Here is a 121,896-nt window from a genome sequence, read left to right as displayed (position 1 = left end):
CCAGTCTGTGAATGTTCCGCTGATAACAGATTGATTACACAAATAACTTAAGATAGAACTCAACTTCCATGAGCACTCTTTGATTAACTTTGTTGATATATAATACTTAGATTTTAAGGATTTTATGATGGATGCTTCTTCTTTGGAAGACGTGTCATTTCCATTTTACTGAAATTATTTTTAAAGACTGGTCTCAGATATTCCATTGCACAGTTCACCGAACCTGATTACCTCAAGCTGTCAGTAACAGAAATGAAGTACTTGTTTAAGAGGTTTGCAACACTACATGTACTTGTTACCAAAGTCTCATTTATTTTTGGAGCTATTTGTTCCTCTTCCTTTTAAACCCAGCTATCTCTGTCTTCACAACATACCACACACTTTTTATTTTGTTACCTGAGGTAATTATCTTTTTCCCCATAATAAAGCTGCTTCGATTTCTGGATTACTTGCTTCAATATTTTGCAGTATTCTTTGTAATACATTACAATTCTAACATCAGAGCTGTGTCCTATATTGTTGATATTCCTACCTGGAGTTTCCATTTATAAGTTCAAAATAAAAGTGGTTTAAAGTGAAATTTATGCAACAAAGCATGCTGTCTTTCATGCAGTCAAATTGCTTTTAGATTTTTATGTTTATTTTTGTACATGATATGATATGAATGTATTTCTATGTAACATCAGTACCAAAAAATATTTGTTGCAATGAATGTAAATTTTTACTGCATCTATCTGAAAATCAATCAGTTGCAACGTAATAAGTACAGAATGATAAACAGTTTATGTCTCATTTAGGCATGTTGATGACATTATCAAGCATTACATGACACAGTACAGTTTCCATTACGTGTTTCTAACCATTCCTTATTATTGGTGATCTTTAAGGTAACTAACATAATTGCATTCCAAATTAACAACTTTTATGTCCATAGTACATGTCTTTTACATGTAAGTTAGTGTGCGTGTGCATTTTGTCAAGTTACTGCTTTATTTTTGCTACACATTATTCACGTGATTACCAAGTCATTGAAGTTGTTTATTAAATTAACTTTTGCTCATTTCTGGAGCTGCCAACTGTCTTATTCTGTAGTCTAAATTCATTTAAACTAAGTTCTGACATTCAAAATTACAGCTATCTATGGTGAAATTTTCATTTACCATCATTTATTTACATTTTTGGTATCTTTGTACACAGTAACACTCACTAGTGATGGCGATCAGGTCATAACTATCTATATTCCTTCAGTAAGCACTGGTCTTCAGATTCAATGCCTTGTTTCCACTAACAGTGGAACATTAGGTACATGTGTCATGATAAACCTTACATGCACTGTAGAGTATAGGTATATCATAAGACGACATATTCCACATAATAATAGTTATCATGAATATGGTATATGGAAAATATAACTAACTAATTAACTACCCATAAAAACAAAAAAACTTAGTGGTCATGATAAAAGTCGTGTTATCTCAGCATCAGCTCCTATGAAATACTTTATTATTTTCGATTCTTACTAAGTGTTATGCATAAGATGTTTTACAATTTACTATCTGCCTGGAGATGTGATCTCACTGTATGCAACTCTTAAGTATTACTTATGTAAGGAAAGAAAACAGCCCCAAACTTAGTGGATTTTGTTTGGGCAGGATAAATAATTTATTTTTTCCTCTGTGTAAATAAATGTGTAATATAATATGAAACTCTATGTAAGTGAAAGGTTTAATTATCTTGGAAAAAACGACATTTTGTCTATGGAGTGCATGATTGATTCTCTTGTACATTATTTTTTTGTTTATTGTTTGACAACGCATTAACCTTTTTGTCTATGGAGTGCGTGATTGATTCTCTTGTAAATTATTTTTTTGTTTATTGTTTGACAACGCATGAACCTGTGTTCAGTGTATGCCACCTTTAGCATCTGAAGATAGTCACTGTGTGGCCGAAACCAGTTATGACTGTGTCATGAACATGTGATTGCGTTTAACTATCTGGTTATGGTTCATCTTTGAAAAGTAGTGATCTCTACTTAGCTGTCATAGCAGATGTATTTTGTGTTGTCACTCATGTTTAGTATTTTAATTGAATAACTATGGTTGATTTATGTTAAGCAGCCATGTCATTATTTTGATTCCACTTCTTAGTACATCCTTGTCATAATGGATTTTTAATATGTGTTTTTTAAAGTAATGTTTCAGGCCTCATTGGAGAGAAATTGCAGGAGCATTGTCAAGTGGCCATGACCAAACTTTGATAGTGTTCATTCATTGCTTATTCCATCATTTCAAATCCACACATCCCCGAAATCATTTTTCTGATCTTTTCTGTTCGCGATCTTGGCTACGTGTACTCGCAAAGGGTGTATTGTTTCAGATCAGTCATTAGATGTCTACCAATGTCACCGTGAAACAGTCTCGTTGATCTGATGCAGTGATACAGCTGGAGTGCAGGGATAGTCACAGTTATATAAGGGATTAAAGCAATTACAAAATTTATCTGTTTCATGTTTTGTTCTGCAGGAATAGAACCTCCAGTGAAGCATTACATTACATTATGGTGTTTCACATTCAACCAGTTCAAATTCATACTAATATTTTCAATATATTCCATATTTTTGTTGTTATAGTTTTTTCAAAAGATATAAATTATATTAAAACCATAGAAAAGAAACAATATAACTCCTTCAACATGAACTTTACATAAAGGCATTATGTACATTGAGAAGTCTGGTAATTGATGTATACACAAAGATACTATAACTGAAAAACTTTTTATGCATAATGATAATTAGTAAAAATGAAAACTGCTGACTTTGGTATGACACAACTTTTGGCAAATGTCTGCAAGCTGTGAGACATCAACTACTAAAAATGTTATGACTAAACAAAATCAATTAAATAGTATTTTTACATATTCAGTAAAATCTTTAGTTACCTACATATAAATTATTTTTATGAGTTTTCCTGACTAACTTAATGTGAAGTTCAACCACTGTATAAGAGAGGGAATTCAGAAATACTGTCAACCTCCAGATAAGTTTCACTATTATTAATATTCTTAAAATTTTTAGAGAAAGTTATATACAAAAGTCTTGTTGATCACAACTATAAATCACTTTTTGTCAAAGTAATAGCTTGGACTTCTGAAGTGTTCCAATATAGAGAGCACTGTTTACACACACAGTGTGAATGCACTTCATTCATTAGGTAATAAATTACAGTCTACCAATATGTTATGAAATCTATCACATACATTTAATTGCATGGATCTTGATACACTTAGCTAAATTAATAAATGCCACAAGCAATTCTGTGAAGTAGTTCAAGTCATATTTCCTCAGCAGGAAACAAAGCATCAATTTGAATGCCAACTAATTACACGTCAATCCCCACAAGATTCCTCACTTATATTAATGACAGTGCAATAACAACATTATGAGATGTTAAGTTTATTTTATTTGCTGATACAAACATTGTAACAACTGACAAATCAAATGTAACTTTGAAGTGTGCTATTAATGAATTTTTTATGGACATTAATAAATGAATTTGAGTCAGCTCACTGTCAGGAAAAAACCTGACTACATGAAGTTCAGAATCTGCAATGAGTTTTCACGCAACATATGTAGAAAGTAACAAAATTAAAGAAAATGTCAGTGTTAAATTTAGCTGGGTGGATCACAGAATAGAAACATTGAAATTCCTGAATAAAGCTTTGTAATGTTCGCCTTTTCAGACATCAGTGACTGAAGAGAAAAAAAATGTGGCGCATTTAGTTTACTTGCATTCCATGATATCATACTGAATCATGTGACAGGATAACTTACTGTGCCAAACTGAAGCTAATAGAATTCAAGAGTATGCAGTACAAATTATTGTGGCGTAAATCCAAGTACCTTAAGATAGTCATGTAAAACATCAGCATGTTGCTACATTTTTCACTGTGGTAAAGTTGTAAAAGTGATTCATTACACATCATACTCTGGAGTCACAATATTTTGATCCATGGAATGTGCAAGCAAACATAGAAAAAATTCTTGCAGATGCCCATATGTACAATTGAGTATTTCAATACCCAGGAGCATACTTATCCAAATCTTTGTCAGAAACCATAAAAAGGTTATCTACTGACGAAGAAGAGTATAAGAGAAACAGGAAAATTTTTTGTGGTCATCTCCTGCAACACTGCTGATGAATTTCTTATTACAACTCACTGCTTTTGTTGATAATATAATGTAAATGGATAGATTTAAAAAAAAAATCTACTCACCAAGCAGCAGCAGGGGAAAACACATACGAAAGGATTTAACATTTACAAGCTTTCGGAGCCAGTGGCTCCTTCTTCTGGCAGAAGAGTTGAAAGGGAAAGAAGAGAGGTGATGGAAAAGGACTAGAGAGGTTTAGGGAAAGGGGTACAGTTCAGAAAAGTCACCTACAACCCTGGGTCAGAGAAGACTTACTGGACGGGGTGAGAAAGAAAGACTGATTGCTGGGGACTACACCGGATGAGATTTGAAAACCTGAGAGCTTAAAGGTGGAAGCCAGGGTAATATGCCAGACAGAGATTACTACTAAAACATTGTTCACGAGTTAATAAGAGTGAAAATCTAAGTGCATTGATGTAAGAGAAGTGGCAGGGGGTAGGCAAAAAATAGACAAGTCAGAAAATGAAAGATGTAGAAAACTAAACTGGAATCTAAAATGGAGTAGAGAAAAGAGTAGTTACTGTTTTTGTTATTAGCTGACCTACAATCACCTTAGCATAATCCCATAAAACTACAAAGAGAGACAATAACTTTCCAGCATTTCAGAGGCAAAATTCCAGTACTGCAGACAGACACATTACAAAAGAGAAAACTGTTCCCAGGTTTTGGAACCATTAGTTCCTTCCTCAAGGACAAAACAGGAATAGGTTGGGAAAGGGTATAAGAGAGAAAACAAATCACTTGGAGTCCACGATCAGAGAGACCCTCTCATTATGGTGACCCCTCCTTTCTAATCTTCTCCAGGCTAGTCCTCCTACCATCTCAATGAAGGAATTTACAGTCTTGAAAGGTACAGATAGGTTTTCCACTTTTAAATGTGTACCAGCAGTTCTGAGATATCATCTCCTTAATGTGAATATTGGACAGCCACTCTGTCTCTTGTAATTTTATTGTGTTCTCAAGAGAATCTTCCTTTTCATGTGATTATAATTATCTTATATTACTTATTATATTGTCTTATATTATTTACAATATAATTGTCTTATATTCATGAAGTTGTAGGTGGTAGTAGTCCTTATTTAGTTCCTCTGCGAGCTTTGTTTATACATACTCGTAGTCGCAAGAAGGTAGATGATGATGAGGCTGTATATTTTTGGTGTAAAGGGCTTGGTGGTTGTGAAGATCTGTCACTTGCTGGTGATTTAACTCTGTATTATCATAAATAATGCATTGACCTTGAATAAAAAGACTACATGTTGATCTTGCCAAAAGCCGAGAAGTGGTTCTTCTTTGTGTTATAGCTCTCTAGGGTACTCTAGGATGCTCTCTGTTTCTTTGTGAATGCATGTGTCTCTATGAGCTGTAACTGGTCATCACAGTTAAAGACTTGTTTGGTTAAGTGGCATAATTGCTTAAAGAAGCTGTTAAGGTAGACAGGGCTTGGCACAGGCCCTTGTATTACTAGACCTGTGTGGAGAAAAATTCATTTCCGGTTGCGCAACTGGTGGGAAATGCATTTAAATGATAGTGGTAAGCTTTTTAATTAATATGTAAATGGAAAAAATGTATATTATTTTTACTTATTTTCATATCCAAGAGGACACGCTCACTCAGGTCTATGAAAGGAACATTAGCATATAATTTTTTTTGTAAATATGTGCTGTGTATTTACCTTCCTGGCATGCTTCACATCCTTGAATATCTCTTCACAAAGGAATGAATAGTGCATCCAATTTAAAACTATACCACCAATTTACAAATGTAAGAACAAACACTTATTGTGCAAGAAATGAAAAGTCAGCAGGTGGTCCACATATCCTCTCCCATCAGGTCTGGTTCCTTATGGTTACCACTTTCTGGCTTCATGAATAATTAGGAAGAATGAACATTATTGCAGCAAACATATGGAGTACTTCAAATTTACTGTATGACCCATGCTGCTACATCACAAAAATATTTTTAATATCTCAGAAATATGCACTGGACATAACTTAAGTTCTGCTGAAAATTAATAAGCTATATACTTCCAGCGTGAGATGCCTTGTACTTCTGTGATTTAACTTATCTTGCAAGCAATAAAATGCTCACTACAATATTCAATAAAAGCTTCTAAGATATAATTTTTGAATTTATCTTTGAAATATTAATGAAAACATTAGAAGCAGAGTCACTTTAGATATCTCTTTCAGCCTTTCTCAGTCAGTTCCCTTTTTCTGATAAACTGCATGGCAGGTATTAAATCTTGTTTCCCAATGCAAGTACTGCCCCTCATGAATGGCTGCAAAGGCTCTGGAATGATGACAGTCCCATCATGATGTTGATGTGTTTCAATTATAGCTATAAGCATCCGAGGTACAGCACACGCAGTTCCATTCACAGTATGTGCATGGACGGTACAATCTGGCACACCTGTTGGCTTGTATCTGTAAAAACAATAATCACTGTAAGTCAAAGTAGAGATGGTGCTCTCATTATACAGTGAAATCATTTTTCAACAAATCTCGACATTTTTAAATGAAGATTCAGAATACGAACCAGAACCTATTAAGTCATCTGAATACTCTTTAATTGCAAACCAACCATGTCAAGTCATTGAGTTTAATGTTAAGCTCATGTTTGAAATGATTAATCATCATCACACTAATTTTTATATTTTCCCTAACCACAATTACACAAACTATCATAGGTAAACAATTTGAAGGTTCAGTAAATAACACAATACTTTGCTGTATTTGCATGTTTGGACTTTATGGAACCTATGATATTGCCATGAGGCATGCATGCTGCATGCTGTGTGGCGTAGCAGTTACAACTGATGGCTGGTGTACTGCAGGTTGCCAGTTCAAACCTGACCACTCACAATTATTTGTCATTTATGTTTAATAGTTGTGTAGGATCTCGACATTTATATGTTTGTAACATTTGTGTATTCTGGAAATTTAGATGCTTGTATAAACAGCTATGTTCTCCATCCAGGAGTTCACTACTGTTTTGGCTGTACGTTGGTGTTTGTAATAAACATACTTTCTGTGCTAAGTGTTGTACTTCATTGATGATCCTTGCTTTCAAATTTGGACTTCATTGTGGTTATGATGCACTATTGCTATGTAACATCTAAACCACTGTGTCTCCAATTAGGCAACATAAAAGACATTGCCTTCGTGGGCAGGAATCTAAATACAAGGAGTACATTGTTCCCATGGTCTGTATGTTCAGGAGACCAATGGATTCCAAGACAGCAGTATGTCAGGTAGATTGGTCGGTTGGTTGGTTGGAGAAGGGATCAAACTATGCAGTCATCAGTCCCTCCGACTTCAGATTAACTAAAACCAATAAAATCTCACTTTAGGAGAGAGAACTACAATGTCCATGAAATGATAAACTAATGACAGGGAAGGAAGGAAAAGGATGGAAGAAGAGGTAAGGGAAAGAAAGTGACTAATGACAGGGAAGGAAGGAAAAGGGCGGAAGAAGAGGTAAGGGAAAGAAAGTGACTAATGACAAGGGCAGGAAGGAAGAAGCACAGGAGACAAGAGAGACACTCAAGACATAACAGACCCCATAAGGAAAGGCATGGGAAGGCAGAGGTCCTGGGTGAACTACCAAGCCCAGTTGAAGCCAATCCAGTCGGGGCGAAGGGGGGAGCAAGAGCGCCTGCCATCCCCTCCACTCACCGATAAGGTGGAAGGTCCCTCTCTTTTAAAGTGATAAAACCCCCATCACGAATAAAACTTAAAATGAGATCTTCCGCTGAGGCATTGTCAGCCAACACCAGGGGCAGCGAATCTGGTAAGCTAAGAGCCCATTGTAGGGTGGCTAAGTTGGGGCAGTCCAATAAGATGTGAGCCACAGTCAACATCAATCTACGACGACAGAGAGGGGGCTCCTCAAGTTGGAGGAGATAAATGTGAGTCAAAAAGTATGGCCAGCATAGGAAGACAGAGGCCTTACGAGAAGCCCATAAGGAGGACAGCCATGGAGTTGTAGAGCCCTTAATTGCCCTGAGCTTGTTTGACGAAGAAAGAGTGATCCATTCTGCATCACAAAGGCCCAAAACCCTGACGAAGTAATGCCGAGCGAAGGTCTATTTCCGGAATACCAATAGCAAGAGATGGCCTGGTAGTAGCTGATTTAGCCAGTTGATCGGCAAGTTCATTGCCAGGAATCCCAACATGGCCTGGGGTCCAAATGAAAACCACTGAGCATCCATGTTGAGCGAGGAGAGAAAGAGGGTCCTGGATAGCGATGACCAATGGGTGGTGAGGGAAGCACTGGCCGATAGCGTGCAAACCACTCAATGAGTCACTACAGATAGTGAAGGATAGCCCTGAGCAGGGGTGTATATTGTCTAGTGCATGCTATATGGCTACCAATTCTGCAGTAAAAACACTACAGCCATCTGGCAAGAAACAAAGTTTTGTGCATTGCGCATAGGTGTAAGCAAAACCAGTGCGGCCAGCAACCATGGAACCATCAGTATAGATCACTTCTGAACCCTGAAAAGAACTGAGGAGACAGGAGAACTGGTGGCAAAGAGCCATCGGAGGGACAGAATCCTTTGAATCGATTGAGAGATCAAGACAGAGCCGCGGCCAAGAGAATCACCACACGGAGGTACGTGCGTGAGCAGAGAAGAGAGGTGGTAAAGGCAATTGCTCGAGCTCAGAAAAGAGCGACTGAATGCGGACAGGCATGGTAAGCCCACATTGTGGCCACCACTGCGGCAGGGTGATCTCCATGTCTGGATAAAGGAGAGCATAATTAGGGTGCTTTGGAGTGCAGCGGATGTGGATACCAGCTGTTGCTGGTGCAAAACTCGCAGTTGTGGAATCTCTACCTCTGCAAGAAGGCTAAGTACAGGGCTAGTCCAGAAGGCACCAGTCGCAAGTCAGACCTCACAGTGGTGGATGGGGTCTAGTATCTGCAGTGTCTAAGGTGACACAGAACCATAGACAGTACTTCCATAGTCTAAACGAGACTGGACCAACACTTGATACAATCACAGGAGAACAGAGCAGTCTGCACCCCAGGAGGTATTGCACAAACAAGTAAGAACATTGAGATGGGAGCAGCATGTCCTCTTCAGGTGGAAAAGATGAGGGAGCCATGTCAACTGGGTATCAAAGACCAGACCCAAGAAGCGATGGATGTCCACCACCTTGCCCTCCTGGCCATCAAGAAACAGTTCCAGATGGGGATGGATTGGATGGCAATAGCAGAAATGCACGACACACATCTTGGCCGCCGAAAACTGAAAGCCATGGGAGAGAGCCCATGAGTGTGCCCGACAGATTGCCCCCTGTAGACAGCATTCTGCAGCACCCATTACGGAGGAGGCGAGGTAGATACAAAAATTCTCAACAAACAAAGACGAGGATGCTGTTGGCCCAACAGCTGTCACCAGACCATTAATGGCCATGAGAAAGAGAGGGACACTCAGCACAGAACCCTGTGGAACTCCATTTTCTTGCCGATGTGGAGAGCTGTAGGAAGAGCCAACTTGGAACCGAAAAGAGCAACAAGAAAGGAAATTACAGATAAAACCGGGCAGGGTGCCACGAAGGCCCCATTCATGAAGAGTGGTGAGGATGTGGTGGTGCCAGGTGGTGTCATAGGCTTTATGCAGATCAAAGAAGACTGCAAGGAGGTGTTGCCGATGGGCAAAAGCCGACTGGATAGCAGACTACAGGTGGACCAAGTTATCCACCATAGAGCAGCCACAGTGAAAACCACTTTGAGTCGATGACAAAAAGTCACAGGATTCAAGGATCCAAAACAGCCGCCGACTAACCATGTGTTCAAGGAGCTTGCAGAGGGTGTTAGTAAGGCTAACTGGACAGTAGCTATCCAACCGAAGAGGCGATTTCCCTGGCTTCAACACTGGAACAATGCTTTCCTGCCACTGGTAGGAAAGACTCCCTCATACCAAGACGGTTGAAGAAGGTCAGTATACGACGGTGGCCAGCCACTGATAAGTGTTGGAGCATTTGATTATGTATCTGATCCGGTCCAGGAGTCATGTCAGGACAAAGGCCGAGAACGCTGGAAAATTCCCACTTGCTGAATGGGGCATTATATGGCTCCAAGCAGTGAGAAATAAAAGATGAAGGGAGTCATTCTGAACGCTCTTTCAGGAGAAGGAATGTGGGTGGATACTGAGCCAATGCCGAAGCTTGAGCAAAATGTTGAGCAAAATTTTCTGCTAAAAAGTCCAGATTGGTAAGGACAACAGCATGCACAGAAATTCCTGCAACCCTGGTGGGAGGACAGTGGCCAAAAATTCGCCTAAGTTTCACCCAGACTTGTGAAGAGGGGGTGTGTGGGGTCCAATGGTAGCTACATATCGTTCCCAGCAAATCAGTTTCTGAAATCTGATTAGGTAGCAGGCCCAGGCGTGGAGTCATTTGAAGACTAGGAGAAGAGCAGTAGAAGTGTGCTGCTTGAAGTGTTGAAGAACACGGCGGCGGTTTTTTACGGCTGCAGCAATTTCTGGAGTCGACCAAGCGACCATCTTCCAGCGGGGGGAACCTGAAGAAGAAGGGATTGCTGAAACAGCTGCTGAAAGGATGGCGGCAGTCAAAGTCTGAGTAGATTCATCGACAATGTTGTGTGGCAATACAGGGGGGATGGAATCAGAGGAGAAGGCACCCCAATCAGCCTTAGATATGGCCCACCTAGGAGGGTGATGGAGCGAGAGACACTGAAGGAAGGTCAAAACAATCGGGTAATGGTTGCTGTAACATAAGCCATCGTGGATGCCCCACTGAATGGAGGGAAGAAGGCCGGGACTGCAGATGGAGAGGTCAGCGGTTGAGAAAGTGCCATGTGCCACACTAAAGTGTGTGGAAGCACCTGTGTTTAGTAAACTGAGGTCAAGCCCTGCCAGAACAGCTTCAACTGCTCTGCCCAGGGCAGTAGTCGTATGACTACCCCAAAGAGGGTTGTGGGCTTTAAAGACCCCTAATAACAGGAAGGGAGAAGGGAGTTGTTGAAGAAGGGTGGTGAGGGCATGGGATGTGGGTGGCCTGTCAGGTGGGAGGTAGAGATTACAGATTGTCATGGGAGTGGCCAGATGGACCCTGACAGCAATGGCTTCCAGAGTGGTATGGAGGGGAACACATTTACTAACAATGTCCTTGCGGACCAAGGTGCACACACCACCAGAAGCCGACGGAAAGCATGGAACCCACAAAGGGCAGGTGAGTAAGAATGAGTAAGAACTGAGCAGAATAAAAGTGACAGAGTAGAAGGAAAGAAGAGGCTGAAACTCTGGAAGGTAACACAAATATCCATTACAGTTCCTCTGGAGGCTTCTCAAGCTGGAGTCCAAAGTGTAAGCGAATGGATTGGAGTCGGTCACGCCACCAAATAGCTATCTGTCACCAATAAGGGTGGGGTAATATCCATACAGGTGGGGTCAGACTCTGTGGGTTCATTGACTGTAGGAGGGGAAGGCTGCACCTCAGGGGGTACCAGAGGGGCCTTGCCCTTGTTCCTGCATTTCTGCTACTTCTCTTGGGAAGGAAGAGAAGGGTAGACTTCAGCGAGGGCAATCTTGGCACCCACAGATCGTGGATCACACTGCCGACGTGGAGCAGTAGATCGGCTTTGAGGAGGGTGCCAGGAAGAGGAGTCCCGGGAAGGAGCTCCAGTACCAGCGGCGGCTGAAGGAGGGGAGCACTTCTCCGGCAGGGGAGGAGGAGCAGCGGGTGGGTATGGGTACTGAGGGGGTAGGGGAGTGAGAGAGAGGGGGAGGAGGAGAAGGCTGAAGGCATGGGGTGAAGGGGACAGGGCTGGGAAGAGGCAGGGTAGGAGAGGGAATGGATGTAATTGAAGCAAAGTAGAAGTCGTAGAACGGGATGGAGCCATCTGGTCTTACGTTAAATCAGTAAGTGGCTTGAAACAGCATATCCAGACACTCCGGGATGATGATGGCATTGAAACAGAGGATGACACGCGTACAGCTGAAATACTAAACACCTTTTTCCAAAGCTGTTTCACAGAGGAAGACCACACTGCAGTTCCTTCTCTAAATCCTCGCACAAACGAGGCTGACATCGAAATAAGTGTCCAAGGAATAGAAAAGCAACTGGAATCACTCAACAGAGGAAAGTCCACTGGACCTGATGGGATACAAATTCTATTCTACACAGAGTACACGAAAGAACTTGCCCCCCTTCTAACAGACGTGTACCGCAAGTCTCTAGAGGAACGGAAGATTCCAAATAATTGGAAAAGAGCACAGGTAGTCCCACTCTTCAAAAAGGGTCGTCGAGCAGATGCACAAAACTATAGACCTATATCTCTGACGTTGATATGTTGTAGAATTTTAGAACAAGGTTTTTTGCTCGCGTATCATGTCGTTTTTGGAAACCCAGAATCTAATCTGTAGGAGTCAACATGGATTCCAGAAACAGCTATCGTGTGAGACCCAATTCGCTTTATTTGTTCATGAGACCCAAAAAATATTAGATACAGGCTCCCAGGTAGGTGCTACTTTCCTTGACGTCCGGAAGACATTCAATACAGTTCTGGACTGTCACCTGATAAACAAAGTAAGAGCCTACGGAATATCAGACCAACTGTGTGGCTGGATTGAAGAGTTTTTAGCAAACAGAACACAGCATGTTGTTCTCTATGGAGAGACATCTACAGAAGTTAAAGTAACCTCTGGTGTGCCACAGGGGAGTGTTATGTGACCATTGCTTTTCACAATACATATAAATGACCTAGTAGATAGTGTCGGAAGTTCCATGCAGCTTTTCGTGGATGATGCTGTAGTATACAGAGAAGCTCCAGCATTAGAAAATTGTAGCGAAGTGCAGGAAGATCTGCAGCATATAGGCACTTGGTGCAGGGAGTGCCAACTGACCCTTAACATAGACAAATGTAATGTATTGCGAATACATAGAAAGAAGGATCCTTCATTGTATGATTATATGATAGCGGAACAAACACTGGTAGCAGTTACTTCTGTAAAATATCTGGGAGTATGCGTACATAACGATTTGAAGTGGAATGATCATATAAAATTAATTGTTGGTAAGGCAGGTGCCAGGTTGGCATTCATTGGGAGAGTCCTTAGAAAATGTAGTCCATCAACAAAGGAGGTGGCTTACAAAACACTAGTTTGACCTATACTTGAGTATTGCTCATTAGTGTGGGATCCGTACCAGATCGGGTTGACAGAGGAGGTAGCGAATATCCAGAGAAGAGCGGCATGTTTCGTCACAAGGTTATTTGGTAACAGTGATAGCGTTATGGAGATGTTTAGCAAACTCAAGTGGCAGACTCTGCAATAGAGGCGCTCTGCATCACAGTGTAGCTTGCTCGCCAGGTTTCGAGAGGGTGCGTTTCTGGATGAGGTATCAAATATATTGCTTTCCCTACTTATACCTCCCAAGGAGATTACGAATGTGAAATTAGAGAGATTTGAGCGCGCACGGAGTCTTTCCGACAGTCTTTCTTAACGCAAACCATACGTGACTGGGACAGAAAAGGGAGGTAATGACAGTGGCACGTAAAGTGCCCTCCGCCACACACCATTGAGTGGCTTGCAGAGTATATGTGTAGAAGTAGATGTAGATGTAGGTGAGCTGATCTAAGGTTTTATGCTCTTGAATCCTCCTTTCTTTCACAAACACCAGGCATGTAGGCAAGCATGTAGAATGCTGTTCATTCCAATTTACACACATTGGTGAGGGGGGGGGGGGGGGGGCATAGGCACTCACCTCATGGACAGGGTGCCCACAGTCACCACAGAGGGAATCAGTGGTGCAGCGGGAAGACATGTGCCTAAACCGTAAGCATTTAAAAGAACCTCATCGGTGGTGGAATATAAGGTTTTACATCACACCGATACACCATTACCTTGGCCTTCTCTGGGAGGACATCCCCCTCGAAGGCCAGGATAAAGGCGCCCATAGCGATGCGATTGTTTGGAGGGCCTCACTGCACACAGCGGATAAAATGAACCTCTCACCACTTGAGGTTAGCACGGAGCTCCTCGTCAATTTGCAGAAGAAGATCTCAGTGGAAAATAATGCCCTGTACTGAGTTCAGACAGGCGAAATACCCTCAGACTTCAAGAAGAATATAATAATTCCAATCCCAAAGAAAACAGGTGTTGACAGATGTGAAAATTACCGAACTATCAGTTTAATAAATCACAGCAGCAAAATACTAACACGAATTCTTTAGAGACGAATGGAAAAACTAGTAGAAGCCGACCTCGGGGAAGATCAGTTTGGATTCCGTAGAAATACTGGAACACGTGAGGCAATACTGACCTTACGACTTATCTTAGAGGAAAGATTAAGGAAAGGCAAACCTACATTTCTAGCATTTGTAGACTTAGAGAAAGCTTTTGACAATGTTGACTGGAATACTCTCTTTCAAATTCTAAAGGTGGCAGGGGTAAAATACAGGGAGCGAAAAGCTATTTACAATTTGTACAGAAACCAGATGGCAGTTATAAGAGTTGAGGGACATGAAAGAGAAGCAGTGGTTGGGAAGGGAGTAAGACAGGGTTGTAGCCTCTCCCCGATGTTATTCAATCTGTATATTGAGCAAGCGGTAAAGGAAATAAAAGAAAAATTTGGAGTAGGCATTAAAATCCATGGAGAAGAAATAAAAACTTTGAGGTTCGCCGATGACATTGTAGTTCTGTCAGAGACAGCAAAGGACTTGGAAGAGCAGTTGAATGGAACAGACAGTGTCTTGAAAGATGGATATAACATGAACATCAACAAAAGCAAAATGAGGATAATGGAATGTAGTCGAATTAAGTCGGGTGATGCTGAGGGAATTACATTAGGAAATGAGACACTTAAAGTAGTAAAGGAGTTTTGCTATTTGGGGAGCAAAATAACTGATGATGGTTGAAGTAGAGAGGATATAAAATGTAGACTGGCAGTGGCAAGGAAAGTGTTTCTGAAGAAGAGAAATTTGTTAACATCGAGTATAGATTTAAGTGTCAGGAAGTCATTTCTGAAAGTATTTGTATAGAGTGTAGCCATGTATGGAAGTGAAACGTGGACGATAAATAGTTTGGACAAGAGAATAGAAGCTTTCGAAATGTGGTGCTACAGAAGAATGCTGAAGATTAGATGGGTAGATCACATAACTAATGAGGAAGTGATGAATAGGGTTGGGGAGAAGAGAAGTTTGTGGCACAACTTGACCAGAAGAAGGGATCAGTTGGTATGACTTGTTCTGAGGCATCAAGGGATCACCAATTTAGTGTTGGAGGGCAGTGTGGAGGGTAAAAATCGTAGAGGGAGACCAAGAAATGAATACACTAAGCAGATTCAGAAGGATGTAGGTTGCAATAAGTACTGGGAGATGATGAAGCTTGCACAGGATAGAGTAGCATGGAGAGCTGCATCAAACCAGTCTCTGGACTGAAGACCACAACAACAACAACTGAGTTCAAAGATTGGTGGGGCGTGACGGAGACTGGGATGTCATCGAGACAGTCACAAGCATGCAGGGCACCAGATTGGGCAGCAGAAGATGTCTTGATGAGCAAAGCACCGGACTGCATTTTACTCAACTATTCAACTTTGCCATACTTATCTTCAATCGTCTCCACGAAAAACAAGGTCTTGGTCATGGCAAAACTACCACCATCCGTCCACGTACAAACCAGGTATCAAGGGAAAGGTTTCAATCCAAGCCGGCGAGCTTCACCCTCTTCCCACGGGGTGGCCAGGGAGGGGAAAGCCAAAGGATCAGGAGGTCACGTCTGCTACCACTCTTAGAGATGGCCACAGAATGGCCAGAATGGTGAAGCTTTTGCCACTTCATGTGCAAGGCGTCCAACCTGGTACCATCCACTCCAATCAGGGGCTCGCACCATGGGTGCCACCCAGCCACAGCAAGGGCCGTCTGGCACGGCGGCCATTGCCGTGAGTTCTGGTGCCCCAAAACGATGAGCATCGACTCCTGGGCATACACGAGGCATTAACAATCTCCACCACCAGCTGAACATGCCATGAAGAATGTAGTTGGCCAATTGAGACTTATGCGACAGTTGTGAAACAACAACTCAGCATCTGGCTACCGCAGATACATTTAACTTCTCTTCCAGGTACAACTACCCAGAGAAGAACAGACTTCTGGAGGACAGAGGACTACATGCTGGTATGCTTCTAATGTGGATGCCCTAGGCGCATTGAGCACTACTCCAGAAAAAGAAGATTACTTTTTGATGACTACTACAGCATCAGATATTAACCATCACAACAATTATATTCAAGGTTGTCAACTGCGAACAATTATAGTTAACCCATGGGATGAAGATTTATTTATTTATTTGTTTGCTATTTTCTTATAGTATGTTACCTACATGAACAGATCAAATGTTGCACATGAATTAGTACATATGAAAGTAACAAAATATTTTAATGTGATTTCATATGAGTAAGTACAGGGAGACACACGAGAGACGGACGGTTTTCAACTGCATAGTACAGAGGGCACGGTGGTGGGAGGTGATCGTGGTGGGGATAGTTCTGATCCACACAAGACGCCATTTCATTTACTCAGTCACTATGGTGCAGTGGGACTTGCAACATCGAGTGTTTGTCTATGACAGTTTCATGAAAAGTGGTGAGTCTATTATTGCTATGCAGAAATTGTTTCGTCTGCGGTTTAATGTCGGTCGACACGGAGATATTCCGAGCCGTAACACAATCCTCAGATGGGTGGAAAACTTCAGATCAACTGAAAACATACTGGATAAGAAGCATCCTGGCCCAAGATGCAGAGTAACGACACCAGAAAATGTTGAAAGGGTAAGGCAAGCGGCAGTCAGAAGCCCAGGACGGTCAGCTAGATGTCATGCTAGTGAGTTACGAATCAATCATGAATCGGTTAGACGAATTTTGCATGAAGAATTAAAATTCCATCCCTACAAAATGGTCATTGTCCAACAAACTGATTTTGCTGTACAAGAAGACTTCGCTTATAGAATGCAAGTGATTTTGGGATCAAATGAAAATGAAATTTTATTGATGAGCGATGAAGCTCATTTTCATTTAAACGGGACCGTGAATAAGCAAAATCTACTTTACTGGGCTACAGAGCAACCACACCTTATCTACCAGTGTCCTCTACACTCAGAAAAAGTAACAGTCTGGTGTGCTCTTGGCTCTGTTGGTATTATTGGACCTTATTTTTTTGAAGAGAACGGGGCCACAGTAACTGTTAATTTAGTTCGTTACATTCATATGCTTGAAACATTTTTGAAACCAGAACTAAGAAGGTGACGACGCCCTTTAAAATGAGTTTGGTTCCAGCAGGATGGGGCAACATCGCATACCACAAATACTTCAATGACAGTTCTTAGACGCATGATTCTTGGCCAGATTATCTCACGTTTTGGCAATGTTCCTTGGCCTCCCAGGTCTCCCGACTTGTCAGTATGTGCCTTTTTCCTGTGGGGGGGGTACCTTAAGAACTGTGTCTATAACCACAAACCACGAAATTTGGATGAGTTGAAGAATACAATCATTCAAGAAATTGCTGCCATCCCTACAGAGATTTTAGTCCGTGTGAAGGAGGATTTTGAGAAGAGACTTGAGTCCTGCATTCGAAATGATGGACATCACCTTGACGACATTATTTTTCACAAATAACTTTGTTAACTAAAATGGAAAATAATGAGCTTTGATTTTGTGTAAATAAACATGCATTAATTTTAAAGTTGGCTGAGTATTATTTCATTAAAAACTGCCCATCTCCCGTGTGTCACGCTTTATAAATAAGCATTATGGTGTTAACATGAAATACACAATTTTCACAATCTGTGTACTACCCTTTGGCCATCTAGTGTACAGATAAACTAATTAATCTGGAATACAGAAGGTACATACTACTACAATGCTAGTCAAAAACTTTGTAATTTATAATTCTAGACTAAATTGTACAGCACTACACCACATTTCACTGCTGTACTTGGTAACAGAACAAACCTGGATCTCCTCATTTCTCTGTACAGTTGGCTCCAGGGATGCTGAGGCACAATTCAGAATTACATTAGGAAATGAGACACTTAAAGTAGTAAAGGAGTTTTGCTATTTGGGGAGCAAAATAACTGATGATGGTTGAAGTAGAGAGGATATAAAATGTAGACTGGCAGTGGCAAGGAAAGTGTTTCTGAAGAAGAGAAATTTGTTAACATCGAGTATAGATTTAAGTGTCAGGAAGTCATTTCTGAAAGTATTTGTATAGAGTGTAGCCATGTATGGAAGTGAAACGTGGACGATAAATAGTTTGGACAAGAAGAGAATAGAAGCTTTCGAAATGTGGTGCTACAGAAGAATGCTGAAGATTAGATGGGTAGATCACATAACTAATGAGGAAGTGATGAATAGGGTTGGGGAGAAGAGAAGTTTGTGGCACAACTTGACCAGAAGAAGGGATCAGTTGGTATGACTTGTTCTGAGGCATCAAGGGATCACCAATTTAGTGTTGGAGGGCAGTGTGGAGGGTAAAAATCGTAGAGGGAGACCAAGAAATGAATACACTAAGCAGATTCAGAAGGATGTAGGTTGCAATAAGTACTGGGAGATGATGAAGCTTGCACAGGATAGAGTAGCATGGAGAGCTGCATCAAACCAGTCTCTGGACTGAAGACCACAACAACAACAACTGAGTTCAAAGATTGGTGGGGCGTGACGGAGACTGGGATGTCATCGAGACAGTCACAAGCATGCAGGGCACCAGATTGGGCAGCAGAAGATGTCTTGATGAGCAAAGCACCGGACTGCATTTTACTCAACTATTCAACTTTGCCATACTTATCTTCAATCGTCTCCACGAAAAACAAGGTCTTGGTCATGGCAAAACTACCACCATCCGTCCACGTACAAACCAGGTATCAAGGGAAAGGTTTCAATCCAAGCCGGCGAGCTTCACCCTCTTCCCACGGGGTGGCCAGGGAGGGGAAAGCCAAAGGATCAGGAGGTCACGTCTGCTACCACTCTTAGAGATGGCCACAGAATGGCCAGAATGGTGAAGCTTTTGCCACTTCATGTGCAAGGCGTCCAACCTGGTACCATCCACTCCAATCAGGGGCTCGCACCATGGGTGCCACCCAGCCACAGCAAGGGCCGTCTGGCACGGCGGCCATTGCCGTGAGTTCTGGTGCCCCAAAACGATGAGCATCGACTCCTGGGCATACACGAGGCATTAACAATCTCCACCACCAGCTGAACATGCCATGAAGAATGTAGTTGGCCAATTGAGACTTATGCGACAGTTGTGAAACAACAACTCAGCATCTGGCTACCGCAGATACATTTAACTTCTCTTCCAGGTACAACTACCCAGAGAAGAACAGACTTCTGGAGGACAGAGGACTACATGCTGGTATGCTTCTAATGTGGATGCCCTAGGCGCATTGAGCACTACTCCAGAAAAAGAAGATTACTTTTTGATGACTACTACAGCATCAGATATTAACCATCACAACAATTATATTCAAGGTTGTCAACTGCGAACAATTATAGTTAACCCATGGGATGAAGATTTATTTATTTATTTGTTTGCTATTTTCTTATAGTATGTTACCTACATGAACAGATCAAATGTTGCACATGAATTAGTACATATGAAAGTAACAAAATATTTTAATGTGATTTCATATGAGTAAGTACAGGGAGACACACGAGAGACGGACGGTTTTCAACTGCATAGTACAGAGGGCACGGTGGTGGGAGGTGATCGTGGTGGGGATAGTTCTGATCCACACAAGACGCCATTTCATTTACTCAGTCACTATGGTGCAGTGGGACTTGCAACATCGAGTGTTTGTCTATGACAGTTTCATGAAAAGTGGTGAGTCTATTATTGCTATGCAGAAATTGTTTCGTCTGCGGTTTAATGTCGGTCGACACGGAGATATTCCGAGCCGTAACACAATCCTCAGATGGGTGGAAAACTTCAGATCAACTGAAAACATACTGGATAAGAAGCATCCTGGCCCAAGATGCAGAGTAACGACACCAGAAAATGTTGAAAGGGTAAGGCAAGCGGCAGTCAGAAGCCCAGGACGGTCAGCTAGATGTCATGCTAGTGAGTTACGAATCAATCATGAATCGGTTAGACGAATTTTGCATGAAGAATTAAAATTCCATCCCTACAAAATGGTCATTGTCCAACAAACTGATTTTGCTGTACAAGAAGACTTCGCTTATAGAATGCAAGTGATTTTGGGATCAAATGAAAATGAAATTTTATTGATGAGCGATGAAGCTCATTTTCATTTAAACGGGACCGTGAATAAGCAAAATCTACTTTACTGGGCTACAGAGCAACCACACCTTATCTACCAGTGTCCTCTACACTCAGAAAAAGTAACAGTCTGGTGTGCTCTTGGCTCTGTTGGTATTATTGGACCTTATTTTTTTGAAGAGAAAGGGGCCACAGTAACTGTTAATTTAGTTCGTTACATTCATATGCTTGAAACATTTTTGAAACCAGAACTAAGAAGGTGACGACGCCCTTTAAAATGAGTTTGGTTCCAGCAGGATGGGGCAACATCGCATACCACAAATACTTCAATGACAGTTCTTAGACGCATGATTCTTGGCCAGATTATCTCACGTTTTGGCAATGTTCCTTGGCCTCCCAGGTCTCCCGACTTGTCAGTATGTGCCTTTTTCCTGTGGGGGGGGGGGGGGGGGGGTACCTTAAGAACTGTGTCTATAACCACAAACCACGAAATTTGGATGAGTTGAAGAATACAATCATTCAAGAAATTGCTGCCATCCCTACAGAGATTTTAGTCCGTGTGAAGGAGGATTTTGAGAAGAGACTTGAGTCCTGCATTCGAAATGATGGACATCACCTTGACGACATTATTTTTCACAAATAACTTTGTTAACTAAAATGGAAAATAATGAGCTTTGATTTTGTGTAAATAAACATGCATTAATTTTAAAGTTGGCTGAGTATTATTTCATTAAAAACTGCCCATCTCCCGTGTGTCACGCTTTATAAATAAGCATTATGGTGTTAACATGAAATACACAATTTTCACAATCTGTGTACTACCCTTTGGCCATCTAGTGTACAGATAAACTAATTAATCTGGAATACAGAAGGTACATACTACTACAATGCTAGTCAAAAACTTTGTAATTTATAATTCTAGACTAAATTGTACAGCACTACACCACATTTCACTGCTGTACTTGGTAACAGAACAAACCTGGATCTCCTCATTTCTCTGTACAGTTGGCTCCAGGGATGCTGAGGCACAATTCAGAATTCCTTGTGGCTGTGTTGCCAGGCCATTCAGGGTAAAGAGATTGAAAGATTGCTATCAGGATCTTAGGACACTGTTCCTGGTTATCCCCAAGGCTCATCTCCTGCCTGGCTCTGGAAAGTTGTTGTGGATGGATGTTCTGCTCTTCTCGGTTGTCTCTCAGCCACACAGGGTTGCAGTTTGGCTGTCACCATGTTCAGATTATGCCAAAGTTCCTCATTCCTTACCATGTTATAGACTGATAAATTACCAAAAATGTCCCTATTTTGATCTGTGAAGTCTTACCTAGTAGCACACTCCCAGATGATATGGTCCAGGTGCTGATTGCTACACATTCACAAGCAGCTGTGGGTGTCCTGACAGATAGTGCATAGCTTCCTTGGTAGAAAGGAAGTACAGCAGTCTTGATCTTTCTTTTATGTCAGGAAGTTCTCTTTCCTGTTTCAGCTCTGTCCTAGATTTCTCGCCATGTCCAACAATGTATGCCTTTATTTCCTTATTTGATGTGGCTCCTGTCACTATTATCTGCTTTACCTTGTCATATTCACCCTTCTTGAGTCAGTATTGTTAATGTCTCTTCCTTACTGCTAGGAGTGGTAGTAATCTTAGTACACTAGCAGTGCCTCAGTTGGTCATGACCTACACACACCGGTCATGTACAGTAGTACACTTCAATTTGCTCACTGAAGAGCCTATGCTGTCTTTACCTTTCTGGCTCTAAGAGCTCATACACCCAAACCTTAGCCCACAACAGTGATTAAGACTGCATTGTCATATGTTCTTATTGTACTTATAGACAACTTTGGTCAATTGTTGCAATTTTGTTCAGGATTTTAACACCTCTCTTACAAACAATTTCTAAATGTGCATGAAAGTTTTGATTTTTGTTGATATTTATACCACGGTACATACATACCTTCTTTCTCTTAATAGACTGGTCCTTCATTCCGACTGTGGGGTTTCTTGATCTTGGTAGTGTTCTTTTTAGTAACATGTAAACTGTTTTGTGTGCTCATTATCATTAATTTATTTTCTACACATCAATTGATAAGTGTTTCAAGAACTTCACTACTTATTTTCCCCCAATTTAGCCCTTGTGGTGGCAGATATTATAAGTAGCAGATCATTTGCATAGGCAATGCAGTGCCTAGTGTTTGTTGCATTCTTATGTAGCTGATTCAGTAATAGCTCTATGCCAAAATCTCATAACATTGGACTACAAACGGAGCCTTGGGGGCCACTTTGATGATGGTTTTCATATTTTCTTTCAGCGGTATTTTAGTTTCACATACCTGTCTGTGCAGCAGTCCCCCTGTTGCAGAGACAACTGGAGCAGTTTGTCTGCCTGATTCTTTTAAATAGAGGAGGCCACTACAAATTATAAAATGCCCCAACTATGACAATCATTATGCCTATACCATACCGATCATCTGAGGAGTTCACAATACATATTGTGTGATTTACCACACTGCTGGTGTATTTCCCTTTTCTGAAATCACACTGCAGGGAGGCCATGCCAATTACCTGTCTGTGATCCCTCATGCTGTGGCACAGAAGCTTTCCCTGTACTTTGTAGAGCATTCACCAAACAAATTAGTCTGCAAGATTTCAATTTCTTTCTTTTTTTTTGGGGTCTTTATCATCGCTCTTTTTTAGTGTAATGATGTTCAAGTTTTTCCAGATTCTGGGTACCTGCCCCTGCGAAAGACAATCATTAAGTAACACTGTTTGGCATGGAAAAATTTGCTCTTCTAGGTGATGCAATACTTTCACCATAACTCTGTCTGGCACAGGTGGTTTCTTCTCTTTTAACTTCAGCATTGCTACTTCACTTCTTCCTGGGCAAATGGAATCACAATTCTATTATTCACATGCTTCTCTAGTAATTCAGAATAGAGATACTGGTGGTGCTCTGTCTTTTGTATCATATCATCCAGCAACAGTGTTCTTAGTAGGTATTGCACCGACATATCCCAGTTTGGCACCATACCATCAGATTGAAATGCTGATAATTACAGTGGGAGATAGAATCTTGTTTGTTGTAAGTTTGTATGGTAAGTCCCATACATCTGTTGCCATTTGGTGCTTGACATAAAGCCCCACTTTTTATTCTTGTATGAGAAAACAGATCTTTGTATTGTTGTGTGACTGCTCTACAGAACTCGCCCCCTTCTGTCATTCTGTCTTCCTTAAGCATCTCTGGTATAATCTTCTGTCCTGCCTTGCTTTGCATCTTGAAGACAGTGTGATGCAACTCCAGGAAATCTTAAGCCCTTTTGACTTCCTAACAAATGTTGGATCACCTCATTTGCATCATCTGCAATGCTAGCACCAATTCGTCTGACAACAAATCCACTTATTTGCAGTAGCTATATCCTGAATTCTATGTTCCCAATTCAATTTCATAGATTGCATATTTTCTTGCACTAGGTGTTAGAGTCTAAATCATTGTCTATGTCTGTAGTTTTGAAATAAATGAGATTAAAGTCACTTGTAAGACCATCACAGAACTTCCAGTTTTCAGTGTGACCACTAACTTTCCAATTTGCAGGGGTGATAATATTTGTTGCTGCCATTGCATAATTTTAGAAACTAGGTCGGTTGTGAGGGACCAAGACCACTGCCATTTCCTGGATGATGTTACTCCCAAATATGGCACAGCTGTTCCCCATCGCCAAACAGAGGTATGAGCAACTCACCTAGCCGCATAAAATAACAAGGCAACCGTCTGTGTGGATTAGGCTGCCACATATGAAAATCCTCCATGCACAACAGTCACCAAGGTATCAGCAAATGTCATTACTGTCATTATCGACTGCCAACCGTTCAGGCACCTGCCAACTAAGGTGCTTTTCTGCCAGTAATGTCAAATTCTTATCATTGCCAGCAAAAGAAGAGTATGTTCCACAATATGAAAGTGACTATGCTGAAAGACACAAATGGGAAACACATCCAGTCAACAGAAACATGTATCACAACAGTAACCACCAATGACAGAACACAGCCCTTCGAATTTGTTGTTTTATTGGGATGCAATCATAATGTTATTCTCAGATGGGACTCCTTGGAGGCATCAAAGGCAGCCAGACTGTGGAAGATCAAAGCTCCAGAATGACAAAGCTATTTCAACAAGCACACATAACAAAGATTCCCCTGGGTGGTGGTTTGTTGTTGAAAATGAGGCTATCCCACCATCATCAACCAAACAAGTCCCAGCCATCAATCTAGATGCTCAGCTACAGTAAAAAGTTGTTGTCAATTTTAAAAAACTACTCAGGCTCACAAAAGAAATCTAGATGCCAATGGCAGTTGTAAACATTGTAGATGGTCAAATAAAACTAGCTGTTGCGAGCAGCTACAACTCACTCCTAAAGGCACATGTGTTGGAGTAGTCGAAACAGTCCAGTGAGGATGGCTTAATGCCATTGACAGGGAATCGTGATCCCCTACTACTACAGACAACATAAGAGAAGAGGCCAATAGGATTGGCCCAATGGACAATGGTAAAACATTATATCAACACTGGGGTCATTCACCAATTAGCCAGTGCCTGTACAGGGTGTTACTGGCCGAATGACACACAATCCAGGAGGAACTGGAGAAGATATTGTGAGAGGACGTCATTGAAACTTCAGAGAGTCCTTGGTCAACTCCAGCGATCCTTGTGAAGCAGGACGGATGACACATGGTGCCTCTGCATCGACTGCCAATGAGTGAAAAAAAAAAAGTGTAATCACTGCCTCACATTGACACCTTAGGCTATTTGAGAGAAGCTTACATAACTCCTGATGGCCTCTGAGTTTAAAGTTATGCCATTTGGACTGTCTAATGCTCCAGCCACCTAAATCATATTATGGACAACCTGCTTTCACACTTAAGACAAAACTTCACACAGATGCAAGCTGTTATGGGATAGGTGCAGATTTAGTGCAAATCCAGGGAGATGCTGAAAAAGTAATAGTTCATGTTTCCAGAGAGAACTCCCCAAATCTCCTCTACAAGTGAGAAAGGATGCCTTGCAGTTGTTTGGGTGATCGACAAGTCCCGGCATATTTACTTGGCAAACCATTCACTGTTGTAATGGACCACCATTCTCTATGCTGGCTCAATAGCCAGAAGGATCCATCAACATTTGAAATGGGCACCGACACTTCACGAATATGATGTCACAGAGGTACACAAAAATGTACGCTTAACACAAGGAAGTTGACCGACAGGAAGAGCCTCAATTGCTGAAAGCCCTGAAGTTTTTCCGTAACAATCCAACATCTGATCACCTGGGATTTGTGATGACTCTAGACAACAGAAGCAGCCTCAGGTATCACTGGCCATATCTCTACCGAGACAATAAGACACTCCTGAGCCACTGTACGGTATCACTGGCCATATCTCTACCGAGACAATAAGACACTCCTGAGCCACTGTACGAAATGCCAGCAACAGAAGCACATGTTGCAATTACCCATCCAGAGCATCTGGTACCAGATACTCAGGATGACTACATCAAACACTAATCAGCATTATCGAAAAAGAAGATATGCTTGCATATGGAGCCTGGATACCCAGGAGAAAGACCACGAGTGCTGTAACACCAAGCACCAACCAGTGAAATAGAGCCAATGGACTGATATGTATTTTTACACCTATGAGGAAACTGGAATTACTGGAAAAGTTACTAAAGCACTACATTTGGCCATATCATATCTGACGTTGCTTGTCAGATCACACATCTGTAGTGATGAGCCACCCCTCTCCCAATATTCTAAGGGTTTCACTGAGGCCTTTACAGCCAAAGTTACCCTCCAAACCTTGTCCAAAAACAGGTTTCCCGAGCCTTGTTTCAGTCACTTACCATCCTCTACATACCTCTGCCCATCCACAAAGGAGCACTCATCTTATGACTCTGAACCACCAATGACTGGAACAACTGAATCACATTCTCTGTCATGGGCCTGATTACTTATTATCATGCCCAGAAATGAGAAATATCCTCCCCACCATTCCCTCAATGGTATTCCACCACGCACCCAACCTTTGCAATATCTTTGTCCGCTTCTACTCCAAGCCTGCATGGAACCCCTTGCCTTGCAATAGATCTGGATGAAAGATCTGTCCCATACATCGTCCAACTAGCATCTGCTTCATTCCTGTCACTAGCATCTCCTAATCCATCGAAGACAGGGCCACCTGTGAAAGCAGCCATGTGATCTATCAAATTAGCTGCAACCCCCGTGTCGCGTTCTATGTAGGCACAGGAACTAACAAGTTATGATGTATACAAGCAGACTGAAATGGAAATTTGTACCAAGGCTGGGATTTGACCCTAGTATCCTACTCACTAGGCAGATGCATTAATCACAATGCCAGCCTGGCACAATGGCTTTGCACAAATGTGTGGATTACCCTATGCCTGAAATAGGGCATAGGTGCTTTAATCAAATGTACCTATATGGTTCCACAGACCTGTCCGCCGTCCACCTAACCTTCGTAACCTCTTGGTTCATCCCTATGAAATCCCCAAACCACCTTCCCTACCCTCTGGCTCCTACCCCCGGAGTAAAACCTGTCCCATGCACCCTCCCACCACCACCTACTCCAGTCCTGTAACCTGGACGGTGTACACGATCAAAGCCAGAGCCACGTGTGAAAGCACCCACGTGATTTACCAACTGACCTGCCTACACTGTGAAGCTTTCTGTGTGGGAATGACTAGCAACAAACTGTCCATTCCCATGAATGGACACAGGCAGACAGTGTTTGTTGATAATGAGGATCACCCTGTGGCTAAACATGCCTTGGTGCACGGCCAGCACATCTTGGCACAGTGTTACACCGTCCGGGTTATCTGGATACTTCCCACTAACACCAACCTGTCAGAACTCCAGAGATGGGAACTTGCACTTCAGTATATCCTCTCTTCCATTACCCACCAGGTCTCAACCTCCGCTAATTTCAAGTTGCCGCCACTCATACCTCACCTGTCATTCAACAACATCTTTGCCTCTGTACTTCCACCTTGATTGACATCTCTCTGCCCAAACTCTTTGCCTTTACAAACGTCTGCTTGTGTCTATATATGTGCGGGTGGATATGTGTGTGTGTGTGTGTGTGTGTGTGTGTGTGTGTGTGTGTGTGTGTGTGTGTGTGCGCGCGCGCGCTCGTGCGCGAGTGTATACCTGTCCTATTTTCCCCCTAAGGTAAGTCTTTCCACTCCCGGGATTGGAATGACTCCTTACCCTCTCCACTAAAACCCACATCCTTTTGTCTTTCCCTCTCCTTCCCTCTTTCCTGATGAAGCAACCGTTGGTTGCGAAAGCTTGAATTTTGTGTGTGTGTTTCTGTTTGTTTGTGTGTCTATCAACATGCCACCACTTTCGTTTGGTAAGTTACATCATCTTTGTTTTTAGATATATTTTTCCCACGTGGAATGTTTCCCTCTATTATATTATATATATATACATTACAGATGTTTGCGACTTGAAATGGTCTCTGCAACCATATAGTTTCGTTTAACTAAAAATCTGTCTGTCGAGATGAATTGTCGCCACAAAACTCGGTAGCCAAGGGGCGGCTGGATCACTCAGTTAACAGGATGTGCTTCACTTTAGTGACTGCTTCACAGCCTGTGCCATCTAGATTCCTCCCATCAACACAGCATATCCTCTCTCTCTCTCTCTCTCTCTCTCTCTCTCTCTCTCTCACCCAATTCAATCTTCACCAGTCCTGTTCTCTGCCTGCCTATCTCCTTCTCTACAACCACTCCACTACTACACACACCATCTATTCTAACAACAAACCTATGTGGTCCTTTCCTTCTCTCTATTTCTCCCCTCTTCCTTTCTCCCCACCCTTCCCTTTACCCTCCAGCACAGCCTCACAATGCTGCACCTACCATCCCTACCCTGTCCTTATCACATCCCTGCAAATTCCAACAGGCAGCAATAGCATTTTCTCCCCACCCCCGACTGACAATGCTTTCCCCCATTCCCATCCCACACCTCTTACCACCTCCCCACCCTCTAGCCTTAGCAAGATTACTGTTCATGTCAGAAATGGCTGTAGTTGGGCCTTGGTGCCTGGAGATAGTGGCCATGTGTGTGTTTTCTACTTCTGATGAAGGATTATGCCTGAAAGCTGGAATATTTCCAGCTCCCCCTGTCTGCAACTCAGTACCTCCTCTATGTGGTCAATATGGACATCCTTTTCATATTGTTAGAACTTTATCACAACAAATTTTTGCTTTTCTCAATATGCCACCTGAACTCTACAAATAAATAGAGGTATTTAAAACCCTATCTCCAATATGTCAGTGAACTAGGAGTATAAGACTTCATACCCTGATTTTTATGAAAATGTAACCTGTTTCAATTCAGTTGGCAAATGCCTCTCAGAGTTCTAAACAGGGGACTAATTTGGAATCTTTCTCCAATTGAAAGATGCATGAACTTTCTTAATACACTGGCCACATTTCCTGTGGATACACAGTGCCTTTAAATGAGTGATTTCGATTGCCTTCCACATCCTCATGCCACTGATCATTCTTAATTCGTCCTCCACTAGCGGCAGTTTCCTACCCAAAGGGCGAAAGGCTGCCCTCAACCTCAACCTCTATTTCTCTCTGTCTTCTTTGAAGAGTGCTTTAGCAAAGTGACTGTGACTCCTTATACCAGGAGCCTTCAGCCATCACAGCTGAACATTTTTATTAAGAATTATACAATGCCTAGGAATGAATTTGAGACTTATAACAATCTATGGATCTGTATTGTACTGTATTCATCGCTCCTGTTGTCTAGAAGCATCTTTCCATAAGGCACTGGACAAGGCAAGTGATTTCTAGGCACACTTATTTAAGGTTACAATAATACATTTTATACATTAAGTATTTATGTAACACACTTCATAAATTTAAATATTCTTCAATGGAGTAAACGCAGTCAAAGATGCCATGATACCGTGGTTCAATAGTGTTATCTTCTTCGCATTTGCAGAGAGTGGTTCATTACGCATATTCCCTGATTCTAAACTAAATCTCTCTCTCTCTCTCTCTCTCTCTCTCTCTCTCTCTCTCTCTGTGTGTGTGTGTGTGTGTGTGTGTGTGTGTGTGTGTGTGTGTGTGTGTGTGTGTTGTTTGGGGCAGGGGTACAGTTCTCATTACACCAACTGAGTTACTGTGCTATTTTAAATCTGAAAGTATGTTTTGTTTTGATGGAATGTCTTCTAGGGGCTTTACTACGAAGATTACTTGAACTGTGGCAACATCATGTTAAAGACCAGAGTAAAGCTATTATACATTTGTAACTTCCTGTAAATTCTCTGAAAGAAGCTCTTAGTTTATACATTAGACCTGCATACAACAGATAAGCAGTGATGAAATACTTTCAGATGCTTATGAGATGTAAATACTGTTTTTTAAACAGCAGCAATAGAATAATTGTTAAAAATTAATTTCTCGAAAAATCAATCTCAATATTAATGAAATTCATGTCTCACTAACCTAATATTCAGGCGCCGTGTTTGGTAGTCAGTGCAGTTGCTGCAGCTTGAAATCTCACCCCAGGCATTGCGACCAGGCATCCAAGCTTCAATATCATGCTTACGATATGCAGCAGCTCCCAGCTCATGTGGAGGCATGTCAAGCGTACGAGTATGCAGTCCCAGTGATGAGAAGAGGTGTTCTTGTAAGTGACAAAATTCTGACATAAGCTCAGCCGAGCTCATTTGATTTGTCACAGCAAACATTTCCACTTTGGTAAACTGGTGCACTCTAAACAAAAAAATATTACATTTGCTTAAAAGCAATTACTTACTGCAGTTAGTAATCATTTACTTCAATTAGCACAATCACTTTATGAAACAAAACCAACTTAATGCATGTCAGCAGACACACACACAAAATCAACAGATGGTAAAAATGCTATTAAATTCACAGATTACTTCACCAGTAAAAAAAATAGTAACAGGACGGAAAATTATAGTATCAATAATGAAGCAACTCTTGAGATCTGAAAGCCTTAAAAAAAGTTACTAGAGGAAGGCAGAGAAGTTCGGCTGGAGATAAAGAAGACTACAGCACAACTAGAAGTATAAATGAGAAAAACGATGCAGAAAAAAAAAAAGAACAAAAATATCAGAACTAACAAGAAGGCAAATGAAAGAAAAGGCAACTTGAGAAATCATGAAAACAAGAGAAGCAAAGAAGAATGAATAAAATAGCATACATGACGTAGATCATAAAAATACAAACATACCAGAAGTAAATGAGGAACTAGTGTCACCTGGATTTTGGGAAGGAAGGAATGATAGTTATTTAATTCTACATGTATGATCGACGAGCCATCTTATGGTGTATGGCAAAAGGTAATTCTGGTTCCTTTATCATTTCTCCTTTTCCTGTTCCATTCACAAACATTACCAAGCCTGTGTTTAAATTATACCTCTGACTTATCTATTGCACTCATTTTGCAAGTTGCATAGGAGGATCTAACACACTGCTCATCTCGTCTTGGAACATACATTCTCAAAACTTTTAAGAGAAACTAAACTGTGATGCACAGTGCCCATCTTGAAGCACCTGCTACAGAAGTTTGGTAAATGTCTCCTCAAAACAGTTGCACTTACTGAACAAACCAGTGACAAAATGAGCCACTTTTCGTTAAACCTTCTCTATCTCCTCTGCTATTCTTATCTGGTATGGGTCACAGGATGATACACAATATTCAAGAATCGGTTGAACAATAGTTTTGTAAGCCATTTCTTTCATATCCTCAGAAATCTTTTAATGACTCTCAGCCTGGCATCTGCTTTTCTTACACTAGTTTCATGTGGTTATTCCATTTCAGGTTTCTATGGATGGATACTCCTAGATTGTTTATGTTGTTTCCACTGATAGTGAAATCAAACAGTAATGGATATCCTCATCTATTTATGTGCAATATCTATTTATGTTAGGAGTCATCTGAAAAATCCTGCACCTGTTGTCAGTTCTCTACAGACATTCCTGCATTGTGCTACAAACTTCTGGCATTGCTATCTTCCTAAAGACAACCTCCTAGAGCTATACATATTATTCTCTACATCACTTATTTACTCTGCAAATTAAAAAACTATCTTCAGCCACTCCCAAAATTACTTTTATATTTGTTGATTTTTATGAGATGGGGGATTTCAAGCAAGTACCTCTATGTAACACCTGGATCTGAATCTTGATCTTTCAGGGAGCCATTATGATCCCAATGGCTGCACTGAAAGTTCCATCTCTTCCACATGCAGTCTTAATTTATTAATGTTCTTCTGGAGTAAGCGGACCATTTACTGGCATGTTATTACACTGTCTTACACTTTACCTGTCTGTTGATGTGAACAGACTGAAATACTTGATCTACTGATTAAAGGATTTGCAGTTGCCTCAAGCAAACAGCTCTTATATCCTTTCTGGATGCAACACCTTCTAACTTGTCAGATAGGAGCAATGGTGCATAGTATGATGGCTTTTCTGATGTTTCTGTTTTTGTAAGTTGGATTACACTTCTACCTTTTATCCTTTCTGCCTATTTGGGACAGTTCATGGCTATGATGTGCTTTAGACACTTCAGACTATTGGCTCTACAAATAGTTCACCAATGCAAATTATGAAAATATATATTTATATGAAAATATATATTTATCATAAAATATATATTTATCATTTGGATCGAATATGAAATACAATTTTCTGGTAAGCATACTTGTTAAGGAAATGTGTGTTAACTGTCAGTAAAAGAAACTAACAATTATTAAAAACTTTTAAAATCTTCAACATGGCTGCAATTCAGCAACTATCTAAATTTGAAGAGGATGAAAAAACCCAGACAATTAGTTGCAAACCAAAGGTTTATGCAGCCCTTGATCTACATTTTGATATTTATAAAAATATTTTCTTTGGAAGCTTACAAACTATTTTTACATATATAACAAAATATCAATAATAGAAAAATATTTGTGAGGTAAGCATACTCACCTGTTACATCACATGGTGGTAAATTACGTTAGCTGAAGCCGAGTGACTCTTGTCATATATAAAATGATATAAAAACCAGAAACATCATCACATGACATGGCTTAAGCAGCAGCCAGATTATGCTCAATGTATGTCAGAATAAATGAGCAAATGTATTCACCCACTAGTTAAGTCACTTGTCTACATAAAGTATAACAGGAGTCCAAAGAATAAAATGTTTGCATAATATAAGTATTCACCATGCCAGAGACAAAAGCCAACTGTTTGAAGGTACAAGTGCAAGCAATAAGGAAAAATCAGGATGTACAGGGCACTAAATACATGCGTGTAAGAACTATGCCTCGCTTGTGTTAAGTAACAGCATTTTACATTAAAGTAAGAATGAAAATTTCTTCTACAAGACTACTAATAATGCAGTAAATTCACAGGTATACATTACATATAAAATCTCTAATATGTTTGCTGACAGAGTAATACTGTACATATAATTCAGTGTGTAGAAGCTAGAGTTCTATTTCCAAAGCACCACTGTTACAAATTCATGGAGAAGGAAGAGCAAATACAAGCTACCACAATGTCACTAAAACAGAAACTTCCACTTAACAGTACAGAAGCTTAAGTGATAAGGAAAAATTGGAATGCAGTGGTTGCTATATACAAGCATGTAAGCACTGCGTCTTGCTAGTGTTATGGAAAGTAATTTTACACTAAAGCAAAATGACAATCTCTTATTGAGAGCCAGTAATAAATGCAATAAGTTTAGAGGTATACATTAAATATGTAATTATTTGTAAAACTTTTATGTGGCAGACCGATACTGCAAGTAAATTTAGCATGCTGAAGAATACAATTCTATTACAAAAATTAGTTATATTACAAAGAGATGGAGGGACGAGTAAAATATATAAAGTTACATCACAACCTAAATATAAAAGAAAAATGAGAACCTTCTGCTTAACTGCATGGAGGCTTAGGCAGAAAAAATGTAAGCCACATCACAAAATACAATTTTTTTGAATACCAACTGTTGGAACATTTGCTAGAAAGGTCTTGAAAAACGAAACCTCATCATATGACATGCAAGAAGCTCAACAGTAGAGAGGAAGAATTTTGAGAAAAATGGCACATTCATCAACATCAGCAGAGACTGGTAAACACTTATTATGTGACCAAGAGCAGCGGCTTAAAGCCATCAAGGAAGCCTCCCATTTTAAGAAGCCAGTTTAAGCTTCACAAGAACTCGCATCCAATTTGCCTGATGATAAATAACATACAGAGTGCTCACCACAAGCTAGTTAGACACCTACAAAGTGAACTCAAGGAATCTTTTACTTTTGACAGTAATTTTTCTGTTAAAAATAGGGACGATCCAATTAATAAAATGAAAAACGCAAATTCTCATACTAGGTTGTTATCCTTTGATATTACATCTACATCTACATTTATACTCCGCAACCCACCCAACAGTGTGTGGCAGAGGGCACTTTACATGCCACTGTCATTACCTCCCTTTCCTGTTGCAGTCGTGTATGGTTCGACTGCCAGAAAGCCTCCGTGCATGCTCTAATCTCTCTAATTTTACATTCGTATTCTCCTCAGGAGGTATAAGTAGGGGGAAGCAATATATTCGATACCTCATCCAGAAACGCACCCTCTTGAAACCTGGACAGCTAGCTACACTGCGACGCAGAGCGCCTCTCTTGCAGAGTCTGCCACTTGAGTTTGCTAAACATCTCCGTAATGCTATCACGCTTACCAAACAACCCTGTAACAAAACGCGCCACTCTTCTTTGGATCTTCTCTATCTCCTCTGTCAACCCGACCTGGTACTGATCCCACACTGATGAGCAATACTCAAATATAGGTCGAACTAGTGTTTTGTAAGCCACCTCCTTTGTTGATGTACTACATTTTCTAAGGACTCTCCCAATGAATTTTAACCTGGCACCCGCCTTACCAACAATTAATTTTATATGATCATTCCACTTCAAATCATTCCGTACGCATACTCCCAGATATTTTACAGAAGTAACTGCTACCAGTGTTTGTTCCGCTATCATATAATCATACCATAAAGGATCCTTCTTTCTATGTATTCGCAATACATTACATTTGTTTATGTTAAGGGCCAGTTGCCACTCCCTGCACCAAGTGCCTATCTGCTGCAGATCTTCCTGAATTTTGCTGCAATTTTCTAATGCTGCAGCTTCTCTGTATACTACAGCATCATCCACAAAAAGCTGCATGGAACTTCCGACACTATCTACTAAGTCATTTATATATATTGTGAAAAGCAATGGTCCCATAACACTCCCCTGTGGCATACCAGAGGTTACTTTAACATCTGTAGACGTCTCTCCATTGAGAACAACACGCTGTGCAATCCAGTCACATAGCTGGTCTGATAGTCCGTAGGCTCTTACTTTGTTCATCAGGCGACAGTGCGGAACTGTATTGAACACCTTCCTGAAGTCAAGGAAAATGGCATCTACCTGGGAGCTTGTATCTAATATTTTCTGGGTCTCATGAAAAAATAAAGCAAGTTGGGTCTCACACGATCGCTGTTTCTGGAATCCATGTTGATTCCTACAGGGTAGATTCTGGGTTTCCAGAATTGACATGATATGCGAGCAAAAAACATGTTCTAAAATTCTACAATAGATCTATTTCAGAGATATAGGTCTATAGTTTTGCGCATCTGCTCATCGACACTTCTTGAAGACTGGGACTACCTGTGCTCTTTTCCAATCATTTGGAACCTTCTGTTCCTCTAGAGACTGGTAAACACTTATGTGACCATGATGAGCGGCTTAAAGCCATCAAGGAAGCCTCCCATTTTAAGAAGCCAGTTTAAGCTTCACAAGAACTAGCATCCAATTTGTCTGATCATAAATAATATACGGAGTGCGCACCACAATGTTCCTTTTGACATGACACTTGAAATCATAGAAAAGAGCCTAATAATGCATAAGAAGTTAACCGAATTGCAAATTAACAGAACTGATGAGGTTGTTAAAGGTAGTGCTCAAATATAATTATTTTACTATTTTACTTTTAACAGTAAATTGTATGTTGAATCTGTTGGCCATGCGATGGGTAATCCCTTAGCTGCCATCCTGGCTGATATTTTCATTAACTCCCTTGAAGATGGCTTCTTCAATGCTACATCAGAATTAGTGACTAAAACAGGTCTTCTATGTGTTATATAGATGACTTAATTTTTGCACTGATGGAAGGAAACTGATCAAGGATTAGATTTATTATTTAACAGCATTAACAGCTTCCACAAGAAAATTAAATTTACAACCAAAATTAAAAAAGAGAATGGTGACCTTAATTTCCTCGATTTGAAACTACGTGTACAGAATGGCAGTATCACTGTTGAAACTTCTTGGAAGATTAAAACTGTGTGCCGGACTGAGACTCGAACTCGGGACCTTTGCCTTTCGCAGACAAGTGCTCTACCAACTGAGCTACCCAAGCACGACTAACGCCCCGTCCTAGCAAGGTTTGCAGGAGAGCTTCTGTAAAGTTTGGAAGGTAGAAGATGAGGTACTGGCAGAAGTGAAGCTGTGAGGACGGGGTATGAGTCGTGCTTGGGTAGCTCAGTTGGCAGAGCACTTGCCCGCAAAAGGCAAAGGTCCCGAGTTCGAGTCTCGGTCCAGCACACAGTTTTCATCTGCCAGGAAGTTTCATATCAGCGCACACTCAGCTGCAGAGTGAAAATCTCATTCTGGAAACATCCCCTAGGCTATGGCTAAGCCATGTCTCCGCAATATCCTTTCTTTCAGGAGAGCTAGTTCTGCAAGGTTTGCAGGAGAGCTTCTGTAAAGTTTGGAAGGTAGGAGACGAGGTACTGGCAGAAGTGAAGCTGTGAGGACGGGGCGTGAGTCGTGCTTGGGTATCTCAGTAGGTAGAGCACTTGCCCGCGAAAGGCAAAGGTTCCGAGTTCGAGTCTCGGTCCGGCACACAGTTTTAATCTGCCAGGAAGTTTCATATCAGCACACACTCCGCTGCAGAGTGAAAATCTCATTCTGGCTAGTATTACTTTTGATACTCATTGTAAGACAACCTACTCTGATAATATTATTCCATCATATTATTTCCACCCAAAGGCTCGTAAGTTGCTTTTTTCCATTCAGCTGTACATCATGCTTTAACAATACCTCTTTCCCCATACAATTTTCAGAAAGAAGTTAATTTGATTAAGACTATTGCTAGTAATAATGGTTCTAGATGAGACTGTCAATCACATACTTAATAACAAAAGGGAAAATAAAAATATTCAACACGAGGTGACAATACACGGAAGAGTAAAGAAGATGGAAATGGCAAGTTCATTTTGATACCATTTTTAGGTAATATGTCCTACAGGACTGACCGTTTTCTGACTAGAAAATACACTTTTACAGTTACCTCTTTTGCTAACAATAGTTTAAAGAAAAATTTAATACATACATTGCAAAAAGAACAAGATCCTTTCACTAATTCAGATGTCTACAGAATCATCTGTAAAGATTTCCTTACCTATTATATACGGCATACTGGCTATTAAAGTCAGATATAAGGAGAACTTGTTGGGTTAAGAATGGGGGAAATGTTCAAAATTCTTATTTTGCTAAAAATTTGCTTATTTCAGTCAATTCTTCAGGGGGGTTAGAAGACACCATAATTTCGCATAAAGAAATATAAGGCTGCAAATTTGACTTAGAAGAATTAGAAATTTACTAAAATCTTGTTAAAAGAGACAGTAATATTTTAAAGATCACTTCTTTGATTGCTTTAACTGCTGCTCATGGTCACATAACACATGTTTACCCATCCCCGCTTACATCAGCAAATGTGCCATTTTTCTCAAAATACTTCCTCTCTACATATCATATCCATGAGGTTTCATATTTTGAGGTCTTTCTAGCACACGTTCCTACAGTTGGTATTTAAAAAAATTGTACTTTGTAATATGGTTTACATTTTTTCTGCATAAGCCGCCATATAGTTAAGCAGAAGGTTCTCATTTTTCTGTTATTCTTATGTTGTGATGTGACTTTATCCGTTTCACTCTTTCCTCGATCTTTTTGTAATACATGTAATTTTTTGTAAGAATTGTTATCTGATTTACTTGCAGTATCACTATTGTTTAATCTTCTGTACTGTTAATCAGAAGTTTCTGTTTGAGTGACATTGTTTTAGCTCACATTTACTCTTTCTTCCCCATGTATTGTAACAGTGGTGCTTTGGAAATAGAACTCTAGCTTCTGCATACTGAATTACTCAGCCAGCAAAAGGATCAGAGATTTTATATGTAATGTACACCTGTAAATTTATTGCATTATTAATAGCCTTGTAGAAGACATTTTCATTCTTACTTTGATGTAAAATGCTGTTACTTAACACAAGGAGGGCATAGTTCTTATGCGAACATTTTCCTTATTGCTTGCACTTGTACCTTTGAACAGTTGGCCTTGGTTTCTGGCATGGTGAATACTTGCATTATGCAAACATTTTATTCTTTGGACTCCTGTTATAATTTTATGTAGACAAAAGCCTTTACTAGTGGGTGAATACATTTGTGAATTTATTGTACTAAGTCAATATGGTATCGATGGACTGTTATGTTGTTGCTTTGCCTGATATTTCATTTGAATGCTGAAACTGAAGGCATTTACATCATTGTTTGCGGCTGCTAATATCGCACTTGCACTGAGCCACTGATGATTTTTGTAATTGTATGTAATATTTGGGAAAACTGACTTAATCATCAATTCATCCATGGTTCTGTGATTTTATGGAAGTTTGTTGACAATGTGATACACTGAGTGGATTCAGTGGCTGCTATTTTCCCACTGCGAATAAAAAAAATTGCTTTGCAAAAAGTTCAGTGGATGTACCATGTTGAGCTGTACACACATCTTGGTTTTCAAAATCAATGTTTGTGTGTATTACCAGAAAATTGATGATTTGCAACATGCTTTCAGTTCATCAGCAGCTGTTGAAGGTACTGTTTGCGAAAATCACCAGACAATACAATGAGGGCTCCACCGAACAAATTCCAATTCCTCTGAAATCTCTGGGTGTACAATGAAGTGCTTGAAGTGCTTTTTAGTGTACCATTGTACATTTGCCCCATATAATGAGTTAACATGATTTGGAATTTTATCCACCCCAGAATGTTTGTTGATTTTGTGTATTAGTGTTTTGGTGATTTGCATATCCAATGGTAATTTTAGTGCTGCTTGGCCATCATTCTACACAATGATAAATTTTCCCTTGCACCTTGAACACTGTCATGTAGTTCTCACTTATGATATTTGTTGCACCACTGTCATTTGGAAACATGAATTCAACTTTCCAAGAAATGTTTCAATTGGCTTATTTCATCTGATACCATTGTTGACAATGGTTCAAGTGGTGAGTGTAATTCTGCCAATTTCACTTTTGCACCCGCACAGTGTTTTCCTGCTGTCTCATTCTCAAATTTGAAGCCACTGCAATACAAACATAATTTACCCATTTTTCTAATAACCACACTTGGATGAAGAGTGTAATCACAATTAGAACCATAATGGAATGCACTAAGATGTAAATCCGCATCCAGTTATCATCTTGATTGAGCAATGCATACTCGAATGGTACCCAGTCTTGTTTCCTGTTGCTTGTCTGCTGCAGACAAATGGACTTGGACTTGAGTAGTGAATATTTTAATGGTTTCCAGTCTTGACACTGTTTCTGAAGCTCGTGATGCCTTTTTCTTTTGTGCTTGAAGTATAGACTGACCTATCACTTGTCATTTGGGTGGCTCAACCAATTTGACATCGAAAGTAATGCTTTTTAATGACTATCATAAATGCACTTGGAAAGAGAAAAGAAAATGCATGTGATATCTATTTTCTGATGTCAATTTGCAATTGGAATTTCACAATCAAAACTACTTGTTATGTCACACACAGAGTGAAATGTCACTTGCATATGATTCAATCCAATTATGTCGTGTGCACAGACACACACTGGAAGCACACAAACTGCTGGCAAACTATATGAGATACATACCTTTGCTAAAACAACTCGCATTCCACCTACTGTAAAATGGATGTACTAATCTGGAAACTTTCACAGGCAACTGCATATCAAGTCATGTTTCATTATTGAAATGGCCTGCATGCTACCTATTGTAAAATATTGTACTATTTCAGAAAAAGACACATTCATTTTTATAGCTATTGAATGATGTGGGTTTAGGTTCAGAGAGCATAGGCCAGATGCAGGGGCATGTCAAATAACCATCTCATCACTTATTTCAGAAACAATTACAGTCAAAATGCCAGAACAATACACACAACAGCAACAGCACAGCTCAGTGACAATGCAATCAACAGTGGCGAACAGCATGCTGTGAAGTTGCCAATGAACATCCCCAAACCATTACAGCGTGAAGTCTCCAGATCACTGCTGAGTTCTATCAATAAGAACTAGGAAGCCAATGGGCCAAGTTATAGTTCTCACTTAGTAACATGTCTGTGAAAAATGAGTGCAGCTAATGCTAGGTAAATAGATCATGTGGAAAGAAGTTTTTTGTTAAACTCATAAATAAAGGTGTATATGTCTGTTGTGTAATGTTTCTTTAGCTATACCTAAAATAGGAAATACTGAATGTCATTTCAGAATAGTTAATCAAGACTTTGAATCTGAAACAGCTGTTGGTAGTGAATTAAGCCGAAAGAAACTTTCTTATCCTAAAAGTGAAACACAATCACAGCAGTCTATTTTGTAAAGCCTGTACAAAAAAAGTCTTTCATCAAACACAGCATCCTTTTGTGTATCAGAAGTACTAATGAAACAATCAGAACCACTCGATGATGACAAACTTGTTACGGAGTGCTTTCCCACAGCTAGCGAGTCTTTGTTTCCACATTTAAAATAAGCCAGAGATACTATTAGTCATCAGAGACATGCCTCTATCAACACCTATTATAAAAAAAAAGTGGCAAAAAATGCAAAAGCTCAACTGGTAACAGATTTAGAATCCTGCTTGTGATTCTCATCGCATTTAGGTGAGTCAATAGATATAGTCAATTCAGCTCATGTTATGATTTTTGTAGGAGTGATATTTTTGAATCTCACTGTAAAAGAAAACTTGCTTACAATTCTGACCTTGAAAGATACCACATGAGGAGAATTCAATTCGCCCACAATCACAACAGACAAGAAAGTTTAAAGTGCCATAAGAAGAATTGGATTGCCAATATGGAGACCCGCAACTGCACATCAAAGTTGGATGGCTGTGTAGAGGTATGCTTCCAAACAGATTTAGAGAACTTCTGCCAATGATAAAATCTTTTGTGACTGAAAGACAGGAAGATAACTCACAACTGTATGATTTAAGATAGTTGTTGGACCTCACATTTGTAGCTGATATGGCAGTTAAACTACACAATTTAAACAAAGAACTTCGAAGAAAAAACCAAGCAATCATAACTCTTAGCTCTCCTATAAAGTATTTCCTGCAAAAACTGGACATTAGTTACAGACATTAAATGTGAAATGTTTTCCTCAAATACAGTCAGAACTGCGATATACTGATGACATAGTGACTTGTACACTGTTATGCTTATGGCTATATGGAGCCATCAAGGGCACTCCAAAGTAGGAAATCAGAGACACAATGCAGAGAGCAGATAAAAGTGGAATAGTTTAGGCCCCCGGAGATAAATAGTGACACTATAGCCGTGCAAATTGCAGATGCTCTTGGCAGCTGTTCCAGGGGAGAAGTTTCACTTCAGAAAATTAACTGGTAACTCCATCCACTGCCTGGATGCTACCTGCCATCATTGTAGATGATGGCCACGAAAAGGCATGCCTTAGCAGAGGTAGCAAACCTGGACTTGCTCCTGAGAACTGCAATTTCAGTGGGTTTACACAGGTTAGAGTGCTATTACACCAGTCCCCACTCACAGAAGGATGGAGGGCGGGGTCAGGTTGGTGGTCTCTTCGTCAAATTTCTGACTGATGAGTTCCAAGGATTCTTGTAAGGGAACTTTAGTGAATAGAGACACCTCGTTGAAGCTTGCCAGTATGTCACATTCCTTAAGCGCCAGGTTGTTGATGCGTCCCAGGAAATCCACGGATTTACGGATATGGTGTGTACATCTCCCAACATAAGGGCTAAGCAGTTGTTTGAGGTGCTTGGCGAGAAGGTACATTGGGGCACCAATATTGTTGACAATGGGACATAACGGAATCGATTTCTTGTGCACCTTCAGCAGTCCGTAAAGTGTAGGAGGAACAGCAGCCCTCGGGTGTAGCTTTTTGATAATCTCGTCAGGGAAGCTGGAATCCTTGAGAAGCGCCAGAGTCTTCCTCTCGACCCTCTTGGTAGGATCGGTGTCAATCTTGCGGTATGTGCTGTCACAAAGTAGGCCCCATATCGTCTCAGCATAATCCTGTCAGGATAAAATCACTACTGCATTGCCCTTGTCTGTAGGTAATATTACTAGGTCTGGATCTTTTCTTTGCTCCCATATGGCGGTGCATAGGACACAATATTGTGTCCTATGCATACTCATACCAGGCTCTTCGCTCGAGATTTATTTCGTCATAAAATACGCCTAGAGATTGAAGAATCACATCACATACCTCTACGGTGAGATGTATCGCAGCTTGATTAGGATCGACAAGCTATGTCATCGGAGAGGCTGTCTATTGAGTTCTTTTGTTTTTCTTATGAAGTGCCAAGAAGAACGTGTGGTACCGAATTTTGCACTGACTCAGCGGCGGCCAGAAGAATCAAGAAATGTGCAGCCTAGCTTCGGTACGAGAGAGAGTTCGTTTCATATGGTGGCGCTTGGACATTACCAACAAAGAACTCCTACAGTTACATCTACAACTGGCCAACCGGTTCAACCCATGGACGTGGGATTGGGTTGACGATGTCACATGGGCCACTGCGGCCTAAAGATTATATTAGATTAGATTAGAGTAATACTTGTTCCATAGATCATGAATACCACACTTTGTAATGATGTCGAACGTGTCAGGTTAATAAAAGATGTCTGTACAAGATATTACATTAGACAAAATATTGCATGACACGAATGCTTAAGCTAGGTTTTTTTTCCCCTCGCTTAATTTATATCTAAAAATTCAGCCAGTGAGTAGAAGGAGTTGTCATCTAGAAATTCTTTTAATTTATTTTTAAATGTTGGATGACTATCTGTCAGGCTTTTGGTGCTGTTTGGTAGGTGACCAAAGACTTTTGTGGCAGCATAATTTACCCCCTTCTGTGCCAAAGTCAGATTTAACCCTGCATAGTGAAGACCATCCTTTCTCCTGGTGTTATAGCTATGCACACTGCTATTACTTTTGAACTGGGTAGGATTATTAACAACAAATTTCATAAGTGAATATATATATATATATATATATATATATATATATATATATATATATAGAAAGAAACTTCCACATGGGAAAAATATATTAAAAACAGAGATTCCAAGACTTACCAAGCGCGAAAGCGCCGGCAGACAGGCACATGAACAAAACACACAAACACACACACAGAATTACGAGCTTTCGCAACTGGCAGTTGCTTCGTCAGGAAAGAGGGAAGGAGAGGGAAAAATGAAAGGATGTGGGTTTTAAGGGAGAGGGTAAGGAGTCATTCCAATCCCGGGAGCGGAAAGACTTCCCTTAGGGGAAAAAAAGGACAGGTGTACACTCGCGCGCACACACACACACACATATCCATCCGTACATACACAGACACAAGCTGATATGTCTGTCTCCCCCGTTGTCGCAAATATGTACATGGAACATTTCGAGGAGGAAGCTCTTGAATCAGCACATCTAAAATCCATCTGTTTCTTTAGATATGTGAATGTTACTTCATTATCTGGCCACATGGAAGAGATAAACTGGCAGACTTCCTCACACATCTCAACTCAAGACATGAGAATATTAAGCTCACCATGGAGATCGAAACAGATGGGATGCTCCCTTTCCCAGATGTTTTGATTAGAAGACGAGCTGATGGCACTTTGGGCCACAGCGTATATAGGAAGAAGATGCACACCAATTTGTACCTACATGCGGATAGCTGCCACCACCCGGCACAAAAGAATAGAATGCTCGAAAGTCTTGTACACAGAGCTCACATCATCTCCAAAAGGATCAGTATACAACAAGAATTGGACCATCTGAAGACCGTGTTTTCGAAGAACGGTTACAAGGAAGGACAAATTTAGAAGGCTCTACATCCCACACCTGCAGCACCAGCAGAAACTGAGGATGAATCTCAGGAGGAGGCGGCCTTTGCTATTATTCCCTTTTGTGGGGCCCTATGCAGAAAAATTGGATGCATTTTATGTAAACACCAAGTGAAAACCACCTTCTGTCCTCCACGCGAAACCAAGAGCTTTCTTAGTAGTGTGAAGGACAACCTTGGTCTGTGTAAATCAGGGGTTTATCAGATACCTTGCCAATGTGGTAGTGTATACGTAGGGCAGAGCATTCATACCACTGAGGACTGATGCCGAGAACATCAACGGCACACTAGACTGCAACAGCCCAGTAAGTCGACAATCGCTGAGCAATGCTTGTTGGAACTCCACAGCCTGGATTATGATGAAACGAAAGTCCTGACACAGACTTCCTACTACTGGGACTGTGTCATCAAAGAAGCCATAAAGATCAGAGTAAGGGAGCCAGAACTAAATTGTGACAGCGGTTACATCCTTAGCAAGGCATGGGAACCTGCGATCAACTGGATTAAGAACAAAAAGTATATTTCCCAGAGTGTACTGACTTCGATGGGGGAGGGGAGAAATACGAGAGCAGTGCCGGCAGACCCTCCTGAGCAAGAAGACCTAGGACACAGCGCCCAGATGGCAGGAGAACAGACACTGTACCTGGTCTGCACGCAGAGTGTGGACCGCGCCGATTCATAGGAAGCACCTGAGGGAGGAGCGGGAAGGGGATTGTCCTATATACACATGGCGCTGACCCGCCACCGGTCAGTACATTAGTGCACCTGATGATGGCAACGTGGTCGATTGCCGAAATATTGTGTCCTATGGACACTCATCCTCCCCCCATGAACCATGGACCTTGCCGTTGGTGGGGAGGTTTGCGTGCCTCAGCGATACAGATAGCCGTACCGTAGGTGCAACCACAACGGAGGGGTATCTGTTGAGAGGCCAGACAAACGTGTGGTTCCTGAAGAGGGGCAGCAGCCTATTCAGTAGTTGCAAGGGCAACAGTCTGAATGATTGACTGACCTGGCCTTGTAACAATAACCAAAATGGCCTTGCTGTGCTGGTACTGCGAACGGCTGAAAGCAAGGGGAAACTACGGCCGTAATTTTTCCCGAGGACATGCAGCTTTACCGTATGATTAAATGATGATGGCATCCTCTTGGGTAAAATATTCCGGAGATAAAATAGTCCCCCATTCGGATCTCTGGGCGGGGACTACTCAAGAGGATGTCATTATCAGGAGAAAGAAAACTGACATTCTACGGATTGGAGGGTGGAATGTCAGATCACTCAATCGGGCAGGTAGGTTAGAAAATTTAAAAAGGGAAATGGACAGGTTAAACTTAGATATAGTGAGAATTAGTGAAGTTCGGTGGAAGGAGGAACAAGACTTCTGGTCAGGTGACTACAGGGTTATAAACACAAAATCAGATAGAGGTACTGCAGCAGTAGGTTTAATAATGAATAGGAAAATAGGAATGCGGGTAAGCTACTACAAACAGCATAGTGAACGCATTATTGTGGCCAAGATAGATACGAAGCCCACACCTACTACAGTAGTACAAGTTTATATGCCAACTAGCTCTGCAGATGACAAAAAAATTGAAGAATGTATGATGAAATAAAAAAAATTATTCAGATAGTGAAGGATGACAAAATTTAATAGTAATGGGTGACTGGAATTCGGTTGTAGGAAAAGGGAGAGAAGGAAACGTAGTACGTGAATATGGATTGGAGGAGAGGAATGAAAGAGGAAGCCGCCTGGTAGAATTTTGCAGAGAGCACAACTTAATCATAGCTAACACTTGGTTTAAGAATCATGAAAGAAGGTTGTATGCATGGAAGAACCCTGGAGATACTAAAAGGTATCAGACAGATTATATAATGGTAAGACAGAGATTTAGGAACCAAGTTTTAAATTGTAAGACATTTCCAGGGGCAGATGTGGACTCTGGCCACAATCTATTGGTTATGACCTGTAGATTAAAACTGAAGAAACTGCAAAAAGGTGGGAAATTAAGGAGGTTGGACCTGGATAAACTGAAAGAACAAGAGGTCGTACAGAGTTTCAGGGAGAGCATAAGGGAACAATTGACAAAAATGGGGGAAAGAAATACAGTAGAAGAAGAATGGGTAGCTTTGAGGGATGAAGTAGTGAAGGCAGCAGAGGATCAAGTAGGTAAAAAGACGAGGGCTAGTAAAAATCCTTGGGTAACAGAAGAAATATTGAATTTAATTGATGAAAGGAGAAAATATAAAAATGCAGTAAATGAAGCAGGCAAAAAGGAATACAAATGTCTCAAAAATGAGATCGACAGGAAGTGCAAAATGGCTAAGCAGGGATGGCTAGGGGACAAATGTAAGGATGTAGAGGCTTATCTCACTAGGGATAAGATAGATACTGCCTACAGGAAAATTAAAGAGACCTTTGGAGATAAGAGAACCACTTGTATGAACATCAAGAGCTCAGATGGAAACCCAGTTCTAAGCAAAGAAGGGAAAGCAGAAAAGTGGAAGGAGTATATAGAGGGTCTATACAAGGGCGATGTACTTGAGGACAATGTTATGGAAATGGAGGAGGATGCCGAGGATGAGATGGGAGATGCGATACTGCATGAAGAGTTTGACAGAGCATTGAAAGACCTGAGTCGAAACAAGGCCCCCGGAGTAGACAACATTCCATTGAAACTACTGACGGTCTTGGGAGAGCCAGTCCTGACAAAACTCTACCGTCTGGTGAGCAAAGTGTATGAAACAGGTGCAATACCCTCAGACTTCAAGAATAACATAATAATTCCAATCCCAAAGAACGCAGGTGTTGACAGATGTGAAAATTACTGAACAATCAGTATAATAAGCCACAGCTGCAAAATACTAACACAAATCCTTTACAGACGAATGGAAAAACTAGTAGAAGCCGACCTCGGGGAAGATCAGTTTGGATTCCGCAGAATTGTTGGAACACGTGAGGCAATACTGACTCTATGACTTATCTTAGAAGAAAGATTAAGGAAAGACAAAGCTACATTTTAGCATTTGTAGACTTTGAGAAAGCTTTTGACAATGTTGACTGGAATACTCTCTTTCAAATTCTAAAGGTGGCAGGGGTAAAATACAGGGAGCGAAAGGCTATTTATAATTTGTGCAGAAACCAGATGGCAGTAATAAGAGTCGAGGGGCATGAAAGGGAAACAGTGGTTGGGGAAGGAGTGAGACAGGGTTGTAGCCTCTCCCCGATGCTATTCAATCTGTATATTGAGCAAGCAGTAAAGGAAACAAAAGAAAAGTTCGGAGTAGGTATTAAAATCCATGGAGAAGAAATAAAATCTTTGAGGTTTGCCGATGACATTGTAATTCTGTCAGAGACAGCAAAGGACTTGGAAGAGCAGTTGAATGGAACAGACAGTGTCTTGAAAGATGGATATAACATGAACATCAACAAAAGCAAAATGAGGATAATGGAATGTAGTCGAATTAAGTCGGGTGATGCTGAGGGAATTACATTAGGAAATGAGACACTTAAAGTAGTAAAGGAGTTTTGCTATTTGGGGAGCAAAATAACTGATGATGGTCGAAGTAGAGAGGATATAAAATGGCAAGGAAAGCATTTCTGAAGAAGAGAAATTTGTTAACATCAAGTATAGATTTAAGTGTCAGGAAGTCATTTCTGAAAGTATTTGTATGGAGTGTAGCCATGTATGGAAGTGAAACATAGACAATAAATAGTTTGGACAAGAAGAGAATAGAAGCTTTTGAAATGTGGTGCTACAGAAGAATGCTGAAGATTAGATGAGTAGATCACATAACTAACGAGGAGGTATCGAATAGGATTGGGGAGAAGAGAAGTTTGTGGCACAACTTGACGAGAAGAATGGATAAGTTGGTAGGACATGTTCTGAGGCATCAAGGGATCACCAATTTAGTACTGGAGGGCAGCGTGGAGGGTAAAAATCGTAGAGGGAGACCAAGAGATGAATACAGTAAGCAGATTCAGAAGGATGTAGGTTGCAGTAGGTACTGAGAGATGAAGAGGCTTGCAGAGGATAGTGGCATGGAGAGCTGCATCAAACCAGTCTCAGGACTGAAGACCACAACAACAACAACAACAACATGGACACTCATACCAGGCTGTTCACCTGAGATTTATTTCGTCATAAAATACGCCTGGAGAAATTGAAGAATCACAGCTGTGATATTGACATCAACAGTCCATTGACGAAAAAAGGCAGAAATAATAGATATGTATACTAACATTCCAGGGTGCTCTAACAAAGTTAATTGTGGCAGAACTGATAGAAAAGCAGAATACAGGTACAATAGCTCATGTCCTTGTGCAAAGAATAATGGAAGTTTGGAATATCCGTAGTAAGACTCTGTGACAACAGTAGAAATTTTTTGAGTGACACTTAAAGAGAATGTGCAGATTGTTAAGGATTGGTAGTGTAAAGACATACTGTTACCATTCCCAATCGAACGGAGCATTCATTGGAAAGATCACACCAAACTATAAGATAATTCTTTAGAACTTACCAACAGGACTCAATGAAATTGGAACAAATGACTTCAATTCATGGTATTCATGTACAATACCATGCCCCATAGAGCCGCCACGAATTATACACCACATGAATTATTTTTCGGCAGAGCATGCAACATATTGGGTATATTGTAGAGAGATCCTGCATGCGTTTCTCATAATTATGATGCTTATGTACTTGAATTAAAAGAGAAAATGAGGCAGCACCAGTGTGACAGAAAATATACACTAAAGAGCCAAAGAAACTGGTACAGTTGCCTAATATTGTGTAGGGACTCTGAGAGCACATAGAAGTGACGCAACAAAATGTCACATGGACTCGAATAATGTTTGAAGTAGTTCTGAAGGGAACTGGGTATGAGAGGGTGGAGATCTCTTCTGAACAGCATGCTGCAAGGCATCCCTGATATGCTCAATAATGGTCATATCTGGGGAGTTTGGTGACCAGCAGAAGTGTCTAAACTCAGAAGTGTGTTCCTGGAGCCACTCTGAAGTAATTCTAGATGTGTGGGATGTCGCACTGTCCAGCTGAAATTGCCCAAGTCTGTCGCAATGCACAATGAATATGAATGGATGCAGGTGATCAGACAGAATGCTTACATATGAGTCACCTGTCAGAGTCATATCTAGAAGTATCAGGGGTCCCATATCAATCCAACTGCACATGCCCCGTGCCATTACAGAGTCTCCACCAGGTTGAACAGTCCCCTGCTGACATGCAGGGTCCATGGGTTCATGAGATTGCCTCCATACCTGTACATGTCCATCCGATGAACACAATTTGAAATGAGACTCGTCCGACCCGGCAACATGTTTCCAGTCATCAACAGTCCAGTGTCGGTGTTGACGGGCCCAGGCGAGGTGTAGAGCTTAGTGTCATGCATTTATCAAGGAAACACAAGTGGGCCTACACCTCTGAAAGCCCACATTGATGATGTCTCGCTGAATGGTTCACACGCTGACACTTGTTGATGGCCCAGCATTGAAATCTGCAGCAATTTGCAGAAGGGTTGGACTTCTATCACGTTGAATGATTCTCTTCAGTCACCATTGGTCCTGTTCTTGGAGGATCTTTTTCTGGCCATAGGGATGTTGGAGATCTGATGTTATAATGGATTCCTCAAATTCACAGTACACTCATGAAATGGTTGTATGGGAAAATCCCCACTTCATCGCTACTTCAGAGATGCTGCATCCCATCGCCCACCAGCCAACTATAACACCACGTTCAAACCCATTTAAATCTTGATAACCTGCCACTGTAGCAGCAGTAACTGACCTAACAACTGTGTAAGACATTTGTTGTCTTATATAGGCATCGCCGACCGCAGCACTGTACTCTGTCTGTTTACATATCTTTGCATTTGAATATGCATGCCTACAATAGTTTCTTTGTCACTTCAGTGCAATACACAGTGTAAGGAGAAAAACAAAGAGTATTTTGACAGACACCAGAAACCAAAAGATTTTAAAACATATGATCAAGGCTTATTGCACAATGAAAGTGTTAGAAGGGCCAGAAGCTGTAAGTTAGAGATGCAGTAGCATGGCCCATACACTGCAGAAAGGACAAAGGGCCCAAATGTGGTCATTTGTTTAAAGATAATCAAAATTTTAACCATGCATGCTGATAGGTAACATCAGTTCTACTGAAATAGAACTTTTTCTTGAATTTTGGATGAGGAAATGATGTGTCTTAATTCTAAAACTATATGGGTGAAATTAGTAAAATATTGCTTGGAACATTAGATGAACAGGATGCCTCCTATTTCAAATCAGCTACCCTTGCACGTAATGAGGAATTGATTGTTAAAAACATGAAAAAGCTCCATAGGTACATGAATAAATATACTAATAGCACTGACCAAAAGATACAGCACTTAGCTCTGATCTCAACTGTTAATTTACAATGAGTTAGAACGGGAATATGAGATGCTAATTACTGCCATAGTAAATGCTCAGAAAGGAACACTGGAACTTCATATAACTAATCCAATGTAAATAGCTGGGTACCTGCATTTAATTCAGGATGATATTAAAGACAAGAAGTTCACAATTGCTCTCACAGAACAGACCGGGTATCAGTTATTATGCATAATTGATGTTGATGCATTTATGTCTGGCCATATACGGGGTTATGTAGTGAATGTACCATTAGTAGGAAAAAAAATCTGTACAAAATATTACCCCTAACTTTTGAAGTACATGGTAGTCAAGGTTTATTTATGTACATAGAGCCAGGAAAAGATTATTTGTCATTTGATGAATCCAAGCTGCACTATACAAAAATGAGTAACGAAGAACTGTTGCATAAAGAGATAGATCGTGTTCACAAAATTTGTAAATGGAAGTTTTTTTCAGTGTCCACATATGATCACAAAACATGTGAAGCAAGGATGCTGCAATCCATAAAGCAAACTCGCAAAGACTGTATCAAGAAGTTTGTGAACTTAAACAATAGTATTTGGACTCCATCGAGTCAGAACCAATGGTCATTCATTGCTCCAAAGGAAGAAGGCTTGACAATTCTGTGTAAGGACAACAAGCCAACAGATGTACTGGTCAAATGTACAGGAAGACTAACATTTTATGAAAAATGTACATGGTGTGGAACTCCAGTGCTCATACAGTCCAAACAGATAATAAGAATTAGTGTGGCCAGTGAAGACATAGTGCCAGCTTTAAATATGGAGACTGATTGCTGTATTACAAATAAGGAAAAGAGGAACATTTCTAAGTTACTGAAATAGAAGAAGAAATAACTTTCCAAAAGCAGCATAGTTTCTCAGAAATACTTTAGTATCATTACTCGTTCTAGTCTTACCTAGGAGTTGTAATATTTACCATGATGTTTATATGTTGTTTGTGTAGATGCTGCAAATGCTTTAGAGATTCCCTTAAGTACTTGTGGAAAGGCATGGGCGATGACTGTTGTGGCAGAGTGTGAAGGGTCAGAAATGACATGCATTCATAGGAGACAGGTTAAGCAGGGCAAATAGTGAAGAGCATGATGAAGGCTCTGTTACATTTAAATGCAATGATGAAAGAGCTGTGTTGCCTATGGCATCACAATGCTGAGATCAAAGATGATGCAGGTCACTGCGAAACTCCCCTTAGTACATAAGAAGTTACTGTTGTGAATCACATAAATGAAATGTAAACAAGAATTTTGTAAGACTGTGTGTTTTCTTTCAGGTTTATTATTGTAATGATGATACGTAATTTGCTGTATTGATATGTTTATGTATACGTGATGTGAAGAAAAACAAACAAATAAATATAGATGTGTATATATAATGTACAAACAAAAGTGAGAGAAAAATATTTTATATTGTTGTGTATTTGTATCTGTAATGTAAAAAAGGGTGAAAAGTTAATTACCCAGTGATTTAAATTTACATTCTATGTAATGTATGTCTTCATGAAAAACGAACCAATGTTTTATGATGATGCTTCTACATTTATGTATCTATTTGCGTATAAGTGCAGTTGAAAATGAAATTGTGTTTTATGCTGATATTCACATGTATGAAAAAGTGAAGTGAAATATGAACTTTACGAAGTGCAAAATCGTGAAGAGAACTTTAGTCATTAACCAAGAATGTCTATAATGTTGTTCCTAGAGTTAATAAGTTTTACTACAATAGAAGCCAGATTACAAATTTGTCGCCACATAATTGTCAACAAATTTTTCCTGTGGGGTGAGATGTCATATACTGATGACATAATGACTTTTACGTTGCTACGTTTATAGATATGTGGAGCCGTCACTGGTACTCCAAGGTAGGAAATCAGACAAAAATGCAGAGAGCAGGCAAAAGTGGTGGCATTTAGGTTACCAGAGATAAATAGTAACACTAGAGCTGTGCAAATTGCAGACGCTGTGGGCAGCTGTTCCAGAGGAGAAGTTTCACTTCAGAAAATTAACTGGTAACTCCATACCACCTAGACACTGCTGTAAGGTTTCGCTGTAGAAGATGGACACAAAAAGGCACATCTTAGCAGAGGCAGCAATCTTAACACTTTCTCTTGAGAACTTCAATGTCAGTGGGTTTGCACAGGTTACAGTGATACTACACTACACCACACCCACAGAAGGACGGAGGGCAGGGCCAAGTGATGTGTAACACTGTTGTTGCTGACCATAATAGGAATGTTAGTGATGTTTAGCTTTCAGCTGAACACTGTTGATACCAAACTTGGAGTTTCTTAATGTAAAATCCACAAGCATCCCTAACTACCGAGTAGGAATAGGGGACAAATCTAAATGTGGTTGGCAAGAGGCGCCCTAGAGGTGCTGAATGATTTGCCAGATTGGCCAAATCTTGTTAAGTGCCGGGGGATTGTCGGGTCAACTACAGAAGGGAGAAATGGTGTGCTGCCATAATTATTTAAAAACCCATGTTTTTGTATTAACAGGGAGTCCTCAGTCAGAACAATGCGGCAGCAACTCCAGGTCGCTCGTGGCCAGTCTCGATAAGTTCTGACATGACTGTTTTCCTCACTGGAAGTACTGCCCTCAAGTTTGTACTTAGTGTGCTGCTAGTGTTCGCTACTTCTCTTAGCATCTGCCCCTGTGGCTACAGACACTGACTTCTGTTGGTAAATAGTTGCCACCTTTATTTTTTCTAATGTTTAGAATTAGTCTTCAGCATAGGAAGTTTTTAGTCTGATCACAAATAAATATTGTTAATCAGATCCCTAAATTCCATGAGTCTTCTGCTTAAGCATCCTGTCAAGTCCCAAAATCCGCATCTCTCATAGATGCCCTGTGACAGGCGCTGATCCAAGTCATCAACCTGCCTTCACTGGAAATTTGTCTTTCTGCATTTGCTCCTCACCCCTTGGAAACTGCAGACTGATCACAAACCCCTAATTTCCCTCTGCCCGGTGTCAGGACATGACAACATGTCATTAGACCAAGAAGCTACAAAGAAGTAGATACCCCACCTGATAGCACCGTAGATTGAGTCTAAAACCCAATTTTCAGACTTCAAGGCAACAAAACCTGTTCTACCTTTCATAGCTCGGCCTTTCCAAAAACTGCATGTGGAAGACATTTCAACTGAAATGAGTACTCTTTTCTCTTGTAGTGGGACTGAATTTGAAGAGGAAATAATTCAACTTCAAAATGGCATTTCCCTTGACATCAGAATATAATGATAATAACTTTTGGAAATTAGTGAGTGTAAAAAGAATTGTCTTAATATTAATTTTTGAGAACACTTTAAAACTGAATTAAAAACTGTATTGACCATAATAAAATATTTATTGGCAATGGTAACTGGTTATGGTCAAAATGTTACCATCCAGACCATATTATCCTAACACTGTAAAAGTGGCATCATAAGTTTTATGGTTTTATGGATCAGTTTTATCCATGTGAAGCAGCATTTTCAATGCCAAACAGAATAAAATCTAAGTGTACAAATAAACTGATTGATCCTCATCTTCTGGACTGAGTAACATTGGCTTGGACAAATCATTTACTAGATTATAATAAACCTGCCAACGATATGCAAAGCCAAGTATCTCATTAAACTTTTTTTTGAGATTTATGATGGTGTATATTTTAATTTTCTTTTCACATGTGTAATATCTCGAAAACGGAGTAGTAGATTTACAACTTTTTTATAGAAAGAAAATTACTGTTTACATATTTTGTGTAATTAAAACAGTATATTTTGGCTACAGTGTTGTTTTGAGGTATCTAAATGAACTAAATTGCATGCAGTACATCTAAGGCCAAAAAGAGATTGAGCATCCCTGCCCAAAAATTCTAGTTTTTTTCCTTTGATTGGCTAATCGCAAACAAAGACCCACCAGAGGGAATAGTTGCAGGTTGTAATACCTGGAATCCTAACCTATGTTACTATATAGAGGGTTTCAAAAAGTCACTGCCACTCCTGGTGGCCTCTGCTTGTTACCTGCCAAGTACTGTGGTCCAGTGTCATTGGTGAGTATTCATACCACGATAAGACAAATCAATCTCACTATGTAGTTTATTACAGAATGTCACTGACCAATAAATATGAATTTGCTATTCATTCAGATTCATGACAGTGATGAATACTTGAAGGAGGAAAAGAAGAAAGGGGGGGGGGGGGGGGGGAGGGAGGAGAGATAGACTATTAGAGTATTGACCAACCTCAAAGTTCTTGTCCACATAAATCTGTCAGCAGCAAAGATGACTAAATTACACATAACCCACTATCAGCTTTTCTTTCCAATCAATCAACACTCAACATTTCCCATGTAAGTAAATGCACTTAAGTTATTTGCATAACATTATGTAATCATCTGATTGCAAATTCATCATATACTAAATAAAACTGATTTTTTAAAGTTTTTTTTAATCATTATAACCCTTGGAGTATACAAACAAATGAAATTAACAGACAAATACTTTCAGACACCTTATTTAGTCACTGCATTACTAAATATTATATTAAACAATGTAAACTCCAGTTAGGTATATCAAAAATGTAGGAAAAAATAAGATTGCTACTTACTGAATAGAGGACACATTAAGTTGCAGACAGGCATAGTTAAAAGACACTTGCAGACAGCTTTCAGCCACAGGCTTCATCAGCAAAAGAGAAATACACACTATCCAGCACACACCATACATACATACATACATACATACATACATATAAATAAAATAGAAAGAAACTTCCACATGGGAAAAATATATTAAAAATAAAGATTCCAAGACTTACCAAGCGGGAAAGCGCTGGTATACAGGCACAATAAATAAAACACACAAACACACACACAAAATTTCTAGCTTTCGCAACCGACGGTTGCTTCTTCAGGGAAGAGGGAAGGAGAGGGAAAGACGAAAGTATGTGGGTTTTAAGGGAGAGGGTAAGGAGTGCGGATGGATGTGTGTGTGTGCGAGTGTACACCTGTCCTTTTTTCCCCCTAAGGTAAGTCTTTCCGCTCCCGGGATTGGAATGACTCCTTACCCTCTCCTTAAAACCCACATCCTTTCGTCTTTCCTTCTCCTTCCCTCTTTCCTGAAGAAGTAACCGTCGGTTGCGAAAGCTAGAAGTTTTGTGTGTGTGTTCGTGTGTTTTATTTATTGTGCCTGTCTACCGGCGCTTTCCCGCTTGGTAAGTCTTGGAATCTTTGTTTTTAATATACATACATACATACATACATACATACATGACCCACATGTATGTATGATGTGTGCTCGGTTGCGTGTATGAATAGTGTGTTTTTCTTTTGCTGATGAAGGCTGTGGCCAAAAGCTTTGTGCAAGTGTCTTTTAATTATGCCTGTCTGCAATTTGATGTGTCCTCTTTATGGTAAGTAGCTATATTTTTTTTTCCTACATTGTATATATTACTGATTTTAGGGCACGTCCATGTGGCATGGTATAAATGATTTGTGAATATAGGCTTTCCCGGCATGTACACTGCTGCTGAAATCATCTTGGTCATCCTTGTGGCTGCGCTGAAAGTCCCTGCAACATTTCAATGAGTGTCACTCTCAACATCATCTGGCAAAGTGACACTCACTGTAACATCATGGAATTTCAACACAGCCATCTGGATGGAGGCCCAGGAACATTTCATCAGCTGAAATAAATGAAGTTAAGTTTTTCAGACATGTTTCACCTCAATTTGTTGAAATGACATCTGTGGTAGTATGTTGTTTTAGATGTGTACTTGCTGTTCTGCTGGTGAAGCTAATTTTCTGCTGACACTGTTGTGGAATGGTGTGTCTCCAGTTTTTTTACAGTGGTAACAAGAATGCACAGCATTGTAGACATGAATAGCTACAGACTAGTATATTTGTTAGCATAAAACATGACTTCTGACTTATCTCGTAATGCAACTTAAAGAGTTCTGTCACTAAAATAATATCATTACATTTCAGAACATTCCACACAACTGGAGTAGTCAATGTAATTTATTTTTAAATGCGGGCAATGTAATGAGGAGTAACTAAATGTTTAGGCAATAGTTTGACATTTAAAATGTCATAATACCATACATTAGCTGTCAACTCCAATATTAAACATGGAAGTGGACTCATCACATTATCATAATGATGGGTGAATTATTTTAAATAGACAGAAACCATGTTGTATGGAGTAACAACTAGAGTCAAATCATAGTGTTCTTCCACTACAGATAAACATGGCAATTTCAAACAGAATGAGTACATATTCCACATGTGGAGAATGTAAATAAATTACCTATAAATTCCCCTTTCTTCTGCAATGCTTGATGTTTCAGCTCTATAGCACCTGCTCACCGCTGCAAGCTTCTCAGGTAATGCAGACTCTTCAAATACTGCATTTGCCAGGTAGCCAGCAAGGGCCATCTCTGATGTTCCAGATAAACACAGATCTTCACCATGTAGCTGTGCATCCAATGAGAATACCTGCCCACAAAGTTTCAACTATTTTTTAAAAAAATTTCAGCAACCAAATTCTCTACTACATATGGACTGATACATACTGGAGTATTAATCAGTCTGGTTACATGACTGTTATCACACTTAAGTTCTATTTACACTGATTGTACTATGTTAAATTGACATGTAGTTATTCTAGAATGTGGCTCAGAAATACTGTGAAGGAGTTGCCTGTGTGCAACATAATGTTACTATTAACAAATATCCCCTGTGAATAAGATATGATTTAAATATATAAACACAAAAACCACCTCATATTTTAAACACAATTGGAGGATTTTATTATTTCTAACTGTGAACATATAAGTAACATGATTCTAAAAGTTCAGAATTGAAATAACACTGGAAGAGGATTAGATGATACTGCCAAAATTCACAGGTTTGGTTCTACGGTGGAAAGTAAGGAATAATTGGAGGACATAGGCTGCGCACGAAATTTTTGTGAATCACAAGGAAACTATATGGTAAAGGCACTGAAGAAAGAGCATTTTAAGTATCAATAAGATAAAGTAAGATAAATTCAGCTACATATGATATCAAAAATGTTTAAATGTGTGTGAAATCTCATGGGACTTAACTGCTAAGGTCATCAGTCCCTAAGCTTACACACTACTTAACCTAAATTATCCTAAGGACAAACACACACACCCATGCCCAACTGTGTGCTGGACCGAGACTCAAACTCGGGACCTTTGCCTTTCACGGGCAAGTGCTCTACCAACTGAGTTACCCAAGCATGACTCTGTAAAGTTTGGAAGGTAGGAGACGAGTTACTGGTGGAGGTAAAGCTGTGAGGACAGGGCGTGAGTCGTGCTTGGGTAGCTCAGTTGGTAGACCACTTGCCCACGAAAGGCAAAGGTCCAGAGTTCGAGTCTCAGTCCTGCACACAGTTTTAATCTGCCAGGAAGTTTCATATCAGTGCACACTCCGCTGCAGAGTGAAAATCTCATTCTGGGAACATATAGACAGATTAACACAACCTATCATTAATGTTTACTGCACCTTAACTGCTAAAAACAAGTCGACTGTGCTTTGAACAGAAGTTCTCCCACACTTAAGCTACTGTACTCTGTACATTGAGTGGCATATTGTACTGTCTTCCTGACACTATGGTAGGAACTGGAACTGCCATAAGAATATGTTCAAAAGGAACCCAACACCTGTCTGCCAAACGTGGCCAATGAATTGATCTTGCTGGTCCTGCTGGTGCCATGAAGTTCACAAATACATCACCTTCTGCATCACAGCACTCTGCAACACATCCTAAGTACCATTTGTCATCATAAACCGTAATAACATAGCAACCTGGTTGTATGTTGCTGCTTTTGCTTCTGAATCCTGAGTCAAACACCCTGTGAAAACCCATGTTGTGCATGAACCTATAGTTATAACTGGACAGTCTGCTCATGCGCACATTGTCAGAGTCTGCTGGAGAGAAGTGATGATGGCTCCTCGTGCCTGCAACAGTTTTAACATGTTCTAGTCTGCCTTTTAGCAACTCTTCAACTGGTTTCCACCTCATCTTTCGAAACATAGAATGACTGTATGCCACAGATATTTTTCTGTACCCGGGTAAATAATTGAAGAGCTTTTAGAATGTGACCTTCTGTAGAGTGCTGCAGACTAGCTCATGATGCCATTTGCTTAATAGTAGCACCAATACCATCACATACATTTTTACCATGACTTGTGAAAAAATTCCATTCTGCGTGAATCTGAAAATCATGGAAATGCATGCATAATTTTTTGAGATTTTTACAGTTTTTGTACGGACTAGCTGCCCCATCACTGAAGTATTTCGCAAAATGTATGTGAGGCAGCTTGTTTTTCACATATGCCATGACAGTGCGAATGTGGGCATGAACTGCAATGGCATCACAAATTAAACAGTCACTAAAAATGCACAGGTTCATGACAGACACATCACCTGATTCACCTCTGTAGTAAATAGCAAATGGCTGGAGAGTTGCTTGACTGTTGTCCCAATATATCCTTGGATGACATCTTGAACTATAAATGCATAATTTTCAGATAAGTCTAGTATTAGTACAATTTCACTTTGTTTCAAATTATCCTTACAAAACTGGAGATAAGCCGATTGTGCTGTTGCTGTGAAGCTGTATGTGGTCAGTTTGTCCGTTTTTTGACAACAAACTTCAACAAAATCTTCTACTGACCTTTGCTTTGTTTCAAGACTTGTGCGAACCATGTGTGTCCATTCTTTATAAGAAAGAAGTTAATAATCACCCCTAAGGAGTTCACCATACAGTTTGTTATTCATGTGTTCTGCAAGATTTGCCTTACCAGAACACTTTTCACACCTGTATATCATGCACTGGTAGGAACTGATGTCACACACTAGCAGCTTCATTGCACCTTTGTAATCCAGACCAGAATCCTTTATAGCAGTAAACATCAACTTAGTAGAATGAGATTTTCACTCTGCAGCGGAGTGTGTGCTGATATGAAACTTCCTGGCAGATTAAAACTGTGTGCCCGACCGAGACTCGAACTCGGGACCTTTGCCTTTCGCTGGCAAGTGCTCTACCAACTGAGCTACCCAAGCACGACTAACGCCCCGTCCTAGCAAGGTTTGGAAGGTAGAAGATGAGGTACTGGCAGAAGTGAAGCTGTGAGGACGGGGTGTGAGTCGTGCTTGTGTAGCTCAGATGGTAGAGCACTTGCCTACGAAAGGCAAAGGTCCCAAGTTCGAGTCTCGGTCGGGCACACAGTTTTAATCTGCCAGGAAGTTTCATCAACTCAGTATTTTGATGGGTCTCACATACACAAACATTGTGTGTGCCTCTTGCACTTACAGGCACAATCCATTTTGGCCAAAGATTGAAAAAATATGTTAAAACTACTTTGGTATTGGGATATTTTTCCTTGAATTCTACATATAGTTGTGATATGTTGCATAGCAACAGTCTTTTTTTGCATCTGTACACGTACATTTCCCATTTTCACCGTTACATTTGCTTACCCTGAGCCTGCGGAAGTTGTGGAAGCACGCCTTGAGTTGCTTTTATTTTTCCTAGCTTGCTTTACCATATATGTAGAAACATTGAATTCCTTTGCAGTGTAGTCAGTAGACCAGCTGGAAGGTGCAAGGGTAGGAATAGCTACTTTTTTCTGGTGTGTGGATATGGCACATTTTTCTTTCAAATCACGCCCAATTTTGTCCAAATCAGAGCATTTCTGGCATGATTTCTGTTCCTTTAGAGCAGGTAGTTCTTCCTCTTCCACCATTAGTGTGCCAGCTATTTTGTGTTTTAATTCCATTTGAGCTTCTTGTAGTTTTCTTCTGCCGTAGCTGGGCCTGTCTCTTTTTCCCAGCTTTGTGTGTCTTCATGGGAGACAAACCAAGAGCAGTCACTGAAGTATTTAATTGCTCATCCGCTGTGGTTGTAGGTGACTGATACTCTTCGCCACTGTCATGTAAATTATCAGAATATTCTTCATTTTTTTGCAGTGTAACACACCTGGAACATAACTTTTGTCCTGGTTTCATGGCAAGTCCCAAGCACTGATTCACTTTCAATACTGATTTTATATCAGTTTCTCTGAGGCTACACTTCACTGTCTTCCTATGAATCCGAAATGGATCAAAACAATTTCTTTGTAGGAAAGAATACTTATCCAGAAACACTTTCATATGATGATAACAAACACTAAAGTTACCTGGAACTGTATTTCTTGTGCCCACAGGGTGTATCCCGAATCTCCAAAGCAACAAATCTTGGTCCGATTCATACAGATCACACAGTACAAAGCAAATGTCACATTTTGTTCCATATGTTGTTTTATGACATTCAGATGCTTGTGCTCTACCAATACTGCAGCTTGTTTGAACAAAAGCACCACTAGTACACTCTTCTGCCTCCATATTGACTTTCCACAACAGCACTGACCAGTCTGAACTAGACTTGGCCACTGTTTCTATGTTTCGATACAGTGTATCAATACGTGGAACTGTTTCAGTGTTTCGGAACGGCTGTGGTTCACTGTTTCGAAACAGTGGAGTTTCATTCCGCCCCTGTCTCGGATACCCGGACCAGATTCGATCTCAAGCCAGACACAGAAACTGTATCGCTGTTTCAAAATAAGGCTGTTTCAGTCCACCAGTGCTTGGAAGAGACTAATTGTATTGAAACAGTGATGTTTCATTCCGCTCTGTGTCGGACGAGATTCGGGCTTGGCACAGGTACTGAAACACAACATACCACTTCATGAAACACTTTCAAGAGTGTTGAAATCTTTTTGACGGGCAACAGCAAGAAGCTTAAGATATCCGAAAATAAAGCTTCGTTTCTAGCTGACTGTCCCATTTCGAAATGGCGTAACATCTGCTTTATAAACACAAACCAAACAATAAAACAATGCATACTATTTACATTCAAAATACTAAATATGTGAAAATCATTCAGTTAAATTACACTTTTTTTTATAACATATGCTTCTCTGTTCATGTACAGTAATCATATTAAGAAACGCAAGTAAGACAACAACACTTTGGGGGGGGGGGGGGGGGGGGGGGAAAGATGAAGAGTGACAGTTATTAGACATATACATAAATTTGATGTAGGTATAATTGCAAGCAATCTGTTTGACATATCGCGTATAGTGTAATGGTGAATGGGAAGGGCTGGGGAGCATGGTGTATTTATAGTAACGGTTCGAAACACCTTGAAAGACAAAATTATTTTCTGTTATATTTTGTTATTTATTCGAATTATTATGCATTATTTGTGAGTCTATAGTCAATGTACCTATTATCCACAATGATTCCCTTTGTGTGCATGAAAATTAGCAGGATGGGTATATTACCCATACTAACGGAATGTGAAAATCCCAGTAACATATCCGTAGTTTCTGCAGTTTGCTTCCACCTCCAGTTCCATTTGTGGTGGTTCTTCTGGATTCAGCTATGGCTGTCCTCAGCCAATTAAAAAGTATGAAAGTCACATGACACGAAAGCAGTGAATTTGTTGCAGGAAACACGAAACTGCCAATACACCTAAGTGATAGTTTCACACTTTCTGCGATATGATTAGTGCTCTCACACCTCATTTGTGTTTATATGTACATACTTATACAGTAGACATTCAAGATGATAAAACGTGTAGGTTTATTAGATTACAAAACACAAACTGTTTCACTGATTCGAAACAGCGTATCGAAACATTACATTATACTGTTTCATTTGTTTTGAAATAGTTACGTGTTTCAGTTTGCCCATCTCTAGTCTAAACTAGAATCTTAAAAACATGAGTAACCTGTAATTGTTGTACCTGCCTAACAATGACTCATTCTGTCCCTGAAAACTACCATTGTTTAACTTTCTGTAGCCTAATGCTTCCCAACAATAGCTGCAGCTTTATCTGAAACAAGCTGTCTGCATCATCACTATTACTTGCTAAATTGTGTTAAAAGAAACATAACCAAATACATCTCTGTCAACTTTTATTGTGCACAAATGCCTTGCAATAACAAGTTGAAATTTTGCCACATATTATATTATGGTCTACTCATGCAGTGTTTGAAATTTGGCTTGGATATCACTTGTCCCCTTTTCTGCTACCACACTTAGAAAATCCATGTTTTACAGGTAATTTTTCAAATTTTTGTGATTTCGTGTGCATGTAACTCTGTTTGTGTGACTGATATGGGCCATATGAGTTCTGTGTATGTTTAGGCCACATTAAGCTTACCACAAAAAAATTTATACCCTTTTTGAGTGAATCATATTTGGCATGAGAGCACCTACAATATGTACCTTTTAACGTATTACATTTTTTTAATCACATTTTGGATTTTTTATTTTCCCCTCAGAAATATGTTGTTGGTGTTTTGATTCATAGAGTGTGTTCTCTAAGTGGATGTTACTGGGTTGTAAAAATTTCACTGGACTGTGTGGAACAGTCCCAAAGTTATTAAGACCTGAAGTTGGGTCTGAAGATAGATTGCCAGATGCGGGTTGCAATTTCCGGGTCACGCCACCTTCTTTCACAAGCCATAATTCTGGAACTAATTGGCACAGGAACTTAAAATTTTGTACATGAGTGTTCCACACTTGGTAGCAGTGGTGTGACAAATTTCAGCCAAATCTGAGACTATCAGCTGGAACATTTTCTCAAATTGGTTGCATTGGCATGGAATGACCCAATATTCAAATGTGCCCATCTAAGTGAAAATAGAAAAACTCATTTTATGAAAAACTATCTATTGCATTCATAGACTTTTGAAAAATGCTCCTCAATTATGAAATGCATTTACTCTTGTGTATAATGACCATTTTGGACACCAAACACGGAAAAACTTTCAGTGGTACCCCAGTACAAATTTAAGATTTTTTACTTAACTGAAATTACACTTTTTAAAAAGTTTTGTTTCCTTGCATGTGATTCTAGGTTCGAGGTGGCCTTTTGCCTAGGGCCACAGCCTTGTATCTACAGCCACTATGCAATTTTTACTTTCATTATTATTACATATATAGGTAAAGTTATTTTATAAAATGTAACAACGTTACTTTCCAAATAAGCTTTATTTCTAGCCAAAAAGTTGGAAGAAAACTTCTTTGTACAGATATTGAAAGTTTGATTAAAACTATTGCAGCACACAGCAGGAAAAGATTGGAGATACCTCATTAGTTCTATGTTGTGCCTTTTATGTATAAATTTTCAATGTGCAACCAACTGCTGTAGCAAAATTGATTCAATAAAATATCAATATAATCTATTTCAAATTAAAATTTGAGAAACTTACACCATATGTTAAGCACAAACCCCAATGAACAGAGCCTCCAATTATAATAGACAGGGGGAATTCTGATATCAGTTCATGCATATCCTCTTTAGCAAACAAGAACTTATTAGCTTATGTAGGTGTCTCCTTCAAGTACTTCAAAGAATGTGTGTGCCTGTTATCATTAGTTATTTCTAACACATAATGATAAAATTCACTTTCTCCAGTCAGTTCTGTTAGGAAAAGGTCCCCAGTTTCAATGTGTTATCCATTTCTCCTGTTCATTTGATGATAGGAAACAGGTCCCTTCCATCTATGTAGCCTGAATCAGTTTCTGTGCTGTCATCAGAAGCTGAAGAACTACATTTTAATTTCAAATTGTAAGGGTTTTCTTCCGGAAGCTGGTGAATTCTCTATAGATGAACAAGATGCCAAATCTTTGTGTTCATTAGAAGTTGTCACACAGCCCCTTCTGTTGAAGTTAGGTTCTTTACCACAATCACTTACTAGTCCATTAGCAGTATCTGGCCTGTCAGTGACACTCTTCAGTGAGCTTTTTCCAACTGCAGCGATGTCAAAGATTTGATGTTTTACTGGATTCCTGATATTCACAGTAAACTCGTGAAATTCTCATACAGGAAAATCCCCACTTCATCAAACCTTGGAGATGCTGTGTCCCATCGCTCGTGTGCCAACTATAACACAGTGTTCAAACTCACTTAAATCTTGATAACCTGCCATTGTAGCAGCAGTAACAAATCTAACAACTGCACCAAACACTTTAAAACACTTTAACACTTTTTGTCTTCTATAGGCATTGTAACCACAACACCACATTCTGCTGTTTACGTATCTCTGTATTTGAAAATGCATGCGTAGAATGGTTTCTTTGGTGCTTCAGTGCATCAACTAGTGCAAAAGCCTTAGGATATGCTTTGCTGCAGTTCTCTCCAATATCATAAAAATAGAATGGCATGCTAGCAAGCAACTAAAGCCTCTCATTGGAGGCACTGCTGTAATATTTTTTTTAAGAGACCATACACTGTGTAACGTAATGGTTGAAGCTTGTAGCTAGCAAGTGTTGGGAATGTGTATAATATGAAACCATTTCTTTTAGCCAAATCCATTGTCTCTATTGTAGTATGTCTCTCATGACTGTCCACTGTCACCAAGAGCTTTCCCTCGAGGTTGAGGTTGATGTGCCAAATAAAATGGTTACTTAAATCAAACTTTTCAGCTGTGGACCACATAGAGACATTTGCCAGGCTTAAAATGAACACTTTGAAAAATCATCATGGGGTGGGAGGACAGAATACCCAACTGCATTAACACCATGAATGAAGGCTGTATAATATTTTCATATTTAGTACCCCTCCCCCCTCCAGAAGTTGTGTATCCTCCTTGTTTGGACTATTTCCACTGAAATATGAGCTGTTGTTATGTCCCATGTATTAATGCTGTAGACGCATTCAGGAGGGAACTTACATTTCTCCCTAACTTTACAATATTTGTCAAAAATAATTAACATTAAATCTGTTATAGTTTTCTTAAACTATGAGCACATTCGTGCTGATTAATAAAGTCCGTTTACCAGGGTTCACAAGCTTGAGCATTTATTTCCCAGGAAGCAGCGTAAGTTTTCCATTTGATTTGGCACATTCAAAAGCAAGTTCCCTACTTCTTTACATGGTAGCCCATTATGTGTTTTGCTAGGCTGTAAGGGATATCATTTATACTGAAATTTCTCTTTTTTTGTGAAAATTGTCCATCTCTCAAAGTAATTCCCAGATGCCTGCTTTCCATTAGTTCTCCGATATGACAAGTACCTCTGCAGAGTAGTTCCAGAAACTAGACACATTTTACAACCTTCTCCGATAAATAAGCAATCTGTCTGCACTCTTTTGGCCACTTCAATCAGTGTAGCTGTATAAGGTTTGGACCTCTTCTTATCTTCCTTGATTCATGGCATCTGATGTTGAAAAAATGTTTTAAGTCATCAGTTGGTGTATGCCTGTATTTTCAGGTGAGAGAAACTAAAGAATCTTTTTGATCTATGCCTGCTATGAAACAACGATAAAAGTAAATACCATTAATTTGTTCAGAACGTGCATTGCCTAAAATTTTATGGCAACCTAATATCTAGGTCCATTGTGTTAGCTAAAATGTTAAGAAGGTACCCTAGGTACACATTTTTACAGTAATATGCACATGTGATCATAATATCCTCAAATTCTAGGCAAATGTAAAAACACAACATATAACTAAATAAGACATTACATTCTCAGTTATTTGATACACATTGTAAAAATTGATAGCACTTGCCTCAGCAAGAAAAAATGCACAAGTAAAGAAAGAACAATTTACTTTATTAGTGTGAAAATATGAAAAGTCCTCCATCTCTCTTAATGGCAGCCAAATTCCCTCTGAATGTGGACTACAGGGAGCTGCCAACATGTACAAAAAACTAAATACCCCAACTTTTTTCATAATAATGTGTGTGGCTCATGGCACACTAATCTCCTGGTAGCACTCGCGTAAGCAGTATTGTACCCACAAAACAACTGTAAGTGATAACTTAATTATTGACTGTTCATTAAGGTTTATTCCAGAAAGAGCGTTTCCCATTTTTAAAACTTAATTTTAATTTGTGCCGTGTTTGGTGTAGGAAAATGGGTATTGGTTAGTGGAAGGCCAAGAGGGAGGGTGGGAATCTGTTTATATGAATTTTTTGTAGTGTGTAGTAAGTGGTGCTTTAATTTTTTTTCCTTGTGAGAGTTTTCTAAAAGGTAAGATGTGTTTATGCAATTTTTGCATTTTATTATGCATGTATTAGCGTGTGTTTGGTGGATATCATTGATTTCATTTTAGCTATATACAAAAATTAAAGTTAATTTGTGATCACTATTTTGTGTTGTTTGATTTCTGTGTGAATCCCCCCCCCCCCCCCCCCTCAAGGTTAGTACATATTGTGACATTCATTTGACCCACCTAGCTTAAGTGTGGATAATGATACAGGTCTTACACCATAACTTGCCTGTTATTTGCAGATACGTTTCTTTTGTTTTTAGCTCGTATTTTGAAGTTCATATCAGCTATATAGGTTAAATGTCATAAATGACTTGTTATGCTTGGGATATTAACACTAGCAATTCCTGCCTCCCCATCATCCCCAGCAAATATCGCTGTTTCATGGTTACTCAAGGCTCAACCATTGGACCCATTTTATTCCTGTTCTAAGCAAAAGACTTGCCTCTCAATATAAATACTAATTTAACTTTGTTTGCAGATGATACTTCTGCCCTAATTGAAAATGAAAATTCTGACAATATATCACAGTGTGTCATGAATACGTTAAGTAACCTGGAAACGTGGTTCAGTCTAAATGGCTTAAGGCTAAACATTTCAAAAACCCACATGACAAGTTTTAAAACCAAACAGTCAAAAACTGAAGAAATCTGTATCACTCACAACAATAAAAAAATGGAAGAACTCGACAGTCAGGTTCCTGGGAATAAACTCAGACAGAACTTTGAGTTGGAATTCTCAAATAGAATATCTAGCAAATAAATTTGCAAAGGAAATTTTAGCCTGTGCCACTGATATGGCCACTAGGAAAATAGAATATTATAGCTAGTTTGAATCAGTTATTCGGTATGGCATAATTTTTTGGGGAAACTCGGGAAACATTACACGAATTTTAAAGTTGCAAAAAAGAATCATTTGTGATATGTGCTCTGCACGGCCGAGGGAATCATGTTGACCATTATTTAAATACCTAAAAATATTAACTGACCCCTCTTTATATATCTTTGAGGTGGTTCTTTTCCTTTGCAGTAGAGCTGATCTGTAAAAAAAAAAAAACATTTTCAACACTCATACAACACAAAACTTACAGAAAACTTTATGCTCACGTCTCATCACATAAAACTGCACGCTCAGACTCTTCGGTATATAGCCATGAAAATTCACAACACAATACAAGGGTGTGACATAATGAATATGAAGGTATATATTTTAAAAATCAAGTTACATGATTTTCTAATTAAACAATGCTACCACTCTGTGGAAGATTTTATGAAGGATGAAGTGAGTGATACATTGAGCTGGATCCCTAAAATGGAATAAAAATTTATGATATTTATAGTAGATGCAAATACTGTAAGTCTAACAAATTTTAAGTACATAAATTCTCCACAAAGTATTATTGTAAGTGTGACAAAAATTTAAATAAACAAATTGTAACCTTGACGTGTCTCCTGTACATCAGACACATGTTCTGAAATTATGTACATTATGAGATGAATAAAACACATTTCACATTTCATTACATGTATTGAAGTTCAGGTTAGCTATATGGCTTAATTTAACATAACAATACCAAATTTGCCATTGTGGTTTCTTTCTTTTTTAGGATTTGTGTAGTAAGTGGTTAACAAACAAAAAAAACTCCAATTCCCAAAGAAATGCTCTGGTTTTCAAATTATTTTAAGTACATATTTTTAAGACATAATTTTTTGATGTGTGTTTTTTGTGTGTTTATAACAGTTGCGTGATAGATGTCATGGTAGTGATACTGGATTTAAACAATCACTTAATAACTGATATTTTGATAACATATGGGTCAAACCCGATGCTCAATATCAGAGGCTTCAGTATTTCCTCCAAGACTGACAGCTGGGAATAATGTAAAGCATGTAACCTGATGGAAAGATACTACATTATTTGACTGCATCATCGGCAACAAGTCAGTCTGTTAGGGATTACTATTCTGCATAATTGAAGTTTGGATGACCAAATAAATATATGTTATCAGGAAATAAGCTAACATGCTGAAGTTCAGTAGAAGAAGACAGTTTTACCTTGTTTACAAGGATGGCCCCATAAAAATTTCAATTCTGAATCATAATTGTACTGTCCCTTATCCTTCGAAGGCCAATGGCCTTGCTGTAGTGGTAACACCGGTTCCTGTCAGATCACTGAAGTTAAGCACTGTTGGGCTGGGCTAGAATTTGGATGGCTGAACATTTAGTCTGCCAAGCACTGTTGGCAAGCGGAGTGCACTCAGCCCTTGTGAGGCACAACTGAGGAGCTACTTGATCAGAGTAGTGGCTCCAATCCCGTAAACTGACATAAAGGTGGGAGAGCAATGTGCTGACCACATGACCCTCCGTATTTACATACAGTGAAGCCAGCAGGCCGAGGATGACACAGTGGCTGGTCGGTACCGTTGGGCCTTCATGGTCTGTTCGGATGGAGTTAAGTTTATTTTTCCCTTAGCAAGAAACTAGCTTTAAAAATATCCGCATCAGTGAGAAAGCTCAGTTAAGAAAGCTGCTAAAAACAAGGAGACAGAACAGTTAACCAGTGGTCATAATTACTTCCAAGACACAAAATTCCTGGTACTGAGGAAAGCAGCAACAATTAAAATTAGAAAACTAATTTTCCTGAATTTTGGAACGTTTATGTTACTTCCTCATGCAGATGAGAGAGACTGGTTAGGGAAGGTTTTAAAAAAGTGACAAGTGTGGTGTCACAAGGCTTAGGCCTGTCCCACCCCTTATTAAATCGACCAAGACATATACGAAAAATTGTAACAACAGTTAGTATTATTATGTTCTTTAAGTTTATTTTCTGGGTTTTCAGAAATACTGTGGGAAGAAAGTTTATTTATGTTGCAGATAACGTGGAAGATGTTGCTCAACGATCACCACGAAAGTTCGAAGTAGCAGCAAGTGGGCAAGGAATAAACGAATGCTGCAAACTACCGCGAGCCGTGGAAGAGCCTCCGCCGCGAGGCCGTCGTTGGATAATGTCAAAGGAAGAGATATTCTGTTTTCTCTTTGTAAACAGATCAATTGAGTGACACATTAGGTGGGACCCGATGCCTGTAATACTTCCACAGTTATTAAAAAGGTATTAAAAGGCAAAACCAATAGTTCATCATTTATATAGATAAAAAGTAGTAAAGACATAGGAAAGGAAGAGTTGCAGCGTCAGAACGAAAAGTGATACATCGCTCAGCAATGAAGAAGGATGTAAACCGCTGGTGTTACCTGATGAAAACAAGTAAGGATGAAACAGTAAGTCTGTAATTAATCATAAAGCCACATAACACTGCACAGGTCACTCATGCCTATCTAGCTTAATCTTACCACTATTATTTTTAGTTGCACATCACTTGTCCAGGCAGTCCACCTGGAGGATTTGTCAAATGGCAGAAATTATGCAAAATTAATTTTGTATGTACGAATTCAATAGCTTTTAAATCCAACATACATACACATATGTTGAAAAATTTAAGTAGGAAGATACTTTCATGGCTGGTCCATACCACACAGAAGATCTTTTGCAATGCCACAAATTTTCACACTTGAATCTATTACATTTTAAGAGTTGAGGTTATCTACAGAGTTTTATATTTGGAAAACAATCATGGAAACACACTTTCTCCATGAAAATGACTAACAGCTATACAGATTAGATTAATTTTTCATTCCATAGGCCCATAAAAGAGCGAATCCTCCTGGATGTGGAACATGTCAGATAAACACATTACAAAAATGTAATTAGAAAAACATGAGTTTCATTAATTTTAATGATCCTCAGTCAGTAAACAGTAAAATTATACAAATGAATTAAATTTAAACTTCTAATACAGGTTTAACACTTACATCTACTTTCATTAAATCCACCATTCAGATATTTGCTAGTTTCTTGGTTATTACAACCAAGTATTGTCAAAAATTAAAGTAAATTATTGATTTTAGTGATTCTCAGTTAAGAACAGTCAGATTATGTACAAGATTTAAAATTAAACATCCACTATTTACAGACTTAAGACTTACATCTGCTTTCCATGCATCTATCATTCACACAGTAGGCAGCTACTTGGCTGTTACAACCAAGTATTGTCAAAAATTAAAGTATAATAAATCTTCATTAAAATGGTCTACTGCACTTGTTGAGAAACTCATGGATTGAATAGGAGTTGGCCACCAAAAATTCTTCTAAATTGTGTTTAAATTGTGCCTTGTCTGAAACTAAACTCTTAATGTCTGCTAGTAACTTATTGAAAATATGTGGTGCTGAATACTGGACTCTTTTCTGGGCAAGAGTACGTGATTTTAAATCTTTATGTATATTGTTCTTATTCCTAATATTGATACTGTGTACTAAGCACTTAGTTGGAAAAAGAGAAGTATTATTTACAACAAACTTCACTAAGGAATAAATATACTGAGAAGCTGTGGTTAATATGCCCAATTCTTTGAATAGGTTTTGACATGATGTTCTTGGATTTACACTACTCATTACTCTCATTATACGCTTCTGTACTCTAAATTTTTTTCTCTGTTTGGGGAGTTACTCCAAAATATGATACCATCTGACATAAGGGAGTGAAAATAACCAAAATATGTCAGTTTTTTTTATATTTATATCTCCTATGTCTGACATCATTCGCATTGCAAACACAGACTTGTTTAGGCACTTTAGCAGTTCGTTAGTTTGTTGCTCCCAAATGAATTTATTATCAAGTTGTAATCCCAAGAATTTTACACTCTCAACTTCTCCTATTTCCATGTTGTCATATTTTATACACACACCAGAAGGAAATCTCTTGGAAGTTCTGAACTGCATATAGTGGGTCTTTTCAAAGTTTAATGACAGTGAATCGGCTATGAACCACTTATTAATGTCAGTAACAAATTTGATTAGCTGCCCTTTCTAAATTTATATTTGATTTACTATTTATTGCAATGTTTGTATCATCTGCAAATAAGACAAACTTGGCATATGGTAGTGTAACAGTTGACAAGTCATTCATATACACGAGAAACAGTAGTGGGCCTAGGATGGAACCTTGGGGAACATCACATGTAATTTATTTCCAATCAGATGATGTCTGATTGCCTACTGCTGAAGTGTTATGTAATGACACCCTTTGTTTCCTATTAGTAAGGTATGACTTAAACCACTTTGCAACACTACCAGTGACGCCATAATATTTCAATTTACTTAAAAGAATGCTGTGATTCACACAGTCAAATGCCTTTGACAGGTAACAGAACATGCCAGTTGCCTATAATTTGTTGTCCAATGAATTAAGGGCATTTTTGCTGTAAGTGTAAATAGTTTTCTCAATATCAGAACCCTTAAGAAACCCAAACTGTGACTTTGACAGTATGTTATTTTCACTAAGGTGATTAAGTAGACGCTTGAACCTAACCTTTTCAAAGATTTTTGAAAAAGCTGGCAAAAGTGAGATTGGTCGGTAATTTGACGGCATTTCTTTGTCCCCTTTCTTGTGGAGAGGTATAACCTCAGCATATTTAAGCCAGTCCAGGAATGTACCTGTGACAAGTGATTGATTACACAAATATGATATGACTAAGCTTACATGAACACTCTTTTATTAACTTTGTTGATTTGTTATCATAACCACTAGAATGCTTTGATTTCAAGGACTTTATGATGGATTCTATTTCTTTGGGTGAAATAAGTGTCAACTCCATTTTACTGAGATTGCTTGTGTGTACTGGTCTCAGATATTCCATTGCATTATTTACGGAACCTGACAACCCCATGCTATCAGTAACAGAGACAAAATAAGTGTTTAAATGGTTTGCAACACAACATGTGTTTGTTACCAGGGTTTCATTTATTTTTAGAGCTATTTGTTCCACCTCATTTCTGGTTCTACCTGTCTCTGACTTACCCATATCCCTGCTGGATGTATTTATCTTCTTCTCATAATGCAGGTGTTTAGATTTCTGGATAATCTTCTTCAGTACGTTGCAGTAATTTTTGTAATGAGCTACAATACTAGTATCAAAGGTGTCCCTACTTATCAGATAGAGTTTCCTTCTTGTCTCACTTGATATAGTTATCCCTTGTGTGATCCATGGTTTTTTATTAGGCTTCTGCTTAATTTGAGTTACCTTCAGGGGGAAACAATTTTCAAATAAGGTGCCAACTTTATTAATGAATGTTTTGTATTTTCCATTTGCGTCTTGGGTGCTGTAAACATCCCTCCAATTAGACACACACCGGTGGCATTAACAACTTATTGGAATAAAATCCTGTTTATTGCATGCAATCTACTGATGCTCATTTCAAGCATTTGCTGATACTGTTACTGTATAATTAACACTCACTTGTACTCAATTATGCCATAGCACACTGTATGCAAAAGTCAGTAAGTTGGAAATTCATATGTGTTTAAGTACAAAATCAGTTGAAAGGTAACAGTCTAATTCTTTTCTTTGCTCATTAGTAACAAAAACATTTGGTGTCTTACACTATGTTAATAAAATTCCCTTTCTGATAGCAGTTAAAATGTGACATACCAGGCAAAATGTTAATGAAAAATATCTTTCTTATTCTTAGTTGCTTAGGAAAAAGGTTAACCAATGGAGGTTTAACAGAGGATTGTATCTGTAAGACACAATGTGTATGAGAAATACAAGCTGTTATTTGCGAAACTGGCTCTTCTTCAAATGTGTGTAGAAAAATTACGTAGTTTAGTTGCAGTACCAGCAGGAACACTGCATTGGCAGCCAGGTAAGACATCTAATATGCAACCAAGTTAAAAATTGTGTTCTGTACTTATCGGTTTCTAAATATTTACCTGCGTACGTTCTCCCCTCGTGTTCATTCCACAGCCTTCAATTACTTCTCTTGGCAAGATGTCTGGGACTGAAATTAACTTAAAATTTCTCGACAACAGTTCCCTCACGGTGTATCGAACAAGAGCTTGTTCAAGTTCTGCAAGTTGTCCACTAAAGCAGTAGCCTCTGTGCCCAGTAAATACAGCCAAATTTTCCGTTCGCAAAGTCCGATTCTGTATGGTGATTTCACTGAATTCTTTCGCCTTGAACGGGAAACTAGGTTTCACTCCCTGAAGATTAAGAACTTTCGGCTCTTCGCCGTATTGCGACAAGGAAGGGAAGGACTTGTTAGGTATGAGCAAGGCTTCTTCTTCAAATTCTTTTCTCAGTTCTTGCAGTTCATCTTCTCTGTCAGGCGACAGTGAACTAATTCGTTTATGCAACTCAAGAACGCGGTTAATATTACCAACACCTTTCCGGTTTCTTATATTATTTTCAATTTCTGTTTTGTTATCCGCATTACACAGATAGTCTACATCCAACTCAGGCTTAATCAATGTCTCCAATCTCGCACTAGATGGTGTCGAATACTGTTTGAGAAATCTACCAACATGTATTGGTTTACAATAGCATAACCTCCTTACACTGGCCAGCTGCTTGCATCGTAAGACAGCACCTGGCATTTTTATTAGGATACGCTTCTTGACACACAGCAACACAAACCTCCTACTTGCGTTTCATGTCACTGGCATTTAAATAAACACACTCCTTCCCGCTACAGTGTTTACAAACGTCCACTGCAGTAGTTGTATCGACCGTTCTTTATCGACGGCCGGCAAATATCGAAAATCGATATTTACCAGCATAAAATGTTTATGATCAAATTCGTAGCCACATATAGATTGCGCGTGACGTCATTACACTGAAACCATCATCAAAGTCTCGTGACTTGGGGAAGACGTTGATTTTCTGTTATTACGTACTGCGTAGGATTGAAATTTAGAGATTTTTCTCATTAAGAGCTGAAATCAAGCACTGATTTTAATACGAAAACAATTTTCCTTGCTCCTATTACACATATAGTGGTGCAGTTAGCTTGATTTGTCCGAAATTCCTAACATTAGTACGGTGATTACCGTTTTTACATGTGGCCAGATGAAACGTAATGACAGCTGAACAGTTCTTCAGTGAATAGTTGTTGCACTGTGAGTCTTTTAGTCCACCATTTCCACAGGAGAGGAATACAAACTATCAGCTTGGTAAGCAACATTACCTTTCTGACGATTCCTTAACAATACGTGTGAAATGTTTTGTTATGCTTTTATAGGAAATGAAATCCATTTATAAATCACAAGGTCCTGGTTTTGACGCAAGGCAATCTTTATATTTTATGACTTCTGCCACTTGGTGATGCTGGTTTCTCAACCAGTAAAAGATTGACAGTTCACGTTAAAAGAAACTCCTTAGGGAACTGGAAGTGTTTTCTAATGCTGTGGTAAGTCATGTAGGAGCAGGATATCAATGCAGCAGTCTTAAGCTATTTCCAAAACATTGTTCATATTGGTACATCTACCTTTGTAATAAATAACTAATATGATTATATAGCTCATCCAGTTTCTTACATTTCATATTTGCCTAGGAAACTGAACAAAAACGTAGAGTGCAACATTTGACAAATTTCACCATGTTCTAAAATTACTAGTATTGGTATAAAAACAGAAAAAAACAATGATAATGTTTATCTGTGAAAGATGAACCAGAAACTAATAGACAAACGCCAATTTTCAATATGAAAAACCCTTTTAAGAAATTAGTTGTCTCAGCTTTCCAGGACATGAGGTGTGAAGTTTTCCTTCAGCTGAATAAACATGCTTGAAACAGTCCTTCCCTTGATAATCACATTTATTAACTGAAAAAAAGCTGTAATCACTGAGTATTGTAAAATAAGGCTACATGAAGAAGTGAGACTCCACACAAGAAGCTACACCATCCTCCATGCAAAAATAGTTTTGTTTAATAATAAGTGATTTTGGGATCGTTTTGAAAATAGAATTATATACACATGGGGTGGCACCTAGAGCAGCAGAAGTTAAGTCACCTACATCTGAATTCTATTTTTTGTGTTTCTTTAAGTGAAATAAATTAATAAATCTGAATCCCATTATGTAACCCTCCTCTGTGTTTTTTAAACTCCATTGCTAAGTGAGAAATTTATGTTTATATTTGCTTCAATGTGTAATTCAGAATATCAGGTTCCAAATTTTTACACCTTAAAAATGTGTTATCTGAATTTTTAACATGACTGGGCTATTTTTTCCTTCTTCTTCCTTATACAGAGTACCGACAGCAGCAATAATGGGATAAAATGAAGCTGATTCTAAAAAATCTATGTTAAGTGATACTTTAATAAATTTCCACAGTATACGGATGTACGTTTTTCATAACTGCTGTTTTCCTGTGATAAATTAAGTCCTTGTATTACTACCAACAGTACTTATATTTTTTGTGTTAATTACTGATTTCAGAATTCTGTTCAATTTTTTGGCACCAGGACAGGAAGTGAAACTGTTGTCATCAGAAATGTACTCCCCCCTGACACTTTACCAAAAAATGCCGCAACCTGAGCACGCAGATCCTAACAATTTTATGAAACTGATAGTGATCCTGTTAAATAAAGGCTGTTTACCTTACACTTCTGAGAGAGCTGTTCATCTATAAGAAATATACAATAATATTAAAATAAACGTGGTGGTATCAAGAATGAAATGCTCACTCTACAGCAGAGTGGGGACCTTTGCCTTTTGTGGGCAAGTGCTCTACCAACTGAGATACCCAAGCACGACTCACGCCCTGTCCTAACAGCTTTGGAAGGTAGGAGACGAGGTACTGGCGGAATTAAAGCTGTGAGGACGGGGCGTGAGTCATGCTTGGGTAGCTCCATTGGTAGAGCACTTGCACGTGAATGGCAAAGGTCTCGAGTTCGAGTCTCGCTCTGGCACATAATTTCAATCTGACAGGAAGTTTCATGGTGGTATCAAGCTTGATTAATGTCTGTATAAAGTGTTTAGAGTGTACATTGCTGTCCATTTAAATGATTTTTATTTTTTGTGGGGGTGATCGGAGGCTGGGTGTTGGGCATTGGTGTTGGCATATTTCCACTCTGCTGTAAATGAATCCTCTGATGCAGGGTTCTTCAAGTAAAGAAAGTGTTTGGACATGTGTAGTATATTGTGTCTCTTCACCAAAAGTGAGCAGTAAGATAATTGTGTAAACCAGATAACCACACAATGTGCTCTTTTTAAGGTTCTTGGAATTATTACTCCCCGAGACCTGTACTCCTTAACCGTTTTTTTACTGACAACAAAAACAAGTTTCAGCTGAATTGTAATGTTTTTAATACAATAAAATGCAACCAAAATCATTTTCATGTGCACTTTGCATTCCTGCCTTATGTTGCGAGAGAAGTAAAGGAGTCTGCTGCTTAGGTGTGGTATTCAGCAAGCTCCCATCGAACATAAAGCAAGAAATTGGGAATTTCTGCTAATTCCAAAGAAAACTATACTTAAATTAGAGAGTCTTTTTGTTACTTGAATATCTAGATTCAACAATAAGAAACTTCTGTTGGTTAATTGGTAGGTGTGAATATGTGTTATAAGGCTACACATTACATAGTAATGCAGTGCAAGCAAGATACAGATTATGCAGATTCGAGTAACTATTTTGTTTGAAAAATTCAAGTATAATCAGGTTAGTATTAAACTACCATTGGGAGGCAAAAAGTAAATATTTAGGGCATTCTGTTACCAAAAAGGTGAATGGCCTTTCAGATCATGATGCACAAATTTTAACTCTAAAAGATTTTTGTGCTGCAACTCATGTTAAATATAGTTATCAACTGTTTAGGAAAGCTGATCCAGTTGCTGTAGAGACCTTTATAAACCTTATCAAGGAACAAGAGTGGCAAGATGTTTATAGTGCTGATATGGTAGACGATATATATAACACCTTCCTCAAGACTTTTCTGGTGCTCTTTGAAAGTTGCTTTCCGTTAGAATGTTCAAAACAGGGTACTAGCACAAACAGGCAGCATGGGTGGTTGACTAGAGGGATAAGAATATCTCATAGAACAAAGTGGCAATTATATCAAAACGTTAGAAGCAGTCAAAATCTAAATGCAGCAGCCCTTTACAAACAGTATTGTAAGGTGCTTAAAAACGTTATTAGGAAGGTAAAAAGTATGTGGTATGCAGGTAGAATAGTTAAGTCTCAGAATAAAATTAGGGCCATATGGTCCGCAGAGAAAGGTCGAGGATATAGAATTAGTGCGTAGTGGGAATGTCCGTGTTACTGATAAGTTGCATATATGTACAGTATTTAATAATCACTTTCGGAATGCAGCAGGTGAACTAAATAGAAACCTAGTCCCAACAGGGAATCATATAGCACTTTTAGATAAAAGTGTTCCGAGACTGTTACCTGAAATGCTCCTCCATGATACTGACAAGAGGGAGACTGAGTTAATAATTAAATCACTAAAGACCAAGAACTCTCATGGATATGACGGGGTATCTAGCGGAATACTGAAGTATTGTTCTATGTATGTTAGTCTAGTACTTAGCAATATCTGTAACTTTTCCTTTAGGAGTGGTCGGTTTCCTGACCGATTACAGAACTCAGTAGTGAAGCCACTTTATAAAAAGGGAGACAGGCATAATGTTGACAAGTTTAGACCTATTTCTATGCCATCGGTGTTTGCTAAAGTTATCGAGAAGGTTGTATATACAAGGTTACTGAAGCATTTAAATTCACATAATTTTCTGTCAAATATACAGTTTGATTTAGAAATGGTTTAACAACTGAAAATGCTATATTCTCTTTTCTCTGTGAGGTTTTGGACGGATTAAATAAAAGGTTGCAAACGCTAGGTGTTTTCTTTGATTTAACGAAGGCTTTTGACTGTGTTGACCACAAAATATTACTGCAGAAGTTGGACCATTATGGCGTAAGGGGGGTAGTTTACAATTGGTTCTCCTCTTACTTCAAGAACAGAAAGCGGAAGGTAATTCTCCGCAATATTGAGAGTGGTAGTGATGTTCAGTCCCAATGGGGCACTGTTAAGTGGGGCGTTCCCCAAGGGTGGGTGCTGGGGCCACTGCTGTTTCTTATTTATATAAATGATATGACTTCTAGTATTACAGGTGATTCAAAAATATTTCTGTTTACTGATGACACCAGCTTGGTAGTGAAGGTTATTGTGTGTAATACTGAAACAGTATCAAATAATGTAGTTCATGAAATAAGTTCGTGGCTTGTGAAAAATAATTTGATGTTAAATTACAGTAAGACGCAGTTTTTACAGTTTCTAACTCACAAATCAATAATAACCGATATTTTGATCAGACACAATGGGCATATTATAAGCGAGACGGAACAGTTCAAGTTCCTAGACGTTCGGATAGATAGTAAGCTGTTGTGGAAACCCATGTTCAGGATCTTGTTCAAAAACTAAATGCTGCTTTATTTACCATTAGAACAGTATCTGAAATAAGTGACAGTTCAATACGAAAAGTAGTCTACTTCTCATATTTTCATACGCTTATGTCGTATGGTATAAGTTTTTGGGGTAATTCTGATTCAAAAGTGGTATTTTTGGCACAAAAACTTGCTTTTCGAATTATATGTGGATTAAGTTCGAGAACCTCTTGACGACCTCTATTCAATAGTCTGCGAATTATGACATTGCCCTCACAGTATATATTTCCTTTAATGTCGTTTGTTATTAGCAATATTAGCTTATCCCCAAGAGTTAACAGCTTTCACTCAGTTAATACTAGGCAGAAATCAAATCCGCATGTGGAATGCACATCCTTGACTCTTGTGCAGAAAGGAGTACAGTGTTCTGCTGCATCCATTTTCAGTAAGCTACCACAAGAACTAAAAAATCTTAGCAGTAGCCCAAACACTTTTAAGTGTAAACTGAAGAGTTTCCTCATGGCTCACTCCTTCTATTCTGTCGAGGAGCTCCTGGGAGAGCTGAAAAATTAAGCAAATTCCAGTGTTACATTGTTGATTTTCTTTATTTAAACTTACGACTTGTCGCCTGAATATGTTTCTTATTTCATTTTATCTGTTTCTACTATCATGTTATAATTTTATGTATTGACTTGTTCCATGACCATTGAGACTTCTCCTTAATTTGGTCCCATGGAAGAAAAAATAAATAAAATACATAGTGTAACTGTGAATGCAGCAGCTTTCATCAACATAGCAACTTTCTTTTTACTTCAGTTAATTAACTGTTGTAGGAATGAATATTGCTGTGCAGTATAGAGATATGTACATTACTGTTAATAAGGATTGTCTACAATTTCTTTGTTGTTACTGAAGATCTTGTCTCATTCCACATCACTGATGGTTCTGCATCTCCAGTGTAATTTCGTTACAGATCAAATTTTATGCTTTGTATTAGCAGTATAATTAGTGACCTTTGTATATGCCCAGAGAAATGTTCTTTGGATCCCACACACTTCACGAAGGATGAAAATTTTTCTTGACACAGAAAAATCCTTGCAGACATATTCCCACGAGTTGAAAATTGGTCATTACTCTATGACAACTGCAACAGAACGCTTGTACTTCGAAATAATGCCATCAGGGAGCAGCGGTGTTAGGAAAGTGGCATAAGAAAATATACCCAAGTTGAACTTTTTGTGGTGTGACAAAAGCTGCGTCTCCTAAGTTGCGCCACTAAAACCTGGGAGATCACACACGCAGCTCCATTGCAACTGCAATACGGTATTAGCTGTGGTGACACTTCTGTTGCATGTGTGAACCCAACTTAAGCCGTCGACTGCACACCAACTAGCGCAGCGCCACAAAATGGCATCAAGAAAGCGCTGACCAGCGCGCCAATGGGAAGAGTGTTCAATGTCAGACCTCCAGGAAGATGGAGTTCAGCGTCCCCTGTCAACGCTGACTTAACCAGCTGTACTCCATTCGGTCTCTTGGAATTTATGAGGATGCCTTTTGGCTGTGCAACATTATAACATCAACACCCAAGGAATACGGCAACCTCAGGAGAAAGAAGAAGACATAATCAATTTCCCACAGCCTGAGACAGTTCGCGAGGTGCGATGATTTCTCGGCATAACTAATTTCTAACACTTTTTCGTGCACAGCTACACATTCTTGGTGGCTACACTGAATGAACGCTCCCAAGGTCCACAAAGCTGAATGACAAACTGCTGTGAACAAATGAGGCTGAGATGGTCTTTATCAAATTGAAGAACACTATCTGTGAAGTTGCACTGTTAGCACATACTGTTCTGCAAGCTCCTCTCACTTTAATGATTGATGCACCTGCAACTGGAATAGGTGCTGTGGTTCAGCAACAAGTATTCCAACATCAGCAGCCCTTGGTGTTCTTCAACCAGAAAGTGTCTCCATCACAGCAAAGCTGGTCAACGAATGATCACGAGCTATATGCGGTGTATGCTTCCATCAAGAAATTCTGTCATATGCTCGAAGGTCAACAGTTTATGCTGGGCACTGAGCACAACCCACTGATAAGCCAAAACATTATGACAGCTGCCCATAGCGATTGGATGCCGCATGGTGGCCCTTTCTCAAAGTTGAAGTGAATAGTGGCTCGAAACGTGCTGCACACCACATATGCGGACTGGTAGTACCAGTATATTGCTACGGGAGACATTCTCCTGCACTTGCATGGGACCTGTGGTAGTAAACGAAGACATGCTGATAATTGTGAAGCAACTGCATCCCTTCATGCTCGAGGTCTTCCCCAATGGCAATGCCATCTTCCACCAGTGAAATTGTCTTTTTCTCGGAGCCAGAACCATGTTACATTGGCCTGCGGAGCATTACAGCTTACACATGTCATCTAAGGGGCCAAATTTCCCTGATTTAATTCCTATGGAACGCATATGGTTTGCTATCAGGTGCAATCTCTCCGTGCGCAAATCAGCGGCCGTTATTACATTACCTCTTTGTAGAGATGTAATACTACATACCTCCATAATCCTATCAACAAACTGTCTGATCCCTGATACTCAGAATCATTGATGTATTCCATAACAAAGAAGGACAAAGAAGCTGTTAAGCACGTGGTCATAATGTTTTAGCTCATCAATGCATGCTTTCCATGAGAGACCAGGCAAAGTATCACCATGTTAGCTGCGCCACTTGGACACTATATGGTAATTCACGGCTCATATAGTCCACATTGCAGCTGAACGGAATGGACAGTATCTTGAAAGGAGACTATAAGATGAACATCAACAAAAGCAAAACGAGGATAATAGAATGTAGTCGAATTAAGTCGGGTGATGCCGAGGGAATTACATTAGGAAATGAGACACTTAAAGTAGTAAATGAGTTTTGCTATTTTGGGAGCAAAATAACTGATGATGGTCGAAGTAGAGAGGATATGAAATGTAGACTGGCAATGGCAAGGAAAGCGTTTCTGAAGAACAGAAATTTGCTAACATCGAGTATAGATTTAAGTGTCAGGAAGTCGTTTCTGAAGGTATTCATATGGAGTGTAGCCATGTATGGAAGTGAAACATGGATGATAAATAGTTTAGGTAAGAAGAGAGTAGAAGCTGTCGATATGTGGTGCTACAGAAGAATGCTGAAGATTAGATGGGTAGATCACATAACTAATGAGCAGGTATTGAATAGACTTGGAGAGAAGAGAAGTTTGTGGCACAAATTGACTAGAAGAATGGATAGGTTGGTAGGACATGTGCTGAGGCACCAAGGGATCACCAATTTAGTACTGGATGGCAGCGTGGAGGGTAAAAATAGTAGAGGAAGACCAAGAAATGAATACACTAAGCAGATTCAGAAGGATGTAGGCTGCAGTAGATACTGGGAGATGAAGAAGCTTTCACAGGATAGAGTAGCATGGAGATCTGCAACAAACCAGTCTCAGGACTGAAGACCACAACAAGAACAACATAGTCCACATTAAGGGGAACTGAACATGCCACCAGACGCCTTTCCCCATGCGGTAGCCAATTATAGGTGCAGATTACTATGAAACACTCACATTGACACAGAAATTAGACAACAATCTGATAGATTTACTTGCATTACCATCTGGTATACAGCTTGGTCATGTCCAGATACTGCCATAAAACGTATTGTTGATTATGACATTACTACATCAAAGGCACGACAGTTTATGGCTAGTAAATTTCGTCAGTAGGAAATCACGTCGTTATATGATTTGCTTCACGCCGGCCGAAGTGGCCGTGCGGTTCTAGGCGCTGCAGTCTGGAAACTGCCTTGGGCATGGATGTGTGTGATGTCCTTAGGTTAGTTAGGTTTAACTACACTCCTGAAGTTGAGGGTAATCACAAGTTATGCTACAACAGGTTGTGAAATATGCGGAACTTATAGTGTAATATATTATGAAATATGCGGCTACAATTTTGTAATTCATTGAGGTAGTCCGCATCTACATCCAAAGTATGGCATGAGATTTATACACTCCTGGAAATGGAAAAAAGAACACATTGACACCAGTGTGTCAGACCCACCATACTTGCTCCGGACACTGCGAGAGGGCTGTACAAGCAATGATCACACGCACGGCACAGCCGACACACCAGGAACCGCGGTGTTGGCCGTCGAATGGCGCTAGCTGCGCAGCATTTGTGCACCGCCGCCGTCAGTGTCAGCCAGTTTGCCGTGGCATACGGAGCTCCATCGCAGTCTTTAACACTGGTTGCATGCCGCGACAGCGTGGACGTGAACCGTATGTGCAGTTGACGGACTTTGAACGAGGGCGTATAGTGGGCATGCGTGAGGCCGGGTGGACGTACCGCCGAATTGCTCAACACGTGGGGCGTGAGGTCTCCACAGTACATCGATGTTGTCGCCAGTGGTCGGCGGAAAGTGCACGTTCCCGTCGACCTGGGACCGGACGTCACGGATGCACGCCAAGACCGTAGGATCCTACGCAGTGCCGTAGGGGACCGCACCGCCACTTCCCAGCAAATTAGGGACACTGTTGCTCCTGGCTTATCGGCGAGGACCATTCGCAACCGTCTCCATGAAGCTGGGCTACGGTCCCGCACACCGTTAGGCCGTCTTCCGCTCACGCCCCAACATCGTGCAGCCCGCCTCCAGTGGTGTCGCGACAGGCGTGAATGGAGGGACGAATGGAGATGTGTCGTCTTCAGCGATGAGAGTCGCTTCTGCCTTGGTGCCAATGATGGTCGTATGCGTGTTTGGCGCCGTGCAGGTGAGCGCCACAATCAGGACTGCATACGACCGAGGCACACAGGGCCAACACCCGGCATCATGGTGTGGGGAGCGATCTCCTACACTGGCCGTACACCTCTGGTGATCGTCGAGGGGCACTGAATAGTGCACGGTACATCCAAACCGTCATCGAACCCATCGTTCTACCATTCCTAGACCGGCAAGGGAACTTGCTGTTCCAACAGGACAATGCACGTCCGCATGTATCCCGTGCCACCCAACGTGCTCTAGAAGGTGTAAGTCAACTACCCTGTCCAGCAAGATCTCCGGATCTGTCCCCCATTGAGCATGTTTGGGACTGGATGAAGCGTCGTCTCACGCGGTCTGCACGTCCAGCACGAACGCTGGTCCAACTGAGGCGCCAGGTGGAAATGGCATGGCAAGTCATTCCACAGGACTACATCCAGCATCTCTACGATCGTCTCCATGGGAGAATAGCAGCCTGCATTGCTGCGAAAGGTGGATATACACTGTACTAGTGCCGACATTGTGCATGCTCTGTTGCCTGTGTCTATGTGCCTGTGGTTCTGTCAGTGTGATCATGTGATGTATCTGACCCCAGGAATGTGTCAATAAAGTTTCCCCTTCCTGGGACAATGAATTCACGGTGTTCGTATTTCAATTTCCAGGAGTGTAGTTCTAAGTTCTAGGGGACTAATGACCACAGAAGTTGAGTCCCATAGTGCTCAGAGCCATTTGAACCATTTGCTTCACCCTGGAGTCTATAGTATGACAAGCCTGGTTAAGTGGGTTTTTGCATGGCTGAATATAGGCAAAGAGTGCAAGGTATTTGTGCACTAGTGTGTGTGGCCTGTCAAGAAAATAAGATCAGCTGTCATGTCAGTGCACACATTGGCAGAAATTTCTTTTCAGGCTGATGATTCGACAATGTATACTTTGACATTCTGACACCTTTCCCACGATCTGAAGGGTACACTTACTGTCTGACTGCCGTCGGCCACTTCATTCATTGGCCTCAAGTTTTCCCCATGGTTGACAGCACCACTGAAATAGTTGCTACAATGTTTTTTTTTCAGATCGCTCATTAGGATTACCCCTTTTTGTTTCCTTGGACTAAGGTAGGTAATTTTACTCTTACCTATTTAAAGCATTTGTCATCTTGATAAGCATGAAGTGCTTCCGAACGGCAGTGTATCACCCAGCAGCAAACGGTTAGAGCAACATCTGCACCGACAATTAGAAGTTTTCCTTCAGTGTCACGGATCACAATGTTGGACAGAAACGTTGCCAATTATTGAGGCATCTGACTTTGTCCACAAACTGCACTCATAAATCAGCTGCATCCTATTGCACCGAGAGATCAACAGACTCACCACCCCTTTATCTTCACTGAGCTTTAGAAATGTGACCAAGTTTTTGTTTCACATGACACTGTGCACAAGCCTCTGCAGCCATTGTAAGATGGATCATATCCAGCTCTTAGCAGGGATGAGAAAATGTTTAAGGTTGAAGTTATGGTTACCCCCTAACTACCATCTCCATTGACTGCTTTAAAACCACTTTCTGTACTTCCTACACTGGTAGGAACATATCGCCTGACAGACCTACCATGGACGTGACTGAATCGCCAGCCTTCCACCACTCATCATGGACAAGCTGCAACAGACATTGAGCAAAACCTGGCTTTGCACGATCTGGACGTCACATATACTTCAACAAAAGATAGTATAAGCACTTAGGGGAGAAAACGATGAAGTGATTGATCATCACAATGGCAAACATGACAAACATACAAAGAGCTCATGCTCCACAAAACGAGCACAAAAACATGTTTATTCTTTGTTTCATGTAATTATTCCTTCGATTTGTCTTTTGACGTTTCCTTGGGTTGTTGTGTGTCCTTGTACGTTATATTATTAAATACTGATAATAAAGTGAACACATTTAGAACGCAAGTATGAATTACCAAAGTACAAAGGACATCTATACCAAGTAGAAAGCTTTAAAAGGCCAGTTCACACTGGCCATCATTTCACGTTATGTGAAAAGTTGCATTTCAAAAGGCAGTATTCACACTGGCCGTCAATGGACCGTCACGTCACGTCAATGTTTCTCGGGAAAAAAGTTTTGACGGCGTCATCGTCTGCTAATATCAGATCTTAACGTATTTTCACTGCGCGTTGTCGTGTTATAGTAGCCGATTTCGTTGTTTTGTGTCTCCTCATTCTGAATTTTGTTATTGTGCTTTTTTTTCATAGAAAACTGCAAAAGTTCCATTATGACTTTGGTATTTTTTCCATTGAACGTTCTTCTACAAAAGATATCAGATATCTCAAAGCGAAAAATTGTTTTACAGTAGCATAACAGAGCTAACACCCACTCTGTATACAAGAAATTTTCATTCCATATAATTTTGAGTGAAAACGTGAGCTCTAATGAAGGAGAAAAATGCAGTTGTTTATGGCATTATTAGTTATATGAGAAAAACAGACGTAACGGATAAGGTAAACGGGCTCTTTTTAAGCCCAATTTACACTGATCATCTCATTAGGTTACAGCACTACCACATAAGGGTGTATTTACAATACCCAAAGTGTCATGTTACATCAGTCCGTTTAGCTCAGTACCAAATCTTTAAGGTGAAGTTATAGGTTAACATCTGCCATACTTCCATGAATTATTTTTGTGATAAATTGCAATGATGTGGAATGAGTCATTTTATATTAGCTTCGCAAGTGAATTTGTAACTATGACTAAAGATTTATACATAATTTTTCCTTAGTCAGTAAAATGTCCCTGGACTACATTGACTGAATTACTAAGTACGATTTTCTGCATTCTTTTAAGTTATGTATTTATCCATTGGTTGGTTATACCATCAGTCCCTTAAAACTTCAGTTTATCTAGGAGAATTTTGTGATTTACACCGTGAAATGCCTTAGATAGACAGTAGAAAATACCAACCCATATTATCAATAATGTTGGAAAATGTTGTCAGTAGTGAAACAGTTTGGTAATTCCTGACAGTTCCCTCATTATCTTTGTTAAAGAGAGGTTTGACAAAAGTACATTAAGTCTGTCTGGAAAAATTCCTTGAATTAATGATTCATTATGTATTTCAAATAGCACAATGATCATTATATGGAAGCAAACCTTTAGTACTCTATTGGAAACATCTTCAAATACAGATGAGTTTTTATTTCTGAGAGCATATATAATTATCTTAACACACAAATTTAAGTTGGTTGTTACACATGAATGAATTTTTTGAGAATTCCTTTTTCAACACACTGCTATGATTTTTCTCTGAACTGTTACTCCTAGATTTTCTACTGTATTTAAAGAATGATTATTGAATGTATTTTCTCCCTGTAACTTATCATTTGTAGCCCTTCCATTCAGCTAAATAGTGATGTTATTCCATACTGTGTCTGGTTCTCCTGTCTACCATTTCATTACATTCCTATAGCCTTATGTCTGTTGTTCGAATTATTCGTTTCCAAAATTTTATGCAGGTTCCTTGATTTTTTGATAACTTTTCTTAGTAATTTTGAGCAATTTTTGTAATGTGCAGCAATTGCAGGTTGTCCATTTGTTCTTGCCAACAGATAAATTTCCCTTTCCGTTTCGCAAAGTGCGTTAGTCCCAGTACTTAGCCACGGTTTTTTATAACATTGTTTAAGTAATTTATGATTAGCATTTGCAGAAAGCTCTTTTCAAATAATGATATGAGTTACTGTGGAATAAATTTTGTATTAGCATTTGGTCCATTATAAATCTTGTCCCAAATCATCTTCTGTAAGTTATTCTTAAAAACGTCATTGCAGTGCCTATGTTGTTAAAAAGTACGATGGATTGTTCCTTCAGACGTACAGCTGGTGGCTGTTTCTATTTGCAACTGTGAATGCATTTCATGTATTTCATAATGACTGTAGCTGTCGCAAGGCCTGTTCCTTTGGACATGTGTCCATGTTTGAAGGAACATTGCATTGTTATTCCTAACAACACAGGCACTGTATTATCATAGCTATCTGATGATACCAGGCACCACTTTCAATTAAAATGTACTTCACTGTATGGGAGTCACATAATATGTACATGAGTACAGGTAGTGAAATAGGAACGATGACATATGGAAGTTTGGGTCTGGCTATGAATCATGCATGGATAGTGAAAGTGGTTAAGGCAGCTGCTCATGTAAAGTGAGAAATCCAGGTTTGAGTCCTGGTTTGGCTCAAATTTTCATTGTCTTCATTCCCTTATACAGAAGATGGTTGTCCATATTAGTAACAGTGAATGCATTTCATGTACTCTTAAATATTTTCCCTGGAATCATTAATTTTTCTAACAGATGTCCATTGAGGAGTATCAATATTGTAAGGCACTATCTTATTTATCCTAAATAACTGTGCAGTGTGATTAGAGAGAGCATTTGTTACTCGGTAAACAGTTATTTTCTTGCTTTCAGCTACACCAATGAAAGCATAATCAATTAGGTTCCTAATATCTTTATCCACCTGTGTTGGAAAGTTAATTACTGACATCAAATTCTATGTTCCAGATAAAGTTTCCAGGTCGTTTTTCCTGTCAGTATCCCTTAGAAAAACTGCATTGAAGTTATCACAGACTACTAACTGCTTGCTTGTGGCTGACAGCATAGTATCAAATGCAGATTCCTCATAAACAGTTCAAAATTCCCAATGGGGAACTATATATTGTTAAAATTAAAAGTTAATTATTTTTCAGTACACATGCACTCACTTGTTTGTGCTGATTACTATAAAATCTACCTGTCTTGAAGTTTTTGAGTTTATAATCTGTTGTAACATACGCACCAACTCCTCCCTTCCCCACATCAGTCCTGCAAGAGTAAGATACTAGAGTGTAATCTTTTATATGTAACTTGTCTAACTCTGTAGTTATGTGGTGCTCAGACAGACACAAAGTGACCATCTTTCCAGAGACCTTTAAGTTTTACACACAGACAAGAAGCTCTTCTACTTTATTACTCAGTCCTCTAATATTTTCATGAAATAAGCTAACCTTACACTCCTAATACTGCCCGATACAGGTTGTAACCGAGAAAAAAATGTGTCTCTTAAAGCAGTAGCTGAGATATCTTGCTTTATGTTTATGGTCTATGTCAGGAATAGGTATGCAAGGAGCAGGTTAACTATAGTATAACTTGGAGTGCACTTCGTTAGACGCCATTTTATGTCGCATTTCCTGCATGCTGTTCCCATCCAGTTCGGTTAGCAATGCAAATCGAACTTGTGGATTATTTTTGTGCATGAAAATTATGATGTTTATTTGATTTCGCCATCAATTATAAACATGAATGGCAAACACTCAAAAGTCATTATTACACTTTTGAGGACTCTAGGGCTATTGGACATCACTATGGGCCTCAAGAACTTAATGGAAAATGAGAGAGCTGATATAATCACATATAATGAAAATAGTGGCAATGACCTTGCCGCAGGGGATACACCGGTTCCCGTGAGATTACCAAAGTTAAGCGCTGTTGGGTGTGGCTGGCACTTGGATGGGTGACCATCCAGCCGCCATGTGCTGTTGCCATTTTTTGCGGTGCACTCAGCCTCATGATGCCCCAACTGAGGAGCTACTTGGCCGAATAGTAGCAGCTTTGGTCAAGAATACCATCATAACAAGTGGGAGAGTGGTGTGCTGACTCCACACCCCTCCTTTCCGCATCCTCTTCAGAGGATGACACGGCGGTTGGATGGTCCCGGTAGGCCACTTGTGGCCTGAAGACAGAGTACTTATAATGAAAATAGTAATGGAAAAAATTACTAAACTTGAAAACAATGTGTACATATAACACAATATTATCATCTTACAGTCAGGTATATGTTGTTTGGCCAGTAAAACGCAAACGTTTCAAAAAAATTGTGAGTAAAAGAATGTCTGATTTTCAGTTCCCAAATGTTTTCATGCAGACTATTGAAACAATTCAACCAGAAGTACAATGGCTTACAAACAAGGAAATTTTATACCCAGCAAAAGATATAGAGGTTTCACTAGACATATTCCAAAAGTGAAGTCCAGAGGCCAATATTTAGCTGATGTAAAACTATTGCAATGTTGGCTTGATACAGAAGTCATTTGCCAGTCGGTGAGAGCAGATTGCAATGGTGGAGACAATTGTACATCCCTCAAGTTGTGAAGTGCGCGGTGTGAATAGAGTTTCGTTGGCAAAAGAATATTCAGTTGCTGAAATCCATCATGAGTTATGCCTGTTGTACGGACCTGAAATAATGAATGACAAACAGGTTCGAAAATGATGTCCAGAATTTCGAAATGGGGGCACAAATGCTCATGATGAACACCGGAGTGACAGGCACAGTATCCAGACAGACGACGTCGTTGATCAAGTGAACCAAAAACTGCAAAGTGATGGGCGACTGACGATTAGAGGTGTGGCTAAATAATACCAACATGTTGCTGGAACCTCAATTTACGGGATTATCATCAGCCACTAGGATATCATAAACTGTGTGATAGACAGGTTCCAAAAATGCGCACTGGTGAGCACAAAGGGCAAAGTATACATAATGCACTACAGTTTTTTGAGTGCTGTAGACAAGATGAGGATTATTTGTATTTCCACATTGTTACAGGTGATGAGACATGGATATCGACGCTGCGGGAAACTGTCGCTTGCCATAAGCCTTCTTCACGACAATACACGTGCTCAAACAGCTGCCGAAACACACTTTTTGATCACCCTCTATGTAATCCCGACCTTGCTTCAAGCGACTATTTTCACCTTTTGCATTTTAAAAGTGGCTAGATGGATAACGATTTGAATACGACAATGAACTCAACGCTGGCGTTACCAACTGGTTCAATTCCCAGGTGGCAGACTTGTACATAGAAGGATTACAGAAACTGGTGCATCGTTACAGAAAGTGTATAGATGTGAATGACGGTGATGTGGAAAAGTAGAGCCGATATGTAATAGAATATTGCTGTTAATACAAATCTATTCTCATGAACTTATTTTCTTATGACTAGACAGGCCTTATTTTTGGACTTCACCCCCAAACTGGTGGTTTTCGATATATATAGAGTATATGTCTCATATAATATGCACTACAGTATGTGAGATAGTGACTTTGAAATGGACAATGTCTCACTGAAACTGTTAGTGATCTGGTTGGTGCAAATTTCAACCTTCACTCTCAGATGCCTTCAACTGATAGTTTTGTGCAGCCTGTTTTGCGCCATTCATGCTGTGAGCAAGGTCGTTTTACGAGGTGCATTCACGTTCTAAGGCCTCCGATTTTGTTTCTGTGGACTGGAAAGAGATAGAAACATGCGCATTGTTTTAGAATGAGGCCACATTCATTGTCAATACGTCCCAGAGATGGCAGCACCATACGACAGATGGAATTTTACCGCCAGCGGCGAGAATGAGAACTGTTTTAAATACTTAAAACGGCGACGTTTTCCTTACTTGAACAGCGTGGAATCATTCGTTTCCTGAATTTGCGTGGTCTGAAACCAATTGAAATTCATCGACAGTTGAAGGAGGCATGTGGTGATAGAGTTATGGATGTGTCGAAAGTGCGTTCATGGGTGCGACTGTTTAATGAAGGCAGAACATCGTGTGACAACAAACCGAAACAACCTCAGGCTCGCACAAGCCGGTCTGACGACATGAGAAAGTGGAGAGAATTGTTTTGGGGGATCGCCGTATGACTGTTGAACAGATCGCCTCCAGAGTTGGCATTTCTGTGGGTTCTGTGCACACAATCCTGCATGACGACCAGAAAATGCGAAAAGTGTCATCCAGGTGGGTGCCACGAATGCTGACGGACGACCACATGGCTGCCCGTGTGGCATGTTGCCAAGCAATGTTGACGCGCAACGACAGCATGAATGGGACTTTCTTTTCGTCGGTTGTGACAATGGATGAGACGTGGATGCCATTTTTCAATCTAGAAACAAAGCGCCAGTCGGCTCAATGGAAGCACACAGATTCACCGCCACCAAAAAAATTTCGGGTAACCGCCAGTGCTGAAAAAATGATGGTGTCCATGTTCTGGGACAGAAAGGGCATAATCCTTACCCATTGCGTTCCAAAGGGCACTACGGTAACAGGTGCATCCTACGAAAATGTTTTGAAGAACAAATTCCTTCCTGCACTGCAACAAAAACGTCCGGGAAGCGCTGCGTTTGTGCTGTTTCACCAAGACAGCGCACTTGCACATCGAGCTAACGTTGCGCAACAGTTTCTTCGTGATAACAACTTTGAAGTGATTCCTCATGCTCCCTACTCACCTGACCTGGCTCCTAGTGACTTTTGGCTTTTTCCAACAATGAAAGACACTCTCCGTGGCTGCACATTCATCAGCCGTGCTGCTATTGCCTCAGCGATTTTCCAGTGATCAAAACAGACTCCTAAAGAAGCCTTCACCGCTGCCATGGAATCATGGAGTCAGCACTGTGAAAAATGTGTACGTCTGCAGGGCGATTACGTTGAGAAGTAACGCCAGTTTCATCGATTTCAGGTGAGTAGTTGATTAGAAAAAAAATCGGAGGCCTTAGAACTTGAATGCACCTCGTATTGCTGCATACGCTACAACACTTTGCCCTGTTGTTCAAAATGCTGAAACTTTCATTTGCCACTTACGGCATGTGTGATGACGCTCAAAGATTACTACTGTTGCCTGATATTAATCACGTCTTCCCTGATGTGTAACAATATCAACACAGCAAGGACAATGTGTTTCAACTTATATGTCAATCACAGGACTTACACATACAATAGATCCCAAATAGTGAGGTTATTGATTATGGCAAGTCGAGAAAGAGAGGAAGAGAGAGACTGACGTATATGTGTGTGTAATAAACCCCTTCTCTCTAAAATTTCCCTCCTTCATACCTCCTCCGGGTTACCATAGATGACGTTTCACTGATCTCGTTTGTGCTAAGATTACATCACATACGGGGTGCCTACTTGTTTTCACAGCTCTAGTGGAATACCTAAGTTTTACATGTTCACCAACCTGCAGACATCTACAATTATTGCCCCCTGTGCAGAAAACAGCACGTACGTTGTGAATCCGTTATCCTAAGGCTGTAATAAAGTCTTAGAGAAGAACTGATATTGTATGCATAATTAAATTTTCAATTAATCTGTTTATATGGGATGCCACTGGCTTTCTACTAGCAGAATACTAGAAACTGTACAATTATATTCCAATTTATGAATCACAAATGATTTCCAATCTTCACACTTTCATAAAACAAAACAGTGGACTGTGTATTAGCGTAATTACCATCAAATGATTCTCAAGTACACATCCAAATTACCAGAGATTGCTGATAAAGTCCTCAACAGTTACTGACTAAGGCAGACAACATGTCTGCTTTCTGAGACAGCTGAACCAACTCTGATTTACAAACTAGACGACGCTAATTAAGTCTTAACTGATACTGACTGCGGCAGACAACATGCCTGTCCTCTGAGACTGCCAAACCATCTCTGATTTGCTAAGTAAGTATTAACTGATATCGACCGTGGCAGACTACATGTCTGGACCTCCGTCGAGAGTGCTCAATCAGCTCTGATCTTACAGCCAAACCACTTCGCTCGCCATCAAGTTAGGGGCGATCCGAAGATCTCAGAAGTACTTTGTGTGCTTTTTGTTTTGCAACTGTTTACTATTGTGCTGGTAATTCACACTTTTGAAATAATGCAATGATAGCCAGCTATTGATAGATGCTTTTACACGAAATGCAAGTAAATGCACTGTTTAGTTTTTCTAATAATAGTAACATAAGATTATCATTTGGCGCGCAACTTCCGAATGCAGCCACAAATCACGGAGAAGGACCAAAATTTAGGGGTATTTCTCACGATACCCAAATCACTACCACTTCCCTGTCTAGGTCATGTCTTTTTTTTTTTTTTTCAAGACATTCAAATTTCTTACATGTTTTCATGTATCAAACATAAGAGTTAAAGATAGCTCTAGTTTTGTGTGCATTCCCAGTTCAGACATTCATTTATGTATTTCAATCAAATTAAAAGAATGTTACCCACACCATAAGCACGATAGGTTGTACTGCACTACATACAAGGTGTAATGCAAGGGGTGAGAGTTGTTCATTTTGATAAGGCATCCTTTACTAGTCGGTGCTAAACATTAGCACCTAGGATGGATTCTGTGGCATCAGGTAGCACAAAAGTCCATTGCAAAGATTCCTTAAGGCCTGGATACACAACAATATCTCGCTTCCTAAAAGCAGGAATTTTGGAGTTAGTAGCAGCTGTAAGACATGCGTTGGCCAGAGTTTTGCTATCCTGAGCCAGTTGCAAAACGCCTCTGTCTTACAAAACACTTACGTCTTACCTTCAATTGATGAGGATAAATGCAAAGCAGAGTTACTGTGACCCACAAAAAGCCTCTGGAGTGTTTTGTAATGTTAATATTTCATGCGTATTTACATCGCCGATGCTGGACACAAAAGTTGATCGCTTGGATGAGTTATCGACGACCGTTGCATGTCAGTGAATAGCAGTGGCAGCACCTGAAACTTGCGACGAACTGCAAATTTTCATTCTGTGAATGTTCGTAGATAGGTGTTTCCTCTCAGAGTATCTCGCTGCGACCATGCAGTCGCTGTTGTCGTTTGGGTAACTGCAAGGAGAAATGAAGTGCTTCGCCTGCCTTTTCGTTTAGCTGTTGTTTATTATTCTACTGATTATTAGCACCTTTGAAATAATGTAATGGTAGTCTGCTATTGAGAGATACTTTTACATAAAATGCAAGTAAAAGACTCTTTAGTTTTTCAAATATTAATAACAGAAAAATGTCAATTTGGCGCTCAACTTCTGAGCGCAGCAACCAACCTCAGAGAAGGACCACAATTTAGGTGATCTTTCTCGAAGAAGAGCAGTTGAGAAGGTAGCAGCGGCAAGATGACGTAATGTGGTGTGAGGTACCAATGACAGATGATTTTTTTTCAGTACTCGTATCGTGAGAAAGACTGCCTAAATTGTGGTTCTCCGTGATTTGTTGCTGCGTTCGGAGGTTGCGCGCCAAAATGCTACTCTTATGTTATTTATATTAGAAAAACTAAACAGTGAATTTACTTCCACTTCATGTAAAAGCATCTCTCACTAGCGAGCTATCGTTCTATTATTTAAAAAGTGTTAATTAGTATAGAATAGTGAACAGCTGTTTAACGGAAAGGCACACAAAGCACTTCGGAGACTTTCTGATCGCGCCCAACTTGATGGCAGGCGAAGTGGATCGGTCTTAAGATCAGAACTGATTTGGCAGTCTCGGTGAACAGACATATTGTCTGCTGGTGTTGGTATCAGTTAAGACTTAATTAGCAATGTCTAGTTTGTAAATCAGAGCTAATTTAGCAGTCTCGGAAGAAAGGCATGTTGTCTGCCACAGTCGGCATCAGTTAAGACTTGATAAACAATGTCTAATTTCCAGAATGAGATTTTCACTCTGCAGCGGAGTGTGCGCTGATATGAAACTTCCTGGCAGATTAAAACTGTGTGCCCGACCGAGTATCGAACTCGGGACCTTTGCCTTTCGCGGGCAAGTGCTCTACCATCTGAGCTACCGAAGCACGACTCACGCCCAGTACTCACAACTTTACTTCTGCCAGTATCCGTCTCCTACCTTCCAAACTTTACAGAAGCTCTCCTGCGAACCTTGCAGAACTAGCATTCCTGAAAGAAAGGATATTGTGGAGACATGGCTTAGCCACAACCTGGGGGATGTTTCCAGAGTGAGATATTCACTCTGCAGCAGAGTGTGCGCTGATATGAAACTTCCTGGCAGATTAAAACTGTGTGCCCGACCGAGACTCGAACTCGGGACCTTTGCCTTTCGCGGGCAAGTGCTCTACCATATGAGCTACCGAAGCACGACTCACGCCCGGTACTTACAGCTTTACTTCTGCCAGTACCTCGTGTCCTACCTTCCAAACTTTACAGAAGCTCTCCTGCGAACCTTGCAGAACTAGCACTCCTGAAAGAAAGGATATTGTGGAGACATGGCTTAGCCACAACCTGGGGGATGTTTCCAGAGTGAGATATTCACTCTGCAGCAGAGTGTGCGCTGATATGAAACTTCCTGGCAGATTAAAACTGTGTGCCCGACCGAGACTCGAACTCGGGACCTTTGCCTTTCGCGGGCAAGTGCTCTACCATCTGAGCTACCGAAGCACGACTCACGCCCGGTACTCAGAGCTTTACTTCTGTCAGTATCCGTCTCCTACCTTCCAAGCTTTACAGAAGCTCTCTCTCATTCTGGAAACATCCCCCAGGCTGTGGCTAAGCCATGTCTCCACAATATCCTTTCTTTCAGGAGTGCTAGTTCTGCAAGGTTCGCAGGAGAGCTTCTGTAAAGTTTGGAAGGTAGGAGACGGATACTGGCAGAAGTAAAGCTGTGAGTAACGGGCGTGAGTCATGCTTCGGTAGCTCAGATGGTAGAACACTTGCCCGTGAAAGGCAAAGGTCCCGAGTTCGAGTCTCGGTCGGGCACACAGTTTTAATCTGCCAGGAAGTTTCAATGTCTAATTTGTAAGTCAAAGCTGGTTCAGCAGTCTCAGTAGACAGACTTGTTGTCAGCCCTAGTCGGTATCGGTTAAGGACCTTATCAGCAATTTCTGGATATCTGCAAGTGTAATTGAGAACAATTTGATAGTAATTACACAAATATCCCGTTTGTGGTTTTGTTTTTATGAAATTGTGAGGATTGGAAATTATTTATGATTCATAGAGTGGAATGTAATTATGCAGTTTCTAGTAATCTGTTCATGAAAAGCAAGTGGGATTCCTTATAAACAGATGAATTTAAAATTTAATTATACATGGACCATCAGTTCCTCTCTAAGAGTTTATTACAACCTCAAGATAATGGGATTCACAACCTATGTGCTGTTTTCCGCACAGGGGACTATAATTACAGAAGGCTGCAGGTTGGTGAACATTAATTAGAGCTTATGCATTCCGCTCAGGATGGTGGAAGCAAATATGCACCCTGCATGTACTGCAATCTTAGTACAAGTGAGATCAGTGACGTGTCATCTGTGGTAACACAGAGGAGGTGGAGGTATGAAGAAGAGAAATTTTCGAGAGAATGGGTTTATCACTCATGTATAATCACCCTCTCTCTGTCTCCCTCTCTCTGTTTTCAACTTGCCGTACATGACATCCCTGGTGGGAATAAATCTTTTAAGTCGAAGTGCTTTGGAACTATGAGGCTATATTTTATTCGCGAGAATTTTGAACTGTAATTGATCAGCGAGCTGTATAAGGACTGTGATTCATGTGTACTGTGAGCGACCACAAAACTGCATAAGAACTATGGTAATTAGGCTTGGAATTGTGTTTGAACTGGTTTCCAACTTCAGTTGAACTATAATAACTGGTGCTGCAAAATCAATTTTTTTTGCTATGAAGGTAGTGTCAGTGTAACTCAGGAATGACATGTGCTGAAGTGCTACGACAATAAAAGTTAACGTTGTGTGCGTGGTCTGTGGGATTACATCATAAATCATCACTTCAATATTCTTCATGCTATGAGACACCACAGCATGCAAAGCACGCGTGAGGCAGCCACGGACAACTCGTGTGGCGGCATCAAGCAGCGGCCGGTGCAGTTAACAGTATAGGGCGCGTTTGAAATGCCACCTTCAGCACAACATACGAGGGCTATCCACAAAGTACATTAAGTTTTGGAATTAAAAATAAATAAAGTATTGGAATTTTTTTATTATATACAGATGAAAGCCACACTTAAATACTACTTTTCTACATAGTTGCCATTTAAATTCAGGCACTCACCGTAGCGATGGACGAGCTTGGAAATTCCTTCGTCGTAAAATTCGGCCACCTGCGCCCTCAGCCACGTGGTTACCTCTTCTTGAAGCTGTGCGTCGTCATCAAACCGCTGCATAGCCAACCACTTCTTCATTGCTGAGAATAAGTGGAAGTCGCTCGGTGTCAGGTCGGGACTGTACGCCGGATGAGGGAACAACTCCCACTTAAAAGATTCGAGAACTCTTGAAGTGGTATTTGCCCTGTGGGCCCGGGCGTTGTTGTGAATCAGCAAGATCTTTGAGCCCAACTTTCCCCTATGCTTGTTTTGTATTGCTCTTCTGAGGTTGTGCAGAGTTTGGCAATACCTTTGAGAGTTTATTGTAGTGCCTCTTTCCAGGAAATCCACAAAAATCACACCTTCTCTGTCCCAAAAGACACTTACCATCACCTTCCTTGCCGACATTGTCTGCATGCATTTCTTGGGTTTTGCCCCCACTGCATTGACTGCAATTTTGTCTTGCAGTTCACATGCTTAGCTCATGTTTCGTCACCAGTAACGATGCGATCGAGTAATAAGTCGCCATCTTTCTCGTAAGCGTCCAAAAACGTTAATGCTGCAGCCATTCGCTGATTTTTGTGAATCTCTGTCAAGATTTTTTGTATCCATCTTGCACAAAACTTGTGGTAACCAAGCTTTTCGGTAATGATTTCGTGCAACAAACTTCGTGAAATTTGTGGAAAACTCATAGAGAGTTCCGTTATTGTGAAATTACGGTTTTCACGGACCGCGGCATCGACTTTTTCGACAAGTTCGGCAGTTACTATGCTGGGTCTTCCACTTCGCTCTTCGTCGTGAAAGTTAGTTCGGCCATTTTTAAACTTTATGACCTATTGACGCACTCCACCTTCAGTGATTATGTTGTCCCCATACACTTCACAAAGCTGCCGATAGATTTTTATCGGTGTACATTTTTTTGCAGTCAGAAACCTTATTAAAGCATGCACTTACACTTAGCGGCATTTTCAATTAACTCTGACATTTCAAACTGTCACAGTAACTCAACGGAGTACAGCACGAAGCTCTCACTAGCACGCCAGGAAGCCGACTGAGCGGCGGAATGCCATGACACCAAGATGGCCGCGCTAGCCCTAACGGACACAAACGAAATGTAATGTACTTTGTGGACAGCCCTTGTAACAGCAGAGTTGCTGTCAATAGAGCTTCCCACAGGTAAGGAGAATCAACGGCAGTATGCCATGGGTGAAAAGTAGTGTAAATGTTCCGTTTGCAATTAATGGTCTTAGATTTGTAATTGAAACATTAATACTAGTAAAATGTCTGGGGAAAAGGAAGTAAGGTACGCTCTCAGAAGTAGAGAAGGAGTTCAATCTCACATTACTAGTGAGGTTCTGGTGGGTCAGCTACACATAAATCGTAGTGAAGTCAGAAATGGGTTTACTGACGTGTAAAATTTAGTCACAAGCAACCCAAGTTAAAAGTAATTTCAAACTTTGGCGATGAATCAGAAATAGAAAATTCAGTAACCAATAATCTCATTGAGAATTCTGAAGTAGCCATGAACGATTTCAATGGAAATTTAGAGTTAAATAATAATGAAGACCATGAAAAATGTAGATTTAGTGGCAAACAATGATAATGTAAACCCAGTATGTGTAGTACGTAGTCATAATAAAATGACTGATTAGAGTGACAATGCCAGAGAAAGTGGCTCTAACGTCGACATTACAAATGAGCTAACAGATGAGTTACATATATTAAGTCATGGTACAGCCTCAGCTAACACTTCACCAACTCAGGATGATCATCAGGATCTGAGGTCTATGCTAAAATCAATTTTGCAAAAACAAAAAGTAACAAAAAACAAATTATAAAAGAAAATAGATACAGTGTTAAAAGATGCTAATGTTGGAATAGAGCAACTTAATGCTAAGTTAGATGCTTTGGAACAAAAGTTACCAATCTTGAAGCTAAAACTGAAGGATATAGAAAGGAAATAGATTATAAAAGAAAAGAATGGAGTAAAAAATTAGAAGTCTGTAAGACAGAAATGAATCAAAAGATTGACCATGAAATCAGAAAGTCAAATAAAGATTTGCAGGATCAAACCAGGGTAACACAAACAACAATTAATGGGATTAGGAATGTAAGACAAGAGCGAAGCAAAGCTATGAGAGCATGTGGTAATAAAGATCAGATACAGTGGAGTAATTTACAGAGTATCAAAAGTGGCCATGAAATACTTAGTCATAATATTTCACATTGAAAAGGCAACACAACAGTGATTCAGGTAAATTGAGAGAAGTAGAGCAAAAAGTACTTCCTGAGATGAAAGACAAGATAGAAAATGAAGGTAAACAAAAAGTCGAAATTTGGTCTGTACAAGAAAGAAAGGTATTGTTCATGTAAGTGACGTAGAAAATCACGCTAATGTTTATCAATTACATCATTTCTCTAGAAGGGAACAATAGATCCAGTAGATTTCATTAGGCAGTTTGATGGCATCATTCCTGAAAACAAGACAGAACAACAAAAAATCGAATGCATGGCCAGCACATTAGAAGGAGAAGCAAAATTTTGGAGAGCAGGGATCAATAACACATGTAAAACACATAAAGAGTTTGTTCAAGCATTCTTGGATCAAGTCTCGTCTTGCAGCACACAAAACAAAGCGAGAAGTATTTATGGACAGAAGGTTTCATGGCGAAAAAGTATTATACCACAAATGGATAGGAGTAAGGTACTAGAAGGTCCTGTACCAAAGTTTAGTGGCTTTCATAGGTCGCTTCAATCAGATGTTGCTAGCATAAAATGGTCAAATGTATTCTCTGAAGACTGCGGAATAAGAGGATAATGCTAAGCCAGGTAAGTGAATATGACAATGCACAATAGCAGAAATTCTGGTGGCAAAAATAATGGAAATAACTAAATGTTGTCTTAAGATGATGTACAGATTGTGTCAGAATAGACATATTGTTACTCTTCGGTGGGAACTGAAATGGCGAAGTGGTTTCCCCTGTAATGAATTATGATACACTTACTAGCTAGGACCAATTCTGCCAACGAGGTTTATCGTAAATGGAGAGTTATGGTTATTAGGCGACAGAGAAGTCGGGCAATTATTTATGAAGACAGAAAAGAGGTAAATAGAGAACTATAGATTAGGTGACAGAAAAATCGGCCAAATATTTACAAAGAGATGGAAAGGAGAAGTATGGTTTCTAGGTGACAGGAAAGTTGGCCAATCATTAATGAAGAGTGAGGGAGGAAAGGCAAAAGGCGACGTGTAACTTGTCCAGTAAATAGTATGTATGGGGGAAGCGGTATCAAAATGTTCAAATGTGTGTGAAATCTTATGGGACTTAACTGCTAAGGTCATCAGTCCCTAAGTGTACACACTACTGAACCTAAATTATCCTAAGGACAAACACACACACCCATGCCCAAGGGAGGACTCGAACCTCCGCCGGGACAAGCTGCACAGTCCATGAGTGCTGCGCCTTAGACCGCGAAGTGGTAATCGCCAACTATTTTTTGAGGTACATATTGTCTGCGTAAGACACATCACTAATGTGGAAATTTCATAACAGACATAAACGTAGTAAATAAGGTTTAAATAGAACGCCATGTAGTATGAAGTGGAGAGAGTAAACAAATGCACTGGTTTTTAATATGAAAAAAAGGTAGAATGAAGGTCTATATAAGGATAAGGTAAATAGCCCGTACATATTACAAAGTCATATAATGGTCATATATGAAAGTCAGTAGAAAATACACAGTCATTACATCCACTAGTACTTTTTGTAGCAATACTAACACTCAAATGTAAAAGGAATGATACCTTATATTGTGGAATGAAACAATGATTTGATAAATGAGTGTTTGTGTATTATGTTTGAAGCAAGATTCTAAAGGTTCTCTCGATGTATCTGTGAATCGAAATTGTAAGCCTTCGTAGGTGAGATTTAAAGAGCATAGCACGTGACGCCAGCATGTGGCGTGAGTAGTTACCCAAGTGGGTCTGTAGTAACAGATGGTGCGAGCAAGCACAGAGCTCTGCGAAGGCGATATCCCAGCTGTATGTAGTTACAGCTGTGACCAAAACAAAAACATTGATGAACCACTGTCGTAGTATGATGTAAACATTGGAATTGTTTATAAACACCCTAAATAAAAACAAATATTACATATTAGGTATTTATATTGTAGCAATGCATGAAAACATGTTTATTTAAAAAAAATGTTACTGTTATTAGGAAACTAATTTTAGGCATTTTGTATTGTTTTGTTTAATTGTACTGGAGCTGTATGTGGGCATTGGAGATGGGAGAATGGACTGACAGTTGTTGAACTCAACACCATTTGGAAAAGTTTGGAGTTTCACAATGCAAGACCACATCATGGATAACTGAATCAGCAGTATGGGTTACTGTTGTGGGCTGCTTGCGTATGTTCTGGTAAAAGGTGAGAATGTAATGATCTTCTGTCTCCTCATATTTGCTAAATCAAATGAAATTTTGTGTTTGTTTTATTTGTAACCATATGAAATGGACATCTTTATGACGCATTCAGATATAATTAAGTACAGAATGACATGGTAACGAAAAGTGTAAAGAGTAAGAATGGTTCTTTGAATTGAAAGAACAGCAATGCGCTGATAGTAGACGTATAGCAGTGTAACTTCTTATGACAAATAATCAGTCAATTTTGTTGAAATTAGTGGATGGCAACAGGCTGATAGTAGCTTAACAGCAGTATAAAATTTCTGATTGATTGAAAATTGGTTGGGAGGTAGCGGACAGATATAAAGTATTACAGCAGAAATGATAGCTTGTAAATTAAAAGAAAAGACCATCAACAACACAAAGGCGCAGAATAATACTAATTTGAAAATCTTTACTACTTAAAGAATAATGTAACTAGTAAAAAAAATGTAACCCAAGATGAATGATTATGGGGATATAAGGTTGTACATGAATTTAGTGAGGGTAACAATTAGTTTTTTCTAATCTGAAAATAATTAAGACTATGACTTTATAATTTAATTTATAATTTGAGAATGAAAAATACAAAGCAGATACAAGTTCTGAAAAGCAATAATGAATCAAAATTATAATGGAATGGCTCTTGCGAGACGATAGCTCAAAATTGTTTTTAAAAATTTGAGTAAAACTTCCCTTATTTCCCAAACTGATTGTTGTCTGCCAGAACCTCCAAATTTTTGGAAATCTCAGAAGGAAGAAGATGTGTAACATTTCTGGCTTTACAGTCATCATATTTGCCTATAACAAGCTCTTCTTAGAGCAGTTTGCAAGGCAACAATGGCAAGATGATGTAATGTGGTGTTAGCAGCAGTAACCGATCTAACATCTGCGCCGCAGCGCCGTATTCTGCCTGTTTGCGTATCTCTGTATTTGAATACGCATGCCTACACAAGTTTCTTTAGCGCTTCAGTGTATTTATTTCAGTGTTGTTTACACAAACTGAAATTAAATTACAAATCTCAGAACCGATTTGAGTGGGTGTGCATATGACTCAGTCATTGAAAGAAAAGGGTGGGGAGGGGGAGATGAATTGTCTCGCCATTATTTGTCGTTTAGTGCTGTCGGGTGCAGGCGTTGATAAGGTACGGCGCGTCGCCTCGGAGCTGTGCGGCGAGCATCGGCTGCCCTCACCAGCATCCGTGCCTTTGGGGTGAGACCCAGGGACGACCTCCGTGTTGTCTGCCCGTTGTCGGTTGTGTGGTCAAAGCTGTGATATCACGGTGTCGGAAGACGTATGTAGGCGACTCATGGAAGAGCCAGTAATTTTTCTGGCTTTGCAGCCATCATATTCAGGTACAAGAAGCTCTTCTTAGAGCACTTGAGAAGGCAACAGAGGCAAGATGACGTAATATGATTTGACGTACCTATGACAGATGGTTTTTTTGGTACGAGTAGATTCCGTAGAAATGTTGGAACACGTGAGACAATAATGACCTTACGACTTATCTTAGAAGAAAGATTAAGGAAAGACAAACCTACATTTCTAGTATTTGTAGACTTAGAGAAAGCTTTTGACAATGTTGACTGGAATAGTCTCTTTCAAATTCTAAAGGTGAAAGGGGTAAAATACAGGGAGCGAAAGGCTATTTACAATTTGTGCAGAAACCAGATGGCAGTTATAAGAGTCGAGGGACATGAAAGGGAAGCAGTGGTTGGGAAGGCAGTGAGACAGTGTTGTGGCCTGTTATTCAATCTGTATATTGAGCAAGCAGTAAAGGAAAAAAAAAGAAAAATTTGGAGTAGGCATTAAAATCCATGGAGAAGAAATAAAATCTTTGAGGTTAGCCGATGACATTGTAATTCTGTCAGAGACAGCAAAGGACTTGGAAGCGCAGTTGAACGGAATGGACAGTGTCTTGAAAGGAGGATATAAGATGAACATCAACAAAAGCAAAACGAGGATAATGGAATGTAGTCGAATTAAGTCGGGTGATGCTGAGGGAATTACATTAGGAAATAAGACACTTAAAGTAGTAAAGGAGTTTTGCTATTTGGGGAGCAAAATAACTGATGATGGTCGAAGTAGAGAGGATATAAAATGGCAAGGAAAGCATTTCTGAAGAAGAGAAATTTATTAACATCAAGTATAGATTTAAGTGTAAGGAAGTCGTTTCTGAAAGTATTTGTATGGAGTGTAGCTATGTATGGAAGTGAAACATGGACGATAAATAGTTTGGACAAGAAGGGAATAGAAGCTTTCGAAATGTGGTGCTACAGAAGAATACAGAAGAATAGATGGGTAGGTCACATAACTATTGATGGAGTACTGAATAGAATTGGGTAGAAGAGGAGTTTGTGGCACAACTTGAGAAAAAGAAGGGACCGGTTAGTGGGACATGTTTTGAGGCATCAAGGGATCATAAATTTAGCATTGGAGGGCAGCGTGGAGGGTAAAAATTGTAGAGGGAGACCAAGAGATGAATACACTATGCAGATTCAGAAGGATGTAGGTTGCAGTAAGTACTGGGAGATGAAGAAGCTTGCACAGGATAGGGTAGCATGGAGAGGTGCATCAAACCAGTTTCAGGACTGAAAACCACAACAACAACAACATCGTGAGAAAGACAGTCTAAATTGTGGTCCTTCTCCGCGATTGGCAGCTGCGTTCGAAAGTTGCGCCCCAAAATGATAATCTTCTGTAATTAATATTAGACTATCTAAACAGTGTATTCACTTGAATTTCAAATTAAAACATCTCTCTATAGCGTGCTATCATTTCATTGCTTCACAAGGATTAATTACCAGCAGAATACTAAACAACAGCTAAACGAAACGACCGAGGAAGCACTTCGGTATCTTCGGATCGCGCCTAACTAGGATGGCGCTCGGAGTGGTTTGGCTGTAAGATTAGAGCTAGTTCGGCAGTCTCGGAGGACAGACATGTTATCTGCAGCGGTTGGTATCAGTTAAGACTTTACCAGCAATGTCTAGTTTGTGAAAGAGAGTTGATTGGGCAGCCTCGGAGGGCAGACATGCTGTCTGCCGCAGTCGTTGTCAGTTTACATTTTCCTATCAAATTCTGATTATTTGGACATGTAGTTGAGAACAATGTGATAGTAATTATAGAAATAGGTAATTCATTATTTTGTTGAAGAATGGAAATTATTTGTGACTCTAAAGTGGATTGTAATCGTTCGGTTGTTCCTGTTCTGCTAATAAAAAGCGAGAGGAGTCCCATATCAACATACTAATTGAATATTAATTACTTATAAAATATCAGTTCCTCTCTAATAGTTTATTACCTCAACGGATTCACGACCTATGTGCTATTTTCTGCACAGGGGACAACAACAATAGAAGAATGTAGGTTGGTCAACATTGATTGTACCGTATGCATTCCATTCAGAGCGGCGAAAGCATGCAAGCACCTTGGGTGTACTGCAGTCTTAGTACAAATGAGATCAGTGACACGTCATCTGTGGTAACACAGAGGAAGTATGAAGGAGAGAAATTTTCAGGGGAAAGAGTTTATTATATGTATTATATTTCGACACACTCTCCCCCTCTCTCCCTTTTTAAATAGCCGTAAGACCTTATGTCATCTCATTTCCGTGCTGTCTCACAGACTGACTCTTCTCTCCTCATCCATTTCCCAACGTAACTCTTCCTCGAAATTTACTCCTCTCGCAGCGTTGTCATTTGCGGACGCAGGCCAATGGTAGATCTCCATTTTATAGCCACGTCTCACCCAGTGGAGGGTGCAAATACGTTATCTTGCGTGAGCTTGTGTGTGACTTGGAAATTGCCACCTTTCTCACGATTTCACTTACTTGCAGTGCTTTTTAGCGCTCCGAAGCTGGTGTTGAGAGCAGCTACACAACACTTCTTTGTAACCGCTATCTCTACGTGAGGCCTGGACAGACTCATGTTTGGACTTCATCTCAGAGTCTGCAGGCGTCCGTGATTTATAAGGAATGTCCTTGAGACGTGGGACTTAGGGAAAACAGGAAAGGTGTGGATGGGTTCCACAGAAAATACATGCACTTTACGTAAAAGAACAAAAAAATCTCTCGACAATCATTTTTAAAAGATTTTACTACACTGGCGGCTGAAAACCTTATTAGAAGAATTGCAAGTTATTGTCGGCTGAAGGCCACAAGCAATGTTAGACACAATAAAAGTCTGAAGGCCTGATTAAGAAGGTTCAGAATTATTCGTCGACTGAAGGCCACAAGCAGTTTCAGAATACACAACGGAGGAAGGCCTGAATTACCAATAAGGTGGACAATTACACCTTAAAAACACTAAAACCCTTTCTAATAATCTTAATAACTTGTAACAAGCTATTGTACCGACTGAAGGCCTTATTAAGAGGAAACTGAAAATAATTTGTCGGCTGAAGGCCACAAGCAGTGTTTCACACAATTAACGGCTGAAGGCCGGAATTACAAGTGGGGAAGGCAATAACATGTTAAAACGTTAGGGAGAATCTTAAACAATTATGACAACTTGTCCAAATAAGACTGAGTGATCCACAGACAGTGCTTCCTGGATCGACCTGAGGAAGGTGACTACAGCTGTGCAAGCGGTGAGACAGGCACCCACGAGCTGTACTCACGCAATCAGGATGGCAACTCACACTAGGAGTAGCTTAAGCGCCAATTGACCGACTAACAAATCCGCCTAACGTCCGATCACCGGTACAACGATGGAATATTTTTAGGTAAGGGCGAAGAGACGGACGGCACTACGTCTACAGAAAAACACCCAAGTCCGAAGGAAACACTAGGACCAAGGTAGACCTCCCAAAGCTATATTCACAGTACAATTCAAGAGGTTATCGAAGTACACGCTGTGTCGGACAGCATGAACACGACGAGGAAAGGCACACTGCCAGAAAAGTGCGCTAACGTCCAGGGCAGGTAACTGGGGCGTTAGCGGCCACAAGGCAGAAAATACCGCTTGTTGCGCTTCACTTATAAGAATAATGCTAAATCCAAACTAACATCAAGGAGCAGAAGGCGCCTAATACACTCCTGGAAATGGAAAAAAGAACACATTGACACCGGTGTGTCAGACCCACCATACTTGCTCCGGACACTGCGAGAGGGCTGTACAAGCAATGATCACACGCACGGCACAGCGGACATACCAGGAACCGCGGTGTTGGCCGTCGAATGGCGCTAGCTGCGCAGCATTTGTGCACCGCCGCCGTCAGTGTCAGCCAGTTTGCCGTGGCATACGGAGCTCCATCGCAGTCTTTAACACTGGTAGCATGCCGCGACAGCGTGGACGTGAACCGTATGTGCAGTTGACGGACTTTGAGCGAGGGCGTATAGTGGGCATGCGGGAGGCCGGGTGGACGTACCGCCGAATTGCTCAACACGTGGGGCGTGAGGTCTCCACAGTACATCGATGTTGTCGCCAGTGGTCGGTGGAAGGTGCACGTGCCCGTCGACCTGGAACCGGACCGCAGCGACGCACGGATGCACGCCAAGACCGTAGGATCCTACGCACTGCCGTAGGGGACCGCACCGCCACTTCCCAGCAAATTAGGGACACTGTTGCTCCTGGGGTATCGGCGAGGACCATTCGCAACCGTCTCCATGAAGCTGGGCTACGGTCCCTCACACCGTTAGGCCGTCTTCCGCTCACGCCCCAACAACGTGCAGCCCGCCTCCAGGGGTGTCGCGACATGCGTGAATGGAGGGACGAATGGAGACGTGTCGTCTTCAGCGATGAGAGTCGCTTCTGCCTTGGTGCCAATGATGGTCGTATGCGTGTTTGGCGCCGTGCAGGTGAGCGCCACAATCAGGACTGCATACGACCGAGGCACACAGGGCTAACAGCCGGCATCCTGGTGTGGAGAGCGATCTCCTACACTGGCCGTACACCTCTGGTGATCGTCGAGGGGACACTGGATAGTGCACGGTACATCCAAACCGTCATCGAACCCATCGTTCTACCATTCCTAGACCGGCAAGGGAACTTGCTGTTCCAACAGGACAATGCACGTCCGCATGTATCCCGTGCCACCCAACGTGCTCTAGAAGGTGTAATGCGACTACCCTGGCCAGCAAGATCTCCGGATCTGTCCCCCATTGAGCATGTTTGGGACTAGATGAAGCGTCGTCTCACGCGGTCTGCACGTCCAGCACGAACGCTGGTCCAACTGAGGCGCCAGGTGGAAATGGCATGGCAAGCCGTTCCACAGGACTACATCCAGCATCTCTACGATCGTCTCCACGGGAGAATAGCAGCCTGCATTGCTGCGAAAGCTGGATACACACTGTACTAGTGCCGACATTGTGCATGCCCTGTTGCCTGTGTCTATGTGCCTGTGGTTCTGTCAGTGTGATCATGTGATGTATCTGACCCCAGGAATGTGTCAATAAAGTTTCCCCTTCCTGGGACAATGAATTCACGGTGTTCTTATTTCAATTTCCAGGAGCGTAGCTTCCAACAACCTGAGAGACTCCACTTGTTGCGGTTGGTCTCACCGACCCTGGGAGCAGCAACACGCCTACAACAGCAAGATCTCAAACAGTGGAGGTTTCAGTACTGTTTACTCAACTTCAAACGTCCTGGGTGCGGTTGTCGGCTATACCCCTCGGTCCGACAGTGCCTGCACGCTATCAGTGGTCTCTGCCTGCTCTTGTGCTGTGGACCTCCTCGCTGCTCCATACGAAACCGCACTGATGTCCGTTCACAACCCACTCCAAATCCAGTATGCAGACAGGATTAAAATAACTGCTCATTCAAAACCACAAGATACACACGGACCCGGGAAAACAATTCCACCAACTCACAATACTAAATCCAGTCACTGTGAGACAACACGGACGAATTATCAGTCGGCACAAACACAGAGAAGCCAGAAGCGGTTGGAAGACCAAATGCACGTTGTCCGCTGCAACGACCGACTGAATGACAAACCAACAGTCGTCCCCACTCAAGCCAGGCAAGGGAAAGATCCCAGCATAAATCGTCGACTGACAACTTGTTGCCATGAAGTCACTTCGACGAAGGTACACACACACAAGTGAAAGTTGCACTACTCGAATATCATGGTCGATTTCACTAAAACTCGCTGAATTCGATCCTTGACGTGGTCGTGCACTCTCGCGACTACATCCATTCGTCGGACCGTGCATGACGCCACCAGCAGTTGGGCGGTTGGGCGAGTAGTGGCTGTCCGGATCTCACTGCTGTTCCACACCAACTCAGCTTGCTCGACACACGACGACCCGGAAATACTAGAGGCCGCTCCAAAGATGGTACCACAGAACGCGCTATCGATAAGCGCTGGTGCTGTTACACACGGACAGACAAGGCGATCAAATGTAATGGCGCCAGTGAATACACTAAGAAAACGAGACGCCACTATCGCTATTACACGCCGAGCGAGGTGGCGCAGTGGTTAGCACACTGGACTCGTATTCGGGAGGACGACGGTTCAATCCCGCGTCCGGCCATCCTGATTTAGGTTTTCCTTGATTTCCCTAAATCGCTCCAGGCAAATAACGGGATGGTTCCTTTGAAAGGGCACGGCCGTCTTCCTTTCCCATCCTTCCCTAATCCGATGAGACCAATGACCTCGCTGTTTGGTCTTTCCCCCCCCCCCCCCCCCCAAACAACCAACCAATCGTTATTACAAGATGCAAAGCTATGAACGGCATCAACGCGAGTCACACACGGCTCAGTCCTTACTACCGAGAAAAACATCTTAAGAACGCTGACTTCTTTCACACGCCTCTCTGCGCGAATTCTCCATGCTTTGTGTCTTCCCTGTGCCCGTGTGGTGCTGGAATTGCAGGCATATTCCTGCTTCCTAAGGCAGTTTGCTACCAGGCCAGAAGAACTCGCATGCTTTCAGGCATACATTCTTGATGTTCTGTCATAATGGCTACAGGTGTCCATCAGCTCCCGTTGTCAGCCAGGCTCTTCGCAACGGGTCCCTTCTTGAGCGAGGCGAGAACGTCCGCCCAGCTTCCTACTGTGTGCTTGCAGAATGGCTGCAGTGTCCTCTTCTTGGGTAGGGTATCCGGCCCCCTCCTCTTCCTCTGCCCCTGGCGCTGCGAGTTGGTGAAAGTAGCCGCGGATGGAGGTATCACAATGCAGTGACATAATAAATAAGTTATCATTCCTAAGGGAGGAAAAACTGATCATTACAGTAGAAAATGAAGCATTACTTTCCAAATTATGTGCGGCATTTAGGGAATTAGAGGCTTCTCAGGCCAAACTCTACAGCTAACAGGAAGATTTTTATCCACTTCAGTTTGCATCAACTTTCTGAGTGAGTGAGGCCACCACTGTTAATGAACAACCTCTGCCTACTAATGCAGCTGTGCACAATACACGACATGACATTCAGGCTATGCCCAGTCCCGCTGTTACCTGCAAAACTCATAAGCTAGATCGAATAAGTATGCAACAGCCAAGAAAGTGTGCAATCATGTATTAAATGTGGGAGTGATGTGCCAATCTAACAGTCCTTGGGTGTTACCTAAAAAAAAAAAAAAAAAAAACAGCTGTTGGAGATCATATGTGGACTGCCGAATACTGAGCTAGTGGATCATCCTGGAGCACAGGCGGGGAACGGGCGGCCTGTGGGCCACAACAAACCTACAGTTGCTTTGAATCCGGCCCATGAAAGAAATTCGTGGCGAACAAAGAATGAATTTACTCCCAAAAATATGTGTTTCGAGGCATAATTTGTTGAAAGAGGTGCCATTCTATCGGTGCGCTACCCTATAAATATTAACGTCACGGATACTTATAATTTTGACTTTATGTGCTGGGAGCATTGCTGTCATGATGTGATGGGGTGGGTCATGAGCATAAGTAAATAAGTACATCAGGCCTGTGGGTCACCAAAGGTTTCCCATACCTGCTTCGCTAGTGCATTAGCGAGAACAATGTAATTGCATTTGGGGAATCGCATCACCAGATTCCAGCGGAACTCATTGATATTTCTAAAACTGCTGTTATCACTCTCGTTGAACTGTTTGGATACTTATGTATCATGTTTAACGTCAAGAGTACCACTCAAAATACGGCAGCACTTTGTAGATGAGGCACTACATGGTTTGCCTGTCTGTTTTGTGTATTTATGTGACGTGTTAGTATTTTCCAAGGCGTTAGTGGAACACGAAAAATATTTACAATTAGTTTCTGACAGGCCCTCCAACTATCAGCTACTGTTTAATGAAATGTGCATCTCCAACAATGGGAAGTATGATTCCTGGAACATTTGGTCGCTTCTGCCGTGATCACTCCACTGTGAGATACGGCTGATGTAATACAGCTGGTGCGCGCGGGCTTAGGATTTCCAATAGCTTCACCGTTTTCTGGGAATGGGTAATTTTTATAGACACCATGTACTACAAGCAGTAGTCACAAAAGCACCTCTCACCATTGTTTTATCAGGACCCCACTCCAGTGGACGACGCTCCCTGGACCACTGAGCTGCTACAGGCTTTTGCAAAGTAAAGGCAAGTTTGAGTACTGCTGTTCTCTTGTCGCACCTTGTGCATTCCACATCTCTCGCTATCGTAGTGAGCACCAACCACTTAGCGACAGTAGCGGTCCTCCACCAACAAATCCGTAGTTAATGGCAGTCACTTGCATTTTTTCCCCTGAAAGTTGGTATCTATGAGACTGCTAGGCACTTTAGACCCCATGTGGAGACGTGAAACTTCATGTTTACTGATCATTAACGCATTTTATTTGTATTTACAAAGCTGAATGAATCGTTTTCACCTACGCCGTCCTGTCAACTGGAATTTATCAGCCAATCTACGACAGACATTCGGCACGCAAAACGGGCAAACAGCACAGCAGTAGAGTATTTTTCTAGAATCTGTGCAATATCTATTGACAGAGGCACAAGACACAGATGCCCAGTTACGAGAACTTATAAGCAGCCAAGGAGCTAGATTGGAACTGAAACGGCTTCCTGGAGAGGGCTCTAAAACTCTGTTACAGTGTGACGTGTCTAAAAACTGGCCTCGCATGTTTGTGCATCCTGCTTTTCAGAGACAGGTTTTTGACTCGACGAAAGACCTCGTTTACTTTGGAGCGAATTGTACAATTTGTATGGTCACTGACAGATTTGTGGGGCTGTACATTAAGTGTAACTGTTGTGCGTGGGTCCGAAGTTGTTTGGTGTACCGCAGGGGTAAAGTGGGCTACCACCCGCATAAATCGGTGGGTACAGTCAGTCAACCTAAACAATGTTTCTCAAGTGTACACATAGATTTCGTGGGAGCACTACCTCTGGCAAAGAGTTCCAATTATACACACTCTAAGTCAAGAATCTTCACGAAAGAATTGTCCGAAAGGGATGGAGATCTGTAGGTGTGATGAACATGTACAGACAAACAAATAATTACAGTTACAGAAAAATAGGATGATTTATTTAACAGAGAGAGCTTCACAAATTGATCATGTCAGTAACGCGTTGGTCCACTTCTGGTCCTAAGGCAAGCAGTTATTCGGCTTGGCATTGAATGATAGAGTTGTTGGACGTCCTCTTGAGGGATATCGTGCCAAATTCCAACGAATTGGCGCGTGAAAATCCTGAGCTGGCTGGAGGACCCTGCCTATAAGGCTCCAAACGTACTCAACTGGGGAAAGAACCAGCAACCTTGCTGGCAAAGTTAAGGTTTGGCAAAGACCAAGACAAGCAGTAGAAACTCTCGCTGTGTGTGGAATGTATGCCTAGGATAGCTTTCCATGAAGGGGCACAAAACGGGGTGTAGTATGTCGTCGACGTACCACTACGCTGTAAGGGTGCCGCGGATAACAACCAGAGGGCCCCGCTATGAAAAGAAATTCCACAGCAGATCAGCACTCCTCTTCGTCACGCCACTTCGTGGGCGACAGCCAGGTTGGTATCCCGCCAATGTCTTCCCTGGTCATTATTTCGAAGCGGGACTCATCACTGAAGACGATTCTAGTCCAGTCAATGAGATTCCAGGCTGAGGAAGTGTATGGAGACGCGCTGGACAGCGGTGGGCTGTCTCCCAGCATACGGCTTGACAACTAGGAGTCGTGGTCTGGCGTGCTATTTCTTTTCATAGGAGCACCCCTTTAGTTGCTATCTACGTCACCCATACAGCACAGTGGTACATCGACGATATTCTACGCCCTGTTGTGTTTCCCTTCATGGAAAACCATCCTTCGCTTATATTTCAGCAAGATAACGCCAGCCCATACACGGCGAGAGTTTCTACTATTTGTCCTTGTGCTTGGCAAACCCACCCTTGGCCAGAAGGGTCGCCGGATCTCTCCCCTGTTGAGAATGTTTGGAGCATTATGGGCAGTGATCTAAGGACAGAATTTGGCACTAGATCCATCAGGAGGGCATCCTACAACTCTATCAATCAATGTCAAGCCGAATAACTGCTTGCATTACGGCCAGAGGTGGGCTAGTGCGTTATTGACTTGCTTAATTTGTGAAGCCCTTTCTTTTAAATAAATCGTCCAATTTTTTCTGAAATTGGAATCATTTATTTGTCTACATAGGTACATCACATCTACCGATTTCCGACCAGTTCGGATAATTCATTTGTAGGGCACTTTTTTATGTTTCACAGTGTACTGGCGGGAATCAGCCGACGTGCATGCTGAGCAGAAGCCATGCTTATTGCCGACACCTCAGTGGAAACAGTGACGCAAACGTTTCTGACTTCCTGGACATCCTGTTTCGAGTGTCTAACCAAAGTCATTACTGATCAAGGAAGACGATTTGAATCCATAGTTATCCAGCAATTCTACAACCTCTGTAGCTTCAGACACCACCATACAACCAGCTACCATCTAGCCAATGGAACGGTGGCGTCGAACTCTGATATTTTCTTTGATGTGTCATGGTACTTTGTGGGTAATAGCTCTGTGGTTCAAATGGCTCTCAGCACTATGTGACTTAACTTCTGAGGTCACCAGTCGTCTAGAACTTAGAACTAATTCAACCTAACTAACCTAAGGACATCACACACATCCATGCCCGAGGCAGGATTCGAACCTGCGATATTTCTGTCCATAAAGATATGTGTTGATATTCTCACATGATGCTGCAGATGGATGCTGTTAGGGCACCTATCTAGGTCATGTCCAGTCTTGGCATTCGATGAACACGCTTTGAAGATTTTCCAAAATAGTAGTCCCACTACTGTATCTTTCGAGTAGGTTAAGCCTGCCTACTTGTTACCAGGTGACGTTAAAGCGGATCAATGTTGCAACTGTTACCTGACGCCTGCATCAGAAGATACGAGGGATGCAGGAGCAGTGCCATCAGTTGAGCAGTCACCGCCACAAGAAAGAAGTCGTCAGTTCGTTCCTGGGCTTTTAAGGTGGTACATTACAAATATTTCTCTATAACATGACCTCCACTCTACTGGGAGAGGGAAGGGGTTGTGTGGCAACACAGATAGTGTAGATAGTGTCGGAAGTTCCATGCGGCTTTTCGCGGATGATGCTGTAGTATACAGAGAAGTTGCAGCATTAGAAAATTGCAGCGAAATGCAGGAAGATCTGCAGCGGATAGGCACTTCGTGCAGGGAGTGGCAACTGACCCTTAACATAGACAAATGTAATGTATTGTGAATAAATAGAAAGAAGGATCCTTTATGGTATGATTATATGATAGCGGAACAAACACTGGTAGCAGTTACTTCTGTAAAATATCTGGGAGTATGCGTACGGAATGATTTGAAGTGGAATGATCATATAAAATTAATTGTTGGTAAGGTGGGTGCCAGGTTGAGATTCATTGGGAGAGTCCTCAGACAATGTAGTCCGTCAACAAAGGAGGTGGCTTACAAAACACTCGTTCGACCTATACTTGAGTATTGCTCATTAGTGTGGGATCCGTACCAGGTCGGGTTGACAGAGGAGATAGAGAAGATCCAAAGAAGAGTGGTGTGTTTCGTCACAGGGCTATTTGGTAAGCGTGATAGCGCTACGAAGATGTTTAGCAAACTCAAGTGGCAGACTCTGCAAGAGAGGCGCTCTGCATCGCGGTGTAGCTTGCTGTCCAGGTTTCGAGAGGGTGCGTTTCTGGATGAGGTATCGAATATATTGCTTCCCCCTATTTATGCCTCCCGAGGAGAACACGAATGTAAAATTAGAGAGATTCGAGCGCTCATGGAGGCTTTCCGGCAGTCGTTCTTCCCGCGAACCATACGCGACTGGAACAGAAAAGGGAGGTAATGACAGTGGCACGTGAAGTGCCCTTGCCACACACCGTTGGGTGGGTTGCGGAGTATAAATGTAGATGTAGATGAAGTTAATCAGAACTATAAGGAGCGATCAAACAGTTCCCGTTCGAAGACCACTCAGTCCAGAATCGTGATGCCAGTCAGGCAAAATCACTGTGAGGACTGGTACAATCATCCCACCGATGCACCAGGTTGAAGATACCCATTTGGTAAAACACAGAAACATGAAAGAGTCCGTGACTACCTGCTGCACATCTTCATCCGACATGAATCGTCGAACGTTCGAAGCCATTTTTAAAGAACCGATGTCGTGGGTGTTCGAGTATCTCTCACTTGAGATGGCGTAACTTCTGATTTACATTTGCCATTTGGGTATGTGCGTTATCATGAAGCATCAGCACCCTTTGTCGCGTTTTTCCCGGACGTTTCGCGTTAATTGCACGCCTTAATTTCTCCATCGTTGTGGAGAACCGTTCCCCCAATGATGGAGACATCAGGTTCGTTGAAAGAAATAAGCAATGGGTCCCGGTAATGAAATAACATGGTGAGCATCAACTTTCCAGCAGATGGCTGGCGCTTGAATTTCTTGGGATTAGGAGACGATGGACGACACCACTTTATCGTCGACGCTGTCGACTTCAGTTCCCTGTGGTGGCATGAGTTTTTGTCGCCTGCAACAATGCACTCAAGAAACGTGTTGTCTTCAACACCGAAACGCATCACTTGCTACAGGCAAACAGTCGTCCAGTTTGGTTTTTGTTTAATATTCAACGTCTGGGAATGCACTGACTGTAGACCTTACGGTAGTCTAACCCCTGTTAGATAATGTGTTGAACGCTACAGAAGCTGATGTCTAACGCACGAATGGTTATGCGCCGGTCTGCCGTAATCGCATCATCAATCACCCGCTTGTTCTTGTGTGTGATGGATGAGGCTGGGCCGGCCGCTGTGCCCGAGCGGTTCTAGGCGCTTCAGTCCGGAACCGCGCTGCTGCTACGGTCGCAGGTTCAAATCGTGCATCGGGCGTGGATGTGTGTGATGCCCTTAGGTTAGTTAGGTTTAAGTAGTTCTAAGTCTAGGGGACTGAAGACCTCAGATGTTAAGTCCCATAGTGCTTACCGCGTTTTGAATCATTTTGATGAGGTTGGCCTCCCAAATCTACTGGCGTCTTGTGTCGAATCGTGACCAGCACGGAACTCGCTGCACCATCCCACAATGATTGTTTTCGAAATATATGCTGCCCCATACACATTCTTCATTCTCTGATGGATTTCTTCAGATGTTTGTCCTTTGGCAGTCAAGAAAACAACAACAACAACAACAACAACAACAACAACACGCTGCTCCTCTACATCTACATCTGCATGACTACTCTGCAATTCACATTTAAGTGCTTCGCAGAGGGTTCATCGAACCATAATCACACTATCTCTCTACTATTCCACTCCCGAACAGCGAGCGGGAAAAACGAACACCTAAACCTTTCTGTTCGAGCTCTGATTTCTCTTATTTTATTTTGATGATCATTCGTACCTATGTAGGTTGGGCTCAACAAAATATTTTCGCATTCGGAAGAGAAAGTTGGTGACTGAAATTTCGTAAAAAGGTCTCGCCGCGACGAAAAAGTCTATGCTGTAATGACTTCCATCCCAACTCGAGTATCATATCTGCCACACTCTCTCCCCTATAACGCGATAATACAAAATGAGCTGCCCTTTTTTGCACCCTCTCGATGTCCTCCGTCAATCCCACCTGGTAAGGATCCCACGCCGCGCAGCAATATTCTAACAGAGGACGAACGAGTGTAGTGTAAGCTGTCTCTTTAGTGGACTTGTTGCATCTTCTAAGTGTCCTGCCAATGAAACGCAACCTTTGGCTCGCCTTCCCGACAATATTATCTATGTGGTCCTTCCAACTGAAGTTGTTCGTAATTTTAACACCCAGGTACTTAGTTGAATTGACAGCCTTGAGAATTGTACTATTTATCGAGTAATCGAATTCCAACGGATTTCTTTTGGAACTCATGTGGATCATCTCACACTTTTCGTTATTTAGCGTCAACTGCCACCTGACACACCATACAGCAATCTTTTCTAAATCGCTTTGCAGCTGATACTGGTCTTCGGATGACCTTACTAGACGGTAAATTACAGCATCATCTGCGAACAGTCTAAGAGAACTGCTCAGATTGTCATCCAGGTCATTTATATAGATCAGGAACAGTAGAGGTCCCAGGACGCTTCCCTGGGGAACACCTGATATCCTGTTTGGATGCATTTAATAATAACGTTGCCATAGTTCACGTTTCCACAACTGCCACAAACGCACTGCAAAGACACGAATACCACACTAATCCGTTGCCTACATAACAGTGCTTATGCACTTGCATCAGAATCGCTCTCAGTTGCATAAACGCTGTAACAACGGACTGAAATGGAAAATTTTTGATGGCCTCTTATGAAGCTAATTGCTGAGTGAGATTAGTGTGTGTTACCTCTGTGTCTGTTCTTTTTTGGACAAGTGCTCTTTGTTTCCTTCCATGGAGGTAAGAATAAAGGGAGATGGCGCTATAGACCCCAGCCGTACTATCATGGGGGTGTTTCCTTCCATGTGTTGGTCACAATCAAAGAGGTTAAAACAGGGGAAGATGCCTCTCCCTATGCCGAGCACAGGGTTCGACTGAAGCGTGGGCATGGCAGTGCAGAGCCCGGGAAGTGAGTGTCCTGCTTAAAGCATTGTGTGACGCTTGTCCTCTTAGCTTTCATAAGACTAATTCACAGTCATTTCTGGGAACGTATTTTGATACAATAAACTTTCCAGGTTGAGTAATCGCTTTCCAGACTGTTGAACCGTAAATGCTTAACAAAAAGATGTTCATCAATAAACATGGCTTAAATCGTGGGATAAGAGCCGAACGTTTTACTCTCTTTTTAATTGAGGTGAAATTGTCAGCTGCAATAGTTCACAGTAAACACAGAACGAGAGTTTTCCAATTATGACACTACCAAGCTGTACGATTTTCCGAGGCTCGGAAGTTAGGTACTGAAGAGACGCCTTTACGTGGAATACGACTGCACTGAATGAAAATTAATTTTCCGTGTAATTAAGTGTTACTACTCATTCACAACACTCTTCTCACAGTCAATCTTTCACTACCATACAATGATGTGCTCCAAACATACATTCTCAGAAATTTGTTCCTCAAATTAAGGCCTATGTATGATACTGGTAGACTTTTCTTGGCCAGGCATGGCCTTTTTGCCAGTGCTGGTCTGCTTCTTATGTCCTTGCTCCATCCGACAGGAGTTATTTTGCTGTGTAGGTAGCACAGTTTCTTAACTTCGTCTACTTCGTGTCCAATCCTGCTAGTAAGTTTCTCGCTCTTCTCATTTCTGCTTCTTCTCATTACTTTCGTCTTTCTTCTATTTACTCTGTCCCTATCCTGTACTCATTAGGCTCTTCATTCCATTTAGCGTAGCCTATAATTCTTCTTCACTTTCACTGAGAACAGCAATGTTATCAGCGAATCTTATCACTGATATTCTTTCACTTTGAATTTTAATTTCACTCTTGAATCTTTCTTTTATTTTCGTCATTGCTTCTTCGACGCAGAGATTGAACATCTGTGTCTGATATCCTTTTTAAACCGAGCACTTCGTTCTTGATCTTCCAGTCTCTCTGTTCCCTCCTGGTTCTTGTACAGTGTATTACCCAACTTTCCCTATAGCTTACCCCTATTTTTCTCAGGATTTCTAACACTTTTTTCAGGTCGACAAATTCTGTGAATAAATTCTTGATTTTTTTATGCTTCCTTTCATTATCAACCGCAACGTCAGAACTGCCTTTCTAGTGCCTTTATCTTTTCTAAAGGTAACATCTCCTCAATTTTCTTTTTGATCCTTCTGTATATTATTCTTGTCAACAACTTGGATGCGTGAGCTGTTAAGCAGATTGTGCTCTAGTTCTCGTTCTTGTCGACTTGCAATCTTCGGAACTGTGTGAATTGTTTTTCCGAAAGTCAGATGAAATATCGTCTGATTCGTACAGTTTACACACCAATGTGGATAGTCGTTTCGTTGCCACTTTCCATCAGTGGTTTTATAGATTCTAATGGAATATTATTTATCCCATCGGTGTTATTCCATCTTAAGTCTTCCAAAGCTCTTTTAAATTCTGATTTTAATACTGGCTCCCCTGTCTCTTCTATACCGGCTGCTGTTTCTTCTTTTATCACGTCATAAGACAAGTCTTCCCTCTCATAGAGGCCTTCAATGCAGTCTTTCCACCCATCCACTCTCCTCTCTGTATTTACTAGTGGAAATCTCATTGGCATTACCACCCTTGCTTTTAATTTCACCGAAGGCTGTACTGTCTTTACTATATGCAAAGCCAGACCTTCCGAAATCATTTCTTTTTCGATGTCTTCACATTTTTCATGCAGACATTTCGCCTTAGTTTTCATTCCTAAGTGACTTGTATTTCTGCATTCCTGAATTTACCTGAACACTTTCGTGCTTCCTTTTGTCATCGACCAACAGAAATATTTCTTCTGTTACCCATGGTTTCCTCGCACTTACCTTCTTTGCACTTATGTTTCTCTTTCCAGCTTCTCTGATTGCCATTTTTAGAGACGACCATTCTTCTTCAACTGAACTGCTTACTGAGCTATTCCTTATCACAGTATCTACATAGCCTTAGAGAACTTCAAGCTTATCTTTTCATCCCTTAGTACTTCTGTAACCCACTTCTTTGCGCATTAATTCTTCCTGTCTAGTCTCTTAAACTTCAGTTTCTTCTCCATCACTACTAAGTTGTGATCTGACTCTATATCCGCTCCTCGGTACGCAGAAATCCGGACCCCCAATATATCTAGATTGAGCCTTCAGAGTTTTTCTGATTTTCTAACTTCCCTATCACTTTCAAACTTCTGACATTACATATCCCGGCTCGTAAAAGGTTATCCTTTCGTTGGAAATTCAATCTTTCTTTCATGGTCACCTCCCACTTGGAAGTCCCCACTGGGAGATCTGAATGGAGGATTAGTCTGGAATCTTTTACCAATGGAGAGATCATCATGACACTTTTTCCATTACGGGTCAAATGTTCTGTGGATACACATTACTGTGTTTTTTTAATGAAATGGTTTCCATTGCCTTCTGCATTCTCATGCTGTGGATCATTGCTGATTCTTCCCCCGTTAGGGACAGTTTCCCACCCTAAGGGCAAGAGAGTGGCCTGAACCTCTGTCCGTTCCTTCGCCCTCTTTAACCAGGCCGTTCTTATGGCGAAAGTATTCGACCGCCACCGCTGATGATTTTTATTCAAAATATAAGCGGTCGCGAGGTTCCAAAGCGGGACCGAGGAAGTTTTGACTGCCAATCCATAGACCACGGTGTAATATCAGAGCATATCCTAGTCTAATTTCTTAGTTCCCATTCTTCGTATCACAGTGCCTACGTCAACAATCTTCTCACTGTGCTGTCCTTTGGAACATTATACACCGCAACAATTAAAATTAGAAGTCTTTGAGTAACAACAAACATCGAAATGACTTGTCAGCTCTGTCAGTGCATCCATAGGTAACGCAAGTAACCATTTTTTTTGTTTGTTTCAAAAATCGATGTATAAAGTACCACTGCAGTTCAGTGGACGTGTGCTCGATTTGTTCAGTAATAAAACTACGAAATTTTGTCCTCTTCACTCTCAAACCAAGTAATGAGATTGCAGCACTCACTTTTACTGTACTACAAAAGAGAGATAAACGGTATCAACTAAAGAATTCTATTAAGATTTGAAAGACAAATGAGCGATACATTTCATCACAAAAAGTGTGTTTTTAGGATGGAGTGGTAAACAATACTCTTCTGCAGAAAACACTGTGTAAGTTACTCGATCGACCTCTAGCGCTATCGATGTGTGACGAACAATGTCACCACAGCAGCGCCCTCTTTTGAGTGTGGAACGGTGAGTCACCATCTATGTGAGACTGTCAGGGGCAGATCACAACTAAATCTTTTCTTCATAGAAAAGCTGTGCTATGGGTCTCTGCGAATGCAGGGCAATAGCCGGGCAGTACGTTTATCGCTGACTGAAGAGTCTGCTTGCGGAATCAAGGGGCGCCGGGAATTGAAGGAATTTGGGGCGTACTTGCCACCCTGTTCGAGTGAACAGTTTCCGACGTTTTAGCTGGAACTTTGTGTGGGTCGGTGACTGCAGCTGGCGGCTCCACAGGTGCTGGTGGAAATTCCTATCAGTGTGTCTGTCAGAAACATGTCCATTCTGGGCTAAAGAGTGGGGTTTCCAGTATGTGTAGGTCTGAATGTTTGATTCTTCGATCAGCTCGTATAATAAAACTTGCTGTAAGCGGAGCTTTTGGCGTGAGTGTTTCATCCTGCATAGGTTGCTGATGTAATGGGATCGTCTGACTCTTGTTTCAGTGGAGCTTCGAGGGTGTTGTCGTCTGAGAGTTGTTCTACTGGTGGGGTTCGAAGTGGGGCAGCTTTAGCTTTATGTTGCGTCTCTGAAGGTTCTTCGTCTGTAACGTACACAGGCTTCACTCTCTCGATGAAGACTGTTATGGCATTGTTGTCTTGGAAGTATTACGAGAGTGTGCAAGCCGCAATTGTAAAACCTGACATGGCGCAGCGTAAGTGGCAAACAATGATGGCTTAACTGTGTCAATACAAACGGCTTTGGAGGTCCTTGTGAACGAAAGGAGCGCGTTGTTGAAACTGGAAGTCGACGAATACCTGTTACTTAATTCTGGACTAAGGATTTGTACGCTAGCCGTTATTCGATGAACCTGACATCCCCTCCCTCCACCCCCACACCCCTCCGACTCCCTGTCCTTTTCTTTAAAATAATTATTCAAATCTGAGAGAGATGTGGCGGTTGGAATTAATAGCGGTCATCAAGTGTTTTGCTTGATTAATAAGAAGGCGAAGGCTACGCTGAAGTGTGAGTAGCTTAGCTGAAGCTCGTTCCTCAAACGATTACCAAGTGCGAACCTTGGTCAGCGCGCAAGCTCTGGCAGCCACTGGGTTGACCC

At 40.6% G+C, this 121,896-nt stretch overlaps 1 protein-coding gene across 1 annotated transcript; it reads right to left on the bottom strand.

Annotated features, from left to right (window-relative positions):
- Window positions 1-2,491: 2,491 nt before the first annotated feature.
- LOC126365794 (uncharacterized) lies at window positions 2,492-73,990 on the bottom strand. The gene is made up of 4 exons (XM_050008376.1): window positions 73,070-73,990; window positions 56,477-56,664; window positions 29,977-30,246; window positions 2,492-6,630 (listed from the first exon to the last, which is right to left on the bottom strand). Exons 1-4 carry the CDS (start codon window positions 73,730-73,732, stop codon window positions 6,393-6,395), a joined length of 1,359 nt encoding a protein of 452 aa, XP_049864333.1. The 5' UTR covers window positions 73,733-73,990; the 3' UTR covers window positions 2,492-6,392.
- Between the last annotated feature and the right edge of the window lie 47,906 nt (window positions 73,991-121,896).

This window comes from Schistocerca gregaria, chromosome 4, assembly GCF_023897955.1.
Source record: "Schistocerca gregaria isolate iqSchGreg1 chromosome 4, iqSchGreg1.2, whole genome shotgun sequence".
NCBI lineage: Eukaryota > Metazoa > Arthropoda > Insecta > Orthoptera > Acrididae > Schistocerca > Schistocerca gregaria.
This window is presented reverse-complemented; position numbering and strand designations above follow the sequence as displayed.

What these genes read in the sequence shown, in the direction of transcription:
- LOC126365794 (XM_050008376.1), bottom strand. Translation starts at nt 73,732, where the DNA reads ATGCCAGGTGCTGTCTTACGATGCAAGCAGCTGGCCAGTGTAAGGAGG. An exon ending in CGAGGGGAGAACGTACGCAG is followed by an intron (nt 56,665 to 73,069) that starts GTAAATATTTAG and finishes CTTTGTGGGCAG; the next exon opens with GTATTCTCATTGGATGCACA. An exon ending in ACACGGCGCCTGAATATTAG is followed by an intron (nt 6,631 to 29,976) that starts GTTAGTGAGACA and finishes TTGTTTTTACAG; the next exon opens with ATACAAGCCAACAGGTGTGC.